We start from the raw sequence: 123,707 nt of genomic DNA, 5'->3' as shown, positions 1-123,707 counted from the left end.
TATGTAAAGGCCTTTTTAATCTGAATTACTTAAAGGGTGGTTATGAGTACAGAGGTGGGGTGTAGACATTTGTACCAAGTGCTAATCTGTAATTACAATGATCTTTTAGATCTGTAAGTTAAAGTCTACAGCCTCACAACGACACTCAGCAAAGCTATTTTGTCTCAGAAATGAAGCAGAAACTTTTCAGTCCTGAGGCGAATCTTCTGCTTTTATGCGTCGTGCAGACAGCCAAAACTGTTTCCAATGACTCATTCATCATGTTAAACAGGAAGCGAAACTCGAGCAGCTGAATAGATTCCACAGGAATTACATCGTGCCATGGCATTTTGTGATGAATGGGCCTTCTCGATATCTGGAAAAAAATGTCTGCTATGTGAAAGAGAACCTTGCAGCTAAAAGTGAAAATGTTCCTGGATGAATACAGAATGGAGGTTCTATTATGCGGAGGCACATCTGTCATCGCAAGCTTCTCCTGAAATTCTCCTCTGTGTTCGACACAAAGAGAATAGTGGCGAAGACGAGAGGACGGACATCATCGAATTGCTCACCACACAGGACCGACAACTGCTAGGTCCGGATGTAAATTGAAAGTAGATTCAATTCAGCACTAAGGAAAGCAGCTGAAGAAGATTTTTTTTTTTTAATACTAAACTTAGTCTAATTCTTCATCCTCACATGGCTCATAACAGTAAATACAGGTAAATGTCCAAATTGTTATACCTGTCCAAATTGCTCAGACAGCCTGAGGGCAGCAGCTCCTTTGTTTGTCTGCTCTCAAATGCCATCTTTGGAACAAATGTAATGACACCGTGCCTTTAGGTTGCCAGAGAGGAAATAAGGCTAAATATGGAATGTTTTTTAAAGCAAGCGTGACTCATGCCAGTATGACATGTGACAGACGGAACCTTTATATGTGTATGAACTGTAAAAAGTGCAATACTGTGCTGTATTTGTGGTGATTTTAACGAGAATGGATTTGTATCGTTTTTGTGCAGTTAATGAAAGCCTTAAACGAAGAGTTCACCCAAAATTTTTACTTCAGTCATTATCTACTCATTCATAGTCCACAAAACATTTTTTGGAGCTTCACAGCAAAAGTGTTGCAGCATTCTCCCAAACAACTGACGTGGATGGGGACTTGTTTCAAATCATACTAAAATATGAAGATTTCAGCTTTAAGACGGGTGTAAATAACATCCCTTCAAATCGATTTAGGAACTCTGATCTTCTGGAGACTTGGCTTACACCAGACAAGCAGTATGGAGCCATTTTATGTTGTTTAGTTTTTTGTTGTTTTAAAACAAGTCCCTGGCTACCTCAGTTGTTTAGGAGAATGCTGTAGCGCTGTTTTGCTGTGAAGCTACAGAAATGTTTTGTGGACTGCGAAACTCTTTCCACACTTTCCACCAGCATGACAATGAGTAGATAATGACCAAATTTTCATTTTCTTCTCTATGTATGTAATGCTAGTATGAGAAATTAACTTGAAAAGAGCATACCATTTACAAGTACAACATGTAAGAATCGTTCATGCAGAGGCTGTTAGTGATACAGTGCTAAGTTGTTGTGTGGGTTGTGCATCTTGTGATGGAGACTGGACTCAAGCACGCAGATGAAGAAATCCTTTACTGACCAGTATTTGACTGGTGGCTGCAGGTCATTTCTGTAAATGGTGGACATTTCTTCTAGCTGACAGTAAGGTTCCTTACTTTCATCCTCAGGCTGAGGCAGTCTGACACTGAAGCCCTCAAAGTGGAAAGTGAGCTAAAACAGGTCTGCGATCGTCTGTCTGAGAGGAGCATCAGCAGGAGTGGGAGGTGAGATTGGGTGACAAGGTTTAAATTTCCTCCTTACTTCATTCAGTTCTTTATTCACACCTTCCTGGAACTGCAGGATTTTATGATCCTCCACCTGCCACTTGAACTATGTTTTAAGCAGCCAAATAAATGTACTTGTCAGCCTGCCAACCTAACTGCATTTCACAAGTACAACACTGCCAGTAATTTGTCCCAAAATGAGGATATAATCTCCAAAGGACATACCTAAAAATGACAGAGAATATGCATGTAGCCGATGACCAGACCTGTACGAGAGTTGACATGTTTTTTGGACTTTTCCTCTCGACAGCTCTGTTTCAGATCATTGATAATTGAGAACATCTTGCATGAATGACTTGCTTCAGTTCATTGGACCTTCCAAAATATGAATTATGATCATTTCTAGCCTAGATTTATATCTATGGCTGAGCTCATTTTCTGTGTACAGCCTGTTCAGTTCCAGATGACAAATACTTCTGCTGTTACACATAGATTAGATTGTTTCATCACAATATGATCCAGGATCAGCTTCTTTTCAGTGGTGCTGGTCTAAAAAGGACATCCTAGTGGATGCAGGGGCTATATAAAGACAAGGGAGGAGGTGAGGTTTGCAGTTGGCAGTACTGTGAAGATCAGAGATGTGTGAGTGAACTGGTGAGGTGACACTGGGGCCAATAAAGCTCTTACCTGTGATATCACAGCCTTATATGCTGGACTCCATTCTCTTTTTGAAACCCTGTCTGGAGGGAAGCACATTGCTTTCAGCAGATCACGCCGACTCTGTCTAGTGTATGTGTGTGTGACTGAAGCAGCTCAAAATCTTCTCACTTCTCAAATCTGCGATTATAACATCTCTCACATTTCATAATGCCAATGATGTTGAAGCTGCTGTCTCTGGGTTAATTGGCACTTCTTGTGAGCTGTTTGTGTTAAAATGATATGCTAACTTGCAGCAAGAATGGAGTTCATTTATTCATCTGACCATTGACACCAGCTGTTTTTGCATCATAGCTGAACAAGCAAAACAGCACAAACACTAAGCTGTTGGGGAAAACTAAATAATGTGTTAAACCAGCCAAGCCGCCTCTCCATGTAAGCATTGAGTGAAAGTGCTCAATATCTTTCAAACACCCACGTCGTTCCATAGGGCCACCATTCTGTGATACATAAGAGATGGTGAATTTTCACTTTATAACATTGAATGCCTTTATGATGGATTTGTAAAGTAAACCAAAAGTCTTCTTTGAGCATGAATGTTCATTCTTGAAAAAAACAAAACAAAACTTAACTCATGGTTCACTTACTAGCTTTAAGTGTTTATTTAAGTGTTCTCTGCTTGTGTTGCAGATGGGGGCCTGTGGTGGTGGAACTGCATGCTGCTACAAAAATGGGCTTTTGGCTGCACTTTCCTACTTCAATGCTGCCTTCAGGTGCACCTCATGCATTTCAACTACTAACATCTGAATTATTTATTCATATGACTGTCCTCTGTTGAAGGCCATTTAGATAATAAAAAAGTGCTGTCTGGTAGCCATACTGGAGGTCAAAAGTTCTTGGCCATTAGCATTCATGCCGGTGCAATATGGACTTTGCATAACTTGAACTGTGACTTCATTATATGGTTCATTTCTGTGCTGAATGTGACTGGTTATTAACCATCACTTGTGTTTACTCAACTGACTGACTCAACTGAGAGCTAACTGACTTTGCTTTCATAGTATTGGCAATTAAATTTACATTAAAGGCAAGTTTAAAAATAGGTTTATTGGCTACATTTCAACAAGCGAGGAGTCATTGCATATTAGCCGAGCATTAGACTGGGGAGGTGGCTAGATGCTCGCATATTTCTGAACTAAAATGTCATTTGCTCATCTTGGTTTTAGTTGGCAATCAAATAACTGACCCTGATTTAAGAATACAATGTATAATGTGAATATGGGTTTGTTTTAGATATTGAAATCCATTAGGGTATTTTGTGGTGTTGTAGCAGCATGAATGGGAAAAAAATGCTCTTCAGCTGAGTAATCTAAGTAATGTTAACAAACTATTGCGACGTTCATAGTCTCAGCCACTGTAATTTAAGCCAGACAGGTCAGTCTTTGCAACTGGTATATAATAGCAAATGGCCCTTTCCGTTATTTTCTCAGCCGTTGGAATTGTCAGTGCTCAACGTTTCCGACAGCACGCGAAGGCAACACAGAGATAGCGCTGCTCCTCTGCTCCAGTCAGTATCCACTCCGAGGTGTGCTCTCCGTTGAGTTGCACACGGAGGAGAGCCTCCCGACAAGTTTCAACCTGGAAATAGCTTTCCTCTGAATCCAGTGAAAGGCAAATTTTTTCGCACTTTTGTTTCGAAACGGAAGGAATTCTTCGGAGGACGATAGTAGTCCCCAGAACAGAACAGCAACTGGCTGAGCGCCGCCTGTGAGCCTTGTTGTCCCGGGGGAGCCTTTTTTGTTTGGGGTTAACCTCACTGTGAATACCATTGGCGCGGTTTCCTTCAGCTTGGAGTGTAACTGAAAAAATATTCTCAAATACTTTCTGCCTGACGTGTTTGAGTCCGCTGGGTTCAGCTGTGATGAGGAGAGAATTTAACAGCGGTGAAGCGCCAGACGGAGACAGCGAAAGCTAAGCTCATCTCACCAGCCAACGGTGGTCCCCGACCGCAGCCCCGACCACTGAAACACAGGTACTTTAACTTAGCACGTCAACGCTACACTCTCGTGGTGTGTGCTTTACCTTCGTTCGCGTTACTTTGCTAGATAATGCTGTGTATGCTGTAGTTGGTGTTTAGTGGCCAGACAGTGAAATCTGCTAATGTTAGACGGCGAGCATGTGTATTGTGTGGTGTGTGTGAGAGAGAGAGAGAGAGAGAGAGAGAGAGAGAGAGTGGAGGTGGTGTGTGTGTAAAGGGGGTGTTGGGCAAAGCGAGAATAACGTCTCCCCATGGCTCGCCTGGAGTTGCCTAATCCTCCCGTACTAATTGTATGCAGAGCCCCTTTCAAAAATAGGGCAATCTAACACTGGTTTGCGCTCGGCGCTTTTTTTTAAAGCTGAACAGACAAACAAACAGTATGTTTGTAAGTGTGAAATTAATTGGTCTTGTTCGGCTGTACAACACATTATTTCTAAACTCGATAGCAAGCCCCATGGACTGATACTGAAAGTTTTATGTGTATAAACTTTGTTCACATGCTGCGTGGTTGATCGGATGAGGCCGCATTTATTTGGAGGTCGTGTAATTTGTTATCTTGTTGACCATCAATCGGAGAAAACATTAAACGACAGGATTTCTAAGGCCATTTGGTTAAAAAGGTTCTCCACACTCGAGAAGTCCGCCTGTGAGGTATGATGAGCTGGTATGATGAAGTCTGCCTGCAAACCATTCATTTGCGAGTGTTGTAACGTTATTAGCATTTTAAGATATCCTAACATTAACAACTTCTCTGACATGGTGACCCTTGTTTCATCGAAGATACTGTAGTATGTCCGCTGCTTCTATCAGAAAAGAGTTGGTGTAGTTTTTCTATTTGGTATTCTCTTTAAAAGTAATTTTAATATGAAATGTTGAATCCAAAATTAGGTCTGATCCACGGGGGTCCCACTCCCTCACATGTTATTTGATCCACAGTTCCAGTGGTCTTCTGATGCTTCACTCCCTGTATTGGGTTACGATTTAATCAGATATGCATGGAGGCCTTTAATCCTTATTTAACTAGGCTAACGAACTACAAACAAGGAGGGATATGCACATACACATCATTCATATCCATGCTGCCCTGTACAGCTGAAGCACTGCAATACCATTGAGCATCATCTTCAGTTGAACATTTGGGTAGTATGTGCCTTGCTCAAAAGCACTCTGAGTGTTGTTTTCCGAGGATGACAAAGTGTTTTCCAGTCATCTCCCCTGTGCAACATGTTACGGTTGGCATGACTAATTAGTTCTAGCAACACGCCTCACATTTGTGCCACCACCATGACTGGGGTGGAACGGTTACAGGCCATGGTTCATTATGTATTTTGCTCTTGAGAGGTCACGGTTCAGTGCAGAGTGTTTTCACTGCTGCAGGCGGAAACATACCTGCACCAGTCGGCTTTTTTCTATGTGTTTGTGCGTGTGGTGTGTGTATTTGTGAAAACAAACACTGACGTCTTATCTGCATTTGCACAACTGGGCTAGTATTCCTAGCATGTTGGTACTAAATGTTATTTTGATCCAGGCCTCTATAGTTTGTTATCATTTCTTCTATGACAGAATAGACCTGTTTGTCTGTGGTTTATATTTTACTGTATCCGCTTTAATTTTCACAAACTTTACTCTCACTGTTAGGAATAAAAAAGCTACAGCAGTGTACTGTAAACTTTGTTACAAATTCCTTCTTTTTTGTCTAAAAATACAGCAGTGGTGGACAATCTGCTGATAATATCATGATCTGTTTAATCACAATCCACAATCTAAATTGTGATCTTTTACTCAATTTTGAAATGCCCTGTAGGCTAGTGTTGTCAAAAATATTGAAATATCAATATTGAATTCTTGAAACTGTTTCAGTACACATCTTCCACAGTATCGATACTGATATCAGCTGTGCTTTCTCGCATTCTCTTCTCTCTGACAGCAAGTCGACACCCACACTGCTGCAGTGCCCAATTACCTTAAATACTGTTGTGCTTATCACCAGCCTTGCTGTATTTATTTTTTAATAAATATAATAAATGTATTGCCCTCAAAGATGTGTACATTTTTCCCTGTGGTATCCAGCATGGTACTGAATATCAATATTTTTCAATGTATTGTATTGATGTTAGAAATTTCAGTATTGTGACAGCGCCACTGTAGACTAGCCAGACTGTATAGTCCCCACATTTTCCCATTTGCACCACTCAAGCACAGTATTGCATTAAAGATGGTTCTTTTTTTCAGAGCACCCCAGTAGTTCAGTAGGGGGAGAGTGCAACCCATGTACAGAGGCTGTGTCCTTGCCACAGCGGCCCTTTGCTGAATGTCATCCCCTTTCTATCTCTCACCCCGCTTCCTGTCATTCTTCACCTGTCCAGTCTAACAAAGCCATGAAAAGGCCAAAAAAGGGTGGGCACCCTGTCGTAACTTTTATGTCATCATGATAGGACCTAACTGATTTTGAAATTGGGTTGCATCACGCTTAAAGACAATTACACAGATCAGATGTACTTCTGTCTAATCTCAAACAATCAAACAGTACAAGATTGACAACATGGGTTGTCTATTCTGCAGCAAGAACTATAGGCAAGAGTTTTCAGTTTTAATATCTGTTAATAGTGTATGCTAGCTAACGTTAGTCTCAAGGACTTAAATGTTTACCATTGCTTTGCAGCACTCTCAGCTGCTCCGGGATGTCTCTCTCTGTGGCTTTTGTGTTCCTGCTTGGAAATTAATGACATAATCATCCAGACTTTAAATCCTAGATATCAGACATGTTTGATATGATTGAAGTGGCCTCGATGAGTCTGTGAGAGGTTTACAACTAGATCTGTACTCCCCTCACATTACCAGATAATCTGTGCTGAACTTGGTACGGACTAAGCTCTGAGACCGCATTTCTCCTCTGATTGTCAGGAGGGGAGAACTGGGATTAAATCTGCCCGAAACTCCTGCAGTGTGAGCCTGGCCTTACAGCATCGCTGACTGGACATGCTATTTTTTGCACTCTCTGGTGGGGGACCTTTTAATTCACGATGTGACGATGGTATGGTTCAGTAGTGGATGACTGTTTTGTGACAGCCATTGTTGATGGACAACGACATTGTCCATCGGCCCAACCCTAATTACAACTAAGATCGTCAGATCACCCATCTCTAATATACAGCCACAGGTAGAAATCTGATTATTTCTGGTATTTTTAATGTAATCTGATTTTACACTGGTGAGACCTTTTGTGCAAGTTGTTCATTGATTAGTATGGATGTATGTGTTGTCAGCTAAAGTCCAGGCCATTTGTCATTGAGTTACATGTATAACTAGACGCAATTCTCATAACAATCTATCTTCATGTCAATCATAACTTAATTTCTTTTGTACTGAATTTTGTAGAGATTAACAATACAGGTAATTTGGGGTCTGAGACTTGCACCAATCAGTGAGTACTTCTTTTGCTGCAGTTTTAGAATACTGGCTTTTATTTGAATATTTAGACCATGATTCACATGCAATGATGCTGTAATTGCAATTGTGATATATATTCTATTCTTAGCTGACAGAGCATTAAAGATGATTCATTTTCATTTTACTTACATTTTATTCTAGCTGAGGAGGAATTTTACAGCTAGATAATAAAGTAGACACGCCATTAAGCATAAATTACTCATGAAATGACTCATTGTGAATGATTTTGTCTGACTAAGCACTACCTTTTTTCATCTGATATATACCACTGTAACATTTATATTCAAACCACTTGAAAAATGCATGAAGGTACTTTCAAACTGCCATGTCTTCCAACTCTTAGAGGACCACTGTACCAGAAGATTGCTGCCAGGAAACCGGCTCTTCTACTCAGTCATAGAAGCAATGAGAAGGAGCTGTTTGGCCTCATCTCAACAGTTCATTTAACCACAGTCTCTTAATGTAACAGCCTTCTTAGTGATCACAGGCTTAAGTATAAATGCCTATTTATTTGGCATTATAATACTCTCTCTCATTGCGGAGTTCAGCTTTAAAATTGGATCTGTATGAGTAGGGGGCAGTATAGTCATTAATCAAACAGGGAGATACCAGATATATGAAGAATTCTTTAATTTGTGGCCACTGCTAGTCTGTAAGATTTCCCAACAAGACTGTTCCCATTATCGTAGTAAGGAACTAGATGGAAGCAAATGAGCAAAGCTATATCACTGTTACAAGTTTGGACAGCCAGCTGCAGCTGAAATAACAATACACTCTGTGGTGCAAAAGATAAGACTCAAATGATTTCAGATGTACTGCTGTGGTAACTTCAGGATTAGCCATATCTTAACAGACAGAGGGTATAAGGGGCTGTAGCTGCTTATCAGCGATGCAAATCTTGGAGACTGCAGCACATTTGTCACACAAGTTAAGCTGTTGCATTGGAGTCTGAGCTAAGGTTTTGTATCATTGGACCAGTAAAACTTATACATGATAAAGGAAAAGGCAAAAGACAATGATTCAGTTCCCAGTGGTAAAGAAGATGTACTAAAAGAAGTATTTCACAACTGAAATGGTGACCCTTGCATAAAACTGTGCTGTTTATGCTGTAGAAAGACACATATGTTTTAAATTGGTGCTATACGACCAGAGAATACAGAGAAAAGAGCCTGTGGTATTCACTTTTGCTTAAGAGATATCAAACCTACAACATCCAGAATGCACTGCGCTATCCCGGACCAAGAAACACTCCTGCTGATGGGTGATGTATTTGGGGTCGCAGTGGTCGCCAAGTTCCTGTTTAAAGAGCAGCAAAGAAGCCGGCTGTGTAAGGTGGTACATAAGTTGCTGCAATACATGACCTGAACTTGCATCGTAGAAGGGTAGTAATACCTGTTATAAGCCTGTTCAAATACTCAATCTACAGTTTATTTTAGCCAAGCTAGCAGTATGGCTCTATGGATGGTGTGTATTGGTCCACTGCTTTGGTCCAGAATGAAATATCTAAACAACTATTAGGTGGATTGTTATGAAATTCTTTAGATATTCATGGTCCCCAGAAGAAAAATCTTCAGACTTTGGTGATCCTCTGACACCTATTTACACGCTCTTGGCCAATACTCTGGTTTATGACCAAATATGTGTAAACTAATGACAGTCCCATCAGAATCTAAGATGATTAACAGAGCCGCTAGAGTGGCTGTAGACTTTAGGTACGCTAACTCTCTATGTGCGCATATGTCCAAATTTTGACCAAACAGCTGGCTTTCCTGGAATAAGCTGGTGACTTTGCTTACAAAAACAGAATTGTTAATGGCCTTCCTTTTGTGGTTTTCTATGAAAACCTGAATATGGATGCTAGTTTTAGTGTTGACCTGCTGTTTTCCAGCTTTTGCGTCAGGTGTGTCATGAGTTCCTACCAGTAAATAGTCTGTCTTCATCTTTGTTTTGCAGCAGAGATGCTGCTTTTGCACCATTTAAAGGAATAGTCATACCATTCAGGTTGCTAAATAAGTTGATGTCTGTGAGGATGACCTAATACCTTCAACTTGCAGTCACATAAGATTATGATTTGATCATTTAAAAGGTAAATTTCGGTTTAATATATTTTCAGAGCTTGGTCATGCCATATCAGTTGTATGTTGCATTCAAAATTTTAACGAGAGGCAGAGTGTCAAGTTGTATCCAAATAAATACATCATAATTAAATCATCAGCATGTGTTCAAATCAAACAGAACTGAAATCTGTGTTCAGACTGACTGTCCTGCCTCCTGTTATGCAACCAACCACTTCCTTTTGTTGTCTTGTTATGTGCATGAAACCTTCTGCACTCTCAAAGGTCTCCTTGTTTGTCTTCGTCCTCGGCAGCCACGCACAAAGCCAGACGTGACCTCTAACCCTAACTTTAGATACTGACGCATTGTGCAGGGCTGAGCATGCATTGTGATTCCTTTCCGCATGTTCATTAATTATGCATAATGCATACGCTGCTATCCTCAGGCCTTGTCCCACACATACACAGAGCCGCAGACTCTCATTCTAAGTGTGAAAAAGCATCTCACTCCAAGCTCAATGCACAGTCACAGGCCTCTGAGGATGCCGTGACATTCCCAAAGGAGATTCCATTCCCCCGTAAACAATCCTGGCATTGACATAGGCACTGATTAGTGAGTTGCCAGGGTATTCCCACAATGGCCCAGCAGAGGATAATGAGATCGGATTGAGTTCTCATTCAGGACTTTGTTGGCAACAAGTTTTGTGAAACTACTTGTAAGCGTTTTGGGAAGCTGAAAGTTTAGTTTACTATCTCACCAAAAGTGTCGACATTCAACAGTTTGTTCTGACAAGGTGCTGAAAGCATCCAGGAAGCACTGCAAGCTGTCAGAGCTACGGGTACAGAGTTCAGAGATTTGTCTCTTATGTCTTCTGTCAGCACTTTAACTCTTTTTCCTGGAGTTACAGGAGAGAGTTGAAGTCAAAACTGTGCTGCAGCAAAAATAAATTTTGCCTCAATTTTCAGTCTCGTCTGCTTTTTTTCCCCTTTTTTGTGAACAGGGTAAAACATGAAGTTTATTGATCCTCTAGGGGGAAATTGGGTCATTGCAGCAAAGAACAGAGCCAGGGGGAAGATGTATATGACTAAAAAGCAAAAGCAAAACGGCAGGCCAGGATTTAAATAAAATATAATGCAAGTGAATTATTAAAATATAGCACCTTCATTATCATTATAATAAGAGTTTTGACTGAGTTAAAAGAGAAATGTATTTGACAGTGTTGGTGATGATTCTCAGTCATCCAGGTTGTGGTAATGGTCTTCAGTTCTGAAGAAGCCCCTTGGATGGATTTTGGTTGCGTCTTACAGTAAAGCATCTGTACAGAGCTTTGGTAGAACAATTACATTTTAATTACCATAATACAGTACTATGACAGACTAGCTCCACCAAAATGCTGCTCCACATTTCTTTTCTCATCAGCTGGTAAGGATCCTGCACTTTTTGTGTGGGACATGAAGCTTTAGCCTCTGTCTGTCAGCTTTTTGTCATGTATCTAGAAATTATATGCATACTTAAGATCTCTTTTAAAGGGTTTGGGTAAATGAAATCATTAAAACAGCGTCACAGACAGAGTTTTAACGCGCTAACTGAGTTAAATGTTATATTGCTGGCTAGCTAGCGACAGCTAGTAAAATGTGCAAACAACAGTTATCACTTCATCAGACAAAACTGACGGTAATAAGTCAGAAATCTTCTTTTCTCATGTGTGAAATTGGGGACCAAGTGAATTTTATGATAAATCTACCACTGTTTTCATATTCTTTTATTTGGTAAAGGTGTCCCTTCAGCATCTTTCAGAGTTTTTGCTTTAGAGTTCATGTGGTGACGACCTCACTGCTGTCAACTATAATTATACTTGTTAAAATGAGTATGTGAGCAGCCGTGCTGCCCTCGGTTTAGGTCCAGTGAGTGACCTTTGTCACTTGTCACCCCTCCCCTCTCTCTTCAGTGGCTTTTTTGTCTATCTATCTAGAGCTGTCTGATGAAGACAGACAGGCAAAATATAATAAAGGTGTTGTCTAAAATGCTTTTGTATAGTAATGCCAACATTTGAATCATAACCTGTCATTTCTGTGTACCAGTCATTACTACAACAACAATGTGAGAAGTGGCTCATTTGTGTAGTTTGAAGACATAAAACTGATCTTTTCACGTACTCCATGCCACAGTTTAATGAATGCACTCACTTAATGAAGATGTTTATGTTTTGCCCTCCCGGATAAAACCTACACAACAACAGCATCACATTGGCCTATGGTTGAACCTTTGAAGTGACCACACCTATTCTGGGGATATTTTGAGTGACTAAGATAAAGGTAGGGAAGGAGGGAAAAAACTTTAAACTTTAAACCCTACGTGTTTGGTATTCCTTTATGGGGCAGTGCTCACATGTCACGTGTGAGAGAGAATTGTTCTGAATTGGAGTGAGTTGACAAGCCCCTCTTCTTCTTCAAAGTTGAAGTGATGTTTTATATGGATGAGATCTGGACCCACTTCATTAAGGAGATTCTGTAGACATTTTTCATTGTACATGAAGTAGGTTGATGTCATTACTTTCCTCTCTGTGCCCTTGTCATGTCATCCATCCACGCATCTGCATTAAGCTCTTCCTGTTTTGTTCATACTGTAGCCTGATTTTTATTTTTCCAGGCCGAGCTCTTGAGCTACACAACACTCTAAAGCCCTGGGGCTCCAGACACCAAGGACCGAGGCCAAACCTCCCCTAAAGGAGTTGTGTATTGGGTCACACTTGTGCGTTCACTGAGACCGTTCATTGGACACCCACTTTCCAACACCCCGCTCTTCCCCCTTTCCCATTCCGCTAATTAGGTTGATGGGTGTCATGTTGTCTGGGGGCATTAAGGTCAAATTCACCTATCGTGTCACAACAGAATGCCTGTCAATACCATGTGATCATCTTTTCTTCTCAGTCAGTATTTTTTTTTGTAATAATAATTACTGAGTTGAGATGAGATAAAACTCAAGTGATCCTGTGATTAAAGATCAGTAGATTTTTAAATAGAGTCAAAACAGAGAATAGTTGGTTTATATGTCCCATCAATAAAATGTGTGTGGAAAAACAGGGTTCCCAACAGACACTCAGTTGTCTGTTGTGACTGTTGGAGAGAAAAACAGAGAAACGTACCTCCATCGGTAGGCAGTTTGTCGTATCCAGACCTTCATTTTTTATTTCTTTCTAGCAAATCGTATTCAAACATCAAGCTTGAAGAGTAAGCCTTGACCGTGTGACAGTGAGCCAGCGTCTACAATACTGGGACCCTGAAACTGAAGCAGCTACATGGAGTTCAGCCATCATTCATTTTGTCATTCACACCTGTGATTTTCCCTCTGTCATCCTAATGTCTTCTGTGGAGTAGGCCTGTTACCTGTGCTGCATCTGCTCATCTAAAATACTGCATTTTGAACTCCTTTTCTATTGCCAGTGGACAAGTTTTTCTTGTTTTCTGATGTATCATGTTCAATAGCTGCGTTTACAGTGCCTATAAAAAGTATTCACGCCCTTGGATGTTTTCCCCTTTTTATTGCATCCATAAACGGAATCCTGGTCAATATAATTTGGCTTTTTTTGACAAAAAAGTTACAAAAACAAACTCCTTAATAAGAAATTGCATAAGTATTCACCCCCTTCAAGTCAGTATTTAGTAGATGCACCTTTGGCCGCTATCACCGCACTGAGTCTGTGTGGATAGGTCTCAATCAAGCTTGCACATCTGGACACAGTTTTATTCCATTCTTCTTTGTATTATTACCTCATAGCTCAGAGCTTGAGAAGTTTTGCAAAGTCAGAAATTTTTTTCATAACTGAAGAAACAAGTTGTTCTCAGAGGAAAATAAGGTCCCCAGAACACTGTTTGAAGCTAGGAATGTGGCAGGGTGCGGCAAATATAAACAAAGTAATACAGTATAGAATGATGTTGTTCTTCAAGGTCAGTTTGTATATTCTGTTTATTAAGTCACAAAAACAAAGTTTTGTTTATGTAGTTTGTTGAGGCATGAAAATCAGTCAATGATCTTTGTCTTCTGATTAAAATTTCTTCCCCAAAACTACATAATGCACCTTTAACAGTTAACACTAACGTCACAACATTAGCTTATGTTAGCTCAATAAACATGAACGTGAGAATTGTATTGACAGATCGCTCAAGTGAATGAATATACTGAATATTCTCAAGACAGTTGGAAAAAAATCTTCTACTATATTTTCGACAGATTAGATGCTTCACAGCGGGTGGAACCATTACAATGCAGCATGGAAGCCAGTGACAATTTTGCAGTGGTTACTTTTTATATCTTTAACCCAGTCTGTCTCTCTTCAGACTCATTTGTGATTGAAGACTCTTTGAACGGAGATGGATGGAAAACTATTCATGCATAAACACCTGAAATTTTTCAACTAAGTCGTTGCATGGCGCCAGAAGAGGGGCAAAAATTAGCCCCCCATATTTACATCGTTGCTAATTGGAACTGGGCACCCCTGACTAGTGTGGAGTCATTTGACCTGGGAATGAATGCTGATTGTATCCTTTCCCACTGAAACCAAAAACCAGATGTGATTGGGTGTTAGTTTCTAATTTGTCCAGTGTGAAATGGGTGTAGGCTAGCAGTTCAGACAAGTTTGGCACTAAAACAGCCTTTTGTGATTCTCTGAAACAATTCAGCATGGCCTTTGTACATGTGAAGAATACTAAGGCCTTCAGTGTCCCTTTGTCTAGGCTCACATCATCATTTATTTATTTTTATACCCATGAAAAGGCTTGCCAATCAAGGTACATTGAATAATGTGCAGTTATAATATGCTCAGTGTTTGGAACTCCTTGAACCCCGGGCAGCGATGGTGCTTTTTTCTCTGCTTGAGTCCATGTCTGAAATGCCATGTGAATAATGTTTATAGACTGTGCAGTTGTGGTTAAACAGCAGTTGATTTAATTGTAACAACAGAGCAGAACAGTTGTTGGCAGCCGTTTGAGCTATTCACAACCTTATCATGTGGCAGGCAGCATTAAACTGTCTGGTCAGTGAAGCACATTGTGCCTTTCTCCCATTCTTTGTGTCTGTCTCTCCTATTGAAAGGACCATAAGTCATCTATTATACCACAGACCTCCAACATTTTTTATTTCCACTTTTTTCAAGACACTGTATAATAGTCTGATTTACCTGTCTTTTCTTGGTGTGCATGCTGAGACCAGTTCAACTGACATCTTCTGTTTTTGCATGCTTCTTCACCTGATATCACAAAGAATGCCACAATGCGATTTTGATGCGATTCAATTCAGGTGCTCTGATGGACATGAGATTATACAATCTGCCCATTAACACAATATGTTACAGAAGAAGCTGCCACGTCTTTTTTGTTCATAAAAAAAAAACAACACATAAAAAATCATTATAATTGTAAGTGGTTAAATACAGTAAAGTTGACTTTAAATCGACTCCATTAATACACATTAAACATGGCTTAACAACAAAAATTGGGGGAAAAAACTAAAAAGGGGGGCTGTCAAGGAGAGTTATTGCTTTTGCTAGCCACCATTGTGCCTATGGCATTTTACATTGCAAAAATTAGCCCACTGGCAAGCTGGCTTTTCAAAACTCTGCTCATAGCTTATTAAATTGCATGTATTATTTCTACTTTTTCTTACTCATCATTGGTTTAGGTCACTGCATCTACTGCCAACACCATGGCCGAATTTCAGCCTGCATGCACTTTTATTCAGCATAACATTGTTGAAGCAGATCAGATCGCCAGAGCGAGAGCAACAAGTTAGCAAACTGCTGAGTGAGATGTCATGTTTGTCTGTTGACCCATCTTTTCTCCAAAGTCCCAAATATTTCCAGACTGCTGATTTATACCCCAGGGGGAAGTAAATATCCTTATCGTCCTTTTCTTGGCTGCTGATTATTGTACTGATTCAGCTACTATCCCGAAGAGAGACACAGTTTTGGATTCCAAGCATGCCTGAATGGGCTTGGCCTTGGTATTTTATATACTGAGCTCCAAAAAGAAAAGCTTTGCTCTTCCGCTCTTTTTCTCTGATACCTGCAAGGCTTGGTAAAAAGATGTTTAGTTGCTAAGGAAGTTTGAGACTAGGCCAGTGCAATTTAAGGACAACAGGCTGGGGAAATTTGATCGATATTTACTCCACATCTGTGCCATAAAAATGGAGAAAAATTGTGTTCACTGTTTTGGAGAGAATTCCCATTGATCAATGATATGGGCACTCCAAAGGCATTGTGTTGTTAGCCCCAGAAGGGGTAGTTCTCGACTATCTTCTAACATCCCAGTTTGTCAAAGATTTAAGTACACAACATGAACAAATGCTTCATCATTCACCAGCTGCAAGCAGTGCTGTTGTGTTGTGAAATTTGCTTTCGTCCAGTCCACTTATGAGAGACAGTCAAGCTGGAATAATTTTTATAGATTGATAAAGGCTTTGACAAATGATCTGTTTTGTGCATAACTCAACTAAAGGCCTTGTTGTTGACCCTGAACACATTTCTGAATGATAACAAAAAAGAGAATGTTACATACTCTTTTGTATGGGTTGATTTTTGGCCACAAACAGCAGCATAGCAACAATATTCCATCAGCTTATCAAGGTCGGCTTTTGTGTTAGCGAATCAACATTGGCAACCTGACTGCTTCCTGCTTCTTCAAATAATACTTTATGGAGTTCATGCAATGGAAGAAATTACATACATAAAAAAGTAATACCGCTTTTCCACCTAAATTAGAGGGTCTACACAGGTTTTTAAAAAATCGCCTGTTGACCCCATTCCCACTTCCTGCATGCAAGGCAGCCTGTCTGTGATTTTTATCTGAAGCGTTACGTTGTACATCACTGATGTCATGTTTCACGTCACGAATGCCCCGGAAACAGTTGGAACAAAACAGTAAACAACAATAGACCCATTGTGAAAGAAGCGTCTGTACAACGGTGGATAAAATATTTTGATTGTCACAACCCCGCGAAATGACCCCGCAAAATCATAATTTGAGCCAGTTGGTTCTAATAACATTCGGAAAGTCTAGAAGAGCCGCATGATTGAATTATTGTATCCCCTTTCAAGTTAGCCGGCTCGGACGGCGATCCAGGTATCTTCACACCCGGGACGTCAAGCTTTTTTGGCTTCTAAACACCACTGAGCAGCTTTTATAGGAATGAACGGGGCTCCGCCTACAACACTGTGTCCAGTAATAAAACATCCGTAATAGACCGCGTCCCAAATTCCTTCCTTATTTACGTGCCACCTGGATGTTGATAATGTGCCATCACTTCGCATGGGGGAATTTAGCGTGTTCTCCCGGGTCTTACCCAGGTCTAAACTCGCTCTTGGCTGGACTCCCAGCCTCTGCGACCAAACCAAACCTTCCAGGCCGTCAACGGAACTGCACCCATCTACCTCCAAACACTGGTCAGACCACATGCCCCAACGCGAGCAATTCGCTCTACTATATTAGCTGGCCGGTTGGTACCGTCATTGCTAAGAGCAAACAAAGGCCGTTCAGCGAAGTCGCGACTCTTCCCTGCTCTGGCACCCCAGTGGTGGAACGAACTCCTGACCAATGTCAGGACAGCAGAGTCACTCGCCATCTTTCGCAAAAGACTCAAGACTCACTTGTTCAGATTTCACCTTGACCCCGCATAGCATGACTCCCCCCTTTCTACTTTATCAATGGTGATATGTTATATAGGTTTCTTTCTTGTGACAAATGTACTTATTGTCGCTTTGGACAAAAGTGTCTGCTAAATGCCCTAAATGTAAAATGTAATGTAAATGTAAAATGTCTTACGTTTAGATCAAAGTGAAAAAAACCCAGGTCTCCTGTGGAGTCAATTGACCCGGGTGCAAATGCCAAGTTTATACATTCCCATTGCACACAAAAGCCCTATCTTTAAGCAGATTTAAGTGAGAAAGGGGTATAAGAAGAACACAATACAACGTTAACAAGATGCAGAATGTCTACAGTGTTATCGATTCCCAAAGTGTGTGGCTCTTTTGTCTGTTGTCCAGTCTTCTTTGGCTCGGCTTTGTTGATTGAGCAAATAACAACTTAATACATCAATACAATCTTGTTCAAAACCATACACTTCTAACACCTCTCACAGATATTCCTGAGATATGAACTCAAAGGCTTTCTTTCTGTCTAGACTTTCAAGACTTTCCTTGTCTCCTTTCTTAAAAATGAGTGACATAACCCCAAGATAAAAAGAGCTGTGTAGGTCTACCTGTATTAAATTCCAATATTAAATACTGACTTTAGCATGTCTGTGATCTTATCTATACATATTTGATAGAACTCACTAGAAAGTCCATCTGGACATGGTGCTTTACCTTGATGTAATTCTAAAATTACTTGTTTTACTTCATCTGTTGTCTCCACTGTTGTTAGGCCAACCTCATGTATTTTAATGGGATGGGATTTAATGGGTTGAGATCTGTGTGTTTTTTTTCAAAGTGTTTCCCCCGGTGTCCACCTGTTAACATGTATCCACCAGACATGGTGAGTTAAAGTTTTTTGCTCTGAATCGTGTCACATAATCACCTCCATTCAACTGCCGCCTAGCTATGTGCCGGGGACGGACGCTGTTTTTCGTGCAGAAATGTGACAAAGAGTCAGTAGGACAGACAGGATGACAGCCACTTTTCCACGTCTGGATGCAGTATTTTTTTCCTCATATAAGTTGCCAAAGACACGACCAGTTACCACGTTACTGTTGTTTGGTCCTTATACTACCTCCAGAGGCGCATCAGAGCCGCAGCAAAACTGTCCCCCCTCTCTGCATCTGTTACTTTTGCAAAGACGGCGATGCGGAGAATCGGCGCACGATTCCCACACTTAAAGGGCAGTGTGAATGGGGCTACTGTCTTGAAATGGCTGCCCAGTGTTTTATATTGGGACTCAACCATGTGGACCAGCGAACCAAAACAATGATCTGAAATTGGCTGAAAGCTGGAGAGAGCTGCAGACTGAAGTGTTGGTTCTCAGTGGGAACGACTGTACTACTAAAGCTCTCACATTACAGGTAATCATTTCAAAGTTCAATCAATAATTCACTGTTAATATAAAAATTTACAATAGGAAAAAATTAGCTTTAGGGAGCTTTTATAACTGTCTAACACAAAAAAACATCTTGCATATCACAGTATAAGCCTAAGGTGTAGAACTGTTAAAATGTCTATGAAGTACCTGACTGTGTTACCCAACACCGTCCCTCGGTAGACAGACTTTGTATTCATCTTAGGAAGGTGGGTTGAATTAACAAGGTCACTCTGCTGACGTCCACCCTCCAGAGGCTGAAGACAGTAGACTTAAGAGAAGGCATCAGATGACGAGCATAAGGAGTCAGACAAAAACGCAGTGTTGAAAAAGAATCACAAAGGCTGTGTCACACATTGATTTTGTCTTGAGTTTGTCCGGGGAAAGCTAACTGCCGACTGTCTGACTCCAGTGGGGTGGGGTGGGGTGGACATGAATATGAGACTGTGGCCTAATGACCAGTTTTGGATTGCCTTACAATCATTTGGGACTGTGGTTCACTTACCAGATGAATTAACAGCTGAGAAATTATTTTAGAGAGTCATCTATGAGATTGCAATCCGTCACTCCAGTTAATGTCTGATTATATCTGCAGTAATGTTTCCTGTGTATTTGGCAGCATGTTAAAACCTTTACGCAGAATGTGGAGCTTGCCTTCAGCTGCAGGGAATAACACAAGGTGCTAATGTCACTCAAGGATGCTGAGCAGACTGCCTTGTCATGGCCTAATTCCTGTAAAGCTCCAAATTACCTCATGAATATGCACCACTGACAGAATTAGGGTCAATGCCTGTCAGTGCGGTCAGTATCATACTGATTTGGGTGCTGTATAAGCTGTACAACAGTAGGAAAACTTCAGAACAGCACTGCAAGGTTTCTCTGTATTTTAGGTGATTTGCTTATGTTCTTATCCATGGGTATGTTAATTAAGTCAATTCTTTATCACCAGGTATACGCATCCAGTAATATTGATAGGACCTTTTACAAACTATTGTTATCGGCCGAACTTGGTTCAGTTGCTGATGGCTGTGCAGTCTCCACCAACCGCGGGGGAGTATGTCACCATTTTGCATGGAGGATACGCTGAGTCAATCATCATGATTTGAGGGCCACCTCTGCTGAAAATATCTAAATCCTCTTAATTTCCCTCTCCCTCTTACTCTAAAGTAAACAAATTGACACAGTCAGGTAACGGCTGTGTGCTGTGTGTTAACGTTAGATATGCAGCAGCCATACAGTACATGTGCGACAGACTTGTCTAATGTCACGCTTTTCAATGTCCAGTAGACTAAGAGAGACTAATGTTACATCAGATATTTTTTTTCCATAAAGTAATTCTCCACTCCATGAAATACCTTCCAGGCATTACTCTGGCGATAGGGTTAGGAAATATGGGCTACCGTTAAATCTTTGCGGTCCCGGGGACAGCTGATTTTACTGGAGGCCGACAAGTGTGGCATTCATGTCCTATCTAGTCTTGCATCTGACCCGTTTTCAGTTTATTATACCCATAAGTTATCTAGTCTTGAATAAATAACACAACACTATCACCTTGTCCATGATAGGGACAGGGCACTGAAGGCAGCCAGGCAGGCAGGAAAAGAAACCATTCTGGTAACGTTACGTTACTTAATACTGTATTTACCAATGTGTCGCTCTCTCTTCCAAATAATCCAGCCACGTAACCATCCATCCATTCATGAAATTAAATCACACACAACTCCAGGAATATGCACAAACATTAATGGTTTGTAAGAGTGGCATTTAACAATGTAACAGGACGTGCTACAGAAGTAATCCTGGCAAGTTCAGCCACAGAACAGCGTGTCATCCATTGTAAATAGAACAGATTCCAACAATGTAATACACTAAATCACACACTAGCATTTCAACTCAAATTAAAGTTCTCAGTGCTTGACTAAAATTGTTGTCTTACACAGACGTTGTGTTTGTAATGATTGTCTTTGGAGGTGTTTGAGCTGTAGTAGCACCCTGACCTCCTAACTCATTCTCCTGACCCGCTTTTTGCTGCAAGAGTGACTCTACTTTCGTTAGGTCGAGCAAGCAGGCCGGCTGTCCGGCGGGCTTCCATGCCACTGCGCCGCCACCTGGCCCGCCTCCTTCACCTAACGAGGCCAAAGACACTTCCAGGTGGTGTGTTTACCCACGGGGAAACTACGGCTCATGATCCCCTGTATCAGCTCTGCCGCTGGCTGTTGGCTTTTACAAACCATCCGCAAGAAAAACACAATGTCAACCCCTTTACACCAGACAACCACTGAACATACAGTTAGGAAATAATAATGTGTCAGTCGCGCCTACAGAGGTTTTCGTGGGAAGCTAAATGAATATTGCACTTGGATGCATCACCATGGTCACCATGTGTGAACCCACCGTGATGTCACCCACTGGTTTTTGGACTTCTGTTTTGAAGCCTTGAGTTTGGTATTACAGCTGTCTCCGGATCGGACTGAGAACCTGAGGACACGCTGTGGGAATGACAAGGTAGCCACATCCTAACGCATACCCTGCTTTATCATCTATTTTACCCTAAATGGCACATAAATAACCATTAGGCTATATTGAAGAATACTTGACACCAGTGATACCTGAAACTAGACCTTAAACTCATTAGGAAACTGTTTACTGAGATATTAAATCAAGTGAGAAGTAGGGTAATTTACTCATGAGCTTACATACAGTCAGACTTCTTTATGCAACCAGAGGAGTGGCCCCATGCTAACTATTAAATTGTGGACAAAAAATCTGTTATTGCAGATTTGAGTTACAAAGACAGAACGACACTAGGTGCACTAATTCCTACTGATTTCACACTGTTTTCTAATTTGAAATTCATTCTAGAATGGATTGTCACAACTTCTCGCACTTTAGGTATGTAGGGGAAGCATGTTTTTTTTGCTTTTCAAACTCTTCTTAGTGTTTCGCGTTAATTTGTGTGTTTGCTAAGGAAGAGCTCAAAGTGAGAGGACTTTTTTTTTTCTTTCTCAAAGGTCTCAGCTGTGGGTGGCCACACTCAGCACTTGGTAAATTATTCATGTAGAAAAAACGTAGAAAGAACTGTTAATGGAGTTTGTCCTTGTGCCTACCAAAGAGGGCATTTATTAAAAATAAGTTTCATTCATGCACAGAAGCTGACAGATGCCACCAAACTGTAATTATTCAGGAAAAAAACAACACAAACTCAACACAAAATCAAATTTGTTATAAAACAATTCACTGAGTTTATCAAGTTTTAATTTGTCCCTGTGAGGGATGCAATCTGAAAAACAATTATTCAAAGGTTGCAGGTTTGGAAAACGATAGAAACACAGAAATTTGATGAAAATAAAAATGGCTTAGTCTGTTGACTCATGAAGGAAAACTGCAAGGACGATATAGTTTTTAACTTGCAAAAAAAACCAACGGATTTCCTATGTTTTTATGATAGGCATACACAATCATCCACTTCTAATTCTCTCTACCAGGTGTTACAAAGGAAATGAGAATCTCTGGCCAGCTGTTGTTGATTAGAAACATCTTTTTAGTTCCTTCTCCTGGTAAGGTTGAGGGTGTTCAAAGCAGCTGGTTTGATTTAGATTTTACCTGGCAACTTATTCAAACAAAGGATTGTCCTATTCAGTGGGAAAACGCAAGTTGTTGTAGTTAAACTGACAGGTATGCTTTGCTTAAAAAGCCCCTCTCACACTCCTATTTCTAAGGACATCTCATGCCCCACTTGTTCCAGACAATAGCTTTTCAATATCTCACATCCGTCACACACAATCAACACATTTAGTGTTTGCTATATTCACAAGATTTAAGAAGAGTACAAACTTGAGAAAAATTCGCCTCTTAACATGGTAGCAAATGGCCGACCGTCTTTCTTGTATTTGGAGCTTAAGTGTCATGAAAAATGATATGGCTTGAAAAGAAATGTATGACTACAAAACAGGTGTGATGCAAAAATTATTGGCTGTCTAGAAGAAGCTTTGGTTAAACATGGAGCAGTCTCTGTTCTTCCGCTCCTTAAATTAGGATGTAGCATTAGTGGGCTTTCAGAGAAGGTATTATGTAGAGGAAGGCTTTGTTTTCGCTGGAGAAAACTGCACTCCCCTTAACAGCTGTGCAACTGAAAGGAGCACGCACCACCTGCCAGATTTTATAGCCACAGGTCAACTTTGACCTCAAAGATGGCTGACCTCCATGGGGCTTTTCAGATGGCATTCTGGCACATAGCACGTAGACCTCTGGGTGCCAAATTTGACTGCACAGAAGAACTGGAACCCAGAGTTTTATATCTGTATACTAGGATCATACTGTCTGCACAAGACTGACATGACACCATCATAACCATGGCATGACACCTGCCATGAACATAAAGGAGTCTTTATGAATGTTTATGATTGTTGTAATTAAGTGTCATTTTTGGGGTAAGGGTCAATTGACACTGAATGACAACAAAACTATTCATGAAGACTCTATGTTCATGCAGGTGTCATGACTAGGGTTGCAATGGTCTAAAATGTTCACGGTATGATAACATCTCAGAAAATATGACCGTATTACACAATTATTATTACTATCAGTAACAATGACTCAACAGAATGAAAGCAGAAGGTTTTTCTTGGCTGAATAAACTTAAAAAAATATATAATTTCACAAAATATCATGTCCAGACAGACATGAAGCTTGAAATAAACTTGAAACATTATTTTCTTAGCAACACTGATACAATAGAATTTAATATCGTAGATAAGCAAATGTAAACTGTATGATAATCGTCAATTTTCTTACCATGGAATACATTGAAAACAGTAAATTGCTGCAACCCTAGTCCTGACAGTGTCATGTCAGTCTAATGTACACTCCTCCAAATAAAGTCTTACCAAAAAGTCTTTTGCACATTTGCAACAGGATGTGTATGCTAGTTTATGATTTGTGTTGCCTGTTTAGGGACATAAGCTTCTTTGACTGATTTTAAGGCCCTGCACACCTACACAGGTGTTTCACATCATACATAATTGTACCTCTGCTCAGGTTGAAGTTAGTTGGAGCTATGCTAGAATGACAGGAAGTCACCAAAGCTGATGAACCAATAAGAATGATGAAGTGGTAATGCAAATAAAAGACAACATAAAAGGAGGATCAGACTAATCAATCAAGCACATTCCCTGTACAGCTGTGTTGATTAAAATATAAGCACATCTTGGCCATTAGATACGTGTGACAAAGACGGCTGAAAAATGTAGACAAGCCTTTAGGCGTTCTAAATGACCACTTACCAGATCTGTCCCTGTGGCTTGTGATAATGGCAGTTATGAAGACACTGAAATTGGACAGAGCGGATTGGACTATGTTACATCTGTTATTTTGTGGGCGAGAGAGCTTTAATTTGTATGAATGAGGAAGCAGATTGTGTGAGAGCCTGTGACGATGATACCTTTGTTTTGCTTGTAGTTCATCCATGCAAGTCTTCTATGTGTTTGTTAGTTTATGAATAGATGACAGCTAGCTAAACTACTGCTGTTGTTAATAAACTGTCAAAGTGCACATGTTCTTCTTTTTCTTTTTTTTTGTCTTGGCTATTGAACAGTCTCAGATGCATCAGCACCACCCTCTGGACAGGAGTGGCGGTAACCATGATTAACATGTAGCCCAAGAAAACCGAGATGGATGTAATCGGATTTGTGTTCTTGCAAACACAGACACATTTACAGCATGTGGCTAATGAGTCTCAGATAGCATCGGGATTTTATCTGGGTATGAGTGATTTGAAAAGTATAAAGAAGGCCTCGGATGCCTTGTGTGCTCTTCATGCCATTCATAAATCTATACAAATGAACTGTCTGAGATTAATGGACTAAAGCATGCACCTGGCACAAACTATGGGTTTTATCATTTCTGGTGTGAAAGCCTGGTCAGTGATGCACTTCTGCTGACAGTGAGGAGCACTGGCAAGCCATCCATGCCTCATTAATCAGAGCAGGAGGGAACGTAATGAAGACAAGACATGCAGGGAAGCATCCAATCAGTAAGCCATGGGTTTGTGCTAGCATGTCTTTCTGTTGTTGCAAACCCTGTCAAAGATAATTGACAGGAGAGATGCCACACTCGGACAGAGGATTAGTTTCAGCTGAACCCACCGGCATTTTCAGCACAGCTTTCTAGGAGATTTATGTCGAAGGATCCCTGATAAATCACTTATTTATTAGTGTTTGTCACAATGAGTCAGCATGCCGCGGCAGGGGCAGGGTGACTTGTCCCTGCTCTCTCTACACAGTGGTGGTGACACGCCTCAGCAAAACACTTCTCACTCAGGCAGAATTATTTCAAGGCAGGCCTTTGTATAGATGCACTGCAGAGGCCATAAAGAGAACAAATATGAAGCCCCAGCCTCAACTTGGTTTCTCTCGCTGTCTTATCTTGTTTCTGGAGTGCCAAGTGATTAGAATGCACAGCTGCTGCCAAGTCAACATTGCAATTAAAATAATAGTTTCCAGTAAAGACGTCAAGTGGATGGAGTCTGTCTGAATAATTAAAACTGCAGACACAGAAGCAGCCCTGGTATTTTTACTATTCCACTTGATGAGGCTTACAGCCATTAACTTGGATTTTTAAGAACTGAATGATTTGTTAACATGGAGTAATCATTTGTAGACTTCTCTGAAGCCTTCCTCCTCCTCCATTTATTTGATGGTTTGTCATGTAGGATTCATAGAGCTTCTTATGATACAACTTTCTGGTTATTCTTACTTTTTTACAGTTTAATAAATGTTTAAATTTGACATAACTCTGAATTATGCTATTTGAAATTAGCATGAAATTTCATGGTCCATAAAACTTCTGGAGCTTCACAGCAAAACAGTGTTGCAGCATTCTCCTTAACAACTGAAGTAGATGGGGACTCTATATAAAACTTGTTTTTAAAGCTCCATACATCTTATCGGGTTGAATCCAAGTCTTCAGACACCCTGATATCCTAACTTGATTTGAAAGACGTAACTTGCACCAATTTTTTTAGCCCAAATCTTCACTGTAATTGCTAAGCTAAAAGTGTTATAGCATACCCCAACTGTAGTGGGTGCACAAGCTCTGCCATCTTTCAAATCCACTTGGGATCTCAGGGCTTCCTGCAACTTGGATTACGTTGAACGTTATATGGAGCAATTTTATGTTTTTTTTAGTTGTTTTTACATTTTAAAACAAGTCCCCATCCACTTCAGCTGTTTAGGAGGATGCTGCAACACTGTTTTGCTGTAAAGCTCCATAAATGTTTTGTGGGCTACAAAACGTCACCCAGCTTTTCATTGGCATGGGGGTGAGTAGATGATGACCAAATTTTCATTATTGGGCAAACATTTTCCTTTAACAATTGATTTGATATTCCTGCGCTTCAGGAAGTTGTGTTTTCTTCTGTAAGACGACACTTCACTGCAGTTTACAGTAAACACAGTTTATCGTAAACACAGTCCTCTACTGGTTATTGCACTTGTGTCAGCTGATAAACACAGGCTGTCATCTTATTTTGCAGCGTTGCTGTTTGGTTTGTCACACCCGAGAGAGCCAAATCATTTTCATATGAAAGACGCTGTGTGACATAAATGTTTTTTCATGGTCACTGTCGCTTAGTAGGTTTTTGTCCTCTTGTGCACATATAGAAACTTGACTGCTGTGAATAATCAGGTGATGGTAATCAGCATTTCCAAATTCTGCAGTAATATTACATCCCTAGTAACCTGATTTTACATAGGCTAAGTTTTTTAATAGGTGCTGTTAAGGTGTAGAATATGTGACAGGTAAGGGGTATATAAAAGAAAAGGGCTGGATTTTGTGGAGCTGGATTTTTTGTGCTGATGGAATCACAGAATGCAGTCTATGTCCTGTTACTTGTGTTTTGTTTTAATATGAAGGAGGTTTTGCTGTTGCCTCAAATACATAACAAGTTTGTTTTTTTTCACTGCCTCTTGCCAAGCAGCTCCTCTTTTCTCAAACACACCATTTATATCCACTTCATTATGTGACTTTGTGTGAGTGAAGAATTGAAACGGTGGAAGCAGCCAGACTAAGGGAGTGTACTTGGTAAGGGTAATTTAGGCTCTGTCAGCTGAGTTTTTCTGATTAGATGAAGATGTTTACAATTGAAATAACCACTCTTACCTTACTATCATCATTGCTTCAGAAGAGTGCATATGAATGCACTGGCTTTCATTTTTGCTTCTCCAGTCAGCTAATATTTCCAGTGTGGTAATTTAGATTCACATCTCCCCTTCTATTGCATTATCTTCTCCGGTAATTCACTAAGCGTGCTCGCCCCATAGTGAGCTGTTATCAGATTTTAGCCTGCTAATTATCAAGACAAGTTTTATTACCCAGCTCTACTCATGAGCTTTCAAGTCAGCTTCAAGGTCGTTCATTTCTTTACTTGGATACATTTTGTAAAAGGCCAAGTGACTCATATTCTAATTTCCTTTAGATTGCCAGTCTTGTATTTACTGGGGCCAAAAAAATCAATTAAAACTTGAAACAGGGATATTGTCTGTTTTCAGGCTCCCACTGTGTACTTTAGTGGGTGGGTTGGAGCAGAAATGATTTCTACTGCACACAAAATTATATTTTAATGAACTCATCCCCGGCGATGATTCCTACTTATGTGTAAGTGTATGTCTCACAGTAATGTTAGCTATCACTCAGATGAGGTCAGCCTCATTGGGGACAAAACCTAGCCTCATGATGTCATGTGACATCACTTAAGGTCTCCAGTCAGGTAGTAATTTTCATCTCGGTTGATTTGAGTACTTCTCTTTCAAAGCCTTTTTCTGCATGACCGCATCTTTTCTCTATTCTCTAATTATGTAAAATGTATCAATAGTCAAAGCCAAATGAATTCATGCTTGATCCTATGCATCCGTGCTGGCATGTTCATGGTAGAGGGGGTTTTGCTCCGTCTTTTGCTGGCAGCCTCACATTTTCTGCTGCCTGTGAGATTAGCTGTCCTGATGCTAACCCGAATCTAGTCTAGTTAGTCAAATCCGCTGCTTCATCTCCTGAGACCCAACCACATGCCAGTGTATTAAACAGGCTTCTATGACTAACAGGGCTTTCAAACCAAACACACAAGCATGGCACTGCACAGAGGAAGGCCATTGTTATTAAAGCAACTTCAAACATAGTGTTTCTGAACATCTGCACAGCCTTGATTGTCCACTTGGTTTGTGTGCATAGTTAACTAAATTCAACTCTACCTCATGCAAACTATCCCCTTTTATTGTTTCTGGAGTGAAAGTCTGGTAAGAACACAACAATGACTTGTAGATGGACCGTGTGTGAAGGATCAACTTTCAACTAAAGGTTGAATCTTGGTTTTAAATCTAAGGGCCCAGACGCTGACACTCTCATCTGTGGGTAAGTGTCTGAGGCCATAGCATTTGCAGCCCTTTTTGTCATGTTTTTGGCAAATTGAGCAAGTAGAATTGGAGGTGAAGCCTGTCAATGAGAGAAATCACTCTGTTTGGTGGTTGAGCTGTGCAAATCAGTGTAAAGAACGGAAACAGAAAACGAAAGGGAAAACCCCTTTAGCCTGTCACTGTAGTTTCCATGATTTCACCCATTTAGTGCGGTTACTCCTTATTTTTGTCCTCCGCCCATTTGCAACTTTATATTAGACATATTCTTGATTAGAAGTGGCTATATTAGTGAGAGTGTTGTTATAAAATGTTGCTTATCATTACAACAGTTTGTATACCTGCAGTCTTGAGACTTCTGGTTTCCTTCTTTGAATGATGAACGCAGACTACCGCCATCTGATGGTACTGCGAGTTACTTCCTCTCATGCAGTTGGCGGTCAGCTGAACCCTTTACCTTGTGTTCAATTGCAGCTTTTTGGCAGAGACATGGGCGACGTGAGGTGAACATACAGTAGGCCTTCGTCACCTTTGGTGCGTCTGGGTCCTAAAGTTAAAATGACCTGGAAGCTTTATTTGGATATTAGTGTAGACTTACAGACACAAGCCGTTTTTATACTGGACAGCAACCCTGTTGGCTGTCCTTTTTGCGGCTAGGTCCGCGAATTTAGACAGACCGCGGCATATTGGGGGTCTGTTTTGGTCCGCTGGAAATGAGACTCAGTTATCTATCTCCAGTATCACTTTTTTGCATCTTAAAACTGACTTCAGCTGCCAGCTCCTCGGTACTAAGTCTGTCTCTGACAAGGACAATCTCCTGCTCAGTGCTACATGGGTTGAAAGTAGGGCTGCCACAAACGATTATTTTGATAGTCGACTAATCACCGACTATTTTTTTTCGATTAGTCGACTAATCGGATCATACGTAAATTGAATGTATAACATACAGTTTATCGCACTAGCATGCAGCTGCTCTTATATAACAATCATTAGCTTTCAGCTTGAAGTGTTACTTACTAAAAATGAAGACAATTAAGATGATAGTTCATTAAACCTTTAATGAAATATAGGGGTGCAACGACTAGTCGACTAGTCGACAAATAGTCGACTACTAAATTAGTCAATGACTAATTTAGTCGTCGACTAGTCGTTAGTGACGTCATCGTGTGTGTATCCCACGGCATGCAATGCCACGCTAAACAGTGTTTCACCATAGCCAATTGAAATAGCTCAGAGTGAGACATCTCATTTTCCCCAACTAAATAAGAGCCATTGTTTTTTGTGCAATTCATAATCTGACTACTTTGATAGTCGACTAGTCATCGACTACTATAACGACTAGTCGACTAGTCGTTAGTGGCAGCCCTAAAGGGAAACTCCAGACAATGTCTGGAGTTCATGCAAAGGGCTTCAGTCTGCTTTTAGAATAATTTTCATCCTTTACTAACCACTGAGTCTTTCTTCACTGTGAAGTTTAGGTTGCTTTCAGCACAATAACTCTCACTCTGTTTCTTATCTGCTTTAAACTTGAATATATAATGCAGTGATATTTTACTTTAAGTAGCATTAGCTAGACTGCTTTAGTACTTTGACTACTGCAGAGTTCTATATCAGGTGTTCAAAAGTCAATATGTGAAAAAATCATATTGGTTTGCTGACAGAATACAGTGGTCCAATGAGGAATATTATAAATAACTTGGCTTTGTTTGCATTCTACATATGGTTAAAGATGCTGTTGCATTGTGTGACTGTGTTGAAAAGATGAGTTACAGAAGGAGTCTGCATGCTGCTCAGCTCTTCGTGCTGTCAGGTGGTAAATTAAGTTTGTAGTGGAGAAGCTCTGTGGTGATTTAATGCCCTCTTGATATTTCAGCAGAACAAGTTTTACACGTTGCTACTCTGCTGTCCATATAAGAAACAATGAAATGGCTCCATTAAACTCAGCAGTCAGACACACTGCAGAAGAGTGTTACAAACTCCATGAAAAGTTGAATACTGTTGCTAGGTGCTTCAAGAAGTGGCACTGAAGTGCCCAGGAGACGTCATTACCTAATTTACATATCAATATGTTTGAATAGTGTAGTGTGCAACAGAAGAGCGTGGAGGGAGACGTTATTATGGATCCCACTGCAGTTCTCACAAGACAAGCCCTACTATGCCTGTAAATCTGTTAATTCACACAGTAGCTCTGGTATTGTCTGCTCTTCTTGCGGTTTGATACAGCGGCCTATGAACTGCAAACACACCAACCTCTTCGGCCTCTGTCCCGGTCTTCTGCTGCTCCTATTGTTGTCACTCATCCTCTGGAGCCATTCTTCAGTGCAGAAGTGTCTCTGGGCCCATTAGGTAGAGCAAACTGGCCAGTTCTACGCTGCTGCTGCTCCGCCCCCTGGCCTGATGGATCTGCCTATGAGCCCAGAGACGCTCAGTTGCGACAGCCAAAATGTTGGGTGTGATTATTGTGGTAAGTGGAGCTCACAATCCGCGGTATCAGCTCCGCTGCTGGCTGATTGTTTTACAAACTAACCATGAGAAAAACACAAGCACGCCGATTAACACCAGAAGGAAAAAATGAGTGCTGAGAGGCAATTGTGAACTAAAAAGGACAGGTCAGCTATGTATGGCAGTGTGGCAGTATTTTTATGTGTTTTTCATCGTTGTGTTAACATAAAAATGACTACCTGTGTACCTTCATAAAGTGGTTAAATTATAAAAAATAAAGAGGTTAAATTCAACCTTTTTTTCGCCTGGTCTTTAAAAATGCTAAAAATAGGACAGGTCATTAAAAATGATCAATAATTATCGATATGGACCAATATGAAACTTCACTATCGTCACTTTTCAGCCATATCGCCCATGGCCTATTCTGAATTGATTCACAAATGCTCAAAATCTATTTTTGTAATGTAGTTAGTTAATGATTTTATGTTGATGGAACATAAATGGAAGAACTCAGCTGTGAGGGCACAATGCAGCACATGGACAATGTACAACAGGCACATAGTGGAGTGATCTTGTAGTATAATTTATAAAAAGGCAGCCCTTTGGGTGCATTTAAGATTGAATTACTTACATTTTAAGGTTTGCAATAAAAAAGGCGATGTATTGTTTCAATATAACACTGTACCTGATCACCTACAAGCTAACAGCAGGGCACCAAACTCCAGTACCAACTAATGAGAGCAGCTGACCAAGACTCACTGCAGTACTTCAACAAAGTGTGGTGGTGTGAAGAAAATAACTCAGTCCATAGTCCATTTCATTTCCAAAGCCCTGCGACCATACAGCTTTTTGGGTAATGATGGCTTTACCTCAGTACTAACACTGCAGCAGAGAGGCTGTTCTCCACTGCTGGAGCCAGAACATAGACAACACAGTGGAGCTCACCAAAAGACAGACCCTAACTTTTGCTTCTAGCAAAAACATTTAACCACTGATTAAACAGTTAGTTAATTACACTCATTTGAAGTGGCAACAGACAACTTTCCTCCCCTAGGGTTTCCAAGTGGTATTGTTGGCGCTGCTGTTGCTAAGACACCTGGATCATTTTTGTTTTCTTCAAAGTCACAAATAAAACCAACACAGGACAAAGCATAAGTTCATTCAATCATTGAGTCTGTAATAGAACTGGATTGCTAGTTAGCCTTCCTTTGCCTGGATTCCCGCTTGTCTGGTGGCAGATAAAATTGTATGTGTTTCATTATTCTACATCCATTACATTGTGCATTCAACATTTACTTCATAATGATATGTTGAAGCAGAAAACTTGTCTTCTGCTAGTTTGATGATAATGATGGATTATGATGATGATGATGATAATAATATTAATAATAATAATAATAATAATAATAATAATAACAATAATAATAAAATGTGCAACCATCTTGCATTATAAGCGAATTAGAGGAGGATATAGACACAAGAAAAAAAAGACTCCATTATACATTGGATATTTTGGAACGTTTATACTTGAAAGCATATCTAAATATTTCATTCACTAACCTAATACAAATACTGTTGTCTACAAATACATCCTAGCACCTCTCCATGGGTGCGGTCATTGTTGTGATGTCAGACAACTGCTTCCTCATGAAGTCAGGGTAGATTGAGTTGCCTTTTTGTAGATTAGGAATTTTGACCTTAAGTAGTGAATGCTGTACATTTTCTAGTCGGAAGTTGGACATTTTCTAGCTCTTGAGTTGTCTTGACACAGCATTAGTCCTAAATGGTGGAGACGGGAGGTTGGCAGGAGAGACGCAGAGGCAGCAGAAGGGAGTTTGGTGGAGCAGGTCGGTATGGTAGGAAGGGGACTGGATATGGGGGGCTTTGTAGATGAGGAGATGGACTTTGAATTGGATGCGTTGTAGGACAAAGAGCCAGTGGAGGCTCTGGAGGACGTGGGTGGTGTCGTTGCAGGAGTCAGAGTAGGTGACCAGGCGTGCAGTAGAGTTCTGGATGTATTGGAGTTTGTTTAGGACTTTGGACGATGTGCCAGATAGAAAACTGTTGCAGTAATCAATTCTGGATGAAATAAAGGCATGGTCCAGATTTTGGGCAGCAGAGAGGGAGAGTGATGGGCTGAGACAAGTTGTCATTTTCAGGTGGAAGAAGGCAGCGCTGATGTGACTGACATGTTGTTGGAAGTAGAGATTGCTGTCAAAACTGACTCAATGTTGCCAATATGTGCAGAGGGATACTGAGAGGAGTTGTTGATGGTGAGGCAGAAGATGTGAGTGGTTTTGGTGAGGGATTTAGGTCCAATGATGATCATGTTTTTTTTTTTTCCACAGTTTAGTTGGAGGAAGTTGGCTTTCATCCATGATTTAATTTCAGCGAGGCAGTTTGGCACAGTGGAGTGAGTTGCAATGGTGATGGAATTATTTATTTATATTGTATGGATTTCATTAATTATACAAGAAGAAGCCTATAAGATGCTTTCGAGTCATTGCAGTTAACTTTTAAATTAATTGATTTAAAAAGCTGCATAGTCACCTCACACACCTGTTTTTTAAAAAAGTCAGACGGTGACTCTCATAAAGAGCAGATAGGTTAATTGTCAGTTATGTTTCATTTGCAGCTAAGTGTGGAAAGAACTAGAGTTAGCTGTTTTGCACATGCTGGAATAAGTATCAAAATATAGTGTCCTTCTGTGTTTTGATCGTATTAATAACAGATGTTTTCCAATCGAATTGTGACAAGAATCAGAATCGAGCCGAGTTGTGAGTTTGCCGAAGATTTCCACTTCTAATTTCATGCATGTTTGAGGTGGAGGGGTCAAAAGTGTTACAACATGAGATTGTTTTTCTTTGCTTTTGAAATTAAGGTAAAAAATGTTCTGAATCTGGTATCTTCTCTGCAGTGCATGCTTAGTACTAGCACAGAAGTGTTACTTTTTGTTTTGAGCAAAGCTACACACATGGATCTCAACAATTATCTGATGGATTGCCATGAAGTCTTGTACAGGCATTCATGGTCAGTGATGGTCAGCCAGGTTCATTCAGAGAATGAAGTCCATTTGCTTTGGTGATGCCTTCACTTTTACTCCAGTGCCACCACTGGCAGGTTGACATTTGATATTTTGAGTCAAATGTCTCAACAAGTATCGAAGGGATTTAAATATACACTGTGGTGATCTCTTAACTTTTCATCTAGCATAATCATGAGGTTAAAACTTCAATTAGTTCTGCACTTTAGTTTATGACCAAATCCATAAAACTGATGACTTTTTTCATTAGCCTCTCTGTGTTCAGTGCTATTTAAGCAAACTAACACACTAAACTAGGATCAGATTCAGCTCCACAGAGCCTCTAGACTCTAATTTTTTTAGCTCAACTGAAACAAAAATTCTGAATAAGTCAAACTTTGCTTTTGTTTTCAAACCAACTTTTATTTGTTTCCTGGTAATGTCAGCTAACATCGCTGCCATTATCAGCACTTACTTAGGTGGTAGAACTCATTTTTATTGTGAAGCACATGCGGGAAGTGTTGATTTGGTATCTTTACCAAACATTAGCTTACTGCAGCAAATAAAACTGAATACTGCTGGAATGTAGTGATAAATAAGGCAGTATTAAGCACAGAGGATGGCTGGTGCTCTGTAAATTCAGGCCTGGCAGACCGCCACGACTGGCTGAATATAGTGGACAAACTGCTTTCTATTTGATAAGCAAGTAGTACAAATTACTAATAGCCATGCAGTTTGGACAACACATGAACTGTGGCTGTGGCTGGTTGATTTTTTTGCTCATCACTGCTGAGAATTAAATCCCCTGTTAATCTAAATGGAAAGTCCCCAAATTGGCGACAGTTACGATAAAGTATAACGGTAAACACAGCGCATTGCATCTGTTCTGTGGGGTCCTGTGTTATTGTACAGAATTTAATGAGTAAATGAATAACTGATTAATTTTAATTACAACGTAGACCATTTTCATTCCATTGGCTGATTACAGATACTGATCATTTGTCCTGTACAGATTGTCACACAGTCACCGTACTCCTTCATTCAGACTGATGGTAACATAGCAGGAATTAAGAAAGGTCACTGACCCTTGTCACACACCATCTGTTGTTTGGGTCTGATGACATGTCTCAATCTCAAACTGCTTTTGCTTCAGCCAGAATATGCTAGAAGTAATTATCCAACGCAAAGATTGTGAAGATCGTAAAAAAAAAACATTGCATACATTAGGCTTTGTTGAAGCAGTTTGTCTGTATTTTGTCTTTAAATCATAGCTGCAGTGTCTAACATTGGAAGAGTCCATGTAAGTGAACCTTGCTTTCCCAGTATTGATTTCATTTAGAGGGATTTGTGCACATTTACATGGCTGACTTAGGTACTTCAGAGCTGCTCTGTTTCCCAAGGAGTTTAGCTTGAGATTGAGTCTGCTGGGAGAAAAAAAATGCAGTAAAAGCAGCAGGATCCATCCTGCTATTATCTGTAACCGCTTATCCTGGGCAGGGTTGGACAGGGGTCTGGAGCTGATCCCAGCTGACATTGGGCGAGCAGCAGGATGGACAGGCCGTCAGTTCATCACAGGGATGGCATAGAGACAAACAATCATTTGTACACACACATTCACACCTACGGCTTTAGAGTAACCAGTTAACCTAATGTGCTTGTATTTGTACTGGAGGAAGCAAGACTTAAAATGGGTACTGTTTCAGTGTGACAACAGTGCTAACTACTGCACTACTGTGCCGCCCTTAGCAGCAAGATGTCACATTTCGCTTTTCCACCAAAATGAGTGGGTCTACACAGGTTTTTTAAACGTGGGTCAACCTGCTTAAAAGCACCTGTTGACCCCATTCCCACTTCCTGCAGGCAAGGCAGCCCATCTGTGATTTTTATCTGAGGCACGTCTCATGTCACAAATGCGCCAGAAACAGTTGTAACGGAAGAGAAAACAACAACATACCCATTGTAAAAGAAGCATCTGTAAAATGGTGGATAAAATATTTTTAACATCACAACCCCTGCAAAATTACTTGTTTCACTATCATAATTTGAGCCTTTCGGTCCAGTAACATTTGGAAAGTCTAGAATAGCCACACGATTAAATTATTTGATCCCGATACAAGTTAGCCTGATGCAAAACTGGAAGTTAGCCGGCTCGGTTGGCAGTCTAGGTATCCAGGAAAGTTTATTCATTTAATTTTTTTAACAAACATTAAAGAAATTTGTCTCATTTTAATCATTCATTTTATTTTGTATGTCTGCTGAGCATCCTGAGGCTACAGCTGTCACCATCTTTGATGTGTACTTTTACCATGGTGACAGGTGTAAGTCTCATCTAATGTGAGGTAAATGGAAAAGGATCTGTTTACTTGTTTATAGTAGAATGTATAAAATAATGTAATAAGTTCATACACACATTGTCCACGTGTCTCTGCACTAACACAACAGACTGACTGTCCCTTAGTAGAACCAGTTGTCATAACCTAACTCTGCTGTGTTAACAGAGCTCCTCCCTCACTGTCTATCTGGTTCATTTGGCCTCTGAAAGTGACTGTCAAGTTACACCCACATGCATTATGGCTCTTGATAAGATGCTTTAACGTTAATGTACATTTTTATAGCAGCTGGCATGTATTCTTCTGTTATCCCAGCTGTTTTGTTCCTGCCTTTGTCTAATTCTCAGTGCCTCTGTAGAGGAATTTAGTCGATAAATTCATAATGAATCTGTTGTTTTTTACGCTTTAATTGTTGACAAAATAATAATTAATTAATTATACACATAGGTGGATCAGCTAACAGACAAGTCATTGTACAACAATCAAACTTTGTTTTTCTATTTCCTTGTCTTGACGTCAATGGTGTTTTTGAATAGGTTTTTGGTTACATGCCTAAAATAAGGTTTGGGTTCAACAGAAGTTTTAATGATGACATTAAATGTCATGCCAAGAGGGAAAAAAAACACACAGCATGTTGTGGTGTGATGAGTGGATTCACATTGGATCCGGCGAAAACACAGGTTTTCCAGTTCATTTTGATGAGGGTAGTCCGTTTTGGCTGTGGTGGTGCGTGCTGAAAAAGTGGAGACGGAGTCAACTTTTGGAGAAACGCAGCTAGACGTCACGTTGTGGTGGCCAATCACATAAGCTGGCGATCAGACTATGAACAAAGCCACAGTGGAGTGTAAAGTCATGTGTTGTGCGTATTCACTCAGTTTAGCTTTGTGCACCAGTTTAAAACACGTCTATGCATGCCGACAATAACTGTAGGACCGGCATTTTTAACCTACTCTGGCAGAGACTTGACTGGAGATCATAAGCAGAGTAGAACGGGTCAGTAGCAGGACGTGTGATTTAGCATTTATTTAGTAGTATGGATAAATACTACAGAGGGAACGCAACAGACATTTCTGTATAGTGTTAAGTTTCACTTTCACTTCGGTTCAATCTTGTCCCCCAGTTTAAACCACACAGTAATGGCAGTAATGAATTTAGTGTTATTTTTAATCCGTCGATGAGGACAAACAATCACTAGTAAATCCAGCGTGCTAGTAGCAGAACAACATAGCAGCTTTGCCTTTCGGCAAACTGTTCCCAACATGTCATAGACACGGACCATGGAGTGACACTCCCGCACCAACCTGCGATGTTTCGCCAACACCACTGTCTGCGTGCTATGCACGTGTAGCATAGGCATCCACAGGCAACACGATAAATATGCAGGACATCTCTGCAGGCATCATAAAGAAGTAGACTTGACTGAGAAAACAATACCACATATTATATATTTATATACATGTCACCACATATTGGATGTTTTGTTGTGAACTTGAATGACATCTGCTGTGAAGAGTGCACACTGCAGTTACAAAAAAGAGTCACTAGATGACAGGTACCCTCTATGAATTATCTTCTTTTGTTTACAGTTAATTTCCAATTGACTGGTGAAGCAAGTTATTGTTACATTTATATTGTTAATAAATGATTTAAATTTGACAATAAGGCCTTAGTGTGGTACATTTCAAACGAAGAATGGAGATTATGACACCATTGACTCTGATGACACCATGTATACCATCTTTTGAAATAAGAATTAAAAAATTAAATGAGTTATCATGGCATAAAACCAGTGATCCTAGACTAGTCTAAAGATGGCATAACCATCAGTGCTGAAAGAAAAAAACAAAACAAAAAAGATCGATAATGGAATCGAATTGAGGATTTGGAGAATCTTGACACCCTAATAGTAAAGTGTCGTAGGTGGTGACGTTGAATTCCTGCGACCTCGATGTAGTTTGTTTATAACCTAACATTAGTTTTTCACTTCTGGCTATTTACCTTGCCTTGCCTTCATTTATTTTCTGCAATAGTTTAAATCCAATGGAGAAATCAAATGGGCTTTTTCACAAGGGAACCAGGGCAGTGCTAACTTCCAGGTTAGTCTACAAAAATATGTCATCCCTGCAGCACTCTGTAGGAACAACTTTGTCATCATTTATATTGCCACCCTGATGAGAATGAAGGGTGTTTACTGTGTAGGGACTATTCAGTCTTGATTTTTAATCTCCTCGGAGCCAAGGCTCTGTCCTCTCCCAAGGTCGGCCATTTTATGGGTTTTCTGCTGCATCAGGTATTTGTGGGAAGCTCAGCCTGCTTTGCCCTGCCTGCCTGCCTGGCATACACAAACTTACATCCTCTGTTTTACTAATGCACACACCTGAGTCCTTCTGCACACAGTAACAACAGAGATGTGTATTTTCATGCCCACAGCATATGCATGCAGGCGCTGCCACACAAAAACACATTTAATGTTAGATGGGTTGAGCTCACGTCCTTCCTGTGTGACAGCTGTGTGTGCGTGATTTAAGTGCAGGAGTTTACTGTAGCCCAGGACATGAGATGAATTTCAACATGTAGCCAGTGTCTGTGTCCACAACTCACCCTGCCTGCATGCTCGTGTCACACAACTGTCTTGTTCATTGCAGTTGATATTGTCATGTTCTGTAGATTCTAGTTAATACTGTGTTGGATTAAATAGATGAACTCTTGTATGGAGCTACTGAAAGTGAATAGAGCCACAGACATTGGTAATCTTTCCTCCAGACTGTCTAGATATTATGCCATGGACGATCACAGGTCACAACAAGGTGATGCATCAGTTTCTGATTGGTCCAGAGGGAGGCTTAATCACTCATGATTCACACAGCTGCCTTGTTATTTTTAGAGCAAAGATCTCTAAATCACTTTGAATGAAAAACTTTATTAAAGATGCTAAATGAACTTCTTCTTAATACTTAAGTATTGTAGAGGAATTCCTGTTACAGTTAAAGACGAATAATCTGTATTTTAAGAATAGATCAATTTTATTTACAGTATCTGCTTTCTGCTTATGTCCATGTCTACTGTTAAAGTTATTATTGTATATTATGATCCTTTTTTGACTTAATTGCACACCACAGGGAGCCCTGGGGATTATGTATGCCCAGCAAGTCTTCCTCACATGTTGAACCAGCTGCTTTAGTGTGGCCTGTGAGGATCCTCTCCACCCACGCTTTCTCCTCCTGTGCCCCCTCCCACCACCCCCTCCATCTTTCTCCTCTTGGCGTCATCCTCCTGGGATTAAGGCACATAGCCATTGATTGCTGTAGAAAAACAGGCTGTATGGACTTTTCTCTCCTCCCCTGTTTTATTGGGTCATTCCTGCTGTGTTCCTGTATTCTATTTTCGTCTGCTGACAACGTCACATTTGGATTTCATTCGGAGATTGTCATGTAGTGGGTCGTATTATAGCAATAATACCCAAGAGGGCGTTCTCTGCTGTGATTATGGGTACACTGATGATTCAGTGGATAGGAGATGAGCACTTTTCATAGTCCTAAAGTAACCTTAATCGCAATAAATGTGCATTTTAGACGACAGACAGCAACACATGTTCGGTGTGAACTGTGCATAAGAACCACGATAAATGAGAACACAAGAAGAGATGCTAACTGGTTGTCTAGCTGCTATAAACCTCTTGTATTAACTGATTATGCCAGAGTTAAGGAAAAAAGTACTCTCTAAATGAATTAACTGTCCTTTTAATGTAGTTAAACATGCACTTCTGAAAACTGAAACCATTCATTGATTAAAGATAAATTCACCCAAATTTGAAAATTTTGTCATCTACTCACCCCCATGCTGAAGGATGAAGAAATGTAGTCCTCACAACATTTCTGGAGCTTTACAGCGAAACAGTGTTGCAGCATTCTCCTAAACAACTGAAGTAGATGGGATCAAAAACATAAAATGGGGCTCAATTTAGCTTGTTAGGGTAATAGACCTACAGCAGCTTCAGTGAAGACTTTCACATACAGTAAAAAGGGTGTAAATAACATCTTTTTAAATCAATTTGGGACCTTGGGGCTTCCGGAAACTTTGATTAAGCCGAAAAAGCTGTATGGAGCCATTTTATTTTTATTTTTTTCAGTTGTTCTTTACATTTTAAAAAGTCCCCAGTTACTTCAGTTATTTAGGAGAATGCTGCAACACTGTTTTGCTCTGAAGCTTCAGAAATGTTTTGTGGACCATGAAACTTCACCCGACATTTCATCGGCATAGGGGTGAGTAGATAATGACTGAACTTTTTCTCACGTTTTTTTTTCTTTTCGGTGAGCTGTACCTTTTAGCTGATTAAAACCCGAGTCTGGAAGGAAAGTCTCCTCTAAATGGCTGTAAAATTTTCATTTTTATGTAGTTAAATGTGAACTTTAGAGCTGAAACCATTAGTTGATGGAAAAAAATGTATCATTTTTCAAACTTGCTGCTGATTTTTCAGTAGCAAGTGATTTTTCAAGCTGCAATGCCACAAATTCCATTGTTCTAGCTTCTCAAATGTAAGATTGTCACTCTTTGTTTCAGAAAATTGTTATTAGGGATTCTTCACGATTTTCTGACGTGAAATACTGGGTTACAGTACATGCTGACGCAATCACTCTTCAAAACTCTTCCTTCTCATCATCTGGTTGTCTGAGATAGAAATCACAACCTTTGCCTGCCATGTTGTTTTTTTCCTGTATCAAAGGATACAGTTACAAAGCACTGTGATAAAATGAATACAATGTTCTCAATACTTGCGTCATATCTCATCATACTGTATGTTTTGTTGACAAAAAAGTGGACGTGCTATCAGAGCTGTAGTAATGGCTCACAAGCTCACTGCTAGGATAACTTCAATTTGCTGACTTAAACCTGTCAGAACATAGTGCCTTATGTTTGTCAGAGCATTCCAAAGTCTGTTGTGTCTGCAGAAATCTTGAAGGAAGTTTTCTATTGCATAAACCAGCTTGTGTTTTAGGATGTGTAGGAGTGTGTTGCGTTTATTCATCTTACACTTTGATGGAGAGTTGCAATACATTTAGATTGGACAGTTGATGTGCTTGAAACCAGCATTGGGCTCCTCTTTGTGTGTGAAAGCTGTTGGTTCATCGTGAATGTCTGGACACACTGCTGTTGCATTTTTATTAAAAAAATGGATTAGCTGGATTTGTCAATTGATACTCTAGGTTGAGGATAGAGACCTCAGAGAGCACAGTCAGCAAAGGACAGCAGGCCAGCCAGTGCTGCTGTTTGACTGTTGATTCACACTGGAATGTGTGTGCCAGAATCTCCATGTGTTAACACTGAGGTGAAATCCTGCTCTGCAAAGCTCCGTCAGCATGACTTGTTTGATCTACAGACTACACAGACAATTAATGATTTTTTTTTCTCTCCCACCCCACCCATCCCTGTTCTCTCATCCTGCTCCCATGCCAATCTTCCCGCTCATTTTCCTCTTTTCCCTTTTCACCACTCATCTTTTTCAGTCTTGTCTCCTCTCTCGTTATTCCCCACATTCCTCTCTCCCTTTGCTTTCTCCCCTGTCATCCTCCCTCTTGCCTCTACATGTGATTTCTTTTATCTCATTCGTCTTTCTCCCTCCTGATCTACCTCTTCACATCCTCCCTCTCCCTCCCCCTCCCCTCCCTCTCCGCCTCTCTGGCAGGCTGCTCATTGCAGTGAGTCAGTATCATGGAGGCAGGCAGCGGGGCTGCCGCAGCGGTGGGGAGTGCAGCACTAGGACTGCTGGGAGCCACAGCCACGTCCAGCCATGACATCCTGGACAGGTAAGAGCACAGGACGAGGCTGCCGCACACCCTCAGGAACACACTGCACTGCCCCATTCTGCATCAGAGTGAAGAGGGGAGGAAGAGTGTTTGTGTGTGTGTGTATATGTGTGTGTATATGTATATGACCACACCTTGGGTTGAGGTTTGTTGAGCATGCCAGTTTGTTTATAGCCAGAAATAGGGGGCATGGAGAGTGAGTGAGTGAGTGAGGGAGTGAGTGAGTGAGTGTATAAATGTGTGTGTCTATCTTTCTATACTCTGTGCATGTGTATCTTCCTCTGTATCATCGCTCTTACTGTATGTGAGGCAAATGCTCAGGTTTTGACAGCTGGAGTATCTGGTTTGTGCTTGTAGCAGTGCCGGTGCTTAGTGTGCATGTGTGTAAGTGCATGTGCTGGAGTGTCTGTTGATGACAGAAAGGGGGTGTTACTTGGCTTCCTCAATGCCTCAAGGAGAAATGACAGCAGGGTATGCGCATGCAGGGGAGGAGGGGGAGGCATCGGTAGACGTGCCTGAGCGCTGTAGCCGAGCCGATAGGGTGAGTTTGCACAGTCACCACCCCACCCCCTGTTTAACCCACACCCTCAGCCCATCAGCCCATAGCAACTGGGCGACAGCCATCATTAACCGTCACCGCTGGAAACCCCTCATTCAGATTTCCTTCAGTGACAGAGCCAGTCGACTCCCAACTCCAACGACCACTGGCTCCGCCGAGGGGCCGAGTGTATCATCTTTCAGCCAGTTACGTCATTGCTACAGCTGTACACCCACATGCCTGTGCACTGTCATCACACACACACCCTCAAGCATGGACATTCACTAACAACACATTCCTGTATCCCGCACACATGCTTCACAGGGGTGTTTTAGGACAAACATTGCTGTCACACATGCAAGTGATAAACGCACGCACACAACAAACAGCCATTAATCTTTGTTGTTAGGGGCACCTCACCATGTTTCTTTGTGCACGGCGAGCTCTCTCATCATCTCTCAGGTGCTGTTGGGATATCACTTATCTCTTCTACCTTACAGTTGTTACTCTCTCTGCCAATGAGGGATAACTAATCTCCCAACACCTCCTGGGGATCTCCTTTGACACGTTGTACAATCAAGAGATGGAAATTTAGGCTGTGACTCATTTGGCTGTCATTTCCTTACTATTTCTGTTAGTCACCACTCACATTCTGACATAACCAGCCTTCTCTGAATATCTACATGTACAAATGTGCCCCATGCCATCCACCCAGGTAGCTAAAAGATACTTTCCCGAACAGTCTTGCTACTGCAGCATGATGTGGGTTTATTCCTGCTGCTGGATTAGGTGTGTGTGTGTGTGTGTGGCTATACAGTTGTGTACATCTGTCTGTGTTTTTGCAAATGTGTGCTGCTCTATATTACCCTTTTTGGACAGTGGGTGGGGTGGGGGATTACAGTTAAGGCTGCTCAGCCCCTCCACCTACTCCGCACACACACCGCCCCTCCAGTCCTGAACTGGGTCTAAATCCTGCACCGAGGTTACCATGGCAGCAGCAGCTTAGCATACATTAGACAGCGGTCCAACATTACTACTGAGAGTGAGTGAGTGAAAAGAAGAGAATAAAAAGAGAGACAGGCAGAAGAGAAAGCCACTGTAAAGAAGAGGAGAGGGAAATGAAAAAGATCTGTCTGTTCTATTTAACAGCTCATAGATAATGTCATTTACAGTATATATATGTGAAGTTGAGTGTGTGCTCAGTCTGTTGCCCATTGCAGCATTTAAACAGGGAGGGCGTTTGGCCAGGGGTAGTGCATTATAAAGTTATCCAGTGAATCCTGGTGGACAGGAGGGGGATCAGAGACTCAGCAGCCAGGATGAAACAGGGCAGATTGTTGACACAAGACCCCCAGGAGGTGATATAGGGAAAGAGAATGAAAATGCTGTAAAACTCTATACTGTTTGTGGTTCCCTTATCCAGTCAGACACTGTTGACAACGGAGCAGGGCTGTGCAGAGGAGACCCTCGCCAGCAACCAAGCTTTCCTGAATCAGTAGCTTAACCAATCATGTAGCTGCTAATTAATGGTTTGCGCAGGCTGCAATTGGTATAGTATTCCATGTGCTTGTTCAGACAGTCAATTTAACACAAGGGATTTGTTGCTTTTAGTAAATAAATAGCAGTAAGTTGTGTTCTTTTTTTTTTACTTTAGGTTAGACTTAAGGTTTTTCTGATTTTTGCCACATTATATTTGCCATCTTATCAGCTTTAGCATGCTCCTCTGCTCTCACCATGGTTAGCATGTGCAAGCTGTTGTGTAATGTAATCTGTGACTGTGGATGAGCTTTGTCAACTCAATGAAAATAACCCTGTTGACATCATAGTGATGTCTTCAGGGTTGTATTCAAATTTAGTTTGGAGATTCCAAATTTGACATTAAAAGACTGACATCCCTAGTTTAATGACTGACGGCTCGTTTAATGACTTTCTGAATACAGGCTGTGTGCATTTCTCTGTGGATTGAGCATTTCAATACTGTCACAATATTTATATAGTACCTGCTTTTTAATCAAAAAAGACATGGAAATCTCACTTTCAACAATATGAGAACTTAAAAGAGGTTAAATAGGCTATGTTGCATTTATTGTAGAATTAGATGAGGAATTTAAACAGTGTTTTCCCCATTGTCACTCCACACAGTAAAGTGTAGCTCATTGTACTCTTAAGATCCTGTATTGAGTAAATCATTTTAATGTGGGAGTCAGCTCAGCCAAATGTGTATTTGTTTCATACATGTACATTTAACACAGTTAACTATATCTGCATTTGGAGCTGCAGCTCATTCAGTTTTTGAAATGGAATTTTTTAAAGGAAGTGACAGAAATGACTAATGATTAAATCAAACCTGTAATGTGTTGAACACTAACAAACACCCAAAACATGTTAAACAGAACTAAGTATGAAGAGCATGTGACCTCAAAAGTTAATATTGGTTTGTATCCTGTCCATCGGTATTCCCCAGCTGCCTCATACACTGCACTTGCAAGACAGAGCTTTTAGGTTTCTCTCAAACCACTCCTCCATGTTGTTTTAGTAATCAATGCTGCACAACAGCCATGCTGCTATTCAATGAACAGTTACCAACACAGCTGTCTATTAAATCCACGCCTGAGTTCTGCTGAGGGAAAAATAACCATATAGTCAGTGACCATGGAAGTGTTGAGTCATTTCTATAAATTTGTATCGACAGCACAGTAATATTTATGGAGACATCACGGCATATGTCAGTTTAGCATGGTTAGCTGGCTGAGCTGATTGTAAGTATAACCGAAACATCACAGTATACCAGATCAGATTGCTTGGGCAGAGTCCCCCCCTTGTAGGATGACACAATTCATGAAGTGAGTGGTGTGAATATCTGGATGGCCTAAAAGAAACAAGAACAGATAGACAGTTGACTCCTGTCTTGTCTGCAGTGCCATATGCAGGACAGATAAACTGCCTCAGTGGGACGGGAGCTTAAACTGCTGGCTGACTGGAGAGACTTCCAGCCAGTGGACGAGATCCAGAACATGCATAAGGTTGAAATCTCGTGCACTGCCTACTAATAGCTTCCTCTCTGTTTTTTTTCTGCTTGTTGCTTTCCAAGGCTTTTCCCTCACGGTGAAATGAAACGTGCGCAGGGTCCACAATAGATTTGACTTTTGAATATTTACTCAGGACAGGCTACAATGAACTCATGTAAACTGATATGTACTCTGATGAGTCATATCTTATTTACTCAACTGTTTCAACCTGGTACCTCATTGGTTTATAGTAGGATTAAACAAATGGAGGAAAATATGTAATTGCTATTTTAGTCGTAGTATTTAAATTATGATCAATTTTTATACAAGATATGATTGTAGCAAACATGATCACAAAGCATTACATGAAAAGAATCAGATAAAATATTGAAGTTGCTTGTTGTTGAGGACATTTCCAGGGTTTTTATCATTATAACCAGGAAGTGTAAAACTTCTAAGTAAACTTGCTCCGTGTTCAGTTCACATTTATTAAGTTATTACATTTGTCGTATGCCTGACATTACTCAATAACATTACAATATAATCACAAGATAGACAACAGCGACATAGTTCATCAGTTTTGGTGAGCTAGCAAATACACAAATCACATCTGACAATGTTGATATCAGGCTCACGGGCCCAAATGCTAACTGTTGATAGCTCTGCTCTGTAGCTGCTTTAGCTAACTTTAGCTTCACAGACTGACAGGGCAGTCTGCTTCTCAACCCCAAATCCTGCAGGTCTCAGTTCATTATCAGATTTTAGGTGATTAAAACAATGATATGATTTGCTTTTGAATTTAACTGGCAGGTTCTGTCTTCATCTCATCAGTAGGTTGTAATATAGATGTATCATATGGATTTTTTTCAGCTGATACAGATAATAGTGTTGTTGTTGTTGTTTCTTCATCTTTGTCTCCGTCTTCTCTGTGTTTATTGACAGATGGCAAGCCGACTTTAAAGGTGCATACCATTACCCACTCTGAGTTTGTAGATGCTGCGCTTGTTAAGTCACTGAAAACAATTTTGCTTCATATCATCATCCCTTTTTATTGGCTATAGTGAATTAACAGTAAATTTACCGTTGAATTGCATCTTGTGCAATTACCTCAGTTTCATTGTTCAGTCACAGCTTTTAGACTTTTTGTCTTTTTCTCTCCAAGTTTTTATGCTATGGCTACTCTGCAGTGAAAATATGTAATTGTTTTTAAGAAGAGAACTCTTTGATTTTGACCAGAACAGCTATCTATCCCTGCCACATATTGTTTTGTTTTTCCTGTGTAACCTCTGCAATCTCAAGCATCTGTTTTTTATGCTTCAAATCTTTTATGTTTTCACTTACACACATAGCTACATGATTGTTTTTGGGCTATAAGCGCTGTCTAACTTCTGGGTGAACAGCTGTACTGACCAAACTGGTCCAGTGTAGACACGAAAGAGGTGCTGCTGTTGTGCTTCTGACATGTTGGTTTTGCTGCACAGCCAATGTAGACAAGAGAAGGAGTGTATGCTGCCTCCCTCCTTCTAGGTCATGAAGCAGCAAAGAGATATTTCAGACAGTGAAAGGCATGAGTGTTCTGGAGGGAATTAAAAAGTCAAAATGAATGTAAAAAAGTTTTAAATGTTGTCTTAAAATGTTGGTTTTTGACAGGAGACTGAGACGTGTTTATACCTGTAACCTAAAAGTGTGATTGTTGTGACAGTAGTACAGGTCTTATGGTGCTGACTGAAACTCCACAAAAACCTCCACTGCTAGCTACAATAGCTAAGAAGCTCACCAACTCAACTGCCAATTTTAACAAAAACTTCCATAAACTTGAATTAAGTTTTAATTTTTCATGATTCACATTGATTTGGACTGTATCATTAAGAGTTATTATACACAACTGGGAAGTAAAAAAAAAAAGTATAATGAAGAATTCTAGGCCATAAGTTTCCTAGTGGTTATCATACTTTCATACTTTGGCCCGTATGATCATTAAACAAGTATTAATAGCGTTCTTGTATTTTAAAGGTCTTAAATGTAACTTGGTGAATGCCGCAGAAACCCTGTTCTTGATTTCCTTCCACGTCCCTGCTGTTCTGCAGGTTAACAAAGACATTCCCTGTCATTCATTGAATCTCATTAACAACCTCGAAGCCAGGCTTTAGTTTCACCCTCACAAATTCTGCTGTCGTAGCTTCAGCCAGAGGCAGTGAGTTGAAACCTGTTACACTACAGCAGCATCCAGCCTAAAATAAGTTTCTTTGTTGGTCTTATAATATTGGATAGCTTGTCATAGATTTGCTACTGTTGATGTACTTTAATGTCTCCTATATCTTTTTCAAGGTAAATATTATATCTAGTTAAAAGGTTAAACCTTCTTTTAAGCAAGAATCATTGATATATCATGAAACAAGTGTTATGAAACACTATTATCGAATTAGTATACCGGATCAACATAGGTGATCAGCTGTGTGAACTGAGAAACAAATTGTTTTCTAAAACAGAAATAAATTAAAAAAAAGAACACGTCACACCTTTACTAATCAACCCTGATGAAGATCATTTCTGTCAAAGCAAGTCAAAATGTCAAAACTTACAATGATTAATCTTATTTACAACATTTTGCTGTGCAGAGTTCCAAAATACAAAAAAAGGTGTCAATTCTTCTGTGATGAGCATACGGACACAGTCACCACTGTATATAATATATAAAAACCTGATTCATCACTGATGCTTTACTTTAGCAGAATCACATTTGAAAGTTTGAATAGCTTCATTCTTCAGACAGCCTATTTAAAGAGAGAAAGTGTCATTCAGAAGTTCATTCAGGAGTTTATTCCTTTTGGATAAACGATCAACTAGAAAAAACAGTTAAACCAAAACACTGTTTCATTCTTGTAGAGCCGAACATGAGGCACTCCACTCCCCTCAGCCTTTAGTCACCACTCAGTGGATATCTCTTTCATCCGACCAGTGCCATAATATTCTCTGGAGGGTATTATTGGCAGTTCTAAAAGTGGCATGTCTCCACGTGTGTTCAGTCCAGTACAGAAAACATGCAATGCTCTTAAGAGTTGCTCTTATAAACATTGATCACAGCCACCCAAACTGGCAGCACTTGTTGCCTCAGTTTGGCTGCTTTTATCCATTTCTTGCCTCCTAAATAGATTTGGTGCTGTTGTATTATGTTATGTACAAATAAAAGCTTTTAACATGACGTACTGTCATTTTGAGTAGAAAAAACAACATTTTCATTTTTGCTTTCAGCTGACTGAGTCTTTGATCCGTCACCAACACAGACCTATGAGTTCATTATCAACCTGCCTAGTGATTAAAAAAAATGAGCTCTGGAGGTTTATTTAGACAGGACTGGTCACTGAAATCAATATATATTTGATTAATAATATTTTTTATTATTATATGTTGCAATTATACAAATGTATGCAAAAAGCAGTGTTATTCATGTTCAGTGTATTAAGTTTGTTACATGTAAATGTAATGTCATTCAGTCATACTGGAGGAGTGATCTTTGCATACCCCTATACAGATATGTATAGATGGACGTTTCAGTCAGTCCATAAGAGCTGCAACAAGCCCTGTTGATTCTTGAAACTGTTTCTAAGGCGCATTCAGGAGAACTTCAAATAACATACCCATTTAAAATTTAAAGGAATAATAACTTGCTGCAAGCTGACGAGAAGATCAATGCCATCCCATCCCATTTTTATACCACACATGAAGCTTCAATCGACAGCCAATTAGTTTATCTTAGCTTAGCTGAAAGACAGGAAGCAGGGTTAAACAGCTAGTAAGGCTCTGTATACAGGTCAGAAAAAAAAAGCTGTGCCTACCAGCAACTCTATAGCTCACTAATCAACACATTATACCTCCAATTGTTTAGTTCATGCAAAGACCAAAATGTTTCAGGTGACAGTCCCAAGTTTTACAGTGGGTTATGTGCTCAAACAATTTCTCACAAGGAAGCTATAACATGTTCATTGGTAAGCTGTAGAGGTAGTTTGTGTGTTTTTTCCTTGTCTTTGGACAAAGCCAGGCTAGCTGCTTCTAGTCTAGTCTTTCTGCTATGATGAACTAACTGCCTACTGGCTAAAGCTTCACATTTAGCGTACAGACATAAGATTGGTTTTGTTTTTGTTTTTTTGTTACAGCAGCCCAAACTATTTACAGACACAAACAGACACACTGTATGACAATTTCCGTTAAATCATTAATTTAGACAAAAATCTTGGCTCTAACATAATATTATCACATCATTATTCGTCTGACAAATTGGCAAAATCTTAAACTTCTACAACAATTATCATAATTGCTAGAAAGTTATTAGGTAAATTGCAAGTGAGAATTTTAATAGCTAAAAATAGTTCTGTCTCATTTGTGCTCTTGTTTCTTGACTCTTGCTGCAGTGTTGTAGCATTTTCCTTTCAGAGTGATCAAGTTGCTACCTGTGACTCTGCTCCATAGCATTTTGCCACAGAGCTTCTGTGACAGCAGTACTTCATGTGGCAGCTTTCTAATGTATATCTCTCACCCTCAAACCTGTTGGTATCTGTGAGAAAAGTCCTGTGCTTAACTGGCTGTGGCAGCTGTTGAAATATTGGTGCATAAAACCCACATGATTTCTGTTTGAGGCTGAGCATATGTTGAGTCAGGCATTCAGTGGCGAGGCGGGCTAGTCTCAGAGACATGAGAAAGTGGTGGCTGAGGATAAATGCAAAGAGAAATTCACGGCTTTCCTTTTCTGAGTAAAATGGAACTGCTGTTGCTTTTATGCACAACATGTAGAGGTTTTTGGAAATATATGGAAAATAGTCGCGTTTAAAGCATTTTATTTATTAAAGGTTCTTTCCTTTGTTTCTTACAGGGTGGGAAAGAGAAACATTTGACTCAGCAGGCTAGGGGCTTAGGAAGTCCTCCTTGAATGAATAAATGAAACCTTTATTGCCCTTAGGGGAATTTGCTTTGCACAAAGAGCATAAAAGAATATCCAAAAAACATCAACGACCGCACATGACAGCACATATTATAATATAAAAGATAAATATTGTAAAAGCATCATAAAAATCATCCTTCTTCCTCCTCTGTCAGTTTCTCTGTATCTAGAAAGGGAAAGGGTGGGTGGAAAGCAGGCGAGAGTGCAGCTCAACATGAGGTTAAAGTAAGGTTTTCATGCTGCTGTGTTATTAAGAGTGTTAGGAGCAGGTGCAGTAGTTCCTTTCTCCTTATATGCCTCCTTACCAAGGAATGCTGGGAATGCCAGGAGTGCACAGCCCTTCTGAACAGAGAAGGTGATACTTGGTGAGTGAAGCTTGGCCTTTATCTCTGGCATCTGAAAGCGCTTCACACTGTGTCACTAGTTCTCAAGCCTTCCCTGGTAAGTGGTGCTTAAAGTGTGTCATTAGAGTCATTGTGGCTGTGGGATGTCAGTCAGTGGCCCAGAAATTCTGGAAGCCTTCTCTCAACTTATTTCTTATCACTTGACTCCACATGACAGAGAATCTACATCGCTGAAGACGACCTCTTTCTCAGGCTATGAGATAAACAACTAACAACATAGAATTATATTTGTGCCTTCATTCTGTTGCACATGCATTTTATTTTGTAGAGAAATTAGGAAGGAAGTGGGCGAAGATGACTTAACAAAACATAAATATTACCTTGTCTGTGAGCATTTCTGCCTGAGTCTCAGCTGATTGATTTCCACCAGCAATGGTGGTGGTTTAACAATGGAGACAACAACTCCCAGGATCCCACGCTACTTCAGTGTTATCAAACTGTGTCTTTTGTGTTCATTGTTTTGTTTGAGAGACCAATAGCAGCAGAAATTACATACTGTGCTTTTAAAACTCATTTGTAATTTAGTTTGCATCAAATAATCTTGCAACCCAGCTATCTTGTTAGGTAGCTTTGCTAACTTCTGCCACATAATCAGTAGCTTATTTGCTAACTAAGCTAGTTGGCTGGCTCGGTAATTGGCAGGCACGCATAAAAGGCATTATAGATATTAATGTAGCATTAAATAACTGAGCTCGTCAAGTTAGCCAGCTATTACCATTCACCCACTGATTTCCTACTTCTCCACTAACTGCTAATTATACTTGTGATTGGATTGGAGATGAAACAGCCAATCAGAAATGACTACTCCAGTTCTCCTAAGGCACAGAAGAGACAATAGTTTTTGATAAAAGTGACAAAGAGAAGGAAATTGATGCTTAAAGACATATTTGTTGTCCTCTGCTTCGGGCAAAATGGCAGACATGTCCCCATAGATACCAGTTCATTCAGTGCCAAAGAACAACCACCTGGCCAAGTGCTTGAAATTCATCTCCACCTCTTATATAATACACAGACAGTGAGTGTGATAAATGCAACACCCTTTTTTTAAGTTATCCAATTCAGTCGGCTTTAATAACTACAACCTTTTTTTACACTGCTGCAGAGGTGTCAGTACCATCACAATTTGAATTGTGAAGTTGAATACAACTGTAGGTATTAGTTTTCTCTTGAGCTCACCTTCAGACTAGACCTGCTAATGTTTTAAAGCCACGATTCAAACCGACAGGGAGGAGTGTTTGATTGGAGTATCATGTTGAGACTGTCAGAGTTCCAAGTCAGGATTTCTCTCTCTCCCTTTTTTTTTTGAATATTTATATTAATGAGTGTTTATCTCCTACTACATTCCTGGTGGAGCACCTACTTTCCCTGATTTTCTCCCTGACCTCTTGCTTAGTAATTTCTAATCAAGGCTATACTACTGACCTGTTCATCTCAAAGCTGTGAAGTGTCTGCACCATTTCGAAAGAATGTCGGAGATCTTTTTCAGCCTCACTGGCTTTAACAAGGTCCACTGGGACTCTGTCTATAGGTGTGTGTGTGTGTGTGTGTGTGTGTGTGTGTGTGTGTGTGTGTGTGTGTGTGTGTGTGTGTGTTCAGTACCTTGTTCAGGATTTTGGCGCAGTTAGAAGGAACAGTACATTCAGACTATGTGATAGATTTTATTTAAAATAAACAAATTGCTTGTTTACATTTTAGATCACGTAAGAGACATTATGTGAGGTGCTGCATCGTGCCCTCTGGCAGGATAATCTTAGTAATATGTTGTAGTGTTTGATGTGCCGTTATTTTCAAGTCTTGTACTGTGTGCAGGTTTGAGATTACAGCCAAGAACATCTGTGAAGATTCTTCCTGTGTATGTGATGCAACACTATTTCACAGCCTGTTAGGATTTAGAAAGTCCTGTAGTGTGTGCCCTGCTTAAGAGTCATTCTTAAATTGATTATATCAGTAATGGTGTTTTATCTTGTATTTTCTGTGTGTCTAATCAAGTTAATTTCCTTTTTTTCATTGAATTTAAACTTGAACAATAACAAGCTCTTAAACTGTCAGTAGGCTCTGCTAGCACTACAGTCAGGCTTTCACAAAAACCTCCTTTTTGTATCTGTAAGTCCTGCCCTTTGAATCTCTGAGTATAAAGGCTTGATGTAGTTTTGTTGCGAAAAAGTTGCATAATTTGACCAATGATGAAATAAGATCAGTGAGTAGTAGTGGAGGAGGATTTCAGAGAGTGGGGTATGCATAGAATTGACTATTACTAACCTTTACCTCCCTGCATCTTAACTCAGAGTCTCTGGCCCTTAAGTCCAATTATCTCAATGCAGAGACGTTGTTTCAGTGTTTGCTAGACGCTGTCATCCTGCAGCTGCTGCAGACTGTTCCATCCCCCCTAAAACAGACTTACTCTTTCAATTTCCTCTGTTGTCCGCTCGAGTTTATTATACTCATGTAGATGATGGTTAAAAATCATCCTTGAGGTCTTTGTCTGTGACTGTGTGTGTGTGTGTGTGTGTGTGTGTGTGTGTGTGCCTCACTAGTCAATTTGTGAAATGCTGCTGTGGAAGTCTGTTTTATTTCCCTCCCTGTCCTCGACTTCTCTCAGCCTCTCAGGAAACAAAGACGGTCTTTGAAGTTGATGAGAAGTCTGTGTTGAGAGACTTCTCATCAACTTGAAGTTGTTCTAAGAGGGAAATGCTAACTCAAATTTACCTTCATCAAATTGTCCAATGTCCTGTTTCCTTTCCTTTCCTTTCCTCCGCTCTGGAGAGTTTGTCCTTGCAGATTCTTGGTCATTGATTCACCTCGACTACAGCTCCTATGTTTAACTCCAAAAAGGTATCAGGATCAGGCAGAATGGCAGACTTACTTCATATCCACTTCTTCTTAATTGAATTCAAAGATTTTCTATTTACAATGATAAATCTGAAAAGCAGCAAAATCTCACATTTGAGAAACTGGAAATATGAAATTTGCTAAAAAAAAAAAAAAAAGCAGATGATTCTGCCAATGGACTAACTTTATTTTATTCTTTTAGAAGAAATCATAACTTTTCCAATCAACATTTTTATAGAGAATTCACAGTGGTCCTTGTTGCTTCTAGCTGTCTCCTCTGGGATGAGCGGTAGAGAAGGCGATTCTGGAGAAAGATAGTTGATTGATAAGTGTCATTCCCAGGTGGTCAAACACCGGTGCTTAAGGGTCAGTATCCAGCCCGAAATTCTACCCGACCTATGTACGACCTGGGAACATCTATCTTTGTCCAGAGCCACCTTCCCTACCTTTTTAATATGAATCACTAAAATGTGAAAAATGTGTAATTTTAGTTCTTGAATGCTCAATACTTAATTACATTGCTGTTTGCTGTGTGTATTTGAAACATTTATTTTCTTCCTTGTGTTTTCTTTTTTATTTTAGCTTCTTCATCATGCAACATTGAGTTTCAAGTGTTGACTTTATTTTTGACAAACACATTTGAACTTGCTATGACATCAAGCTAAGTAGAGCTGAAATAATGTATCCACTTATTGAGTTTTGGACTGTTGGTTGGACAAAACAAGCAATTTTTAGTTAGGTTTCCGGGATATTCACTTTTTTTTCATGTTTTATAGACTAAACAATGAATCGATTAATCAACAAAAGAATCACCAGTGAAATTTAAATGAGTGTGTGTGTGTGTGTGTTTGTTGGCTGTAGGGGCCTGAGGCCTGGACGTCACCTAGAGGACGACGATATTGTGCCTGAGCTGGCTCACATTCATCCCAGAGAGAGACCTGACTGGGAGGAGACCATCAGTGCCATGGTGAGTAGTCTGACTTACGGGGTTGAAGACTCTTGGTATAAAGCCTATCATTGGGCGCCTATTCTATTCTATTTCCTCTTCCTACCACTATCTGCATGCATGTTTTCAAATTCCCCATCGCTACGTGAAACAACAACAATCTCTGAGCTAACAAACTATATGCTGAAATTGCAGATTTACTCTGACACTAACCTGTTCACTAATAGCACGAATATAAACAAGCCAACAGCTGAAACCAAGTTTCCACCGAGACTATTTTGCTGGGGCAAAATATTAAGTGCCGCCCAGGATGATTGTGATTGGTTTAAAGACCGTTTTTTCCCCCTCTAAACCAGTATGAGAATTGGTGTAGCCAGAGCTTTCTCCAGAGCTGACACAAACACAGACGCACATGTTGATTCATGTCACATTTGGTTACTTTACATAGACTTCCATCTGTTTCCTGGAGATTCCTGGACACAGTTTTAGTCCCCTTTTGGACAAGCCATCCTAATTAAGTGGTCTTCACGCACACACAAACGCACACACGCACGCTCGCTCTCACACGCGCACACAGTCATTGCTCTTTTGCATAAACACACATTGACATGACATGACGCAGTCTCTGTTTTGAGTTCATCCAGTGTATTCATCAATGTCCCGCTCTCGTCTCAGATCAGCTAAAGCTCATACTGGTGTCTGTGTCAGGTGTCAGATCCACTGATGACTTGATCAGCTGTTCACTGCCTGTCACATTCTTATCAGCGTCTGTGGATTGATTAGTTGTGTCTATCTCTCCTATCCAAACTGCTTCTCCTCTGCTCCTGAAACTCTATCACACATTCATGATTAATGCAGGTGACTGTTGGCGTCCTAAAGATACCGTGCTCCACACTCTTTGCATTGATAGTCATCTACCTGCCATCTGTGTACTCCAGTGTCATCTGTTTATTTCTCTCCACACTGGATTCCATTCACCAGACACCATCATTCATTATTTCCTTTCCTCCCATCTTTGGTTCGGTTCTTGCTTCTTGCATCAACAGCACGGTGAAAATGAGGCCGTCTCCATGGTAACATGCCGAGCCACCCGTGGTCGGCGCGTGGTTGGAGCCCTATCACAAGTGCTCACTTCGATCGGGCAACAGAGAGAAAGAGAAACAACAATCTCACCAGGCTAATGAATATTGATCACAGAGGCGGGGCTTTTAGTTCTGCATGTCTGCTATTCTTTGTTCAATATTTGATACAAGAGGGACTCTGTACTGGAGTGGCATGCATTATGTATGTCTCTGGTGGTTCGAGGAGGTGATGAGAGGCGCTAAGCAACTTAGTGTAAGCTGTCATACCAACGCCCTGTTGAACAGTGAAGGATATTCTGTGTCAAGTGGAGAGCAGGGCATAAAGGAACAAAACAGTCCCATAATCCCTGCAACATTAATGATCAAATGAACAGTAACATCTTCTTCAATAATTATAGATTTGCCATGACTTACAGCATTTAGATCATGGTCGAGGAATCGGTTTCAACAAGCTCAAAGCTTTCACATGAATTTACAACACCAGAGTCACACAGCCAGAAAAGCATTCGGAATGTGCCTGTGGCTGTTTTTGGTTTCACACACTCAAAGACAAACTCACACACACTATTTTACTGGCAGAAAGTATTAAAAAGGCTCCATTTTTCATAAAGTTGTGAAGCCATGGCAAGTTTTGCTGCTGTCCCTCTGTCCGCCTCTGTCAGCCTCGTCCAGTTAGAGGTGGTGTAGTCTTAAAAACCGCGTCCTCATCTGCATACCACCTTTACTGTCACTGACCGTCTGGCTGTGGAGTCACAAGCTGAATACAGGAAACTTTCACAGCTCTGGTCCACCTTGACTTTAACTTCTTCACACTTCACTTTGCCAGCAACTCTGTGATACAGTTTTCCTACAGATTCCTTTTGCTTCTTTGCTTAATTTCCCATCAGTGCTTTTTGTATCTCTTTATCTAGAGATGCACCAATTTATGTGCCAAACCATCAGTATAGGCCCATTTTCGCCTTGTTGGTATCGGGCCTATCTGAAAATAAGATTACGTTCACCCATAACAGTAGCCCATGACAATCTGATGACATCAGTTTTGTGCTGACATCAGTCCCATCAGTTTTGTGCTGGCACATTCATGAGCTACTTGCTTGTGACATCCCTGCCAGCCTGCTACACTGTAGTTGTGTAGCAGGCTGAAAATGTCTTTGAAGCAGTTACTTTCCCAAAAAACCCAATTTTTTTCATGTGAAAGAAGGTTTTATTGAAGGTTTTTTCAAACATTTGTATGTTTGAATCTGTGTCATGTAGAGCTGAATGACTTTTAAAACAGACTTTATAATGAAGATTCCTTTGTTTCCCTGGCACAAAAGGGAAATAAGTATCAACATAAACAAACAAAAAAAAACAGTATAATCATAATATTTTATACTAATATTTAGTATAATTTATCGGCCAAATCGTTAGAATTTCACAATTGGTTCATGCCTATCTTTTCTTTTTTTTCTCTTTACCTTCATTTTAAGTTATTTTGTCTCCCCCGGGTGTCTTCCAACACCCTGCTGTCAGGTTACTGACCTGAAGATTCCACAATGATAAAATCTGCCAGATCGACCAGCTCTCTGTAAACATGTTGTTGACCACAGCTGCATTTGATTTTCACTCTAATTGAAGCTAAATGAAGCGTGTGGCTGTGATAAGAAACACTTGAACAGCCAAGGGGAGCAGCTGATTGTTCATGGAGCCCTGTGTGGAGTGGATGTTTTGGCCCAAAGCTGTAACATATATATATATAATGTTTATCATGTCTGGCTTGCGGTTTCTCTTTTCATCCTGCCAATGTAATGTCAGTAGATGTAATTGAAAGCAATTCTGGTATCATTGTTGAAGCCCCGATTCCTCCATGTGACTAGTGACAGCTTTCTAATCTCATATAGGACAAAGCTGAAATGAACAAGGTCACTCCTGACATAAGCCAGCTAACAAACAGCATTTGTGCTGTAATAACACAGTGAAAGGGCATTTGACAATTAATACCAGTAAACACAGAAACAAACTACAAAAAAGTAAGTTGTGCTGTTTCACGCAAAGATCTAAGCACCTACACAGAACAAGGTGAAATGTTTGTTTAACTACACTGCGTGTGCTTTATGCTGCCATGTGGTGAGGCAGCAGACATTAGTGCCTGTGTGGTCCTGTCAGCAAGTCAAGCCTCAAACTGGTTCATCTTAGAAATGAATAATAATGAATATATTGTACCCACACTTCCCTCGCCGGCCTTTTTAGGGGAACCAAAAACAAACCTGCCATTGGTGGCAGTGTGTCGCCTCAGGTATCAGTTTGAATATAAATATGATCCAGGAAGTCCAGTTGGAGAGCCATGAGTTTGAAGGTTTATCTGAGGCCAAAACACTGCACAGAAGGTTAGAATTTTATAAGGATGGATTTTACAAGTCAAAGGTGTCATACCAGGGTAAATGGAGTTAAACAGTAGAAATACAAAGTCCATGTTACAAAATAATCTTCAGAGATTATATGTTTGCACTTTGGATTTGTCAATGCAGGGCCTTGCCAGATGAGATCTTGCTGATGTCATCAAGCCAGGTTGAGCCTGGTTCAACTTTTTTGTTGGGGCCCTCTGTGTTGGTACCCCCCTCCACTGCAGCAGAGTTGCTTCCTCCAAATGAATGAGAGGCAGGAGGATAAGGGAGAAATTAAATAAATAAGACAAGATATTGTTTGGAAATAGAGTTGTAATGGTGTGAGATTTTCACGGTACGATAACCATCTCAGAAAATATTACAGTTTTGGGTTAATGGTATTAGAGGACTATTAGAATTATTTTAATCAGTTACAATGGTCCTTAATGGAATAAAGCTGGAAAGGTTGAACAAATGTTTCATATTAAATTTGCAAAATATTATGTCCTGACAGACATAAAACTTGACATAAACTTAAAATATTGTTTTGTTTAATGACACTAATAAAGTAGAATTCAATAGCATAGAAGCAAATGTAGGCGGTAGAATAACCGTCAATTTTCATACCACAGTACACCTTGAAACTGGTATCACTGCAGCCCTCTGTGGAAATGCAGTTTCACAACTGACATCCAAACACACACCTCCTACTAAAATATTGCTCTGATGATGAGACTGGTTATCGTGTCAGCCCAAATCACATTTGATGAGCTTACGTAAACACCTCGAGGTCTACATCAGTCATCATTTACATTACATCATTGTAAGGGAAGAGAGAAGAGAGGAATTTCTTCCTTTGAAAAAAATATTTTGGATTTCACTGTGCCTTTTTAAGTATTCAGTATTTAATTTCCACAAGCAGCTGAAGGGTCATCAAAACAGTTTGAACATACTGTAATACAACAGTTACTTGCACAATAGCTTCAATGAATTAACTGGACTCAATCAGCCTCTCGATCTACATTTGTAAACAAACTTGCACTCATTGATTGTCATTGATTATAATTAACACAGGTTGGTTATGAAATTCACTTACTGGCTTGCCTGAATAAGGCTTGGTTCTGAATAAAGTTACAGTTGATCTAAATCAGTTAAGCTGCACCACTTCAACGCCTCACGTACTAAGGTTATCCTCCTGCTCACAAGCCCGCTCACTAAACGCCAAGACAGACATTTGATCTTACACTGAGCAATCAGCGATGTTTATAACCAACTGACTTGAATTATTTAAAGTTAAAAGCCAGTTGGCTATTTGAAGGCTGTGGTGAAACAGTGGCAGAAATGTTATCTGCTGGATGGCTGATGTGTGTGTGTGTGTGTGTGTGTGTGTGTGTGTGTGTGTGTGTGTGTGTGTGTGTGTGTGTGTGTGTGTGTCTTTGTGTGTTTAGGCTAGGAGTGCAGAGATCCCTGAGCTGAGGACGGAGCCTCTCATGCGCTCCTGCAGCAGCAGCACGGCCAGCATGAAGGTCAAGAATGTCAAGAAGTGAGTAGACACACAAACTTGCACAAACACACACACATACACACACCTGCCTCTGCCTGTCTCCTCCACCTCTCTCTCATCCCTCTGTCCCTCTATTCATCTCTATTTATCGCTCTAACTGGCTGTTTATCGCCTCTGTTTCCTGCTTGAGTTCCTTCCATTCCCTCAGTCTATTTCTGTTTCTTCCTCCTCCTTTCACTCCCTCTGTTTGCACTGCGCTCTCTCCTTCTTATACTAGTCACACACACACTCCGAGGTGTTATCGTGAGCAGAGGATGAAGTGCCAACCAAACTGTGTGTGTGTGTGTTATTTTTTCAGACTTTGCTTCACCAAGGGCCACTTCCCAAAACTGGCAGAGTGCGCTCACTTCCACTACGAAAATGTGGACTTTGGCACAATTCAGGTAGATACCTTCAATCTTTTTTTCCCCCCAACATTAATGCCAAATCTAATCACATATATCCCAATGAAGGGGCTGAGCCCTCAGAGCAGTGTGTTTGCTTCAACCTTGTGGTTTTAAATGTTGGGTGGAACTTTCTGTATAAGATTACAGCACCATGGATGTCAATCATGGTGCAGACGAAGCTTTGAACTCCAATGTTTTTTCAAAGACTTATGTTCTCTCCAGTTATTCCCCTGCAGTGTTGGGTTAGAAATGGAAATATGATGTTCATAAAGACACAAGTATGACTCACATGTCTCTTCCAATTGACATCAAGCAGAATTCATCCTTTTCGCTGTTGATATCACGGGACTGGTTGTTGATTTGCATTTGTTTGATATCTTGTTGAATACCCAATCCAGCATGACCTCATTCACTCCAGCTTCTCACACCTCAGAGGTTTTCTGTGGAGAACTGGTTAAAGTTACTTGTAGATCTAACTGCAACTTGTCTACCTGCCAATTAAACAAGTCGCTGCTGTAGCCTTTTTTGAGATTGATTTAATTAATATCGTTAAAATTGCATTCCGACGTCAAAGTTCCTCTCTGGCTTTAACTGTCAGCGGCCGCCTAGCTGTGGAGTCACAAGCTCAGTCCCCCTTCTCACTTTATCATTTTCACGCCACATTTGCCAGCAGCTCTTTGGTGCAGTTTTCTCTCAGATTTTTTTTTTTGCATCAGCTCCACTTTCATAGATTTTTCTTTTTTGTATCTCTTTATCTTTTTTCCTCACCTTCAAAATATCAGCTATGAGGAACTTGAATGTCAGACTGGTACATTTTCACAGCTAAGACATGCATATATCTTTTGAATTCTTGGTAACAGACTCTGTCAAGGCTGTTATTTTATAGTTTGTCTGCATTCTGAGTAAGTATAGGATACGTTTGTTAAAAAGGTGAAAAATATACCTTAGAATCAGCGAGGATTATAACAATTAAAGGGATACTCCACCAATTTTACACATTAAATCAGCAATTTGTAAGATGTGGCCAGAATTTTCATCAATACATACAATACATTTAAAAAATGAACTCACATTATCAGCAGAATGTGAGGAAACAACAGTGATTGTTTGTCAAAGACATCTATGGTCTGTGTTACAGACATGTCAACTGAAGTTAGCATGCTAACAAGTTAGCCCCTGCCCGTCCTGTCTCTGACACCACTTTGTACCTTAAGAGCTGATAGTCCCCATAGTTTCAGCCGGGAGTCAAGTTTAACTGCCTCGTTAGCTTATTGTAAACACACTTTATTCAAACAAACAATAAAAAATAAAACTCCCCAGAACACTCCCTGGAGTCATAGTCATGGTCACATACCCTGCCTTCAAACTGACCTTCGTTGGTATTGGAGGCTGTGTACAGTCTCAGTTTGGTGGCCCCCCATGTTCCCTGTTAACATTGTTGACTCCCTCTGTCAGGTTGCTGTGCAGGCAGACTCCTGCCACTTAGGTCCATGGTTATCTGAGCTATTTGCTAACGGCTAAGTCAGCAGCAGTAAGTGGTAGTTTATGAGCTACCTTTTAAATTCCGGCCATTTCTTACTAATTATATCTTCAAGTTAATTTTGCTTGAGAAGCATCGAGCCTGTGAAAACAGTTGTATCATTTCTCCTGTGGCTCTGGAAGGAGCTCTCAGAAGTTTGAAATAATAACCCTGGTAAAGTCATATCTGCTTTGATTTTGACAAGAATCTGTGTCTATATGTGCCATATGAGCCATCTGTGAGTGCAATACTACATTGCGAGAATACACCTTTAGAGGGGATTAAAATAGATTTTAGGATTCACAGTGCTGTTGACTTTGCTGTGTACGCATAAGGGGTATAAAGATAGAATGGTTTAGTTGTTTAAAATTAACTCTTTTTCTTAAGCTTTCACCAAATGTGTGCAGAGAATGACGAATCAAAGTATGTTCCACTGTTACTTTTACTGTAAGAGTTTGAATTGTCCTGCTGATTTTTGGCATTTCATCATAAAGACTGTCCATACAGTAAGACCTATCTACCATTTACACTGTGTTACTATGTTAAGAAACCAGTAGGGGTCAGCAGTCAGCTAAATTTCTCACACATTTCTGTTGGGAAGGGAGACTGAGAGAGTTCTCTCTAAAGCTTACATCTACTTCACCTGCAGATAATTTGTTGATGCATCTCCGGTTACACCACAGAATATGTCTATTAATTCACTGCATAAAGGAAACTCTTGAGCTAAAATGAATTGTCCGTAGTCAGTAGATTGGTTCTCCTTTTGTTATCCCAGCTGTGTTAGCTGGCTGGTAATACTGGCACGCAGCAGCATGACTGTCTTACCCTTTGTGGCTTTCATTGCTTTCAAGAGTCCCAGTCTTTTTGTTTTGCTACTCTATGCTTTCAGTATTCAGTGCGGCTCCTGCCTCTTTTTCAGTGAACACAACCCCGAGCCAAAACTCACATCTTCTTTGTTTGTTCAGGGAATAATTAATCTGTATTTGTTCCCTGTGTCAATCAGTATATTTTATGAATAATCTTGCCTCATCCAAACATGTTTGCTTGTTTAATGAATTGGTCACAAATGTATTCTGTTTATGTTTGCCCAAATGATTCGGACATGATAGAAATATGAATCTATGTTCACTCAGTTAAGCATTCAGAGAGTGTTACCACAAATACATTTTTTTACATTCATCAAGTTGCTGCATGATACATACATTATGTTTGTGGAGTTGTGTATGTTCCTCACATATTCAGACAGTTGGTGATGCATGCAAATATGGACATATTCACTGAAATACTATTTGTACTATTTTCATCTATCTGTACCAGTTATTGTTAAAGTTCACCTGGTGCAGTTAAGGAATATGTTGTATTAGAAACCTACCAGTAGTTGGTTATTGTGCATCAAGCCTGACAGATTTTTATGAGCAGTGTAGTGGACTGAGGCAGGGTTAGGACCTCAGCTCAGGCTGGCGTAAGGCCTTCTGCTGGAAGACATATTATTTCATTTCCATAATAAAAAGCCTTGCCAAAGGAGAATTTGAGTCATGAGAGGTTTTGTTGTGGAAACGTTTGGATCTCATAGTCACAGAAGGCCAAAGAGGAGTGTGCCAGCATTCAGAGCAGCACTTGCGTGGCACTTTTTTCCTAAGACACTGGTATTTCACATAATATTTGTCTGGTAACCTGCCAGTTGTTTTGGCCAAAGAGGGATTTATTTTCAGTTGTTGTGCTGCACAATTGCTCTTTAGAAAATGTTGAAATCATTAGATTTTAATATATTGTTTGTGTGTCATTAACTCAGTCTGGGTCCTTTTAACTATTTTAAGTGTTAACCTAGTTGTGCAATCAAGGTGTTGCTAATGATGGCTAGATTCCCGTGGGTCCATGAAATCCTGGAAAGTTAGTTAATTTGAAGGGAAAAAAACATAATGACTTGAAAGTTTTTGAAAATATACAACTGGTATATTTCACAAGGACAGCGTTAGCAACATGGCTACCGCTAATTTGACCTAGAAACCCTCATCTCAGTGCTATGAAAAGGCAGAGTAAAATAGCTGGTTGTATCAGTAGGTAGGCAGGTTTTATTTCTTACTGATGTCGTAGAAAGAATTCAGGTTTTGAAACGTCTGGGTCGTAGGGGGAAACGCATATCAGCGAGTAAACAGACTTTGGTAACACTGACGCTCTCCATTGAGTGAATGCTTCTTCCTGTTTTGGTTGCACAATAACAGACTCGCTTTCTTTGCACCGTAATACATCCATCGTTTTCGCAGGAAAAAAATCCAGCTCGTTGGCAGACCAAATAGCATAGTCAAAGCAAGGTTTATGGGGAACAGTATTTATTTCAAAATGATGAGTTAAAGCAAAAAAGTTTGCCTCATTGTTTAATGCGCCACTTGCCTTGAAAAAGTGCAACAGTCACGTGGGTGCATTATTGATTGTATCCTTGATCTGTGGCTTGAACTGTGACTTGCCATGATGGGTCCTTTAAATTGAGGTGATTGAGCCTGGAATGTCATTAAAATGTCATTGGATGTTTAAGAAGGTGTGTGACTTTGAGATGGGTCTTTGAGCTCAGTGTGAATATCATCAATGTTCTGTGATGTGTAACTGTCATTTCTACATGTGTTGTCACTGGGTGCATGTTTTTAATTCTTAACAGTCTGAACATTGACATCATCATTTGTAAATGTACCTGTAGCTGTGTACTTGTGACAGATAACATACTTTGATGCTTTAAAGTCAGCAGAGAATGTTGCTAAATCTGACTTTAGCTCCCAGTTGAAAAAGAAATTTCCCCTTGTGGGATTAAAATAGGATAATAAATTAAAAATAAATAAAAAAATGAATAGACATGTTATACTATGGTGATTTGAGGAAAAGTGTCTGCAAATTACATTTTGAATGGCCTATGTGCACTCACTGTGAATGAGTCAGCACAGTTACTTGCATCACTCCCACTTAACATGTGTACTGTGTGTTTTTGTAGGAGTGTGATCAGTACACACAGTATAATGATGGTTCATGTAAGGTAAGTAGGGAGCGGCAGTATTGCATGTATTTGGGCTGTGTGTCTCAATAAATTCAGATTCAGACCTATACAAACATGGATCTGTCATTGGTTTAATCTTGCCACATGATGACAGGGGTCAGAATCAGATCTCAGCTTGTACTGGTTTCTAATGGAAGTCTTTCAGTTGTGAAATCTCCTTATTTCATGAATATTCTCTCAAACCTGGATAAATGTGTTTTGGCTTTTGATGTACTGTGCATCCAATGTCACCACCCTGGTCTAGACTGAAATATCTCAACAACTGTTGGATGGATGAGTTTTTGTAAAGGTATTCATGGTGCCTCAGTGAATGAATCCTACTTTGGCGATCAACTAACGTCTCTCTCTTGCTCCATCACCCACCATGTTCTGTGTTTTGTTTTATGACCAGAATATCTGCAAAACTAATGACAGGCCCATCCGAGTTGTCTATTCTTTGTGTTTTGTGTTTATTAGTGAATGTTGGTATGCTAACACACTTAACTGAGATGGTGACATTATGCTTACTAAATGTCAGTAAGTTAGCATTATCATTGTAAGCACTGCTGTGCCTAAGTACTTATAAGTACCTAGCATGGAGTGTAGACTTACTATACTGAACCTTCCCAGGATGCTGTGAACATGTCAGTGAGAGCAGAAAGCAATCTGTAAATTAGTTTAGAAACCTACAACATCAGATAGGTCGACTCGGTGATACCGAAATAAAAAGTAGGAATATAACTTTTTATTTACTTACTTGCTTTGACATTGCTTGAGACACTCGGTTGCTTACTTTTCCAAATACATTTCCATATAAAGTTTATAATCAGCAAAGAGGATTTGAGGCCTCTTGCATTAGAGTTATTTAATGACAAAATGTGATCGGCCCATAGTTTCCATCCTCTACCTCCAGCTCCACCACTATGGATAAAGCCTCTTCAAAGAATAAAACAATGTGATGATAAAGCTGTGCCATCATGCACAATTGTCCAATCAGTCTGCCAGAACAGTGTAAGAATATGGAAGCTCACCTTTGTGCCTCTGGGAGACATGCTAGTTTTCACGTTGCCCTTCACAAACAGTTTCTTCTGTTGATGATACAGCTGAACAGTAGTCTTGGCAAACAATTCCTCATTTCTGCATCAACTGCCATCATTCTTTGTTATCAAGTAAAATATTTTTAGTGACAAATGTTAAAGGAAAATGAACCACAGATGTGACATCAATATATGGAATTCATATATGTGGTTGTAAATGTATCAGTGACTTTATAGCATTAGATTTTAACATTGATTCATTTTCAAGAACTATTGACTCTTGTTTGATGACTCTCTGCTGGCACACTTACTCTGCAGCTTGCTGAGCTATGTATCTATTGATCTATCTATCGATTTACACAACCTAACGATCTAACAATTGATCCATCGATCTACACTATCTATGGAACTATATATGATTTTGTGCGAGCTATCTTAGAATCAATTGAAAGTCAAAGTCACTTTTGCAGGGGAGCTATGATAGGTATTCAATGTTATTAAGAGGTTATAGCTGATGTTTTGGTATTGATCAACCAACACCTTGAATCCTTTGAGCCATGGCTGGAAACACTCCTTAGGGGATGTTTAGATCTGCGCTGACTCAGCAGAATCAAATTCTGACGATTTTCTTCTACTCTTCAATCATCTATTTTTTCCTGAGTAGTATTTACTGTACCATCACCTCTCTGCACAGCACTGCTGTTCCAAGCTGTTATTGGTAGCTGGAATGCCTCTGGCCTTTCTCCTCTGACCTGGCACATTGACAAGGTGTTTGGTTCAGAACTGCTGTGGGCTGCATGTTTTATTAATGTGTGTTTTCCTACTCTCTATATTATATAGAAATGGCCAGAGGGCAAGTATTTAGAATACGATGGAACCGCTCTGTCTGGCAACAAAACAATCCAACAATCCAACAATATATCATTTTAAGTAACACATTCTTAAGTGTACTGCAACAAAAGGACTTGTTGACCCTGTCCACATGCTGTTTATATTGAGTTGTAGCCGCACAGTTTGTTGTTGAAAGGAGATGGCTGTTTGCCTTAACAAGCATGTGTATCTAATAAAGGAGCCACTTTCTTAAGACCACATTTATTCACAACAACTTGAGTATTTTCAGTTCATAGTGTATAGTGTATTTACTCTTATCCTCCAGACAGTTTGACATGTCACTGTCTGTGGCTTCTGCCCTCCTTGATGTCACCTCTTGAATGGCCTCCAGCTTCCTTCGTTTCCACTCTGTTCCCCTCAGCACTCTCCCAGCCCTGCAGGACAGTTACTATGATACAGTCTGCATCCAGACAGGAGGAAAACAACTTTATTGACTTGAACAGTACTATCCCACTGTGCCCTGCTCCTCCATATGGTTTAACTACAGCCTAGCATTTTGTACTGCCTTGTTGCGCACTGAGGTTCCAGCTCTTACACATTTTACTATTAATGGAGAGTTCAAAACCATGCAAGCTGTTACTTTCAAAAAACTGTCAAACTACTGTTTGGCTTACAATGATTTTCAGCATTTAAAGTTATTCTGAGATTGTTAAAGGGGAACTCCGGGTGTTCTCTGTGCTGTAAGCTGTTTTCACATGGGTAAAGTTTCTCTGTGCTCAACATACAAATACATGCAAGCAGAATTTTGTCGCATCACAACTAGTTTGGAGCCAATCTTGATTCAGTATGCAACTTACGCGAGTGTAGTGTAGAAACTTGAAACCTTTTGATAGCAGTGGAAAACCTCCTGTGTTCAGCAGTTAAATGTTCAAAATTAACAGTATTTGTTTTTTCATAAATTAAAAAAAAAAAAAATTTGAAGCAGGGCCTCATGATCCTGTGGACTTGTTGGGTTTTAAGCAGGAGGTTTCAGAAAAGTAACCACAGGGATAACTGGCTTGTTAGGGCCAAGCGTTCATAGCAACGTCACTTTTTGATCTTTTAAATGACAGTATGGTTAAGCAGTTGTGAGTGGTTTAAAATTTATAGTGATACAGGGCTATCGAGTTTGATATTGTATTAGGCTTGATTGAATTAAAGGGTACTGTTGGGCCTTGGCAGAGGTATGCACTCTACTCGGTGCCATTCTAATTGTGAATGGAATATTTTGGGGTTTTGAACTTTTGGTCAGTCAAAATAAGCAACTTGCAGGCACCACCTTGTTCTCTGAGAGTATGTGATTGGCATATTTTTACAATTTTTAACATTAAACAGATCAATAATTACATAATCATCAGTTGCAGTCCTACTTTTCAGATAAAATTCCTGAAAACCTTCTTTCTCAACCAGTATAGCGTGTATCATCAGCCTCATATCCTTTCTGGCCATATGGCATCTTTTATTTTCCTGCCATTTGTTTGTTTTCAGGGCTTCCACTGTGGTACTAAGGTCACAGCCAGATACTGTAGACAGCCCTTCAACACAGAAGGTCTCTGTTCTCATACACACAGCCAGAGGCCAGACATTTAATGGCTGTGTACGCAGGAAACATTATGTACAAAAGAATCTGATATGAATAGTATTTTGCTACCAGACACTAGTGCATTATGCTGTTTTTTCAGGTACGGGTGTTCTCAGATGTAGATTAATAATAAACACGGAGTGTGATAAGTGGTCTGAGACATTGTGTGTGTCTGAGTGAGAGAGAGAGAGAGACAAAGAGAGCAGGGTGGTGTATCCCCTCTTGAACAATACTCACGGTCGATCAATCAGAGTTTAACAGCTGTGAAGGGGAGCCCCCTCTCTCATCTCAGTGCAGTTGCAAAGGCTGTGATTTTAGTGTGTGTATGAATGAGAGCAGTAGGTTGTGTGTATGCGTGCGTCCATGCGTGTGATAAAGATTGACGCCCCGTTCTTGAGGCCAGCTCACTGTGTGTTGCTGTTCCGCTGATGTGTCTCAGCTGCTTCTACCTTCAGTCTGTGACGTGACAGAAACCGTCTGCAGGGGGATGGGATGGGATCTGCTCATCATTTTGTTGCTGCTCTTACCTATCCATCCATCCATCCACCCATCCTTGCATCCATCACTTGCCAATCTGCATCCGCCCTGCGAGCTGAGCATCATGACACAATATGCTCCTACTGCCCACTCGCCCCTTTTACTCACAAAGGACCAAGAGAGATGCATAGAGATGAATTCCCTCCCCCAGTGGGACCCAATCCATCAACTACAGCACCACACTGACGGCAGCACCGGGCAGCACCCACCCAGGCAGGCTGTCCTTTAAAGGCAAAGGGTTGACTGACAGCCAGATCCACACAATATTCATGACAATAATCTACATTTTTACACAAGGACTTTGCTATAGATAAACCCAACCAAAGATCAACAAGAGATAGGTTTTAACTGTATAATATTTAGTGTGGACAAAGCAAACTCAGCCAGGGCCTGCAGAGATATGATGTCAAACCCACTAACACATGGTCATTCAGAGAACCTCTCTCCACTCTTTGTGTGCAGAGGATGATGTAACGCTTAGACTCATTCTGCCCTTGTTAGAGGAAACAAAAGACCAGCCAGAGTGCACTCAGACGCACACACATTACACACACATTACACATTATACATAACGTTCCTCTTTTCCCTTGTTTCTCTCATGGTCGTGTGATTGTCCCCAAAGTCAGATCGCACATTATAAAGTGGAACAACATCCACTCAGGCTGCTCAAGATATAATTCAGTATCCCAAACTATCTCAATTAGTTGTGACAATGTCAGCATATTTCATCAATACTTAAAATTCAGTTAGTTTGTATTTGTGAGCTAGTTTAATTGTCGCACATTATAAGTTTGGTTATGAACATTGGTAAATTATGAATTAGCATTAGGTTGTGAGGCATTCAAGCTTAAATTACTATACATGCAAATTGTAAAAATTTGCCAACTGTGGCATAAGTGTCATGTTATGTAATACTGTATGGCTTGTAATGCTTTAAAACAAATCTTAGGTGCGCTCCTCCAGTTGGTAAGCGGCTCTTGATCAGAGCAGAATCCGATGTGACTACAGGTGTTTTTTCCGGCAGGTTTGCACCCGTTACATCACGTTTTTTACAGTTGAGTTTCATCCACTTCAAGCTAGCATGAAAAGTGAGGATGTGTTCCATGTTTTTTTATATCACCAATTAAACTTGAGCCAGATGATTTTTCACCAACTGTTTATGTCAGAGGCAAATGTAAAAAACTGTCTGTGTATGTATTCATGTTCCAAACATGTGCATCAATGCGGTATACAGATGTACAAACGTGTTCCCAGAATCATCTTGATGTCTCCTTCACTGTTTGTGATTTGTCCACTCAACTGGCATCCAGTCAGTCAGCAAGAAACATTACCAGCCCAATTTCTGTTCCATGTACTTTCTCTTGTTATGGCATATGCAGCTCGACTAGACTGATTTATTTCCCCTTCCTATGTCACACTTGACAAACCATCCTGTCCTCTCCTGTCTGACCTGGGGGGCCTCCAGCAGGGAAATGCCTGGTACGTGGGAACATTTTAGCTGCTGAGCTGGATGCTGGAGTAACTGCTCCACTCCAGGAGCACGGCAAGCATGTGAGGAACGCCTCACCCCTTTCTGGCCTCCGGAAAATGAAGGCGAGATAGAAAAGACAAAATTGCAATATCCTCTCGACATTGAGATGTTTTTGGTGTTTTCTGCATTCCAGTCATTCTGTAAAAGTGGACTGTAGACGTGTCTTGAAAGGATATAGTTCATTTCACCTCATACATCAGACCTGTGGTTGTGAATAGTGCCCTTTCTCTACATTATCTAGCACATTAGTGTGTGATTGTAATGGGCCTACAGCTAACAGTGAGGTGGGATAACAGCAGAGTGGCCTGAATTAGCAGGATGCACATATTGATGATAAACTCTCAGCACTAAGGTAGCAATCCATTTTAGCCCCATTCAGTACTCTTTCATCTGAGGGTCATTCTCTGTTAGCTCCCCGCCCTTCAACTTCTGTGTGTGCATGTACTGTCAGTGTGTGAGTACGTGCACACTGCACTAAACAAGTCTTTCTCATAATGGGATTTGTTTTGTGAACCTACTCCAAGTCATGATCTCATTCCCTTGCAGCGATCTGTCTCTGCATTAAATTCCCATTGCACTCCTCAGTCCCACAGATCCATTTTTATATCTTTAGCAATGATTTTACATGTAGCCCCTTCACACTTCCTCCTTTAGCTCTGAAGTACTGCAGCAAAGCCCTGCAGGCAGCCCTGCACTCGAAACCCCTCTAGTTCTGCAGTCTGCCGAAAATACCACAGCGTGAAAATAGTGTCATGGGAGACCAGACATTATTTTTAGCAGTATTATTCTGCCATTTTCTGCAAACTTGCATCCATACCTTTTGACATTAATGAGAGACTTCAACCTATGTAGTGCCTATTCTTACTTAGTGATGAATCACAAACAGCAATACGAGTCCAAGTCCTCACATTTTGTGGTCAGACTAACTGTTTGAGGTCTGTTTTGCCATTGGAGATTAAATTACAAGACAAACATAAATTCATAGCACAATTCATTTAACAGAGTGGTTTTGCTGCTGGAGCCTGTCATGTTTTGTGTCATGATGATGAGAGCAGTCTTCTTTTTTAGAGCAGGAATAGCAGAACATTTTTCCCAGAGAAGGGAGAGACTTCACTGTGTGTCCTGTGGGCCAACAAGCACTGCTGCTCATTGTAAGTGCTTCAGATAATGTTTGTATTTTATTCAAAGGATCATAGATCAAGTGCGGCATTGTAGCTGGACCTAACGGACCTGGGCCCTCCCACTTGTACAACCTGCCCACCCTAAATGACCAGTATACATACATACAGTACTGTACATACTGTATGTATATACACCTGCCGACACTGCTGTGCCCCTGATTTTTGGTAATTTCTCCTGCTAATCTCCTGATTTCATAGTAATACTAATCAATTGTGAATGTCTCAGTTTCTTAGTTTGAATTTGTCTGATTCTTTGATTTATGACCTAATACCTGCAGTATGAATGCTATTCCCATCTGCCTCCCTTGTACTTATGTTTGTGCTGGCATGTTCTCCCTAAACACTCTAAACTCACTGTGGTAAACGGTGACCATGAGAAACATATCCTAACCATCAGCATGTTATCATGCTGATGTTAGCATTCACTCACTTATTTTCTAAAGTTTTGGACTCTCTGCTTGTCAAGTAAGCTCTTTGTGCATTATTAGTAGCTGTCATGTGTAATGTCTCTTCCAAAGATAACGTTTTAGTCCTCAGTGAAGTGGAAGTAAGTTCATTGTGGGTCTAAGTTTAGGACTTCAGTATTATAGCATCCCTGAATGATCTACAGTTAGAACACATTCAGCAAAAACTAAATTGGTGACTGTGGCTGTAACAGTCATATATTATATCAGATCATTCATGGTGCATCTTCATTTTTGTAGAAAATGATGTTATTTGATGAGGGTCTTTGCTTTTAGTATTCAAATCTGAAACTTTGGCTGTGGTTGCATTTCCTGGACATCTGACCCCTCCCCACACGTGGTTTGTAATAAATCAGTCCAACCTGTCATGGCCGTGGCAGAGCTGAACACTGAATGAACTGGGTCATCATTGGATTATCATTTCCTATTCATAAGCAGACTGGTAGTAAAGAACGATTTGACGCTCTGCTCTGGTAGCCAGTCCACCAGACATCCCACCTAACTGAGAGGTACTACTCATCCTGAACACTGCTTTTTCAGGAAGGCTGGAAAAAGCATGGTTTAGTGGTGACTCTTCGCAAATTGACGCATTACCGCACTTCCACTGTAAATGTTTGGTTGCAGGTGTGGTTTGAGGGACATTTCTGAAGCTTTGATCACAGAATCATTTTAGGAATGATGTTTGCAGCAATAAAAGTAAGTAAATTAGTTTGTATTTTCCTTCTGTTGTTGTTAGATATCTTTTTCTTCTACAGAGAAACATGCACACACTGCATGTTTCATGCAGCACAGGGAGGGACTTTGTGAGCACTGCAGGTCCCATGCAGCTCTGTGTCCTTGTGGCCTCTCTTGGCTCCCACATGTCCTCCTCCATGAGGCTGGCTGTTTGCTGGGATTTCCGCTCTCCTCTCCAGCAATAGGTCTTTTTAATCCATCTCATGTGTGGATGGCACATATGAAGTCATCACAACTGATGCAACCTACACTTTTCTTTCCCTTCCTTTTTTTGTTTGAGGTATTTGGCTGCAACCTGAGAGCAGGCGTTTATTTTTTAGGTTGTATTTTTGGTGACTCTATTTCTACTTTGCAAGTGTGGTAGACTGCGAGCTACCACACTGGGCGGTTATTTATTGTAGAGCATTTTTAGATGCAGGGTTTGGTCGACTGGAGTTGAAGTAGCTTCCCATTATTTACTGCACTTGCAAAGCATCAGTTATTGACATAATTAAATGTGCTTTGAGCTGTAATGCTCTGACGTGCTTTGGTTCTATTAATTTTCTACTTGCAAGAATTGCAGATTTCCTCAGTTAAGCTCTGAATAAAGTGTAACTGTGCAAGAGGACGGGAGAGAGGGCTTCACATGTGGAAAGTAGACACTGTTCTCGTGCAAGTGCACCCCCTCCCCTTTTTTTGTTACCTCCTGCCCTCTCTTTTTCCTCTGCCTCTTTCTGCTCTCTCTCCATCCCTTCTCTTTGTCCTGGGAACGTACCAACCAGAGAGGGGGAAGAGAAGGAGAGAAGGGGGAGGGGTGAGCCAGCATGTCAGACAGGAGAGAGGAGGGAACAGGGAGAGAATAGCATGTGGTGAAGGGACAAGGAAAGCAGGCTGAGAGGTCGGCAGAAGAACAAGACTGAAAGAAAAAAGCTTTTTTTTTTCATCCATTTGCTCCCTCCCATTATTAACTGCTGCTCATCAAATTGGGTGTTAAAGTTCTGTTGGGCGCCAGAGAAAGGACACCAACAAGAGAAAAGAAGGCGAGAACATGAGGATGGGGCATCACAATGGTGAAATGGGAGAGAGGGCAAGATGGAGGAGATGAAAGCTGTCCTGTTGAGGAATCTCCACCTCCTGTCATCCTCCAACAACACCACCGCTGCTGCTAATATTGTTGCCTCCCTCCCTCTGTCTCTGAATCCTGCTCTGGGAGAGCTTACTCTGTCTGGGAAAGAAAGTGGAGAGTTGACATTTACGTCCTGCCGAGGGGAATTGTGTTCTGGACCAGCCAAACAGGACTCTGCGAGACGGGATGTACATTCTCACACTTGCACAGAGAAATAGAGACTGGGGACAGGTGTTGGAGGATTAAGGAGGGGCAAACTCTGAGCATGAAGCTGCACGGCATGAAGGGAAGGACAGTGTAGAAACTAAAACAAGGCAGGAGAGACTTAAACGGCTGTGAGTACAAATTGTCTTTCTTACTCTTTCATTATTCTGCTGCTGCTCTGCAGGTTTTAGAGCAAAGCTTCCCCCCTTGTCCCTGTGTGCCTGGAGGACTCATCAGAATTGCTTGTGTCCAGAATGTGGCTGTTGGATTTTTTCTTCTGCAGAAACCTTTGTTAGAAGGACAGTGCACCTTCACCTCTGTCTTTAACTTAGCTCTCTTTGAAAGATGACCACCATGGCTGGGATTTCTCTTGCTTTTGGGAATTTAATGAGCCTGCTTATTCAATGTAAACAAGAAGAAAGTGCAGACCACCCATTGTTGTGTATTTTTTTTTCCAGTGTCACCATATACAGCTTGAGGACATAGAGGAAGCTCTAACTTTATTATTGCAGTGTTTTTTCGCGTTGTCACAGAGATCTTTCCTTCCTTCATGTCTATCTTTCTATTGTTCCCATAATGTAGAGGAGTTTGAGCTCGAACACAGTACATCCAGAGTAGCTATATTTTAAATATTTAGTATTATATTTTGTGAAAGAAAACCTTTTCTCACTTTGTTACTATTATTCTGGTCCTTGTGGTGAGAGAAAATCCAGTCTAATACTGGAACGATTGCAGCCCCCTTTGCTCTTAAGCTTTGCTGGGGCTACAGGGACGTGCGCTAGTGCAGTGCAGGTTGGACTGAAATCAAACTATAATGTGGTGTGTTGCATGCATTGCAGAAAACAGGGCTAGACTGGTTGCAAGCCGTTCTGTATGGGTGCACAGGGTCTGGCACTATGACCGGATCTCATCATAAGTTGTAATTTGGTTAAACTGCTGGCTAAAAGCAGGAGCACTTGCTGAAATGATGAAGTTGTCATGTCGAGCAGGCACTAGTCTTTGTATCTGGCATAATAATGTATGCAAGTACTAACTTTAGAATAGTTTGATGAATGTCTGTTGTACAGTTCTGCTATTATGTAGCTGGGAGCCAATTATAGTATGCTTCATCGGTAGGTCGCTTATTCAGTAAGTGCCATCTTTAATTTATAAAGACTCTGTCAGCAGATCTACAGTAGACAGTTTAATACTTGAGACTTGTGGTGAAATATTTCTGTCTATACAATATGCCTCAACATATTTTATTCTCTATGTGGCCAGTGTCTTCCTGCAAAATCCCTCAGAAGAGTGCAGCTGTACAAGTTGGTACTCTGTTCATATGGATACTGTGTGAGTTAATGAGGTGTAGACTACTGAGGTAAACAATTCAATCGATCATTTTAAATCCCTGGCGTGGACTTTGTTTATCTGCAGGAAAAAAATTAAAGTCATGTCACCCTCTGGTGATTGTGGTGAATAATTATAATGGAGTCATGTATGTAGAACTGTAGAGGGAACAGGCTATACAGTAGCTAAAAGAGGATTGTATGAGATATTTGATATGTTTGTTGCTCACTGGAAGTTGTGCCAGATCTCGGAGCCTCAAACTCTGTGTTGACTGATATCTGAAATACTGCTCCCAACGAGCTGCTTTAGCCAACAGCTCTGCGTTTGATTCTGAGTTTTCTGAAGTTTTTTCTAATACTACCTCATTCTTGGTACCTCATTCTTACCAACCCTGATTTTGCTGTACATTTTGGGTTCTTTCATGCAAACCATATGGTTGCTGTGTTACCTTTCCGACTAACACTAAAGGTTTCCCCTATTTGGTGCTATATGCTGTTGTAGGTGGTCCTGAATTGATTTAGATAGGGCCAGATGTTGTATCCAAGCTGCCTGGACAGCCGGAATTTCTTACCAATACCTTGAAAACTACCAATCTTTGTTACCATGTTCCACACCACAAGAAAAATTGATACAACATTGAGGGCATTTATTAGATTTTTATCAAAAGATCAATATAATTTACTTCTGGAGGAGGTGGGGCTCTGTGGGCAGTACAGCGGTACAACTGTCAACTCTCTGTTTGAGAGGAGAGTGAAAAATGCAGCCAATACTGATTAAAGTATTAGTATTGAAAGCATTTCAAATATTCAGAATTGATATGTATTAATGTTTCAATGTTTTTGACAACACAAGATTTAAAAATGACTGATACCTTCCTGTGGCTGTCTGTCAGCTGTTTACATTAGTCAAAAACACATTTTTGAAAACAAAATTCAAACGCATTTGTCACCAGTCTGTTCCAATCACAGAAAATCACAGGGAAAGATTTCCTACTTGAGAGTTCACATGAAAGTGTATTACACTGACAGACACTGTCTGGCCCAAGAGTGAAGCAGAGTAAAGCTTTTATGTTTGGGTCACATACAGCAGTCATTAATAATAAATACAGAGAAGTACAGCAATGCATAAAAAACTGTTATGTTTGTTACTTATCACGGGAACCATGTAGAGGAAGCAGAGATAGGAAGGAGCAAGTAACCAGCCAAATTACATTTTGTTTAAGCAGCTAGTATCTAATGGAATAAATTACGTCATCTTCTCTGTTTTATTGTTGAGAAATAACATTCACATCACAGCCACTAAGACAAAGGGCTGGATAACACAAGTAGTGTAAGGCTAGATAGGATGAAGTACGACCTAATATCTGTTAGTGACACCTTAGGGAGGTAATACATCCGTCCTGATGGAAGCAAATTAAACTCACTGCTGGAAATCCACTTAGATGACCTGAGTCTGTGTGGAGTCTGTGCCCAGTCTGTGTGGACCTGGCTTCATAGAACTGGCAAAAATCACATCATTTTACAACACACGTTCATCATTTTTCTTAGTAGGTTTTTGTTTTTCAGATTGAGATTACCGAATGTCGATTTAGCAAATGTAAGTGCTGATATACTGTATCAAACGGTGTTTACAAAACTTTTTACAGGGACTTGTCAACATTGGAACTTGTACTTCCTTAAGATGAAGCATTTGGTTTTTCTTGTCAGTAATGGCATCAAAGGTAGACTTATCATCCAGAATAGTTCCTGGGGATATGTACCACTGAAGTGCAGTCACTGTATCCCACCTAATGATGGAACGAGCAAGCGACTGTGTTCCTCATCAAGTAAAAGGCTGACAACTACCAAACTGAAGAACATACAGTACCTATCTTTATGACTACTCTGACAGTCATTTAGGTGCAAGACAAATAACAGCAGATGAAGGATGCAGCCATGTGGAAAATGAGTTTACACAACAGATTTTGAATGAATACTTTATAAGTTAACAGTATAATGTTTAGCATGTTCGTCATCTTAGATTAGCATGTTATCATGTTAGTATTTTGCTAATTAGCACTAAATACAAATTACAGATGAGGCTGATGGGAGTGTCATTAGTTTTGAAGGTATTTGGTCATAAACCAAATGTATTTAAGTTAGGTTTATCCTCTGGGGACCAAGAGTCTGTCTGTACTAAATTTCATGGCAATCCATCCAATAGTTAATGAGACATTTCAGTCAGTGTAATGGACTAACCAACTGACACACTAGCTGTGCCGCTAGCATTGATTAAAATGAGTTTACCAACAAACGATATTTAAATACATGCAAAAAAATCATCAGCTAAGAAGAAACACTTAAAGCTGAAGAGAACCTGAAGAGATGTAACCCATTATTCCTTAAACACACTAGATAATTAACATGTCACAGTATTGATTAGAGCTGCAACATTTAAATTATTTTATCGAAAGAAAATTAGTTGCCAAATATTATGATTTTCAAGTAAGAAAATGGCAAACATTTGCTGGTCCTGTCTTCTTAAATGTGAGGATTTGCTTCTTTTCTCTGTCATCTGTGACTTTCCTACATTTTTTGTCCTTGGTTGTAAAAGAAAATGCAATTTAAAGATGCCACTTTGGGGTTTGGGAAATTGTGATGAACTTTTTTTTAATAGACTAAACAATTAGCGGTTGATTGTGAAAATAATCTTTACTTAAAGCCCTGTTTGAACTAATCCAGTCTTACAGCAAATTGTTTAGTTATTCTAATTTGTATATTTAAATAAAACAGCAGTGCATTTTCTGTTCTGCTACATGATGTCTTAGTTTGCTGCAATAGCAGTGATCCAAGTCAATCAAAACAATATGTCTCCTCAGTCACAGTTGGTCATTGGGCAGCTTTTCCCTAAAGTAAAGTAAAGTACAGCCTAGGTCCAAACCCTTAAACCCTTCCAGTGAAAAGGGAGAAAGCCTTGTTGCATGAATGTCTGGGCTCACTTCTGAAGTTTGTTTTTATAGCTTTTGCTGGCTGCTCTGTCAAGAGAATAGCTTTTATTTGTGCATGAAGAGCAAAACATTTCTGGGTTGCTCAGTGCTGATACTGAACAACAGAGAGGTAATTAGGTCATTTGCTGTCATACTAGTTTGTGTCTCTGAAAAGAGACACAGCCAGAGAAAAGTTCATTGTTGTTCTGTAAAGGCTCTATTTACCACTGCCCCTCTATTAACAACTGTCTTTAAATCAAGTCCTCTTTAATGGGAACAAAAACACTTCCATGTGTTTCCCTCCCCTCACTGGCACCATGACATTGTTTAGACAATATCTGTTTAGTGGACCTTCGGAGCACATAAATACCTCTCTCACTCTTAGTTTTTTTGCTTGGTGCTGTGAAAGCAGAAAACGTTTCTTTTGTCTGAAAAAACAGAGGCAGAAAATGAAATGAAACATTATCAATGCAGTTAAGAGAGAGATGACTAAGATGTACCAAATATCTAACAGCCTGGTGCACAGAGACCCAGAGAGAGACACGTTCAGAGATAGAAAGCCAATCCTGAACGGCAGGTACTGCCAGGCCCAGTTTCAGTGGCTTTGTACAATATAGGCATTGTTTCTGATGGAGACTCCCTCCAGCCTGGAACTTACTGCATGTGGGCAAAGACCTCACCCTACCTGGCCTAGGTAATGTGCTGCATCATATCTTTATATAGTCTCTGGTGTTGTAAGCATATTAGATAAAACACTGCCACAGGAAGTTCTTCTTATTACACTGACAAGTTCTTTTGGGAGATGACGTGCTTTATTAATAAGGTGTTTGATGTGCTACAAATGAGCTTTCTCCTGACAATACCTGGAACTTGGAAGTAGTACCACTCCCTGTCCAAAGTCAGGTTGAGGAACTCGCCACCCAAACAAAGCAAAACCTGTGACAATTGGTACAGGTTAAGTAATGGGTCACAAAGTTTGTCAAGTGAAAAAGTCTTCTGTTGATTACAGTTTGCATAAGAGTTGCTGAGAAGACGATACTTCATGTGTGAATGTTGTCAGCAAAACAAACCACATCAAATACTATCAAAAATGTAACAGTTTCAGGTGTTGTTGGGGAGCATGTCTTCCAAATCTAAAAGTTTATAATTTTGCCTTCAAAATTGCAAGTTAGCTCAGCAGGTTAACAGTAATTTAGGCTGGATTGAACTGAAGGGGCAAATGGTAGCCCCATTTAGACCTCTATGCATCAGATAACCCTAATCTAGACCACTCCAGAACTGTATGGTGAGAAGTTCATGGGTTAATTAAAATACACCCCTATTAAGCAAATCTTTTTATCCATGTAGCACAAGGTAGAGATAACCACAAATACATTAAGAAGGGGCTTCACCCACAAAAGAGGCTATATTTGCCACATTTCTGAAAAATTTCTGTACACATGTAAGATTTAAAAGAATGGCATCACCTGTGGACAGTAGGTGTTGTTTCCATAAGAGAACACAATGGACTCTGTATGCTTTGTGGGAATGCTCTTTATTGGAGAATATGTGGAATAACATGGAAGAAGGTGTGAAGATTTGTTTGTGGGACTTCCCTGGGTAAATATATTACTGTTTGTATGGGCCTTTTGGTCAGGCCTGTCCTTAGTGAATGGAACAGTCCACATGCAGTATCATTATTTATCAGAATATGGCTTAATGCTGATTAGTATATTATAGCTTCATTGTCAGCAACAATGAGTGTTTTCTGTTTGCCTAATGCAGTTTGTGTGAAAATGCAACAGTTGCAAATTACCATTCTTTGGGAAGAATGTGAGTCAGAATTAGATTTTTGTTTTCCACGAATGTTTGAGTTTAACTTTTCTTTCTGGAGAGAGAACATCTAGTTGAGACCCGAGATGAGGTTGTTAAGTTGAATCTGTCAAATAAGACAGCTGTCAGCAGTGTCTTCCTCAACACAGTTGTCCATATGATTCTGTTTTCTACTAAACAGATGCTGGCTGTGTCAGTGCTCCCAGCCTCCTGCTTGTTTCCTCATCTATATTTCATCAATATGTGGGCACTCAACTCTGTTCCACTTGGAACTTATCAGTTTAATCATCTTATACAATATCTGTTTATTTTCAGCAGCTTCCTGTCAGTGGACTGTATTTGAATATGTCCCCCTTTTCTTTCAGTTTTTTTGTGTTGCCCCCTTTTTTCCATGTAGTGTAGGTCTGCACTATGATTAAAAGCTGACTTTCATCTTTCTTTTGTCTGTTGGCTTGAATGAGATGTCAGAAAGGTTAGTAATAACATCTTGGACACCTGAACTGAAGGCAATGTTGGGAAAGTGAAACCTAATATCCCTCATATTGCCTAGAAATGTTTTCCTTATAAGTAACTTCAACATTAATAAAGTACTGTTCCTACACTGTTTGACAACATCTTGTATTTGTTTGAGATCTTGTGCCATCACAGCTACATCATATTATACTATTGACTGAATCAGTCATGTGGTATCATTAAATGAAATGAAAAAGTCCTGGTTTCTCTTGGCTCATTTTGTGTTCATTTCCCTGCCTGACATATTTGGCGAACTTTAGGATCATGAATACAATCTACATTGAAGTTTTGTGAATACTGTCGTGCTGCCCACCCATGAGTTTATAATAACGGAACTGTCAAAAGGTTATGTGAAGTGAAAGATGTTAAAGCCACTTTTGTCAATCACCACTATCAGATTTGATCACTTTTCTTGAAATGAAGAATGCATGTCTAACGCTCCAACCTCTCTTTCTCTTTCAGTTGACCCTTGGAGACGAACAGTGTGAAGTGACACGGAACGGCTATGAGTCTAAGGAGCTGGTGTACTTAGTTCATATTTACTGCCAGGTAAGACAGGACTGTCTACATATTTCTCCTCGCACAGCATGCATACACTGAGATATACTCTAATGATATGAAAGCTCTCACAAAGACTATTTCATTCTCAAACACAGGCACACACAGACATTTGTTAAAAAGTACCCAAACTTGCATCTTTTCTCCTAAACTTGTCAGAGGTGATTTCCAACCCACAAAAGATGGTTCAGTACAACCTGTTCAGATATCCAGCGCAGTCCTCCCTGTGAGCAGAGAGCTGGCTCCAATTCAGACATTTCTGAAACACCAAACTTATTGTTTCAAAATCCAAGTTATGTGGGAATTTGGAACTGAATTGAAAAGAGCTGTGGTCGAGTGCCAGGATGGGTGAGTGATTCTGAAGAATGTCAGATAGAAAGGCCTTCAGAGAGGGAGTTCTTCAAAACCCTGAGCTATTACAACTTACTGTACACATGTTTTCTGCATATTTTATGATATATCCTTGGCTGAAACTTTTTGATTTAATTGGTGATGTTGATCTGTTGGAGGATAGGTTGCATATGTTTTTGTTTGGCTGTGTCTCACTCAGTCATTTATTGCAACAGTTACAGGTGGCAGCACCCACAGAGGATCGGTTTCTATTGTTGACGGCAGAAACCATATGGAGCATTCCCTTCATTTGGAACTTCTGACTGATAGTTGTGCATTCCTAGCTTAGTTTCATTGCAGAGGTCTTGTCAGAGTAGAAAAAAGTTGGTTTAATCATCTTTAAAATCCCCCTTTTAAAGAGAGTTGTTGGAGTAAAGTAACTGCCAATTTATTAATGATTACATCATAAAAAAAGTTTTGTAAGATATTTGATTAAATCAATAGCCTTAAAGTAGAACACACACATGCACACCAGCTGCTCAGAAGCTTTGCCCCAGTCTCCTCCAGTGACATTTTTGATTCTGGTTTCATGCATTTCCCTCTACGGATCATATTCCGTTTGCACGACCTTGGCAACATCACACAAGTATGCGGCTGTGCACTTGGAAATTCCACCTTCTTACGGCCATTGGAAAACTGCTAAATCTACACTTGTTCTATTTGAAAAGGTGGAAAAAATGTCAAAGAGTTGGCCTTGAGTTCTGCACTCAGAGCTCTCAACAGAGAAAGTAGCACAGCTCAGTAAGATTGGTTCAGTTCCACAGACCCAGTAAGGGGGGTAGCTAGAAACACCGTCTGAAAGTGGGGCAGGAAAGCAGAAAGAGTTTCCCGAGCCCACAGAGCCATCTCTGCGTGTCTCCACCAGCCAGCACTTTTAAAACTGCACCAGAATCAGTGGGCTGAGTGGTGCACTGCAGTCCCAGTCGCACAAGCCCTGGCCCTGGTACAGACGGATCTTTCTAGGCCAAATCAAAGCGAAATACTTTTTCCACCACAAGTTTCTCTCAGTGGGGTTTTGAGGTTTGGAGCCTGGTTTTACTGGATGAAAAAGAAACAACAAATCCATGGAAGAACTCTTGGATGTTTTTTTTAAGACATCACATTTAATGTGGTGGATTGAGGGCAAAATTCTCTTGGTTTGCACTTGCACTGTTGGCATTTAATCACTCCATTTTACTAGGAAAGGCTGAGTAAGCCATTGATGTTCTTTGTTTATGAGCACATTTACAATATCAAAGTATACAAGTCACATGGGAGACTTGATTCCTGTTCTGAATTCATATTTTTTGGGATTTCGAGACAGTGCCAGTTATCAGAGAAATAAAAAGATGAATGTCTGTGGGGACAAAAACAGAAGATACAATCCAAGAGAAAAAAGAAAAAAATTGCAGCAGTGTCACAGTAGTTTGGTTGATAAAGGTTTTAGTGGCATATCTTTATGCTGACACTGAGGCTGGTGACTCTGCCTGTAATGTGATCCACAAAGTTCAACTACTGGAACAAAATATTTGATGTCAGTATTTGACCTTGGGATTTTCGACCACACTAGACAACCAAAGAAGCCCGCTTTGGTTTTTAAGGGGGTACACGAGATGATGATATGACAGCAGGTAATATGTTCAAGAAAAAGGTAGTTTTTGTGATGATAAAAATATAAATCTTATTTTTTATGGCACTTTTCTTAATTATTATTAAGCGCTTTCCAATAAAAAGAAAAAATGAGAATATAAAGGAATTGCATGTTAAAAAACTAAAAACAAGAAATGGTATCATAAAACAAATAAGCTTTTGTTACGTGTGCCTCTGCCATTTATATAAGTTGTCTTGTAATCCATTGTTAATATTACACTGCTAAACAAACAACGGTGTGATCTGCATAGAAGTGGAGAACATCATGGCTTTTTATCACCTGAGTGAATTTTAATGTAAATTGAAAACAACAGTGGGTCAAGAATGAACCCTTGGGGAACACCACAACTGATCTTCCTAACACAGAGACAGGAGTAAAGTAAACATAATTTTTGCAGTGACTAAATTTATAACATCTTACTTTTTCAGTTTAATCAACTTCACAAACTTTAATTCCATCAGTTTGTTTTTCCTTCTTCAAGTACTTAAATCCTGAAACCTAAATCCTAAAAACATGCAGGCCATTTTCACACATGAAAGCTTGGCAGATGAAGAAAACTTCTCACAGCTTCCAAATTGGTCATTTCTGTGCCTATCCTAAGGTACTCAAATGTTGGATTCTCTCACCAGGACCTGAATGCACCAACCACGAACACTACTCAAACAATCCCACACAGATTCAGCTATTCGTATTGTACGGAAATGTATGGTAACCATTTACCACCTGAAAGTTAGAAAAATATATTTATCAAACATGAATCTGTTATTTAGAAACACAGCAGCAGATTTAAATGCATACAATTTGTAGTATAGGCCACTACCAATTGTAAGGTGCCTGCTGTGGTCATATGGTGATTGTCTATTGCTTCTTTTTGTTTGTTTGATTTAAGGGATTTTCATTTTTATCCGGCCTACCCAAATGTTGCATTTATAATTTACAGCAGACAGCGTGAGGCAATTCAAACGTTGTTTTGTGTTGTTCTTTTTCTATAGTGTGTGCATTAGACTGCGTTTAATTAGTGACAAACTATCAACCTGAACCTAACTGCAGTTCATTGGAAACATTGCTCACATGACTGACGCTCTTTAATCAATTGTCTTCTTTGTATCTTTGCTGGTGACACTCATGTATTATTATTGTCATTCTGAAGGGTCGGAGTTGGATTGTGAAGCGCAGCTATGAGGATTTCCGTGTCCTGGACAAGCACCTGCATCTTTGCATCTATGACCGACGCTTTTCCCAGCTGCCTGAGCTGCCTCGATTGGACAGTCTGACTGATCAGTCAGAGGTAAAAACAGAAAACATTCATCTACACTCTCACTTTTTGAATTGTTTTGCTTACAGCCCTGAATGCTTCAGTTTGTAGTTAAAAATACATTAAGGAGCTTAAGGAGCTGGAGCTATCAGATGTACTTGTTGTCACAGGTAAAAGCTTATTCAGAGATGTTTTTTCAACTATAGTAATCCGAATTAGTTTATCTAAACATATTTTTTGGTATGGGGAACCTCTTTTTTACATCTCATACAGCTTTGTTTGCTTGCTCTCTGAACCATGCATATTTAGTCAGCCCCTAAATTACAGTCATGATAGCATTTGCCTCCCATATACTTTTAAAACACAAGATAACAAGGTATAGGTAATCTAAATTAAAGCTATTCCTGTTACTGTGCTGTCCAATATGATCTACATGGCTTTTGTCAGGGGAATGCACACTTGATATGTTGCCAGTTGTTCCCCCTTCAGCTTGCCAGTGGAATGTATTCTGAGCCAGACGAAACCTTTATGTTCAGATTGAAGCTTTAAAAGGAATGCAGAGGTTAGGTATCAGACCAAACTGGTAAAACCAGTTTATCACTGAGGGGTATTGTGTGTGCAGATCCTTTCAGAATAATAGCTCCACAAAGCTGCCTGCATTATACTTTCACCAGTAGCTGTGTCCTAAGGTCCTAAAAGTGAACTGTGATGCAAGTGCAGGTGTAGAAAAGATCTCAACTATCTAAATCTAAAAACTCTAAAACTTGCATCTGAACACTTTTCTTCCCGTCTCTTTATGGTTTATTGTCATCATTAGCTTAATGAGCAGATGTTAGGTAACGAGATGATAAAACCAAATGTCCCCTGTAACATGAAGTCATAGCTGCAAATGTCATTCAAAGTGTTTTATAAAACACGGAACACTTTGAACTTGTATTAAGCTGCCTGTCACTGATGAAACACTTAACAAAAGGAACTGATGACTCTTAGTTGGTAATTATTAACACCCATTGTAACAGCTAACGGTAATGTTCTATTCTATATGTGTGTTAGTAGGGGGTTATAACAGTAGCAGATGGTACCGTCTGAAATAAATGTAATGCCTCTAACTGGCCTGTGTGTTTTCTTCCATGTTAGTCAGTTTCCCAGATGTTGTTAGCTTACCTCTCCCGGCTCTCAGCCATCGCTGACAACAAGATCAACTGTGGACCTGCCCTCACATGGATGGAGGTAAGGCTGCACTGTCCTCTGTCTTGAAGGAGTTAACTAACTGGTGGAACACACATTTTGAGTGAGAAGCACATGTCATGCGAGGTTGCAGCGGCATGTCACCTAGAGATTGAGTGTCTATTTTTTCCCCAACACACATGCCATTCTCTGGAAAAATACACCTGAAAAGAACCTGTAGACAGTCGTATCGCTATCATACCAGCGTTTCACTACAGTTTTAATGTCCATATCTGCAGAATATGTCATTGTGCACCCTCTTCTCCCCCCCCCCCCCCCCCATTTCTGCCTTTGAATGGTCTTACCTGCACATGAAATGCTCATTCAGGAAATTCATGAATACTTGTGCACATTGTGAATAAAGAAAAGCAGTAGTCTTCTATTCCAGTAACAAAACATCCTTTTAACACAATTTAATAGACATGCCGATGTCTGAATTTCTCAGGTTTTAGTCTCCAACACTGCAGGGTTATTGAATGCAGCAGCAAATAGAAATCATAATGACCTCTTTCAAGCAGCAAAACTGCATTGACTAACAAGGAAAGGTAGACAGACAATAATAGAAAGAGTCCTTGCAAACTTAAACAAGGACCTGGAGTCTTGTACTTTCATACGTATAAAAGGTTAATACAGGTTTATATAGCTACAGGATTATACCAGAAATACTTTAATATTAATGTAGGATTGCTAGGATCTTATTGTAGATATTATTTTTCGCATAGTCTTTTGTTAGGTAATAGCTGCCACTGTTGAAATGACGTGTAAGTCTTATGTGTGTGCATGTGTGTGTGTACTAGGTCGACAATAAGGGAAACCATCTGTTGGTCCATGAAGAGTCGTCCATCAATGTGCCAGCTATTGCTGCTGCCCACGTCATCAAGCGCTACATCGCCCAGGCCTCAGACGAGCTGTCCTTCGAGGTGACAACAACAGTTCATTCGCACACACACACACACACACACACACACACACCTTTCTCTGTGTCTCTGTCTATATACTGAGACTCCATTCAAATTCCTTGGTGATATTTCGTTATCTTTTGTCACTTGCTACATAAAGATTTCATAACATTGAACTTCACAGCCGGAGAGAAAGAAAAAGAGAAAAAGAACTGCAGGAGAAATAAATCTGACTTTTCAATAGAAATGTTCACTGCGTGCAAACTCGGCAGCTGAATAGATATGTGTTAAGACATCAAATCTGGACAAATCATGTTGCTCAGAACATTTTTTTTCCAGAAAGGATGTCCTTGCCATTGAAAGTTCAAGCCTCGCTGCATGATGCCTTCAGTTTCAGCAGCCTTTGATCAATCTTCTGTCTTTCCTTCTCTGCAGGTTGGCGACATTGTGTCAGTGATTGACATGCCCCCTAAAGAAGACACCACATGGTGGAGAGGCAAGCATGGCTTTCAGGTATGCAGCTCACAAAACACGTTTCTCTGTCCATTCCTCTGGCTGTAAACTTTTGATTAGATTTGTTCTTGAGGTATTTCAAGGACAGGAGAGAATGCTGCTTTGTAAAGCAGATTTCAACTGCTCAGACTTTGTTGAAAGCAAGATGGAACAACTCTTTTATGTGACACTTTTGAGCAGATTACAGGTTGTGTGCCTCCCCTGGAAATGCTGAACTGGTTCATATTCCCTTGTGCATTCTTCAGTACAATCCTATAATACACTGAAACATGCTGTTCAGGACTTCTGTTACAATCAACTGTAGTTGTCCCGGTTTCATCTCCCAGCATCATGTAGTCTGAGCACTTTATAATACAGCACTAATACCGTCAAATTTGCCTCCAACTGAAATAAAGATGAAAAAAACATTCAAATACCATTAAAACAAAACATAGTAGGTCAGACTTACTAAGTGGGTGTTCATACAGAAAGCATCCCTGCATTAAAAAGACAGGGCTGTGTGGTGGGGACGAGTTTTTAAAGGTACCAGTGAGGCAATGAAACACAATCCTGGAAGTTTGATTTCTGAGCTTGATCATCTCAGAAAAATCTCACCACTGACCATATCTGTTGAACTCTCCTTGCTTCACAAGGTCTTTCTTGGTAAAACTGGCCCTGTTTGATAATAGATCATTTATGCTGTGTAAAAGCACTAGTCACTGAATGTCAGAATTAAACAATATTTTCAATCCTAAAACCTAAACTCTCTTCAATAGATGACAGTTAAAAAGCAGAATCTTTTTAGTGCTTCACCAAGGCCAGGTTTTAAGGCTCAGGTCTGGCTGACCCTCCTCTGACCTGCTGCCTTCTCTCCTCGTGTGTTTTGGCTCTCTGCTCTCTTGCAAGAAGAAGTCCTGCCAGTCAGGCAGGAGAGCAGCCAGCAGGCACTAATAGATCAATTCAGTTATATTCAGACAAGTTGTCAGTCACTGGAGACCACTGCCCTCCTCTGGATTACAGTTTCATCCTCTGACCACATTAACACATGGTGAGGCTGTTAGAAGTTAAACCTGATACCTTATATATTTAATCTACACTTTCTATATTCATTCTAATGCCTGACCTGACTGAAAGTCAAAGAGGACATGTTTTGGGGAACTAAGCAAGCAGCAAATGCACAAAGTGAAGTGACACAAACACACCTGCAGTACCACTTGTATCCATTAGGAGGTAGTCAGTCAATCAATCAGTGATGTGAGAGGTTGTGTGTGTTTGTGCCATTTGCCACAAGGCTTCATCTGTCAGTCTTGTTTATTGCTCTTCAAAAGCAAAACTCTGCTGTATCAAAGTGGTGTTTACAAGAGCGCAGGAATAGAGAATTCATATTTACCTTATGTGTGAGGTGGTGAAGTCATCTCTATGCCACCTCATCATTAAATGACCAAACCAAGTCCAAAATACCGTCTTAGTCACAGTGTTTCTAATACCAAAAATCAGACTGTGACTAATTTGACACTTAAGTGTGGATATGGTCTTCTCTCTCTCTGTCTTCCTTTTATTATCTAAACCTGATTGCACTTCCTCCCACCTCACCCTGCCTGTCTCATTCCTGTACTATCTCCAGGTTGGCTTCTTTCCCAGCGAGTGTGTGGAGCTCATAAATGATAAAGTGCCGCAGTCCATGACCAACACGGTGCCAAAACCAGGTACTCCTCCTCTTCCCCTGAAACCATTCACAGGAAATGTGTTGGAAGGAAGTTATCACTGATGGCACTTAATGTCTCACTGATATGGCTTTGTTTTCAGGATGTGGTTAGGTCTGTGATGGACGATGTGGCTTGGGATTTGTGTGTGTGTGACTGTGTGTGTGTGTGTGTGTGTGTGTGTGTGTGTGTGACACCTTGCCCAAAATATTAAAAGAACTGCTCTATAGTAGAGTTCTTGTCTAATAGCTGTATAACTATTTCATGAATTTGAATGAGTAAATACAGTGGAGGTATAGATATCGCCTAACCTGAAAATTAAATCGAACAACCGCCTGTCCATGTGCCTGTTGTCATAGAAGTATATTACAACACATAATTGTCAATATAAAGATAACATATTTTATGAACATGTTACAGTGAAAGGGAACCCTTAACTATGATACGTCATCCCCTGATAAAGCCTGCTAATCATTTTATATTGACTCAGCACTATGCAAATCCATTGCAAATAACTGTGCTAATCTATTGGTGTCCAGAGCAAACAGATAAGCCCTTTAGCACACTCCTGAGTGTGCCATGTCAAATGTATAACACAAACCCTCTTGGAATCAAAGAGAACACTTAAGAACCACATGTGTGGCAGCTGCGATAAACACTTAAGCTGAACTTGAACTTTGTCCTCACTCCTTCACACACTGAAGGAGGGAGGGCAAATAGCAGCTCATGTCATTTTGCTGCACTGAGCCTCTTTGATCAAACCTCAATGTCTCGAACGACTCCACGTCACCTCTTCCAATTCCAAAGACTGATTCAACCAATATGACTCAACCACCCGGCTGGCTTTGGGGTGGGCGAGTGGAGTCGGGGTTCCTAACCATCGAAAAGCCTCTGAGACTCCAGGTTCTGGACTGAGTGATGACACAGCGAAAAAACCCACAAGATCCACAATTATTAGGGCCTTGTATCATTATAGGCGCAGCGTTTTGGGTGCTGTTGGACGCCTGTGTTATCTGATGTGCCAGTCAAGTTTCAAACCCATGTTTTTGAGCCTTTCAGACTGTGTGACTGCGGCGTAGAATTAACTGTTGCCGACTCACTCCCCTGCTTTGAGCAATGTGTCAATGCTTGTTGCTGTTTTCTTGTTTTTTGCATGTGTCCTCACTTGTCAGTTGTGCATTTTTCCCTTTGCAGAGTATCCGCAGGTTTTTCATATTTGTTATATGCTCAATCAGAAAACATGTTGGAGGCATGGACACGGAAGTAGGGGTGCTGAGGGGCTGTAGCACCCCTTAAACAAGGCATTAAAAAGTGTGATGCAGATTTTTGGCAAAGAAAGAGAGAGCGCTCATGTGGCCAAGTAAGAAAGAAAATGAAAGAAAGTGTCCACATGATATAAAAACTTCTATTCATTCAGCTTAATGTTACATTGCGACTCTCTGGTTTATCATGCAAGTGTATGAACTGTATTGCAGACTGGAGTCCCTGTTAACAGTGAAAAACAGGCAGATCATTGTTACATATGCTTGACACCTCTGTGAAATGGCTCTATCCTCATCATGCTGCATTATTATAAACTTTGATAAAGATGCATCTTTGGTGATCCCACCACAAGTGGTCAGTTGCCATCTGGTAGAAACATTTTATGCTTATTTGCATATAAAGCAAGAACATGAGATCCAATCAAAAAATGTTGTACGCAAGGAAAGAAAAAACTCAAGTTTAACATTTGCCGAATTTACAAGATTCTTAAATAATTAAGAATTTGTCACAGGCAACATTTCACAAAGTGTATATAGTTTCTTCTTACTCAACAACTCACAAAATGGAGCGATTTTACAAGGAAGTCCGGGGAACGTCTCTCCGTCTCCATCTCCTTACTGTTGTTGACTGTGAAGTTACTGTGGCTGTTTTGACTGATACTATGTTGGTGTTAACATTTGCTGTCTGCTGTAGTGCAAAAGTTTTTCAAATTTTTGTAAATTGCTATAAAGAACTATTTGATACAAAGTTATCCTGGCCATTCAAATTAATTTAAAAAACATGAATGTCCAGAGCCGTCATTATATAGACCAACCTCTCAGCACCCCAGCTGTGACTGACCTCCAGCGTCCCTAGTTGGTGGATTTTAAATAAATCTTGGCTTATATTCTACATAGCAATAACTTAAGTGTGATATTTGATGTCCTAAAACCTGCAGGTGCTCTGTTGTTGGTTATATGACTTTGAATGAGCAGATCCTGGATCAAGTTCATTATCAGTAACAGAACAAATAACTAAATGTAATGTAATGTGTAAGCTGCCTGCTTATATGTCAGAGCTGCACTGCTTGTGCTCCACTGCAATGCATCATTAATACTGTTGTTGTCTCACTGCACAGGGATGTACAGTATTATTAGCATGTGTCTTGATTTGTTGCATTTGACTGTGACTCCTCTGCCTCAGCCTCCCCCTGCTCTGGCCTGCAGCCTGCTTCTTGGAGTCTCTTCCCTCCCTGTGCGTGTTGGTATACACACTTCATCCACCTGTCCATTCACTCGCTCACACACAAAATGCATTGCAAATTTGGACTTGTATGACATTTTGTTCATCAGAGTTTGGATGTGGTTAAAGTTATGACCCTTAAGATTTCAGTCCTTGATCTTACCAGTGCCACAACCTAATTTCATGCTGCACTCAGTGTGAGAAGTCGTCTGCTCACAACAGCAGGACACAATAACAGGAGTTGGTTAGCTTGCTGAGGAGTTTGAGGTGTGGAGCCTGTTGCCGGCAGCTCTGCCCCGTCCTATTTCATTACCCCACGAAATTTTATAATGATCCAGAAAAATTCCATAAATGACCGTTGTCTTGTTATGGAGAAGCTTTTTTGAACAGTCAGCAATAACCTGAAAATACATGTACAAGTAGACAAAAGCATGCATCTACATGCATTTCCTGTGACTGCTTCATAATAAAAAGCCACCACATATTTCACCAGTTGCATGCTTTTAATGTGAAGCAGCAGCCGTAGAAAATGTTGGATGAGCATTAGCAGTAAGTATTAATGCGGTTAGGAGAGTCAACAGTTAACAGAGATAGATATCAATTAGATCAAACGACAAACAGTAACAGTGAATTACATGCCACATTGTTTCTTGTGAATCCCTTGTGCATAGGAAATGCAGGCAATTGTGTAATAAATAAATAAAATAAATGAAAACTACTATATAGAACCTTAATTTCATAATGTAAATACACAGAATGTTATTGCTGAAAGATGCAGACTATAAGTGGTGTCAAAAACAGGTTTTATTTCATTAGAATCTCAAGGATTATAACTTTAATATGAAATTTAAGTTCTCTCATGTAAGAAGAGATGTTTACTTGTTGAATGCAAAGTTCCTTTATTGAGTATACTTCATTACAAACATTTTTTCATAAACAGTTTATTGCTCTTGCGTCAAAGTATCATTTCTATGTAAAGCTGCTGACATCACAGTCCCAAAGTACACAGTTGCTCTGTTCTCTAACTTGAAGTGCTTCTCTCCCTCTGCTGATTCTCTCATGTCTCCATCATCCATCCATCCATGTGTCTGTTGGTCCATCTGTCCATCGGGCTGCATGCAGACTTGGAGATGGAGAGTGTAATACAGGACAGTGCATGGGTGGCCGACCCGCTAAACCACTACAGCCTAAGTTCAGGTAGACAAAAAACCTTTGGTGTGCTGCACCGCCACCCCCCTAACCAAAAACTAACTCCACAACCCTGAGTGATGTGTTTGCGCTGTGTTACTCCAATATGACTAGTCTGTATGACTCTTAACATTTGGGATTTAGCTGGGGTTATAGCTTCACTCTTCATACAGAAAAATGTTGTGGAGGAAGACCTTTCACACCATAATAAACTGACATGTCTGTGACACCTAACACACTTACTAAACACATAATGTGTCTACCAATAAGCCTTGAGGTCACATATGGTTGTACAATAATCTTAGAGCATGTATGGACATAAATATGGAAATTGGTGTTATTTGTGGGAAGTCTGATGTATTTGTGTGTTTCTCTTATTGAAACTGCTCTAAGCTCATATAATAAAACACTTTTTGTGACTTTAAGGAAAAGTTCACCCAAAATTGATAATTCAGTCAAGCTGTTTTGCTGTGGAGCTCCAGAAATGTTTCGTGGACTACAGAACTTCACCCGACTTTCCATCAGCATGGTGTTGGGAAGATAATGACTGAACTTTTATTTTTGAGTGAGCTTTTCCATCTACATTGTAAGATTGTTCTTCTCATATTGTTGTATTTTAGATATTTTTCAGGATTTTTTGTTCCAGAGTCTATTATTGCATAGCATATGTCTGAACAAACTTTACATACTGTGAATACTTTGTCTAAAAGTTTTGGGATTCGATGTCGTGGTGTAAAAATGCAGCCTCACTTTTCAAATGTTGTTTTCAAAAGAGAACAATATTATCCCTCCAGCCCTGTGTTCCTCTCCCCTCAAGGTATATGCAAATAACTTCAGGGGTGATCCAGGTTACTACAGCATTTCTCAACACTGCTGAATGTACCCTGTGTCTGGACGGGGGCCAGCTGTGTTTGTGTGTGTCTGTTTGGTCGAAGCTGAAAGGCCACGGCAGGGGTGCCGCGGTGCTAGGTCTCGACCGGCCTTGATTTATTTAATCCTTTTACAATGAGGGGGCCTGTAAACCCATCCATTGAGCGTTAAGCTTTGTCCTGCAACAGTAAGAATCTCTGTCTCCCTCTCCATGGTGACTGAAAGAGCACATTCCTGTAGGGAGCCACACAGCACTGGAAAAATATGCCTGCTCTGCCTAGATCCATTCTGCTCACCACTAACCTTTGCTGCTTCCCAGTAAAACCATGGAAATTGTTAACATGCTGCAGTGCTCCAGTTAAAATGGAGACGATAGAAGCTATTAGAAGTTATTAGTCCTTCGTTTCATGTGCTTGTGTTGTGGCAGTGGAATCTTAAAACCGAGAGTACTCTCTTCACAGTAAAAATACTCTTTTGTTGACATCAATATGAAAACAAAAAGTTGTAAAAATGGATAAAAATGACAGTCAGCCTTCTTTCCTCCCCAGACAGCTCAATAGACCTACCAGTTACTGACCCAGATGTAGGGCCCCCTCTGTTCCCCTCTTCAGCCTTCGTCATGTCTGGGGACCAGTGATTTGGGCAGCTGTGAGCGTACATGAGCCAAGACAGCTGGTTAAGTGAAGCAGAGAGGAAGGGAAATGAGGAGAGAATGTGTGAGACAGAGTAAGATTTGTCCTCCTGTTCCAGAGGATCTCAGATCATTTCCTGGTGCTTCGCGTCTGAGCTGTGAAACTATTCAATGTCCCTTGTGTAACTTGTTGCTCTGCAGCTTCAATAAGGGACGGTTGTTGTTGTAGACTGCACCTTTGTTTGGGGGAGGCTGCTTCTGATTACATATTAACAACTCAGGCTGTGTTGTAAACCGAGTGTGTAAAGCACAAAGATCATTTTTTACACCTTTGCTCTTTTTAGTGGACGTACTGCGAGACAGTTGCTGTTGCATATCTGTAGTTTCAGTTATCAGAGTTGTATTGCATCAGTACTGTGATCTGTTGGATTGGCGTCATTACTAAAACAAATCATTACGTACTGTGTTGTTGCAAAGCTTCAAAGCTTGCAGGCATTTAACCAACAAACTCCACTGTCTGTTCAATGACAACCAAACTGCCTCCCATTGCTCTAATAATGCCACAAATGTTGTTTGTTTCAAAGGTATCATGACAAACATATAAAAAACCACAATGTGGACAAATTTATTGGAACTCACTGTATCTTGTTTATTGTGCCCCGTGCAATCTATTACAGCTCTTCCAAATGAACAGTTCAGGGAGAAAGGGTAATTGGTTTCACTCTGTGCTTTCAGAAGTTCCCATTTCAACAGTATGACTGTGACACGTGCTGCACAGAACAAAGTGATTTGAGTTGAACTTAGTTTGACTTTCTCAGGATTTTCCCCAATGGATTTAATAATTGCCGGGTGATATTGGGGGGGGGGAAACAATTTTATAGAGCCTGACATTACATACACGTCGAGGAGTATTCACATCCTCTCCATTTTGTCTACACTCAGAGCCCCCCGGCTCTTTTGTCGGGAAAAATCTGCCAAATTATGCAAAATGTGTCATCTGGTGGATTTAAAGGTTGTTGTATCAACTACAGATTGTTGTTCCACATTTTGTAAACATTCATCCATGGACACAATGAGTATAGTCTGATTGAGAGAGGGGTGTCTCACCAAACTCTGATCAAACTATCTAATCAAGGCAGTACTGATTAACTATAAACCATGATTCTGTTACTACACTTCCTATTTCTTGCCTCTGCCTCTGTTTCCAGAAACAAAGGCTGAAAAAACTCTGATCAAACTTTGAAACAAGGCAGTGTTGTGTAAATATGAACCATAATCATGTTCATTGTCTGTTTATCTCATAAATGTTTTCAGAAACATATTTTTTTGGACTGTTAAGATGTGATACACTACTGTTTCTTACCAGCTGGCTGCTTAACAGTTTGAAAACAGACTCCAAACCAAAACCAAGCACCACCCAAGTTGCACTATGTCACCCATCAGTGGGAGAGTTTATTGGTCTGGTGTGGAGCAGTGCGTTCTGGTTGTCGAAGGTTTCTACCTTATGAGCAAAAGGGAATACCGCAGCCCTTTTCTCTATTTTCTCTGATCATGTTATTTTCTCTTTAAGTAAAAGTATAAAGAATGAATTAATTAGAATACTCCATTACAAGTGAAATTCCTGAATTCTAATCCTACAATCCTTCCTTAGTAAAAAATAATGAAATATTATCAGCAAAATGCACTTACAGTATAAAAGTAAAAGTACTGGTCCTGCCAAAGAAAGGTGGCTCATATATTATGATATATATGACATTATTCGATTGTTATTACTCATCTGCTGATGTGTAAACTGCATCTCAATAATACAGCTGGTCAAGGTGGATCTGTTCTTGGACTGAATCTTTGCTTTTATATGAAATATTGGATCAATGTCATCTCTCTCTCTAAAGGGAAAATGTCTCTTTGGTGGAACTTGCACAGTACTTCAGTAAATGTACTTAGTTACGTTCTGCCCCTAAAGATGCAAATTATTACAGCCTACATGCAAAAAAAAAAATTTGAAGATCAACCCAAAGAAATGTTTGTCTTTATGTTACTGAAGTGATCACATGCAGTGGAAACGACTGACTGCAGTCTTGTGATTCTGGACCAACAACAAATTAGTTTTGACTTTATTTTGACTGAACTTGTCTGCTTAGGGACTAAGCTAGTTAAGGAATTAATAAGATAATGCTTCAGGGGGCCAAGGGGCCCCTCAGAGGGGAGAGCAGATTTAAAGTCAAGGAAAGGCCATCCTGTATGTTGTTTAAGCCGGACTGATTCATCCTGACAATCGGTGGGTGTCAGCTGGGGGTTGGTCGGTCAGCAGTCGAGGGTTTCTCTTCCCACCTGACACCAGACCAGTTAGATGAGTTTTGAAGACATGAAACTGTAAACCTGGCAGCAGCTGGGGGGAGATTAGGTCCGGGGGTGAATTAGAATAACAGGAAGTCATTTTTGAAACTACTTCCACTCTGCTAATAGACAGTTACTCTTAGTAACTGTGTATTAGCGGTTTGTCAACTCAACCTAATCCAGTCTGGAGAGTTTGTATCAGCTTTATTTGAACCCTGTGTACAGGCCGAGAATTACACAATAAGTCTTTTCATGTAAGTATGTAATTATTGTAATCAAGCAATTATTACATTTGGAGCATTTTGTCAGAGAATAAAAGCAGGGCTGCTGCTTGTTTGGAGCATGTGTGTGTACCAGAGAGGAGTGTTTTCCACTGAGTGAACCGCCAGCTTGCCTCATGGCAGTCTAACTCCCGTGCTGCCTTCATATGCTGTTGGAAATATTGGAATCTGGCACATGTGCCAGTCAGCAATGTCAATATGTCTGGGTGGCAGGGGTGTAGTGTGCCTTGACTGATCGCAAACAGGGATGTGTACATATAACAGCACCAGTGACGTTCTTTATGCACGTTGTATCCTCTTCTTCTAACACTACAGCTCAAAGTAGCTCCGAGCTGTTTCATCTTACATGGGTGTTTGGTTCCGTAACACATTTTGTAATGACTTTGTGACAGTGGTACTGGAAATTCAGCAAGGCATTTAAAGCCTCTGACCTTGGATATAGGAGCTTAGAAGGAGCTCTGCTGAGTTTTGAAGTGTTTTTCAGAAATCGAAAAGCATAGACTGCAAGCTTGTCATCAAGTGTTTTTGCTTTAATGTGTCAACTGAAAGTTATTGTTAGGGCCTACCCACTCCATCATATTGAAATCATATAAGATTTTCTTCAATTAAACTTAACAGCTGTGTAGAATGGGCTAAACAACCGGTCATTCCATATTTCCGGGAGTACTTGAAGGCATCATATGAGGGGTTGTAAACCAATCCGCAGAAGCCGGAGCTGTGTGGACACTGGCTGACAGAGCAGAGAGGAAGGACTGCGGCGCTGCTCCACTCGGTGGGACTTAACTTTTAGTTTTAAATGGTCTTTCTCGCTTGTGTAGAGACTTCGCCGTTTCTCTGACTTTCAGGCGAGGTTTTCATTCTTTTACAGGTGTACGGTTAGCGAGACAAAAGAACAGATAAACATAGTGGATAGTTGGACTTTGGACTTTTAAAAAAAAAAAAATCCTGTCATATCTCAAGGAAACTCCAGCGTTATGGAGGAAAGGTAAGAAAACGTGTTTAAATACTGTCGAGTCAAATGTTTTATATTCGCTACAATATCCCCCCGTGTATATATTATAGTCTATACCTTAATGTGACACAGTTAACAGCTAAACGTATGCTACATGTGTCGTGTTTTATCGGGAATAGACGATGTGAAGAGGCGGCACTTTGAATGATGGAGAGTTTCCTAGGCCTTAAGAAGTGTGGAAAATATTGCTCCTTCCTCACATGACTCCAGTTTTTTTTTTCTACCATTTACTCGATCGTTACAGCAATTCAAAAGCTTATGGGTGATATTTGCTTCTTCCCCCAAGTGTAAGCATGTTAATAATTTCATACTAATCTCATAAGGTTAAAAAACGAAGAAAAGTTTGGCTTTTAAAGTGCAATTTTGGACTAACAAGCAAAGACAGGAGTGATGTGTAGCTGTTAACAAACGTCATAAACATCCACAGCTCTCTCATCAGTGCCATGGTTCAGTTCCAGGTAGTAAAGAGCAGTGAGTTCTCCAGAAACTGAACTGAAATTTGTGTTTTTCAAAAAGTTACTTATTGTTGAGGAGTGCAATTTGTTAAAGGGGCACTATGTAGTTTGGGAGAAGAAATTCAAACTCAAAATTTTTATATTAACAATAATAATGAAGAAGTTATACAAACTGCCCCAAACAAAGTATTTATTTCTTCAATAACTGAATAAACAAGCTGTTCCCAGAGGAAAACAAGGTCCCCAGAGCACTGTTTGAAGCTAGAAAGGTGGCAGGGTCTGCCACATATAAACAAAGTAAAACAGTATGAAATTGTGTTGTCATTTAAGCTAAGTTAAAGTGAGTCTTATTTAATTTGTTAAGGCATACAGTAGAAAAGTAAATGGAGATCTTTCTCTTCTGATTTAAAATGTCTTCCCACAAAAACTACATAGTGCACCTTTAATTTATGTTTTAAAAAAGTGTCTTGGAGGAGTCGCACCCATTCGCAGTGCTGTGGTTTAAAAATTGCTCTTGGTACTGATGCTGATATTCGTTGATAATGTGGTATACAGTTAAACAATTTGGCCTAATTATTAATGGCCGAGATCACACAGGGCCCAGCTGACCTCACCCCTCTGTCCTCTCTTCCCTCTGCTGAAGTTATGTTCAGTGGCGCATTTAGTCGGAACAATAAGACATTTTGCTCCGACTATCACCACACACTTTGGCTCTTAGGTCCATACAGAGGTCACTGTCACTCATGGCTGCCTTTTCATATTCAAACACTGCTCTGCTGTTTACACACTAAACGGCCATCCAGACACACCAACAGGAGATGGTTAGGATGTGTTTAATGGGTGTGAACACAGTGCCTCCCAGTGTGAATTTCTGATTGGAGTTTGATAAGAAGTGCAAACATTATCTTTGTGGTAGTCACTTCTCAATAGACACGTCCTTCTTTCGATGACAGGGATCAGGAAGTGAAGTCGGCCTGTTGAGTTCTTTAATTGGCTGTAATACATAAACGGCTCTAGAAAACGCCCTCCATGTTGTCTGGCATATTTGATTGTGGCCAAAAGGATAATTGAGAGGTTTTTCTGTTTAGCTGTATTGTAAAAAAGTACCAAAAAACTTGAGTAAAAGTTAAGATATCACGTTAAAATATTACTTCAGTAATATATGTGAAACCCATGTGAAAAATACTTGAGTAAAAGATTTGAAGTATCTGATATTAAATGTACATCAGTATCAAAAGTACAAGTAAAATTGAACTACACATATATTTACATGTATTACAGTGTATACTGTGGGTTGACTGATTCAATGGATCCAATATTCAGCATTTTTCTCACTATAAGAATCAGTGTACTTTTTAAGGCTCTTCGATTACCATTAAGACAAATTAAAATGCACTACTTTGGCACTGATGCAGCATGCAATCTGCAAAGTAACTAGTAACTAAGGGTACCAAATAAATGTAGTGGAGTAAAAAGTACAATATTTGCATCCGAAGTGGAGTGGAAGTATGAAGCAGCTGAAAATGGAAAGTAAAGTACAAGCACCTCAAAATAGTACTTAATAACAGTACTTGAGTAAATGTACTCAGTGACGCTAATCTTCAAGTATGTCCTCACATGATAAGTTAATGCAATAGTATTGCATACAGACTCACAGTATTCACTTACATGATTGTCAAACTCCTTCACATTTAAGGGTCCAGAATGACCCAGCTTTAATTTAAAGGACCCATTTAGAAAGAATTTTGGCCCATCTACAAATGACATTCCAGCCAAAACCCTCGTTCTCAAAGCTATCACAGCATGCTATAATCATATCCAACTCATTCACATTGTGATTTTCTAAATCTACAACTGTGAAGAGAGGGGCAGTTTGAATTTCCCGCTCTGGCGTGCGTGACTGTTGTGTCTTGCGGGGGTTCTGGGCTGGGCTGGGCTGAGCTGAGCTGGGATGAGAGCATTATGAAGCCCAGAGGAGCCGCTGCCACGCCCACTGGTGGTTGTGTATTCAGGGAACACTGACACACACAGTAGTTGTATCAAATATTTCAGGCTAGAGTCTGCTGATTGGCTCTGTGGTGTCACTGATCTACTTTAGGAAGCAGTTACTCTATTGTGTTGCTATGAAGTTAGAATTTTCCTCCAATCCGTGTCATTTGAAAAGCTCCTGACTGGAATGAGGCAGCCAGTTTGGGGTTGGATCGGGGAAAGGAAGCATGATGTTTGCCATTACGTCTGTAATTGTTCCTGCTGTAATGCTTGGCTTATTTTCCCCTCACCCCCGGCTCATCATATCCTCTCATGGGGCTCTCTTGGGGAAAAGCCTCGTCATAGTCATACATTGAGTTAAGGGCTGTAACTGAAACCTGTCAGTGCTCCTCAGGCATTATAACCGTCCTTCGCTGTGTTGAGCTTTGTCCTATCTGGATTATTATCATATGATAATGATACATATGCAAATAACAGTTAGGGAAACTGTTTCTCATTTCCCTAGCTGAATATCTATTTTATATTAACCGTTTGTGGCCACTCTTTATCGGCTGCGTCAAGTCTGAAAAAAATAAACCCGGTGATGTCATCCGATACTGGTGTCACAAGGGTTATGATATCATCCAGCTGAAGATGACTAATTTGTAATTAAAAGCCTATGATACAAACTGGTGGTGTGGAGTTTGGAAGACATGGGTGATTAACAGGCAGGAAGGTCTGAAAGACACTATCTAGCTGCATTATGGAAAATGATGGATCCTTCAGGGTCCAATATTATGGTTTGTGCTTTTTGTTTTATCACTTTCCCAGTCAGGCAAGTGGTCAGAGATCTGCTTACCTGAAGTCATTTTTTTTAATTGCCCCAGAACAAATTGTATAAACAGTTATCAAAGAACTACAAAGACTACAGTTAATTGTCAAGTTTAATCTTTATTTAAGTAAATGAATCAGAACGAGGACACACTAACTCCTGTTTTGAGGATAACTGAAATGTTCTCTTGCACTTGCACATCTTTAGCCTCCACCATTTTCTCACAGGTACCTGATTAGTACTGTGCATGTTCAAATCTCAACAGAGATGAGAAGGAGGTGAGATAGCTCACTCCTACTTCCATCATCAGCTCTGGGGGAAAAAAAAAAACTGTATTTGATTGTTTTTACCACTTGCCAGATTTACTAGCCCTGCATGGCATTGTACTTGCCCCAGGCAATCCTAATTGTTGAGCCCTGTTTTGTTTTAGTATCTAAAAGGTATCTCAGCCTGTACTGCACACAAATTGACTATTCTTTTCTAAATTTGTCCCTTGCAAAACTCCACACTTTCTGCATGTGCAATACTAAATCACTGAAATACCTCTGACTGATAATTATCAGTCCCACTATTCTTAAATTAAAAGCGTCTTCCGTGCTGGATTTCAGCAGTGCTGAGCATGCTGTAAGAGCTTCTGGCCCTCAGGCTGATATCTGCCTTTACAGTAAGCAGATGGGAGTCTCTGTCCGTCATCTGGAGAGTCATGCCTGTCATTGTACTCCTCTTTCTCACGTCTTAAAGTCAGTCTGGCTTCCTGAGTAAAAGCGACATGTCAGTGTTAGCCAAACAGTTGCACAGCCAGCCCCCCTCCTCTACATGATACTGAAGGCCCTTTTTGATGCCTCACCAGTGAGTAAACAAAGCTGCCTCAGCGGTTTGTGTGCGGGTACAGCAGAGCAAAAGGAATTTCTCCCTAAGGGGTGAATTGGAGCTCCACTTTTCCCTGAAATGGACCGATGGGTCTTGTGTGCGAATGCTGGCTCAGAGGCCGGCTGTTGATTCAGTATTGATTGTGCTGCTTCATTAAAATAGCACACAATAGAGACTGAGTACTCCAAAGTTTGATTCACACATTTTTTTTGTTGCAGGACTGTGGAAGTTGTGAATCGGTCTTGGCAGGAGTTTGTTTATTTTGAGACACTACTGTGTGTTTTGAGCATCAGCCAAAAAATTCAACTATAGAAAACACAAACTGACAGAAAAGATTTAATTATCATCTCAAAAAAAGTGAAAACGTCTCACAGTTTGTGTAAAGCATCTTGCAGAGTGGCTAGTGACTAGATGACAAGACATGCAAAGAATGGAACCAATCTGAACATTTTAGGAAAATTGCCTGTCACCAGTTTAGTTATTTTTAACAATCATGTGTCCAGTTTGTTTCCCCTGTCAACTCATCCCCTGAAACTTAAGGTTACTGATATAGCATTGCACTCCTATAACATGGTTGGACTTACAATGGACAGGTTTTTTTGTTTTGTTTGTTTGTTTAAAAAAAAAGGATTAAAATGATGCAGAAGAGCTATCAGTGATATTTTCTTTTTTATTTGATGCACTCTTCCTCTTTGTCATAACCTGGCACTGCAAACAATACCCACAATGCAACATGACCACCAAAGGTTGGTCAGAGAGTTAGGGGTGTTATGCTAGTAGCAGCTGATGTATCATGAGCCTCTAGCAGAGATGTATCCTACAGAGGTCTGGTAAGCACACTTCAGCTCCACACCAGCAGATTGTTTTCTTTCTCAAACTTGAAGTCTACTCCCCAGTTTCTTTCTCGTGTGCAGTAGGGCCGTAGGAAATAACAATCTTGCTCCTCTCACTGTGGGCCCTGCGACTGTCCATTTAGTGTTTTATTCAGGCATAACAGTGCTGCGGAGTGCTTGGGATGAAGCACTTGTGCAGTGAGAGAGAACGCTGAATGTGGGTTTTGATTGACATTAGCTTGGTAGCTGACTTAGCTAATTCAACTTCAAAACATTCAGTGTCTGGGCTGCTCTGCTCCCACAAATGAGGTTTTTCATCTCTGTTATGATGGTTTCTGGTCTCCCTGACATGAAAAATGAAACACTTGTCACATCTGATGAACCTTGAAGTTTTCTGAATCAAAACCTCATGTTCAACGTGCTGAATTTAACCGCTAACATTACAATATTAGAAAGCGATGCCTCCCTCCTCATCACCAGGGTTACCAGTGTCTAAACTTAATTATTTCTTAGCAAGAAAGCTACCTGTTAAAAGTTTATTGGTAATGTTGAAATGCCCTCTAGTTGACAGAACATGTAACAACCACATGCTTATAGTGGCATTGGCAATGCATATGCCTCTATATATGGTGTATAGATACATATAGATATATTGATACATTTGAGTATTAGAAATTGGAATGTAATTTAAATATGAAAAAAAATAAGGAATGAAATTTGAATGGAGTTATAGAATAAGATTTAAGGCACTAATATGCAGTAGTACTCACCAACACCTGAAAACTATGCTGTGTAAAATCAGTGGAGTTTGCCCCTTACTTTCACTTGTCCTTGACAAGTGTTTGATTTAAATGAGCAAATGTGAGTGAAAACTAATGACTGTCACTAAACATACTTCCCTACCCAAAGTGTTTCTGAGACCTTTCTTCATCACTTTGTGCATGTATTTTTGTTAGAATTCAGCTATCACAATGAGAGACTGTTCAATTAATTCAGCTACAAAGTAACTTTCCATTCCCATCAGCTCATTAGTTTTTCTCTGCTCTTGATGTTTGCATTCTAAATATACTCGACGGACTGTCAATTAAGTCTGCTGCACGCAATTTACCTCCATAGTGTACATTTAGCATGCAACACAGGCAGACTCATTAATTTTTACCTAATGGTCTCTGGGCCAGAGGGCCAAGTCTCACACAGCAGATGCTTTTTAATGGTTCTTTTAAATGATTATATTCATAACAGTACATGTGTGTGCTTCATGATGCTGGTAAGACTCTACAAATCATTGCTGAAAGAGCTGTGAGTAAAGAGGCTGCCTTGACACTTTTATTGTGTTGTTATCTTCCAAACACACAATTGAGCCTTAGCTTTCTTTAACTCAGCTTGTTTTGTGTCTGGAGTTTGGTAAGCACTGGCCTACTTTCAGTTGTATTGTATTGGGAGCAGAGCTCAGCGAAGCACAGCAAATAGTAACTCTCTCCTAAGTCTAGTTATTTATGTAATTGCACTTTAAATGCTGTCTTCTTTAAATTGCAACCTATGTGTTTGTGTTGGTCTGAAGTCTGGAGCAGATAAATAAATATGATGTCAAGGCTGTGAAACACATGAGAGAAGTGGAAGGGTTGTGATCTGGACTGTGTTATTATCAGTTAAAACAATGTGTCCTGGAATAATAAAAAAAACTGATGCAACACAGCAGTTTTCCACTTTAGCCTGGAGCACCTCAGACAGGAGATGTCAATGTGACCACTCTGTTTTCACAGATTTAGTGAAGTTCCAGATGGTGTGGCTGAAAGAACACAATGATCATCGATCAGAAAGCTAATGGCTGTTTTAATGCTGTCCCCCTTCCTGAGTTGTTGTTTTTCTTCCTGAGTGAGGCCGTGTTTAAATGTTTCAGATTTCAGGAGAGTGGAACATGTTGCTGCTGAGTGCTCCACAACCTTTTGTTGGTCTCCACAATTCAGAGAGCATAGTTGTGCTGTGGAAGACTGCACAGTTAAGAAATAATAGGAAGAGTTGTTGGTCAAAGTCAGTGTGAAAGGCAGCACAGTGCAAGTGTCCACAGAGGATCAAAGACAGACTAGAAAGGTGAGATCAAGACAAAAATGTTTTACCTGGAACAGTGACAGGAGCTGAGTGCAGACCACTGACACCAGCAAGAGAACAGAGAGACAAAAGAGATGAGAGTGGACTGGGTGATATGGTCTGTCATTGTCTTCTCTGAGAAGTCTCAGCTATGAGTTGAAAGCTTTACAGTGCATTGAAAGTATGAATAACGGAGAGAGAAGGGCAACTGATGCTGCTTTAAAGGATAAGTTCACCCAAAAATTAAAATCCAGTCATTATCTACTCCCATGCTAAACAACTGAACTAGATGGAGACTTGTTTTAAAACAAAAAAAAAATCAAACATCTGGGGGGACCAGGATTAGTAGGATCCTCTGCTTCACAGGGAGAGGTTTGAATGAGAAAATGTAACCTTGAAAATTCAAAGTTCAGTGTTAAGATGTTTGTTTTTGATCCAGCTGTCAAACTGTTGTGATACTAATCTCCAGAGAGCTTCAGTATCTCTATATAACATCTACCCTGACATTTGACTGACTGGCATCAGTGCAGCTACTGTCTGAGAGAAGGCATGTGAGATGCTCTATGACTATTTGATCAGTCAGTGGAAAACTTTGAAACAGTTTTAGCATGACAGTTTTATTTTCATGTCTTCTTTATTTTCAAGATTTCTGTGTCTGTTTAAGACTGATAGATGACTCTGAGCCAATTTTTGAAAATGAGATCAAGTAACTGAGTGTTAGAACGCTCTTCTGCTGTCACCTCACCAGTGGGTGATTTTCAGTAAAGATTTTATGAACAATGTCTGGAGTTAAGGCTAACACACACACACACACACAAAAAAAAGGCAGCGAACACAACTGGTGTGTATTTTAAGAAGCTTACGACCCTTTCCCAGACATACTATCTGATTAATGCGGTTTGGGTTTTTAAGTAGGTCTGCTCCCTTTTTTTGTCTTGTTTTGAAGGGGAGCGGAGGATACTGGTGTTGGATGTGGAGGATTCCTTTGTAGTTGCCTGGGAGGTGGTATTTAAGAACGAAGCTTTCGCCTCAAGGAAACTACACATGCATAAAGGAAGGGTTTGCATTAGAATGAAGCTCAAATGCACAATGGGACAACCCTGAGCAGCTTGTATGGGGTTTCAGTCTAGTGCACATATAGATCTTGTGTGAAAACTGACCCAGTGTCAAACCCACACTTACTGTAGAGTAGTCAACAGCTGTGTAAGAGATCTAAGATGTATCCTTCCTTCCTTCCCTCCTTCTTCAGTGTCTAAGAAACACGGCAAGCTGATCACCTTCTTGCGCTCCTTCATGAAGTCCAGGCCCACCAAGCAGAAGCTGAAGCAGAGAGGCATCCTCCGGGAGAGGGTGTTCGGCTGCGACCTGGGAGAACACCTCCTCAACTCAGGACATGATGGTGAGAAACATGCACACACACCTCAGAGCCGAAGTATTTATTTTTTGGTTAACATAAATTCTCAAATGGTGGTCAGGTCTTTAATTTACCCAGACCTTGATTTACAGGAGAGATAACTGACCTTTATCTGCAGCAGGCTTATATTAGAGGCAGGCTTTGATTCACAATTTTACAGACACAGACACAGCACACACTGTATGTAAACACCAGGCCTCTCTGCTTGTAATTGAGATATTTGCTGGACTAAAGTCCATACCAACATTAATCTGCTGCAGCCACATTGATTTTCGGTGCTCTCAGCAGCATGATGTCTGGCAGGTGAGCTGATGTGATGGTCACGATGACAGAGTGGAAGGATAATGGTGTCCTTATTACACTGTAACATAAGCTCCATGCAGCATAATGATGCCACTCTGCTGGTGAAGCTTAATCAATAACTTAATTTCAGTTCATGTTGACACCAACTTGAAAACCCATTTATTCATGTTAATGGATCATATTCTGTGTCTGGACATGAATGGTTCTCATCCTACCAGCACATTAGCTCACAGTGATCATATGTTAGTGTGACGAGCTCTGTCCATTTAACAAGCTTGTGGTAACAGATGTTGGGCGTTCTTCATCACGGTCACACATTCGAGGGTGAGGGAGTCGATCGTTGGCCTCTGTAAATCCTGCCCTACCTTGACATGGAGAGATAAGCCACTCTGTCACACTTAGCTAGGTCAAATGGTCAGAGTGTCCAGACTTCTTGTAAGACATAAATGATAACTATGATGTTATGGAGCTAGAAACACGGGTAATGGTTATGATTTGTGGTTTATAATAGGGATGTGTGCAATTAGTTGACTAGTCGGTTAAACATTGCTACCCTCACTAGTCAGCACCAATAGTACTAGTCAGTTAAACTTATTATTGATATTGTTTTATAAACATACACGCTTTAGTTCCATATTGACATAATTTGCCCTGAAATGTCACTTCTTCCTAGACAAATGTTGCATTATAAAAGATTTCCATCTTTTCCTAATGTTAACAACGCTGGTTAACGGTTCGTCTAAGTTGTTATATACTCAACATTTTTTCAGACAGTGTTAAACCTGATAGATTAAACTTCTCTTAATTTTGACTTTTTTTCTGAACGTTTTTTTACTTACAGACCAGTTAATTCGTCAAAATTTAAACTTAAGTTACAACATAAGACAAATTAGTTGTTTACAGAAAATCCGTTATGTGTAAATAGAGCACTGAACCTTTGCTGCTATACAGACGAATCCAGGGTATGGACAAGTCGCTGGATCCTTTAGTGGTAGTACTAAGCCCACATTTGAAACAGTGATGTATGTAAACAATTTCACTTTTATCAGATGTCTTGCTGTCATCAGCTGCTCCAGCAGGAGGATTTGCTGCTTTTCTTTGACTTTTATGGCAGTAAATAAGTCTTTGGGTTTTGGACTGACGGAAATTGTGATGAAAACTTTCCACAATTTTTTGACTTTCTATAGACTAATCAATTAATCGTGAAAGTAATCGGCAGATTATTCAGTAATGAAAATAATCGCTAGTTGCAGTCCTAGTCTGCCTACATGGGTCTGATGGTGAGCCACCATCCTGCATATTTCTTGCAAGTGTGGCACTGTAGTACATTTTTAGACCGAAATTCTTCATTTATGCTTTTCATTTTTATGTTGAGTGATGCATTTCGTCTGATTTCAATACAGACTACAATGCAAACAAATGAGGGACTGAGGATTTAAGTTATACTCCCTCTGCCGTCAAGATAATGGTGGCGCAGTCCAGAGCATAGCACATAAATGAGCAAACAGATCTGTCTATATTCAGTGCCAAGAAGTTTTCACTTTTTCTTGCTGTTCTTAAGTCAGATTATAAGTGTTGTTTAACAGATCAAAATCATCACTAGAATCAGCTGAAAGCTGTCGCTTTGAATGTTGTTGTTTTTTTTATTAGAATTTAAGTGGATGAATACTTGTTTTATGTCCAACACTGAGTTCACATTCAACAAGATGTTGTGTATCTTTGTGATAAGAGGATCTCATAACAAAATGTTCCTACATGAAGGAGAGGATTTATCCACCCTCACTGTTCTCTCCTCTGCTGCAGAATGCCAACTAGTTTCTTCGAATCTCGCCTTGTTTTCTCTTTTCGCTATGTGTGGAATTCGTCTGAACAGCTGCTTCAGCGAGTGTCCCACTCTCTGTCATCCTCTGAATGATGTGTGAGCTGTGGGAGGCCTGGGAGCCTCCTTATACACATACACACCATCCTTATCTCCCATGCCCATACACACACACACACACACACACGGATAAATAACATGTCTCTGTGATTCATGGTTGCTGAAGGAGAATGAAGAAACTGTTTTTCTGAGGTTTTTCTTTTTTTGTCTGTCCATCTCTAACACACAATCACTGGCTTTGTGCTTTAAAGCCAAATTTGATTGGCTGTCTCACTCACAGACAACATGTTAACTCACTGTTTGTTGGCCTTCAGCCTATTTTCTACATGAAGCAAACAGCACAAAATCAAAAAATGAAATAAACTCTGTTTCTACTTTACAAGGTTCAAGTGTTTCCACCCTCAGCTCGACATGTGCTTCTTGTCCAAAAGCACTATAGAGTCAGTTATTCACACTGTGTTCTCACACATCAAAAAGGAAAGTCATCCTATTCTTGACCTTGTAGCGCCCAGTGAAGACTGGACAAATATTGAATGATGTGTTATGTGGTGACATGCTGTTTTTCTCTTCACAGTGCCCCAGGTCCTCAAGAGCTGCACCGAGTTCATCGAGAAGCACGGTGTGGTGGACGGCATCTACCGCCTCTCTGGAATTGCCTCAAATATCCAGAAATTGCGGTAGGAGACACACACTGTCTATATACTGTATTACAGTATTTGATTTAATTGTTAATCAGGATTTCGTCTCTGTGCAGAAATGTCCCTTGTCATAAGAGAAGTTCACATTTCTCCCATATTAGCCCTCATCTAAAGGTTGATAACGTATGAATTCCATCTGGGATTATTGCATCTGTAAAAGAATAGAAACACGTGATGTGCAGTGCAACAGTTGTTGCTCAGCAATAGTTTTTTCTATCTAATGTCCTACCAGGAGAAGAAAATTGGCCGTCAGACGGTCAGAACAGTTGTGGCTTTTAAAAATGAAATATGTGTTGTGGACATGTTAGATGTTATTTTGTTCTGCTATGCTGTGAGGTGTGTAAAAGTAATGCTGTGTATACATGTAAAATATTGGAAAGGATTTGGTTGGTTGGTTGGTTTGGTGTTGGAGTGATTGTTCAATTGTGCCCGCTTATGTAAGGATGACCACATGCAACGGTGTAATTTCCATTTTTACAGTTTGAGTTTAATTTCCTCACTAAACTGCGTCCCTTGATTATCCATATCCTGTCTCTATTACATATTGTTGTGTTTGATGACCACATATGAGGGATCATTGCAAATAATGTGTTTATACTGTATATTGACCAATATATCTATCAGAATGTATTTTACTCCCTAATATCGGTATCAGCCCCCCAAAAAATCCAGTATCAGGCCGGGCTCTACTCACTTATCACAGCAACGTTGAGCTTAGTAAGCAGCGTCACATACATTTATTTTTTTTACCCCAGGTTTTTGCCTCTCAGGTCATATACATGTAGAGTCCACCTACTGTATATGCACTTAAGTCACCAGGTTATTCAGAGAAACCATGGGGGTTATTGGAGAACACATTTACAGGCACTGTAGTAAACTGGTTACTGTACACCACCACGTATACATGCAGATTAATCAGATTTCTCCCCTACTCCTCAAAGCATAACAATTACTGAATTTAACTAATATTTGAATGTTCAGCAGTAGAAACCAACTCATTTAGATTTTTTGAGGCTACTTAGTGTTAGTTTCAGTTTTAGTCTGAATGAATTGAAGTATAAGGAAAACTTATGGATACTATTAAGGACTTATAATACAACTTGACAAAAAACCTAAAGCATAGGCAGTTATGGTGGGTGTTTCTGAGATAACAATTGATTGTAATGACTAAAATTGTAGTTGGAGATATAAATCCAGTCTAATCACAGTCAGTTTAATGAAACTAAAGCTAATTTTCAGGGTTGGAGCGTATTAAAATGTAAGCCACATTTTTAAAATCCTTTGTTTTATGCAAGGAAAGAAGAAGTTTTATTATGCTTTATTTTCTATTTTTGTAAAAAATAATGTAAAAACATTTTACCCACATAGGTGTTTTGGTCAAAGAACCTTAACCTGGGAAATTTTTTTTAAATTTATTTTGAGAAGTACTATAGCACGTATAATTTTTTTTCCCTGCTAAAACACTACTGAAATGCAACAAGACTGTTTTTCATGTCTTGTGTCCATCCATCGAATCAAAGCAGTCATTCATTGGTGCATTTTTCTTCAGAGGCAGTCAGTTTGTTGACTCTGCCTTTGCCCTTTTTCTCTTTAATCAGGCACGAGTTTGACTCGGAGCAGATCCCCGACCTGACCAAAGATGTTTACATCCAGGACATCCACTGTGTTGGCTCGCTGTGTAAGCTCTACTTCAGAGAGCTGCCCAACCCCCTGCTCACCTACCAGCTCTACGAGAAATTCTCTGTAAGCAAAGCCTTCTCACACACCAGTTTTTACCTCTAATTATCTTGACTTTCTATGTTCACTAGTGTCTCAGAGGAAACTGGTAGGATGACACCTACAGCACGGATCTTATATTTTTGCTTGCTCTCTTTAAAAAAGAAAGGAAATTCCTCACATTTCACTTGTTGGAATTTCTCAAATTGATCTTCCAGTTATGAGTCACAGACACCCCTAAAATCATAGCATTATACTTGACACACCCTATCATTACAAATGCAGCAAACCGCTCTGTGTGTGTGACTTGGAATGAAAACCCTCTCCAAGCACAACAGAGCCGTCCCTGAAGATGAAGTAAATGTTTGCTGGTTGTTATGGCAGCTGGGGAGAGGGAGGGGGTGTGTGGCTGCAGACTGATGTCCCCTCCGTGCTCCATGCAGCGGCGTGAACCTGGGATGACAAGTGAACGAGCTTAATGTTTGTACACTCACACATCCCACCATTTATCTCCCTCTTCCCTATCTCCCCATCCCTCGCTTTGTTTTCACTCTGAAGGATGCTGTATCAGCAGCAACGGACGAAGAACGACTCATCAAAATCCATGATGTCATCCAGCAGCTTCCTCCGCCGCATTACAGGTCAGTGTAGAAGCACACTGCCCCCTATTGGCTGGCTCAGGAACTGCCAGATTACAGATGCACACTCACCTTGTGCATTCACATCAGTTGTCTGTTAATGTTGAAATCAAAGGCTTTTGTAGCGCCACACTGCATTGAATGAAATCATTGAACAGGTCCCAATGGACCTTTGGTTGGTTTAGTTTACTTTATAAGGATCCCCATTAACGGCTTTCCAGCAGGGAGTCTTCCTTCCTTATGAAAAAACTTTACATTGTGGCAATACATAATAACAACTTACATCAAAACACATTGCAGGACTACAAACTAAACAGGACAAGACTACAACACACATCCAGTCATAGTTGTCATAATTGTGAGCTGAAATTTTTGTAGATAACTATATGTTCACACATCTCTATTTGTTCATATATTCTCATCAACAAATGGACAAAGGAAATTATATATTACTAACATTACCTCCATACATTTCATTAGTTTTTGAATATGTTCAGTATTCCAAGTCAAAAAAATCAAATGTTAGTGGTTTTTTTGTGCGAGTTCTATTCATGCAAAAACTTGGCACAAAACCATTCGATTGATTTTCTTCTTGCTTTTGGCAATAAAATATTTTTTTTCTGTTAGAGAAGTCATGTGTATCTAAACAGAAAGATATATTCTGACACAAAATCAACAGAGTCTTTGTTGGTGATGATGAATTGAATTTCCTTTGTGAAAGCATCCAGTTTGCTAATTTCTAAGTGACAGTCCTTGGAGATTTGAGCACACAGTGAAATATTGATGTTCTGAAGTGGTAGCTCTATCATGGCCATTGGCTTGCACATCACTAGTGGGAGCCAATTAAGTCTGAATAAATGAATATTTGATTCGTAGGACCCTGGAGTTTCTCATGAGGCACCTTTCCCGGCTGGCAGCGTTCAGCTACATCACCAATATGCACAGCAAAAACCTGGCCATCGTCTGGGCACCCAACCTGCTGAGGTGAGATGCCACCTGCCTCCATAGACTGTTCTTTGTATGAATGTTTTTCATTGTAGTGAATGTAACTCATCACCTAAAGGCTGTCTTGAGATTTTCAGTAAGTTCCCTGTTATCTGAGTGACTTTTTATAACAAAGTACATCTCAGGATAATTCTAATTACCTTCACAGTTTGACCTACATGTAGTTGAGCTTATGTGGGTGTTTTATACTACTCACATTAATGATTTCTCAGACTTGAATCAGCCGTGGTAATGGGCTCTGTGCAGCAGAAAGTACCGTCCTGCTTTAAATGAGTCATTCTGCCTGAATGGAAAAATTTAAACAGCTGTTTGTGGGAGGCTGACCAACATCAGATGCTGGAAATCCATCTCAAAGTAATTGAATGCAAATAAAGTAACTCTAAGTTAAGTCACTTAACATAATCAGCTGGAGTTTTTGATTCACTACCTTTTAAATTTAACATTTCTTTCAAGATCTCTTACCTTACCAAACAAACTAAACAAACAAATTCTTCCCTCTTCACTGTTGTTTGTCCATGATTGTTTCAGGTCTAAACAGATTGAATCTGCATGCTTCAGCGGCACCGCAGCCTTTATGGAAGTCCGAATCCAGTCAGTGGTGGTGGAGTTCATCCTCAACCATGTGGATGTTCTCTTCAGCACAAAACTCAGCACACTAATCCGAGAGGGAGCAGGTACATACAGGCATCAGATAAGACCCCTGCTTGAATTGTCATTCCACTACCCACTGCTGCATCTGCTTGAGCAATAAACACGGTTCTGCATCACCAGGTCACAACTCATTGTCAAGGCCAAAATCCCTGCTGGTGTCATCACCCTCCACTAAACTGCTGAGTTTGGAGGAGGCCCAGGCCAGGACGCAGGCTCAGATCAACTCTCCAGTTACTGAGGACAGCAAGTACATTGAGGTGGGCGAAGGTCCGGCTGCCCTGCAGGGGAAGTTCCACACTGTCATCGAGTTTCCCACCGAGAGGTTTGTTTAATGCTATTTTCATTATGAAAAGATCTAAATTAGACACACAGATGAAGATATAGACATCTATCTGACAGTGCAGATCATTGGTAGATTTGTTGCAGAAAACATGTTTTAATGTCGGTTAAATAATAGTCCTGGAATGTGTCTCCCTCTGCTGGTTGCTGGTAAACTGCATGCAGAGTCATAATTCCTCCTACACTGGGTGGCCAGTATCTCACAGGCCAAAGCTGTGACCCTGCTGTGTCCTGTTTCAGACTTGGGTAGATATCTTAGAAATGAAGATGACCTGAGTTTAAACGCATAAAGCTTAAAGGGCAGTTAAACAGATTAATGTTACTTATAATTTTGTCCTGCTGTCTAATGATCTGCCAATGAGATTTATCTATGAATAAGTCAAACTAACTGTACCCTGCCTGCTTGTCCACCACCATTTTATTATCACAGGAAGAGGCCTCCTATTAAATCCAAGAAGTCTCCTGTAGGTAGTTGGCGTTCTTTCTTCAACCTGGGCAAGTCTTCCTCCATGTCGAAGCGCAAGCTGCACCGCAACCCCAGTGAACCCAATGAACTGAAGGCCATGGCTCTTGCTGGTCAGTCATCCCTCTAGGCAGGAATAAAAAAAGACAGCCATTTTTTTAAATCACCTTAATGTTTATGTGACAAAAAAAAAGCTGAATGTTGATATCTTTGAATTGATATGTTTCAGGAGGCAGAGGAGACACAGCAACATTAAGATCAGCCAAAAGTGAAGAGTCCCTGAGTTCCCTGCATAATGTTGAAGGTAATCATGTGTCTTGCACTTCACTTTGACTCAGCATATCAAGTTTAATCAGTCAGTGCTGCCCCCAGCATATTTCAAATGCTCTTTCTACACTGTAGCCTAGATTTAGACATGAGGCCTTTTAAAAGAAATAGTTTCTGATTATATTCTTTTCCTCACTCAGGAGAGTCCAAAGTGTACCGTCCTCGACGGCCGCGCTCCAGCAGTGATGCCCTGTCGGCCTCCTTCAATGGCGAGCTGCTGGACAGCCGACAGCACTGCAATTCCTACGACAACCTGGACGCCACAGAGGACAGCGACGGAGACGACGGGCCCATCTGTGTGCCAGCCCTCATCTCACCTCCCCGCTCAGCTGGTGAAGATGTGGACCTCAGCCCGCCGGACATTGGCATGGCCTCCTTGGACTTTGATCCCATGTCTTTCCAGTGCAGTCTCCCCGACACCTCCTACGCTTTCCCTCTAGATGACTCACCAGCTGGGGCCGAGGGGTCCGTGTTAAAGAGGAGCCCTGGCAGCGTCTGTGGCAAGACCAACGGCTCCGACCTTATCTCTGCCGCCTTCCTGGGCAGCTTGACCTCCCCCTCGCTGTCCACAGACTTCAGCCGGGCTGCTGGAGAGAAGAAACTGACCACATCCTGTTCTTACACTGATAAACCCACACAGGCTGTGTCACCTATTAAATGTGGAAAGAGTTTGACACCATTTGCCACTTCAGAGCTTTTCTCTACAGAGATGCCTGACAAGAATACAACTGGACAGGTTGTGTCTCCACAACCATTATCTCCCCGTTCAGTAGCCAAGGACTCTCCTCCCCTGATGGGCAGTGTTCTGCTGAGGGCAGCCGAGCCGTCGCTTAGTGAAGCTTTCCAAATGGAGCTGCACTCGAAGCTGGCAGCCTTTGACAGTGTGGACAGTCACGAGCTGAAGAGAGACGACAGCATACAGCAGGCGCCAGCTGCCAGCAGCCATGAGCACCAGGGTAGGGAGCAGAGAATTACATTTTTAAGTGTTGTTTTTGGAATGTTTCTGACTCGTCACTGTTACGTTTTCACTATGTAGATTACAAATAAGGTGATGAATTATGTTATTAATAATATGAATGATTTTCTTCTAGGTTAAGTTTCTCTGGTTTGCTTGAATTTCATCTAAAATAAATCTTTTCATATGATGCCTGAACACCACGCTTAACTTTTCCCACCTTTTCCACTCTTGAAGCACCTTAAAACCAGCCTGCCTGCTTTCATATCTTTTCTTTACCCGCTTTTGCTGATTCATTCTTCAACTATAGATCCCTTATGTTTTTGTGTCCCTGCCAGGAGTTGTAGCTCCGGACTCTTCAAAGGACCTCACCCCTCGTTCCCTCAGCTCTACAGCTCCCACTACTGCCCCTCCTCCTCCCCCTCCTAAAAATGCTGCCCGCATGTTGGCCCTCGCCCTCGCCGAGTCAGCGCAGCAGGTTTCCATTCAGTCCCGGTCCTCTGAGCCCCCAACACCAGTGTCCCCTTTGCAGCCACAGGAGGCTTCCTTTGATATCCAGGACTCACTACATCCACTGGTCCCACATTTCCAGGCCTACTCCGAGGAGGGAGCAGGCAGGGGAAGTTCCCCACCACCTAACAGCACTGCTCCGACTGTCACCCCAGCCTCATCTTATCCCCTGACCTCCAGTCCTACAATAAAGCAGCAGCCACTAGAATTAACCAGCATGATTACCAAACTATCAGACAGTGCCAAGTCCTCCACAACTCCACCTGGTACACAGCCAGAAACAGACTCCACTCCACCAGTCACTCCTCTTTACAAGTGTGCCCAACTCTCTAGTTCAACCAGCCTGACTTCTCCAACCAGGAAAAGTCCAGAAAGGCAGCAGCAGCCTCTCACAGGACAGATCCCAGTCCGTACCAGCTCATCCAGTACCACTCCAGCCACTACCCCCAGTGGCAGCTGCAAAGACACTGGAGTCGTACCACAGCCTGTTCCTGAGGTAGGTGTTGTATCAGTTCCATATGTAGATAGGTACTTATGAATTATTAAGGGTCATTATATTGTTACATTGAGCTGCAGTAAACACAATCTAGATTGATTAATAATTCATATGCAGGATAACATGAGTTAGTAGGCATAAAGGAAGAGTTCAGCCTTTTGAGAAATCTGCTTATTCGCTTTCTTGCCAGAGTTAACTGAGAAGATGGTTACCACTCTTAAACAAACTAGATATAACATGTTAATTAGTGAGCTTTAGAGGATGGCAGGTAGATTTTTTTCCTTTTGACAGAGTCAAGCACAGTGTCAAGTCCTTATGATGAGCTAAGCCAAGTGTCTCCTGGTTTTAGCTACATGTTCAGTGTTCAGACATCAATTTTCTAATCGAACTCTCGGCAAAAAATTGGCAGTTAGAATGTATTCTCCACAGGCCCTGTTTATACCTTTCATTAACATGTGTCTTGGGTTATCTAATCACAAGTGGACAGCTCTAAGTACAGGTGTTACGGACGCATTTGAGATCTGATCATTCAGACCCAATTCAGAGGTGGTCTTGGCCACATGTGACCACATTCTTTGAGCAGTTTGTATGCATGTGTGTCCTGGGCCACATTGAAGGACCGCCTACTCAACTGACATTCTCTATGAAATAAGAAGAAGTCACAACAACAGGCAGAATGGATTCTTGTACACATGAAACATGCTGTCTGATTTTCATTTGGTTCACTAATACAAATTATGTGTTTGTGCTGTCTTACCTGCCAAGGTACTGCTTCAGCTTATTTCACCATTTACACTAAATTTATGAAAGAAGACAACATTTTATTAATGATGAATGTTAAATTTTACAAATACAGCCAGCAGTAACCATTATAGGCTACTACTTCCCTTGTGGTGAAAGTCCCCAGACTTCCTTATAAAATCATAGAATTTTGTGAGTTGTTGAGTTCAGAGAAACTTGATATATGTTGTGAAACACTGCCTGCAATACATTCTTAATTGTCTGGGCCTTCTTGTAAATTCCTTAAATGTTAAACATGAAGTTAGTGGTGACTCAAGATGTTTGTGGAGATCAGTTCTAATGCCAGCTGTGACGTGACATACTTAAAGCTGTCCGCTTGTGACTGGGTCACCTGAGATGCACTGGTGACACTGGACAGCACCTAACTAAGGTGTGTGGGGTCAGGTGTTTATGATGACCTCTTGTCCTACTGCTGCTACACTAAGCTTGTCGTTTTCATTAGTTAACAAGTGTCTGTTTTGTTGTGTTTTTTATCAGGTCAAACCAGAAGAGACTGCCCCACTCCCAACCCTTCCAAAACCATCAGAACAGCCACCTCCAAAAATTAAAAAGCCCAAAAGGCATGCTGTCTCACTACCCCAGCATCAAACACAAACTCAGCAGCAGAGCCAAGCTCAGACACAGCCTTGTCTTCCAACACAGCTTCAACCTCAGACACAGCCTCATCCACAGTCTCATCCGCCGTCACAGCCGCACACGCAATCTCAGACACAGGTCCAACCCCAACCCCCACCTCAGCCCCCCTCGAAGGCCAGCGCAAGAGTGGCCCCCACCTCTGCTGAGCCTGTTGAGAAGCCTTGGGAGGCCATAAAGCCAGTACAGCCCTGTACAGAGTCTGCAAAGTACCATGACTCATATGGACCAGCGCCTGCGCCTGCACCTGCACCTGCACCTGCACCTCCAGCCCCTCCTGTCCGCACCATAGAGAGCAAACTGGCCACAGCAGCACTCAGCCAAAGTGAAGCCTCTTACCACATCCTGGGTGAAGGTCCTGCACCTGGCCATCTGGAGGATGCTCTGCCTCACCATCCTCTTTCTCCTCGTAAATCTTCCACGCACCAGCCAGCCTTCCTGTACCACGCTAAAGGAGAGCCAGTCTTAATTGAGCCTACAGGAGCTGCATATTACCACCAGAGGCCTGTTCCTTTGGGCCAGCAGTCCATGCCACACCACTACCGGCCAGACAGCGTGCCCCCACACCTCTCCTTTGTGTCCAAATCTGAGCCTCAGATACCTTACAGTGCCCGAGTAGACAACAGATACAGCACTTTAGGCCCCAGGTCCTACCACCACTCTATAAAGTCCAGAGGAAACACCCGCAGTGTGTACGTGTCCCCGGGGCCAGGGCATCAGGGTTATAGCCATGACCGAACCCATGGCTATCCCACCATCCGCAGAGTGCACTCCCTACATGTTCCTTCCACTATCCGCACAGTGCCCATCCAAAGGACTGAAGTTCCTCCAGATGATGATATGTTCTTCTACCACCGGCCCATGTATCCGTGTAAAGCCTACCAGCAGCCCACGCAGCAGTCCTCACAGACAGACTACCACGTCACCCAGCTGCAGCCTTACTTTGAGAATGGACGGGTTCAGTATCGTTACAGCCCGTACTCCGGTTCAAGCCCTTTGGAGGCGCCTTACTATGACATTGACCCTTACGGTACCATCCGAGTTCGGCACATTCACTCCTTTGGCCGGGATCCGGGAGCCGTTGCTGGCCGACCGGGTGGAAAGGCGACTGGGTACCACTACCTCGCTCGCCATGTGCTCCCACCAGGGAAGGAGCACAGTTTTGTGAGCAGGGATATGCCCCCCGGTCATGGGACCAAGGAAGCTGCTGCTTACCTCTCTTGGGACCCAGAGGAGTCGGAAAGGCTTCGCATGCACTCCATCCGCAGAGAGAGCAGAGCAAGACAGAAGATTAAAGGCCCTGTCCTCTCTCAGTATGACAATGTGGGCCTGTTTGCACCAGCAGATATATCAGGCTATGAAACCCTGCATCTGCGCAGTAAATCTGACCCAGGTAAAGCTGTGCTGGTTGCAGCCGAGAGCAAAGACGGACGCTACCTCCCCAGACATATGGTGTCAGACCCTGACGTCCTCATGTACATGGAGACTGACAAGCATGTCCAGGGCAGCACAGGGGCTGACAAGTCAGACGGGCTGGCCAAGCAAAGCAGTTCCAAGAAATGCCAATCCTCTCACTCCCTTCCAGCGACTCTGAGCCACAGTCTCTCCCATCAGCAGGAGAGCGGCCGACATGAGGCCAAGTATGAGACTGGAGACGACAAGCAGACTGGAGACAGCAGCAGGTCCAAACACTGGCAGCAGGAGTATCCCAACAAGAGGAACTACCAACCACGTTACGAGTGTCCTGATTCCGACCACCACCAGAATAAAGTGAAAACATCAAGCGGCTACCACAATACAGACGACCAGCCCTCAGCCCCCCGGGAACAACCCACCCGCTCCAAACCAGAGCGATCACACAGCGTCCGAGAGCAGCAGCACTACAGCCAGGGCAAGCCTGAGCCGGACAGAGACTACTCATATCAGAAACCCGGCACTAAAACGACGCAATCACACTATGATAACTTGGACGATTACCACCCAGTACCTCAGCCTCAGGCCCCTGTTCAAAAACGTGGAGGCTCCAGCACGTATCCCGCCCCAGGATTCACAGCGAGCAACAGAGCGTACTCCACAGCACTGGGCCAAGGAGCCTTTATCCAGACTGACCTGGCCATGCAGAGGCCAGAGACAGAGATCCGTACAGAATGAAGCATTTAGGGGGGAAATGTGTGAAATTATCTTTAGATACGTAGAAGAAAGACTGTTGAGCTATGGTTGAGCAGCCTCTGCAGGACAGTGGACTGTCGTATCACCAATATTTTTGCTCCTCTGTATTTTTAATGAATTGTAAAAATTGTAAGACTTTTTACAAAAAGTCCTGAATGTACCTGAAATTATTGTCCAAGAGGTCATATTATTGTGATTGATTGAGACAATAGCCAGTCATAAATGTATATGATATGAAAGACGTAAGGTACTTTTACAGAATCCACAAAATGTAAAATATATATACATATATATGTATATATATATATATATATGAATAGAATCACTAGTAAAAAGGGATTTTTAGTTGTATTTTGTTTTTCTTTTTAGGTGTGGCGCTGGGTATGAGCATCAACTGGGATTAAGGTTTGCATTTTAGAAATGCATGCACTCTATCTCTTACAGAACAGTTCTGTGTACTTCATGATCCATTGTGTTTTTTCCTGGATGTTACAGCACAAGTTATCGAAGGAGGATACATGTAGGTCATCACATCCTCCCTCTGCTAATATACACAAGTAGGCGGTACGGTGTGTCCATGTTTGTCTTGAAGAATCCGACTGGGTGTGAGGTGTGACGAGGAGCTGCAATGGGTTACTTTGAGTTAATATAGTGGTTATCGATGTTTAATTTTCTCTGTGACTGTGCCATTTTATGTAACTTTGCTATAAACAGATTTCATTGACTTCTGATGGAATGTTTTGGTACTTGTTTGTTCTTCATTGGAAGAGGGACCAAACAACTTTGGCACAGTTGTTGCACATATGGGATAAAGAGGTGAAGATAGATGAATGCCTGTTGTACCTTATAGATGTGTAAGCAGATGTGTAAGAGGTTATTTTTATTTCCTTTTTTTTCATCACATTCACGGTACTTTCATGAACTGGACTGACTGAATAAAGCTGAAAATATTGTCCTCTCAAACAACGTGGTGAAGAACATGTTGCCGCTGATTTGTGGGAAAAACAACGTGGTGATGAGCCTTAAATTGTGTTCCTACAGACCATATTTTGTTTTCTGTCATTGTCAATCCCATTGTCATAATGCACAAACATTGTGATAACTAGATTTAAAATCACTTCTGATGATTCTTGACAGTTCAGGGTTGACAGGTGACTGCTGGGGTTATTTAGTTTTGTATCGCCTCACTGGTTCTGATTTAAAACAATGAGGGAGGGAAATGTTTTTTTAAGATGTCTGGGGCCATTTATTTTCAGGCTGGAAATCAATGTATAGTACATTCATCTGGTAATACACAACATGCCCTTCTGGTTCAACATGATGTATGGATTACAATATGTTTCAGATATGTCTAAATCCAGGTTGTACTCTGTAACTGTTTGACTTCTATATCGCTTGCAGGTTTTGCTCCTCTTGCCTTATCTAAAGCCTCTACCTTTTCAGAAGGGGCATTAAAGTAAGGCACCGTGTACTTGAATGTGAAAACACTCTTGTCTCAAACTAGAGCTATCTAAAGTTAGATATGAAATAAATAAAACTGTTCAGGAATAGCTATAATCCATGTCTTTTAATATGTGCGTGATGTTACTAATGCACCTCTGCTTGGTTAAGTCTGTTAAATCCTTGAGGAAGGACAGAAATAAAAATGACTAAATTTAGTTTGGGAGACAGGAGCACAAAACAGTGCCAGAAGTAGTCATGAAGTGTAACATTGGAGGTATAACAGAATAGCTGTTTGTTTTCAGCTATGTAAGGGCTCTTTTTCATGTCACAAGCAGATGTATTAGTGACCTGGAGAGGGATGGCAGGTTAAGGAGGCAGAAGCATTTTGGTCATTTTGCCATAGGGGGGCTGGGGTTGCCCTCAACATGGATGAAAAAAATAGACTGGCTTTAGAATACTTAAAAATTCGATCTGCAAATGTTTTATGAAGGAAATGCAGTTACCACATTTATTAGACATCAAGGATACATCACTGTGTCTTGGTGAGTCAAAGTTAATTTTAAGTTTACTTTAATGTGTTTACCAGAAAACTCCACAGGGCACCTTTAAAGACCCTCAGACCAGACGTTTTAATAATATTGGGAGAGTGTGCTGAAACATCTTTCTGTGTATAAGCTAGGATCTCTATTGTACAGATTGTACACTCAATTGCTATGAACCTTTTCAAACCAGAACATAGCACTGACACAGCCCTTACCAAAATCACAAATGAGCCTCCTACATGCTGATGACACCCAGCTCTACCTCACCTCATAGCCCCGGTCTGCAACTATCTGCTCCACACTTAGAACCTGGCTAACATATGTGAAAAACTGGATGCATAAAACAACTGCATAACACTCACCTCTGTTTACTGCTGTTGTAGAGACTCATTCATGTTTTCATCACATCCGCATCCTCAAAGACACCAAAGTCCTCAATAAACTTAAGGGTGTAAAAAATCCTGCTCATCCACACCCACTCCAGCCACCACGATCTTAGTAAACTCTGTCTCCTTCTAAACTCGTCACAAATTGCTTTCCCTAAACTCTGGTACTTTTACAGTGTACAGTAGATGCCGCATTTCGGCCCAGAGATAAGAGTTGCCATATTTCAACCAGATGGTCCTAAATGATGCCCCCGTTTGAGTAAACGTCCACCATGCTGAGAAGTCCTTGAACAGGACACTGAACTCTTGCCTGCACCAGGGTGGTTGACTCTAAACTCCCTGTGAGGAAAGTGAGAAGCAAAAAAATCTCAAGAGATCAATAAATTCATTATGACTTAATCAAAATGCATTTTGGTGGAATCCATTGAGGAAATAAATGATTCATGACATCCTGTTGGGCTAACTGTGTGGAGAGATCTAAGAGCCATTTCACTTAATGTATATCATTACCCACAGGTTAGAGGGTAATTTGACATTCAGTGTTTTAAGACTTTCACTTGTGCTTCACGTTGCAAATAAATGATTCATGTTAACTTTTCATGAGGACCAGAAGCAAAGGAGGTGGGATCACAGAATAAAATCTCATACCAAGTAAATGAAATTGAAACTATTCATCCTACACCTGACACAGTTCAATGATGTAATACAGCAATACAGTAAAGTGGCACATGCTCAAGAGTAAGCATTTTTTATGGGCTGCTTAAAGCACAAATTTTGGGGATTTAGATGCTTTAGTTTTCACTGCTTCCCTTTTATTTTGATCAACTAGATGTTGCCTGGAGAATCTAAGGCCTGCAACTGAAGCAGGAACTAACTTAATTAATTGGTTCAGACACCTCATTACACCTGGCATCCTAGAGTTTCCAACACCTCTGGTGCCGGGATGTGATGATGTGAAGACTCACTCAAACAGTTGTGTGTGGATTATCAAAGAAGTAAGCTAAATTAGCTTCTTTTTTACATGAGGCCAATAGGGGGCACTACAAATGATTAGGCTGTAGGGCCAAACATCCATCAAAACATGAGAGATGATTATGAAGTAGTTTTGGAGCATCATTGTGGAGCTTGACATAATGTTAATGTCACAAGGACTGATGACAGCATGTGTGCCTGAATCTCATCCACATGAATGGGAATATGAGTAGAAATAATGATGCCATCACATGAACATATCCTTTGAATGTGGCTTTGCCACGCAGGTCAGAAATCTACGTTGCTGTTAAGTATGCTGACTTTCCTTCCTGTTTTATGTCACAGCTAATAAGGCGATCAGAAAGTCCACTTTATGAATGTCCTGATATTCAGTCATACATCATTAACTCCAGCAGTGAGGTAGACACACACATACTGACACTAATGTTGTTTTTCCTCTACGCTCTTAGAGGCTCAAGTATATATAATACATTTCAAAAGAATCACATGACAAATTCTTATTTAAACTAAATAAAACACTTGATAGTTAATTCACTGTTAACATTAGAATGGTTTATAATCCATTTACAATTGTTAATAGGAAAGTTATAACTCATGTTTCTACTACTTTGTAAATGGTTAATAAATACTGTGTAGTTTATCTATAAACATTATTTGGATGGTCATTATAAAACTGATGCAACTGATGTCTACAAACATTTACAATTGCTTAATAAGTGGTTTATAAAGCAATTCACCATTTGTTAACAGTCAAATAACTATTAACTACTAAAGTTTAATTAACTATAGATTTACAATTTATT

The 123,707-nt window shown here is 40.5% G+C and overlaps 1 protein-coding gene across 5 annotated transcripts; it reads left to right on the top strand.

Moving 5' to 3' along the window:
* Positions 1–4,019: 4,019 nt before the first annotated feature.
* On the top strand, positions 4,020–121,097 carry arhgap32b (Rho GTPase activating protein 32b). 5 transcript variants are annotated; one of them, XM_084372700.1, is made up of 25 exons: positions 4,020–4,509; positions 41,961–42,081; positions 54,658–54,763; positions 59,636–59,730; positions 60,050–60,134; positions 81,003–81,089; positions 84,269–84,406; positions 85,511–85,603; positions 86,398–86,520; positions 86,935–87,012; positions 88,616–88,697; positions 91,140–91,190; positions 92,301–92,375; positions 105,793–105,942; positions 108,714–108,816; positions 110,436–110,580; positions 111,112–111,194; positions 112,068–112,175; positions 112,725–112,870; positions 112,968–113,169; positions 113,617–113,762; positions 113,879–113,953; positions 114,117–114,932; positions 115,270–115,937; positions 117,216–121,097. In XM_084372700.1, the coding sequence occupies exons 2-25, from the start codon at positions 41,987–41,989 to the stop codon at positions 119,520–119,522; spliced, it is 6,057 nt and encodes a 2,018-aa protein (XP_084228826.1). In that variant the 5' UTR covers positions 4,020–4,509; positions 41,961–41,986; the 3' UTR covers positions 119,523–121,097. The 5 variants fall into 5 exon arrangements, with proteins under 5 accessions (XP_084228826.1, XP_084228825.1, XP_084228828.1 ...); XM_084372699.1 differs by having other exon boundaries at positions 41,782–42,081; XM_084372701.1 differs by lacking the exon at positions 4,020–4,509 and adding an exon at positions 27,096–27,161 and having other exon boundaries at positions 41,782–42,081.
* Positions 121,098–123,707: the final 2,610 nt, after the last annotated feature.

The sequence above is a fragment of the Pagrus pagrus genome (genome assembly GCF_965226575.1).
Source record: "Pagrus pagrus genome assembly, chromosome: 14".
Lineage (NCBI taxonomy): Eukaryota > Metazoa > Chordata > Actinopteri > Spariformes > Sparidae > Pagrus > Pagrus pagrus.
The sequence above is the reverse complement of the archived record's forward strand: the minus strand, read 5'-3'. Positions and strand labels throughout refer to the sequence as shown.

What these genes read in the sequence shown, in the direction of transcription:
- arhgap32b (XM_084372700.1), top strand. Translation starts at nt 41,987, where the DNA reads ATGGAGGCAGGCAGCGGGGCTGCCGCAGCGGTGGGGAGTGCAGCACTA. An exon ending in TGGGCACCCAACCTGCTGAG is followed by an intron (nt 112,176 to 112,724) that starts GTGAGATGCCAC and finishes TGATTGTTTCAG; the next exon opens with GTCTAAACAGATTGAATCTG. An exon ending in GAAGGCCATGGCTCTTGCTG is followed by an intron (nt 113,763 to 113,878) that starts GTCAGTCATCCC and finishes GATATGTTTCAG; the next exon opens with GAGGCAGAGGAGACACAGCA.